Genomic DNA, 113,248 nt, shown 5'->3' with positions numbered 1-113,248 from the left:
TAATTGACCCACATCCTGAGAGCCCTGCTTTCTCTCCCAGGCTTGCTTTCTCCTCTAACAGGCACCTTCGCAGCACGCGATGCACCTTATCCTCGACTGTGCTCTGCCCTAGTCTGTCCATTATAATTATCCGGGCTGTTATGCCGTGGTCGGTTGATGAATTCTGTGTCAATTCCCAACGTTTCGTCTCCGACTGCGGGAGACATCTTCAAGGGGTTCCGTAGCTCGATGGAAGATCCAACACACCCACTGGCTCGCTACTGACTGCCGCTAAATTCCGTGTCAGCGCGCTCCCACGCCGCGGCGTGACATCTACATCTACATCTACATCTATACTCCGCGAGCCACCTTACGGTGTGTAGCGGAGGGTACTTATTGTACCACTATCTGATCCCCCCTTCCCTGTTCCATTCACGAATTGTGCGTGGGAAGAACGACTGCTTGTAAGTCTCCGTATTTGCTCTAATTTCTCGGATCTTTTCGTTGTGATCATTACGCGAGATATATGTGGGCGGTAGTAATATGTTGCCCATCTCTTCCCGGAATGTGCTCTCTCGTAATTTCGATAATAAACCTCTCCGTATTGCGTAACGCCTTTCTTGAAGTGTCCGCCACTGGAGCTTGTTCAGCATCTCCGTAACGCTCTCGCGCTGACTAAATGTCCCCATGACGAATCGCGCTGCTTTTCGCTGGATCATGTCTATCTCTTCTATTAATCCAACCTGGTAAGGGTCCCATACTGATGAGCAATACTCAAGAATCGGACGAACAAGCGTTTTGTAAGCTACTTCTTTCGTCGATGAGTCACATTTTCTTAGAATTCTTCCTATGAATCTCAACCTGGCGCCTGCTTTTCCCACTATTTGTTTTATGTGATCATTCCACTTCAGATCGCTCCGGATAGTAACTCCTAAGTATTTTACGGTCGTTACCGCTTCCAATGATTTACCACCTATGGCATAATCGTACTGGAATGGATTTCTGCCCCTATGTATGCGCATTATATTACATTTATCTACGTTTAGGGAAAGCTGCCAGCTGTCGCACCATGCATTAATCCTCTGCAGGTCCTCCTGGAGTACGTACGAGTCTTCTGATGTTGCTACTTTCTTGTAGACAACCGTGTCATCTGCAAATAGCCTCACGGAGCTACCGATGTTGTCAACTAAGTCATTTATGTATATTGTAAACAATAAAGGTCCTATCACGCTTCCCTGCGGTACTCCCGAAATTACCTCTACATCTGCAGATTTTGAACCGTTAAGAATGACATGTTGTGTTCTTTCTTCTAGGAAATCCTGAATCCAATCACAAACCTGGTCCGATATTCCGTAAGCTCGTATTTTTTTCACTAAACGTAAGTGCGGAACCGTATCAAATGCCTTCCTGAAGTCCAGGAATACGGCATCAATCTGCTCGCCAGTGTCTACGGCACTGTGAATTTCTTGGGCAAATAGGGCGAGCTGAGTTTCACATGATCTCTGTTTGCGGAATCCATGTTGGTTATGATGAAGGAGATTTGTATTATCTAAGAACGTCATAATACGAGAACACAAAACATGTTCCATTATTCTACAACAGATTGACGTAAGCGAAATAGGCCTATAATTATTCGCATCTGATTTATGACCCTTCTTGAAAATGGGAACGACCTGCGCTTTCTTCCAGTCGCTAGGTACTTTACGTTCTTCCAGCGATCTACGATAAATTGCTAATAGAAAGGGGGCAAGTTCTTTAGCATAATCACTGTAGAATCTTAAGGGTATCTCGTCTGGTCCGAATGCTTTTCCGCTACTAAGTGATAGCAGTTGTTTTTCAATTCCGATATCGTTTATTTCAATATTTTCCATTTTGGTGTCCGTGCGACGGCTGAAGTCAGGGACCGTGTTACGATTTTCCGCAGTGAAACAGTTTCGGAACACTGAATTCAGTATTTCTGCCTTTCTTCGGTCGTCCTCTGTTTCGGTGCCATCGTAGTCAACGAGTGACTGAATAGGGGATTTAGATCCGCTTACCGATTTTAAATATGACCAAAACTTTTTAGGGTTCTTGTTTAGATTGTTTGCCAATGTTTTATGTTCGAATTCGTTGAATGCTTCTCTCATTGCTCTCTTTACGCTCTTTTTCGCTTCGTTCACGTGTTTTGAAAACGTAAGTGTAATTGGCCGCTGTCCGTCGCCGTCGATCGCCGTTGCCATCACCCAGTAGTGGACGGGTGGTACACACCTTCTTTAACACCGGCATCCATATACCGTTTAATTTCACGCCCTCATCCTTTCGGTTGACATTATTTGGGTGTTTAGCGATTTAGATTGCCTCCCTGTAGAGCCTTTCGTAATATCCGCTTGTGGCCGCTAGTACTTGCGTCTCCTCGAAACGAATATTGTGGTTCCCTGGCTGGAAAGCATGCTCCGCAACAGCTGACCATTCCGTTTCTCCCCTTCTACAATTTCCCATGTGCTCTTCCAAACGTTTAGAAACCGTTCTTTTAGTGGTACCCACATAAACATCACCACAGCTGCATGGGATCCTATACACTCCAGCTTTTTCCAATGGTTCCCATGCAGCGTGGGAGCGCGCGGACACGGAATTTAGCTGCAGTCAGTAGCGAGCCAGTGGGTGTGTTGGACCTTCCATCGAGCTACGGACCCCCTTGAAGATGTCTCCCGCAGTCGAAGACGAAACGTTGGGAATCGACACAGAATTCATCAGCCGACCACGGCATAACAGCCCGGATAATTATAATGGACATGATATTTCCGGCCGTGAAAGTCTACATTTTAGTATGTGCCCTAGTCTGCCCTGTTTCCTGACCCCAGACGTCTCTGGTCGTGTTTATCTTTTGTGACCTCCAGCACCTATTACTCTTAGTGAGTTCCTGGCTCTTCTTTCCATTTGACTTCAATTGGACTTACCTGGCTCCACGTCTGGTCAGACACAATCAGTGGCATGTCGCCCTTTTCACGACGACCTTACATGCTACTATTTTCTTAGGTTCGCTTCTTGCCGATGGTGCCACCATCTCCACATGGGGATGGGGGTTGCAGTATCCCAGCAGGTGCTTACGTCACAGCCATCGACTACACAGCGAGATGCCTCCGCCACCTCCTCTGTAGAGAAGAGGGATGTAGTAACTGTGGCTGACACCTGTGAATCCAGCCACCAACAACACAGCAGAGTGCTGCAAGTAGACTCTCTGCCACAGTAGCTGAAACTCACCCCCAGATCATCATGCCTGCAGCAGCCGTTGCAGAATCTGGTGGCAACACATACACCGGAAACAGCGCTGTTGTCGCCAGCTGTCCAAACATCGAGTCTTTGAGACTGCTTTAAATACAGACTACGGCCACATATAGAAGAATCCCGGCTTGCTCAATGATACAGAATTCAGAATGGACACCATACTTAACTCAGTGGCGTCATTAGCGTAATGGTGTGGCTCGTACATTCAAGAAACTGCCATTATGTTTGATTCCATCTGTAATCAGACCAAGACAATCTTTAGCGACAATATTTCAGAACCTGTTTTCTGTTGTACTTGCTTAAGGTGCCGTGTAATTAAGTTCTGCAGTTCATTTAGCTATCTGGGCACGTCAATTCATTGTAGCATGCATTACCCACAACGAGTTGTAACAAGAGAAATACAATTTTTAGGTTCTCAACACTACCGCATTGCAAATACATAACTACAAGAATTGTCATTATTTTACAAACTCAAATTTATACGACGAATAACTAGTACTAAATGTACCTATAATGTTGTATGGGAGGTAAATAATGAAAAAATGCGTAACAATTCGTTTTAGTGAAGCAGTTGTGCGTTCTGTGAGGGAATTTTTATTAACATTGTTAGTTTTGATGATACACATATTTTCTCTGGGATGTAAATCATTGTCGTCATCCATTTCTCTATAGTTCATGTACACCGATAATGTTAAATTGACTGTTTGCTTACAGATATTTAGTCAGTAGATGATCCAAACTTATTTTTGTGGCAATAGGCTGTGCCAAAAGTCCATGTATGGGCCAAACAAGTTAGTTCTGCTTTTCAGTGGTGCTGTTATTTCCAGAAAATTCTTCGAGGATTCGTCGTACTCGTTCCACGTCTCTGTGAGAAGTGACGTCTGTTCCGGCGTTGGATTGCTGAAACAATTGTTTTTTCGGTGAGAAAAACGTCATCGCTCAGCACAGACACTAAGACAGCATCTCAAGATATTTGGAAGCAAAGAACTATTCCATAATGTAAAAAATCTGCAATTATAGAATATCCCTAATAAAGTGTCAGTATACCATGAAGGTGAATACAGATATTATAACTGTGAATTTCAGAAATAGGAGAAATCTGCATTATGTTTGCTTATATCTGAACCATTACCACTACGTGCACGTGTGAATTAAGGTCATTAGCGGAGGTGTACGGAGTGTCTTGTTCTTATAGCTTAATGGACGACGTTCTGATTTGGGATGTAAGGAAGTAGCCTAACTCGTATCGAATCTACGTGGTGGATCTGGCACACTAGCCTCTTTGATTGTGATATTGCCACGTTTCCACTCTCGCTTAGGTAAATGACGCGATGGTTTCCAGTCTCTGTCTCTGAAGACAGGATACAGAAGCAGTTGAAACAGTAACACACGAAACAACGTTTACATGAGTCACAGGCTGATGTTTTCTCACACGGAGAGAGAGTGTCCAGTGGTGATATCGACGCTGATTGCAAATACTGATTCGACGGAATTAATGTTGAAAGCGTCAAAAACGTCTACAGCAGCGCCGCAAGACTACTCCAGCCACAGTAAATATGTACTCTACAGGAAAGTACAAGGCATCTTGAACTCTCATCCATTCAGCGTTGGAAGAATTACTTTTCAACTAACAATCGTTTGAACAGCCTAATAGTGGTTCGGTCCCGAAGAAGACAGCTGACCGGAGATAAAAACACGATAGGACATGCTGAAAAATAATGCATCCAAATTTGTGTGAATACATTTAAAGCTTTTAAAATATAACAAATGTTATTAACAGTTCCCATATTCATTCCGCATACCTAGATATTCATTTCTCAACATAATCACTCTGCCGACGAACACAATCCTCCCAACGAGAGAACTGTTTGTTGGTACCGTCGTTGCAGAATGTTTGTCTTTGTTTACACGCCATAATCTGGATTAACATTTAAATTTTCAAACGATCGATGTTTAAAGTACAAATGAATTTAGTAAAAATGCTCGTCACATGACTGAAAGTTAGGGACTTCACGATTTGCGTTACCTTTCACACCAATGAATTATAAACATATTCGAGTATGGCACCATTGCCCGGGCATCTGTGGAAAATTTTCCAAGAGCACGCAAGATTATAAAATTTTAATTTTATATACACGTGTGTTGTCCAGAAAGTAAGTTCCGATCGCTCGCGAAATGGAAACCACAGTGAAAACCAGAAACATTTTATTCACAACAGTTAGGTACACCTTCTACCTACTTCTCTACATAGTCGCCGCTCCAACTTCCTAGTTTTGTCGTAGTGTTTTATCAACTTCCCAATATCCTCGTCATTGAAAGCAACTGCCTGTGCTTTCGGCTAGTTATCTGCACTGGTCTGCAGCTCGTTGTCTGTGGAAACATTTTGTCTTCATAGCCAGCTGTTCTTGTGAGCAGAGATGAGACTCAGGGGGAGCCAATTATGGACTGATTGAACACTTCTCATCGGAAACGCTGCAGGAGCGTCTTTCATTGCCCCTGCAGTGTGCAGCCGAGAATTGGCATGAAGAAGGAACTACTCGACACTTGTGTTATGTGGGCTGCATGACACAGGCGAAATCTCTAACCAGGCCCTCGTACTTGGCGGGAGACGCTATTCCCTACGTATATTTACGTGCTCACTGTTCACTCAGAATTGAAAAGAGCGATGCGACACGATCGACGGGCATACTAGAGACACTGCCCAACACATGTGTGCAAAGCCTTTCCCCAGTGGTCTCCATTTCGCGACCGATCGGAACTTACTTTCTGGAGAACCCTCGTATATTGGTTCTGTGAGTTTGAGAACGGATAGTGCCCAAAAACCTAAATCTGAAAGGAAATCAACAAGATCTGTTTGCATCTCAAACGACTCATAGGTATTCACTCAGTACTTAAATGAAGATTGCTACGACAACGAAATGGTAATCGTATTCCACTGGTACATATTTTTATAGTATTATATGAATCTGAATATGAATGATACCATTTCATTCAAACGATCTGAAATTACATCTTCGTTTTGATAGTACCTGGAGTAATCAACAGGGGTCTCATAAGAAATATTTTATTTCAGAACCACCTAATGTTAGACTCTGACTGAAAGTAAAAATTTTAAAGTAAGAAGTAGCCAAAATAACTGAGAAAATACCGTTAAACAGTCACATAAATAATTAAGACAAATCCTAAATTAGTAGTGCTGAAAGTGGAGAAACAGAATTAACGTAAGAATATCGGATCGACAACGCTAAATCGGCGATTTAGTATAGTCGCAGACATTTATTGGTACCAATGCGAGTGAACTTTGTAATCCATACAGTGTATACAGACTGATTTCAGGAGGGGGCATGAGCCTCCTCTTGGCCGCCATTGTGGAGGCCTTAGCACCACAGTCATACATACCGCTGCGTGAATAGTCTTGGACAGAAGAAGATCAGTACTGGACGCCCCTTCGTAAGTTAAACTACACCGCACTGATGTGCCGTAGGGAACTATCTACTCAGCTTAGGTACGAAGTATGTCAAGTATGTATGTGCAAAGATGAGTTACGGAACATGTATAGTGATGTGATGCTAGACACCTATGTGCTGAAGAGCCAGTTCATTGTGTTGATGATGTTGTCTGTGTTACAGAAATGTGGCGATAGATTCCATTACTTGTAAAATATACGTGTCATTAGTGACTGCTAATGATGAGCTCTGCCACTGCTTGCTATTTTATGAGTTATTCAATTACAGCTTACTATTGCAGCAGTGTGATCTTTGTTGTTAAGGTATTCTGTCAAAAGAACAATGTATCAATTTCTGGACCCTGCATTTATTTTTTAATGTTACTTATACACAAATAATATGGGCTTTTTTAGCAAGTGCTTTTTCAAAAACAAATATAGCTATGTTACAAAAATATTACTTACTCGTATTTAGCGAAGTTGGCCCACATTGCTGTCATTTGATCTCTAATGATAGCGCCGTCTGATGTAGGGTCGAGGTCTGATGAAAAGAATAAGTAACTCGCGTCGTCAGCGTGAGCTGCCCCTGTAGATGAAAAACATACAGTATCATTATTTATGAAGTGGTTCTGTTTATTTACATTTTACCTCTAAATTCCTCCAGATCGAGCGCACTCATGCGCACTACATAAATAGAAACTCTAACATTTGAATGGGATTTGAAGCTTTCTTTCTTTATAGTACTAATTTTTCGTTTTAATATTCCTTCTCGTTCTCTTCATTATAGATCGTTACGGTTGTGTGGCTTTGTCATTTTTCTTCTGCCTGTGCATTATTAATCTTTTGCTTTCTGAGGATAGCCTGCCTCCATCCATCCCTTCCACACGCTCATTCCACACCAGATGATTGTTTGTTTGAGGCTTTGTAGAGGGTGTTTGCTTTAACTTATCTAAATATTTCGAAAATGGCGTATGGTACGAAAAGAATGTTTCAGTGAAGGGGTAATAAAGGCAATGCGGTCATCGTCTGTGCTATAACTGGCCATCTGCTAACCACTCCTGCATGAGAGGAGTCAACTTTGTATTTTCAACCATTATTTTCTATTCACGGTAGATGGAACTGTAATCGACAAATTATATCAACTGTGCCTGTTTTTCCAATTAAGAACCGACACATCTAATTCTACATTTCGTTAAGGTTGTAAATGTAAACCTTTCTGTTCTGACTGTTGATATTTAAGTTTGAAATTTACTTTAGTGGTGTGAATGTGACTGTAACGTACAATATGGTTAGCCGTTTCAGTGTCTGGTAGGAAACTGTGCTTAGCGTGATCCAGGAACAACGACGTGAATGTAATAGTTTTCTGTTCTCGTCAGGCTTCTCGATCCCTGCGAGTTCTCTTGTCTCGCACCACTGATGTGAGGTGCTCGATTTCGGTGAATCCTTGTTTCACACCATTGACTTCGCCGAGTAATCCAGGGCATGTACGGCTTTCCCTATCACAGTATGGACATTTTACCTTAACTACAATCATAGTGGTTTCCATTTCTCCTGCACCGGCCAGCGCGTGAGTTACGACGGTTGGGTGGAAACACTCACCGAAAACATTCACCCTGATGGCGGTGTTCGAGGGCGGGCAACGAAATCAAACATTCAGATGGTGTGTGGACTTACTACAATGAATCCCGTAGGGTACACAAAACTGCGTCGCCATGCAGTTAAGTCAGTGTCTATTTGTACAGTACTCAGGTAACGTTTGAACATCATATCAACCGTTAAAACACAATGGTTTACATTTACATCGTAAATGAAATGTATAATTAAATACGACGGTTGTTAATGGCAAAAAACAGGAACACTTTACTTTTGTCGATTACTGCGCCATCTATCACGAATGGAAAACAAAGGTGTGAATAAACAGTGCGTACTTTCGCTGTAAAATCCGAATATACAAGGAAAATGGGGGATTCCAATTTGAAAATACAAACCTGACCCCGCCCATGTAGGAGGAATGTTTATGAGATGGCCAGTTGTAGCACAGGCAGATGTCTTCTTTACTAACATTAATTTTCCACATTTTTTTCATACAATTTTTTTCATACGATGCATCGTTTTCGAGGTATTTTGTTGTCTCGAATTAAAACAAACATCCTGTATTTTAGTATGAAGGCTTTCACGACCGGATGACATATCTTCTGGTAAACCTTCCGGGATGTAACGTCGTGGTCCACGAAACTCTTCAGCTCCTAACGTTGTTTCTATCTTTTTATTCACTTAAAATCCTGTTTGCTTTTATACAGCTTTCAACAAATGATCTCGTTTCTCATGCCAATACGCTACTTCTCTGCTTGTTGTTAACGATCCAGTAATACGTCACTCATGTGAACGTGATGGCAGCCGCTGACTTACAGGTCATAATTAATCTCACGCGCTCTCTCAGCTTCCATTCTCAAGTTTTATGATTTCTGTTAAAATCTACTCCGATTCCGATGTACATTAAACTTCATACTTGTTCTAATACTTCGTTGCCGACTACAAACTTGGTTGTTCTTGGCTCCTGTCCCATTAAGGTCTATTTCATTTTCTTAGAAGAAACTTTATTTTTGTTCTTCATGTACTTAGTGTGTCAATACCTGCTGCAAATCTGGGTTAGTTGTAAGAAAATAAACCCGCATTGTATGCTTTCGATAGTGTGCTGTTCATAGTGCTGCTGTCAGGTGGATTGCTTCATGAGATTTATTTTCCCAGTTTCGTTAAATGACGAGGGTGTTAATGATCGCTTGTTTCTTCCCCTCTAATATTTTTCGTTTATGGCTTTCAGTGTAGGATTCTAAATACTCTGTAGGTTATTGAGCAGCTTTTCCTAAAACCCATTTATTCTTTACTAATCAGCTGTCCCATTATGTATTTTAATCTTTGATTAAGTGTTATTTCACCTATGCTATAGACACAATCCAGATGACTTAGTCTCTTCTAACTGCCACACCGTTATTCTTTCAACTTCCTTAAATATTAAATATCACTATTTAATTTTTGCTGTTTTGAGATGTACTGCACTACTTCAACAATTATTGAACAGTTGCACTAAACCTTGAACGTAGGAAGATCCCCTCCCTTATTTATTACTACTGTACGTGGTAAGGGGTAAAAATGGTACAAAATTTTATTGTATCTTACTTCCATGACTTTGACTTAGCGTCAGGCAGTGGCGTGAAGAATTACGTGAACTTCTCCGCAGTACTTTTGGCTGGCTCCCTCGTTATTACGCTGAGCTAGGACACAACGGTATTGCTGAGCGAGACACGCCAGCCTCTTGCAACAAACCCGCCAATGAGAGGACCGGGTGTCGTCACGTGAGGTACGCAAGAGGGTCGGCGAGTTATAGCGGTCCTCAATAGCGGGTCGCTCTCTTGCCTGCCAGCTTCCTTACCCTCAGGACGTGTCCACCAGTTCATCCTATTGAGGGCGAAATGCTCTTTCCGTACCATGTGCGGTTCACTCTGCGGCGGTAGCCAGTTTTTACGAACATTGTATCCCTCGGTGGTAGTTCTTGGGAATAGAACCCACTTTTTTTCCTGAACCCTGGCATTTATCATTTTGCGCGTAGTTAAAGCACCCCGAATGCCCACCTGCTACGATCCTGACATGTACACTACAATTGCAAATTTTTACAGCATAAACTTGGCCAATCCCTTTTCTTAATGGATTTTAGGGTTTTTGTCAGTTATACCATGACTTTATTTTCAAATTTTTAAGCAGTTCGTACATTGTTGTGCATTTGCGACGCATATTTTCTTTATTCCACTTCTCTTAAGTTACTGACACGAGTTTTGTCTTATTTTCTCGAATATCAAGTATTTATTATTTTATAATCTACTTCCTATCGGTCACATACATTATAATCAATACCGGGAACAGATCTTCCCTAATGGAATATATGTTTAGAGGAAATTAATTGCTCTTTAGAACCCCCTCCTATCATCAGTACACTTACTGAAATTTTTTCTTTATTGTCAAGTTTGACACTGTCATGCCGAATTTTTAATTTCTGTGTTAATTTTTCTCGTTGCCTACTCCCTCACTGATGACTCATGTGACTCATTGGATTATAGTCTTCAAATTGTGCTATTCCTCTTATCCGTTGTCTAAGTCAACTGTAGGTCGTGATGAGGAAGTCACAAATTATACATTTGTTAACTTTCTTATTTTTTTGTAACATTCTGATCGTTTTCGCAAAGATGCCCGCATGTGAATCTACTTAAATGTTGTTTGTTTGTATTCTTTCTCCAGTGGATTCTGATATTCTCTGGACTGTTCACCAGCTATGTTGTTCTCGGTCATAATTAGTGTGTGTCGTTCAAGTTTATTTCTGTATACTATTTTCATAGATACGGGTGTCAATACTCAGCATAAATATTGGGGTTCAATTTAGAGCAGAAAATAAGAATTTACAAGTTATCACGTTTCAGTCTCTCTCAAGTTTTAACCTATCTGCCTATATCCGAGATAGTTGGTGTTACTGTCATGTATATAACTTGGAAGCAGTACTAAATCAATAAGCACTTGGTTTGTGCAATTATTCAGGATTTTCTTACGACGAATATTTTGAAATTATCCATACGGAAGCAGAGACTGTCAAGTTGGTCAGCACAGCATGGGCCGTCCGACGTTTATTGATTGATAGTATATCCTTCCCTGTTTGTATACGTTCTCTTTTTCTCCAGTACAAAATTTGAACGACATCGTAACATATATTTGAATGCTGCACTACATTTGAAAAAACGCAGATACACGACGCTATATTTTACCATAATCTCCACGACTTTCTATCGGTCCGAACGCTCTACCAATCATTCAGTTCGTCGAAGATTAAATCTGCGTGGAATTTAGATTTTTGTCCAAAAGAATCGTACAGTTACGTGAACTTCAACGATGGATTACGTTTCCATATTTACATCTGCGGCGTCTTCCATCTCCCCCCCCCCCCCCTGGGGATTGCGCTTACTATCTGTACCATAGCATAGTTGTGGAGAAAACCCAGAAGATGTGCGCTCTTCTGACAACGTCGCACTATTGTTGCGCAACGGTCTTAGTGTCGGACGAAAGTGTGTAGCTTAATTTCGGGAGGCCTGTCGCACATTTCGTTCCCAAATGCTGTTGTGCGAATGTTGATGTGACTTTCAATAACTAAAATGTCTTCAATATTACACGGGTTGATATTCATATTTTTATGTATAATATAAAAATATTTTCTGTATCTGTAGATTCGTTGCTACGTCCAACAGCACTTTTCACGAACAACCACACTGTAACAGTTTATTGGCGGAAGATGATATTACAGACCAAAACCTTAGTCGATACAAACGAAAGGTTTATAAAAATAGAGGAACAATGGGCTTTCATTCGGAATAAGACTTGGTGTCGTTACATGTAGTATTTTCTCTTATTCTCTGTTTCTTTTGACAAGAACTGAAGTTTATATTAATTTCATTCATTAAGTGATCTCTACTAACATTTCAACTTTTTCCAAGTCATTTTGCCTGAGGAGCACTTAACCTAAAAGAAGGAAGTCATTTTCACTAATGCTCATACCTGGACCACTTGGATATGCGTTGAGAGGGCCGACGAATGTAAACTCGTACTGGAACACCGGCTGTGAGGAGAAGCGGGACATGCTTCTAATGACAGTGTCGACACCTTCCGTGAAGTACAGGTGAGAAGTCATCTGTAGAATCAAGGTAACGTTACTTCAGTAAAGAAATGAAAAGTCTTATATAAATTTCTAACAATAAAGTATTAAAAAATATCACAAAAATAGCAATTACTCGGGACGTCATAAACCGCTTGAGACAATGATGTTGAGCGCGAGTATGTACAGGGTGTTACGAAACGGTACGCCCAAACTTCCAGGAAACATTCCTCACACACAAATAAAGAAGATGTTATGTGGACAAGTGTCCGGAAACGCTTGATTTCCATGTAAGAGCTCATTTTAGTTTCGTCAGTATGTACTGTACTTCCTCGATTCACCGCCAGTTGGCCCAATTGAAGGAAGGTAATGTTGACTTCGGTGCTTGTGTTGACATGCGACTCATTGCTCTGCAGTACTAGCTTCAAGCACATCAGTATGTAGCATCAACAGGTTAGTGTTCATCACGAACGTGGTTTTGCAGTCAGTGCAATGTTTACAAATGCGGAGTTGGCAGATGCCCATTTGATGTATGGATTAGCACAGGGCAATAGCTGTGGCGCGGTACGTTTGTATCGAGACAGATTTCCAGAACGAAGGTGTCCCGACAGGAAGACGTTCGAAGCAATTGATCGGCATCTTAGGGAGCACGGAACATTCCAGCCCATGACTCGTGACTGGGGAAGACCTAGAACGACGAGGACAGCTGCAATGGACGAGGCAATTCTTCGTGCAGTTGACGATAACCCTAATGTCAGCGTCAGAGAAGTTGCTGCTGTACAAGGTAACGTTGACCACGTCACTGTATGGAGAGTGCTACGGGAGAACCAGTTGTTTCCGTACTACGTACAGCGTGTGCAGGCACTATCAGCAGCTGATTGGCCTCCACGGGTACACTTCTGCGAATGGTTCATCCAACAATGTGTCAATCTTCATTTCAGTGCAAATGTTCTCTTCACGGATGAGGCTTCATTCCAACGTGATCAAATTGTAAATTTTCACAATCAACATGTGTGGGCTGACGAGAACCCGCACGCAATTGTGCAATCACGTCATCAACACAGATTTTCTGTGAAGGTTTGGGCAGGCACTGTTGGTGATGTCTTAATTGGGCCCCATGTTCTTCCACCTACGCTCAATGGAGCACGTTATCATGATTTCATACGGGATACTATACCTGTGCTGCTTGAACGTGTGCCTTTACAAGCATGACACAACATGTGGTTCATGCACGATGGAGCTCCTGCACATTTCAGTCGAAGTGTTCGTACGCTTCACAACAACAGATTCAGTGACCGATGGATTGGTAGAGGTGGACCAATTCCATGGGCTCCATGTCTCCTGACCTAAACCCTCTTCACTTTCATTTATGGGGGCATTTGAAAGCTCTTGTCTACGCAACCTCGGTATCAAATGTAGGGACTCTTCGTGGTCGTATTGTGGAAGGCTGTGATACAATACGCCATTCTCCAGGGCTGCATCAGCGCATCAGGGATTCCATGCGGCGGAGGGTGGATGCATGTATCCTCGCTAACGGAGGACATTTTGAACATTTCCTGTAACAAAGTGTTTGAAGTCACGCTGGTACGTTCTGTTGCTGTGTGTTTCCATTCCATGATCAATGTGATTTGAAGAGAAGTAATAAAATGAGCTCTAACATGGAAAGCAAGCGTTTCCGGACACATGTCCACATAACATATTTTCTTTCTTTGTGTGTGAGGAATGTTTCCTGAAAGTTTGGCCGTACCTTTTTGTAACACCGTGTATAGATGCGTCGAATAAATCAAAGTGTCAGCCAAATCGCCTGTGAGGCAATTTCGGAGCATTTGCGTCTATTTGTAATCATGAGAGGAGCTGCAGCAGCACTTTAACACATAGGATTCGGTTTAACTTGTACTGTGCACCTGACTGCAGATAAACGACAGTGGTCGACCGTGCTTAGTGCTTTTAATTTCTTAAACTGTTTTTGCCCTCACAAGAGCTAGGTTGACCCTAAACTTTCACAAGTATGTCTTGCTAGTGGCTTTAGTCATTCCCGGATTTTGATAAGTGATCTGACCGTTGTCTGCGAGACGCCTACCACAACTAACATGGTCACGCATTCTCTTATTCCCATCAGAATATGCATATGGTTGTTGGCAATCACCCGTTGTGGACTGTGAATTTAGAGCAGATCTGGAGTTGTTTCGTAGGTTGGTTAGTTAGGTATTTTCATTTTCTGTGGATAATTATTATAACCTCCGGCTATGATAGAAAATATGTCAATGTGCTGATCATTTACATGATTTCTTAAGTTTTAAATGTCTGTCTTTTGTACACACACATGCCATACTTCTAAAATCATTTCTCCTTCTAATATAATATTAATGGATGTTAATGTTGTTTTCAAACCTGGTTGATTGTTGACAAGACACGTCATAGGGTAGTGTATAATATGTACAGCAAGGACGCTATCGATATTTGCAACTGTTTAAAGAGCTGTCTACAAACGATTCTAGACTGGACACAACATACCCCTTATTGCACGCTTATGAGCAAAAAATGACGTGTTGCGTCAGAATATCCTACCATAAGCAGCCGGGGAAGAAGACAACTGAGACGTTTGCAATGTGGTACTGTAGCATGATGTAGAAAAACAGACTGAGAAGAAATTTGCGATGGAAGACATGTGTGCACCAGTGGCAAGAAGAAGGGGCAGAATGATAGGACATGTCTTGAGACTTCTTGGAAATATTTTCAATGGTACAGCAGTGGGCCGTATAGGGTAAAAACATTACAGGACGACAGAGACTGGAATATATCTAATAAATACGTGAGGACGTTTGGTACACGAGCCACTCTGACATGAGGAGGTTCGTGCAACAAAAGAAGTCATTGTGGACAGCATCAAACCAGTCAGAAGACTAAAACTGAAACAAAGTCATTAGTTAATAAAGACAGCACCAGAGGGGGTGGGGGGGGGGGGGTGGAGGAAGGGGCTACTCGTTTTGTGGGCACCTCGAATGTGAAACAGGTGAAAATCGTATCTCCAGAACTGAAGGAATCCAATGTGCACGAGGAGTGTGACCCAAGAGGAATCATTCGACTAGTGGGAGAGCCTATCCAGGAGCGGTTGACACTGCGGGCTAGACACACTCGACATGCACATGGAGATATGGTCTGGGATGCGACTTCATATGACAGCGGGAGCACTCTCCTGGTTATCCCACGCATCATGACTGCAGATTTGTACATCAATCTGGTGATTCGACATGTATTATTCCGTTTCCTGAATAGCATTTCTAAGCGTCTTTTCCAACAGGATAACGCTCGCCCACATGCCGCTGTTGTAACCCAACATACTCTACAGAGTGTCGACATGTTGCCTTGGCCTGCTCGATCACCCAACCTGTCTCCAGTCGAGCACATATGTGACATCATAGAACGCTAATCCCAACGTCATCCACAACGAACATTAACAATTCCCGTATTGACCAGCAAAGTGCTACAGGCATGGAACTCCGTCCCAAAAACTAACACCCGGCGCCTGTTCAACACAGTGCACCCAGTTTTGTACGCTTGCATTCAACACTGTGGCGGTTACACCGATTGTTAAGGTAGCAACATTTCACATTCCCAATGGCTTATATCTCGCTTATACTAACCTGCGATCTTCCTATGTAACTCACTTACATATCTTACCTAGACAAATACACTCCTGGAAATTGAAATAAGAACACCGTGAATTCATTGTCCCAGGAAGGGGAAACTTTATTGACACATTCCTGGGGTCAGATACATCACATGATCACACTGACAGAACCACAGGCACATAGACACAGGCAACAGAGCATGCACAATGTCGGCACTAGTACAGTGTATATCCACCTTTCGCAGCAATGCAGGCTGCTGTTCTCCCATGGAGACGATCGTAGAGATGCTGGATGTAGTCCTGTGGAACGGCTTGCCATGCCATTTCCACCTGGCGCCTCAGGTGGACCAGCGTTCGTGCTGGACGTGCAGACCGCGTGAGACGACGCTTCATCCAGTCTCAAACATGCTCAATGGGGGACAGATCCGGAGATCTTGCTGGCCAGGGTAGTTGACTTACACCTTCTAGAGCACGTTGGGTGGCACGGGATACATGCGGACGTGCATTGTCCTGTTGGAACAGCAAGTTCCCTTGCCGGTCTAGGAATGGTAGAACGATGGGTTCGATGACGGTTTGGATGTACCGTGCACTATTCAGTGTCCCCTCGACGATCACCAGTGGTGTACGGCCAGTGTAGGAGATCGCTCCCCACACCATGATGCCGGGTGTTGGCCCTGTGTGCCTCGGTCGTATGCAGTCCTGATTGTGGCGCTCACCTGCACGGCGCCAAACACACATACGAACATCATTGGCACCAAGGCAGAAGCGACTCTCATCGCTGAAGACGACACGTCTCCATTCGTCCCTCCATTCACGCCTGTCGTGACACCATTGGAGGCGGGCTGCACAATGTTGGGGCGTGAGCGGAAGACGGCCTAACGGTGTGCGGGACCGTAGCCCAGCTTCATGGAGACGGTTGCGAATGGTCCTCGCCGATACCCCAGGAGCAAGTGTCCCTAATTTGCTGGGAAGTGGCGGTGCGGTCCCCTACGGCACTGCGTAGGATCCTACGGTCTTGGCGTGCATCCGTGCGTCGCTGCGGTCCGGTCCCAGGTCGACGGGCACGTGCACCTTCCGCCGACCACTGGTGACAACATCGATGTACTGTGGAGACCTCACGCCCCACGTGTTGAGCAATTCTGCGGTACGTCCACCCGGCCTCCCGCATGCCCACTATACGCCCTCGCTCAAAGTCCGTCAACTGCACATACGGTTCACGTCCACGCTGTCGCGGCATGCTAACAGTGTTAAAGACTGCGATGGAGCTCCGTATGCCACGGCAAACTGGCTGACACTGACGGCGGAGGTGCACAAATGCTGCGCAGCTAGCGCCATTCGACGGCCAACACCACGTTTCCTGGTGTGTCCGCTGTACCGTGCGTGTGATCATTGCTTGTACAGCCCTCTCGCAGTGTCCGGAGCAAGTATGGTGGGTCTGACACACCGGTGTCAATGTGTTCTTTTTTCCATTTCCAGGAGTGTATATTCCCCAAATTTCATTACTCTACATTAGTTTTTTTTTTTTTTTTTTGGTTCTGTGATTTTTTCGTTAATGTATAGTCGATTTTAGGGACACCACGGAAAACCGATATCTTGATTTCCAGATGAGGAATTCAATTCTGGGTAGTAGTCTGGTATTATTGACCTATCTCTCTTATGTATGACATATCCATATATGCAGAGTGTCCCAAACTAATGTATACACTCTTTGAAACAGAATATCTCTTTAATTAAAGGAGACAGAAATACAGTTTATATGAGTAATAATTTAGAAGCGGTGAAAAATGTAACAATGCTTTCTTTTGTTTCAGGATTGTCAGCTAACATGGCGTTATCATTTGAACAACGGAAATTGGTGCTAAAGTGTTACTGGAAAACAGAGAATATGAATGCGGTATCCCGATGTTGGAGAGTAGAATTTGGAACATCACCACCGACAAGAGTAAATATGTTCAAATGTGTGTGAAATCTTATGGGACTTAACTGCTAAGGTCATCAGTCCCTAAGCTTACACACTACTTAACCTAAACTATCCTAAGGACAAACACACACAGCCATGCCCGAGGGAGGACTCGAACCTCCGCCGGGACTAGCCACACAGTCCATGTCTGCAGCGCCCAATACCGCTTGGGCAATCCCGCGCGGCCGACAAGAGTAACAATTACAAGAATCAGAGACAAGTTTGAAGTCGAAGGAACGGTCCACGATATGACGAATGGACGTAGCGGACGGAAGTGACATTCAGCAGACAATGACAGTGTTGATGCAGTAATCCAGGAATACACACGATCGCCGAAGAAATCTGTGAGACAATGCTCTCGTGAGATTAGGATCTGCAGAAGCAGTGTTCATAGAATTTTTCGGTCTCAGAACTTTAATCCTTACATTCGAAGGCTTCTCCATGCTCTTGACGAGGATGATCCTGATGGGTGAAACGAATATTATGAGTGGTTCATTAACAGATGTGAAGAAGTGCAACGTTTCCAAGTTCGAATTCTTTGGTCAGATGACGCGACTTGATGGAACAACTAACCGCCATAATTTCGTTTACTGGGCCAGGGAGAATCCATACGTAACAGAGCAAAGGCATGTTAATCTGTCAGGAGTAACAGTCTGGTGTTCTCTGTCTTCTGGGGCGTTACTTGGGCCGTATTTCTTTGACAACTCTGTCACGGGTGACCAGTACTTGGCAATGTTGGAAATGATAACTCTTGGTCTTAATGCTGTGTTTGGAAATGAAGATTATTTTCTTTCAACAGGATGGGGCGCCACCTCACTTTCACGTGGATATGATGGCATTTGAGAAATCGTCCATTCGCTGCCAGATGGATAGGACGAAGAGGAACTGTGGAGTATCCCGGTCGATCTCCTTATTTAAGTCCTCTCCCACGCCTGGGTTCCCGGGTTCGATTCCCGGCGGGGTCAGGGATTTTCTCTGCCTCGTGATGACTGGGTGTTTTGTGATGTCCTTAGGTTAGTTAGGTTTAAGTAGTTCTAAGTTCTAGGGGACTGATGACCATAGATGTTAAGTCCCATAATGCTCAGAGCCATTTTTAAGTCCTCTAGAATTCATTCTGTGGGTTACTCTCGAGAACACAGTTTACACTGCGAGACCACACACACTGGATGATCTTAGAGAGCAAATTGAGCAAGCCTGTGATGCTACTCCGTTGGAAACAATAAAGCTGGCATGTAGCTGAGTCTAAATCACTGCCTACGGTGTATTGCGATGGACGGACACCAGTTTGAACACTTAGCACCTTAAGTCAGACCAGGAGGCACCTAACACCACTAAAATGGCATTGATAACCCCTTTCATTAAAAAGATGTTCAGTTTCAACGAGTGTATATATTATTTTGGGACACCCTGTACATGACATATCCATATATAATTCCAGGGTTATAGTCTATCAGTGTAACGATTGATGACCCAAAAGCCACACAGCAAAACTAACAGCATGTTCGATCTTCAGCTGAGAATCTAACACGGATATTGGCTGGGAATTTATGGTATATCTTGCCTTGTAGTAACTGCAACACCACTCAAATTACGAGCAGCACAACTCCACGAAAAGCTGACTACCTTATTGGAGCTAAATTTTATAGGTCAATTAAAAATTATGCAAATAAAAATAAATTTTTAACGTACTACGTTTTTTAATATGTACAAAAAGATATAAAATAATTTCCCCTAGCCCTACACAGATTCCTGATCCCACTGAGATAGTTCTTAATATTTGCGGTTGTGGATCTTTAATAGATATAAAATTGTTCTAAGATATACGTGGGATTTACAGTGTTATTGTACATACTGTATAAAAGTCATCGTCGTGCAGCCCAAACCGCTAAGGATAGAAACTCTAAATTTGTAGAGGGTGCGCTGGCTGGAGTGGCCGAGCGGTTCTAGGCGCTACAGTCTGGAACCACGTGACCGCTGCGGGCGCAGGTTCGAATCCTGCCTCGGGCATGGATGTGTGTGATGTCCTTAGTCCTTAGGTTAGTTAGGTTTAAGTAGTTCTATGTTCTATGGGACTGATGACCCCTGAAGTTATGTCCCATAGTGGTCAGATCCATTTGAACCATTTTGTAGAGGGTGCTCATCTTATACTGTAGTCATCGTTTTCGAAATTTCCTCCCTAAGAGCGAGAAACAGGAGAGTCAATGTTCTTTGGGAATATGTCACAATAAAGGCAATTTTGAAGCTACACCTACGAAAACTGGAATTTTGTTTCTCGGTCAGAGGTAAAGAATTACATGTCTCATCGTTTTTCGACATTTAAGCCCTATGGTTGTGAAACGGTGGCTGAGAGTCGGTTTAGAAAATATCATTATTAAAGAAATAATAAAGTGTTTTTAATATTACAACTACGAAAATTGTTATATGACCTCTACCCTACAAGTACATGAATATGTGGTCAGTGTTCTTGGAAACTGAGCCCATAATTGGGTGAAATAGGGGATGAAATCTTTTATGAAAAAAATTCATTAACAAAGCATTTTTAAAGCTGAATCTATGAAAACCTAAATATCGATTCACCCTATGGCGTGAAATAGGGCATGAAAGTTTTATGGAAATATTTCATTATGCATTTTGGAAGATGAATCTATGAAAATTTGTATTTGACATTTTTCAGAAATTGAAGAGTATGCATTTAGCTGCTTTTAGAAATTTAACTCTTTAGTGGCTGAAGTAGGGAGTGAGATGTTTTATGAAATTCTTCCATTTATAAAGCATTTTTAAATCTATATATTTGAGAACTGATGTCTCGCTTCCTGGCTAGAAATGAAAAAATACATGTTTCACTGTTTTTGGGAATTCACCCTCTAAGCGGATGAAATAGGGCCAGACTGAATCGCTGACTCTCCAAGGCCCAGTCCATATCAGGATAGAAACCTAAACTTTGGGGAGGATGTGGAACTCGTACTGTAAGCATCGTTTAAGAAGAGATTGTTCGAAATTCTACTCCTAAGGAAGGGGTGAGATAGGCGATGGAAGGTTATTAGAAATGGATTTGAAGCCGCCTACGGAAATTGGTATTTGGTTTCTTAATCAGAAATAAAATAATACGTTATTCAACATGTTGAGATATTTGACCACTAAGAGGGTAAAATAGTGGGATAAATTTTATTGAAAATAAATTATTATTACAGAACTACTAAAGCATTTCTGAAACTATCTTTATTAAAGTTGGTATTACACTTCTGATTTAAAAACAATAAGAACACGTGGTCAACTGTTTTTAGCAATTCAACCAATAAGGGGTGAAATGATGGACGAAGTTTTTTAAAAGAAAATGTTTCATTATATAAAAAATATTCAAAGATAAATCTACGAAAATTTGTATTTCACTTCTCTGTTCGATATAGAGAAACACGTGTTAGGAGATGAAAGTTTCTGTGGTTTATCACCACAAAAAGACAAAAGGCATGATTAACTATAACATACACCAGCTTTCAGAATACTTTCTTAATCAGAAGTAAGTTCGGAAAGGTCACATTTTATGACTTTAATCAGGGTGAAAAGCTTAGAATAGGTTGTAATTTGTGAACGACAAAAAAATTGATTAAACAAAAACAAAAAATATCTGTGCAGGTCATATAGTCTATGCAAACAAAGCATCACGCGATAAGCTAGTATATAATAACTGTCGCATGAATAGAGCACCCCCAATCATTTATCTACTGCATTAGGCCCACATTTTTCGTTTTGAATTTTAAGAAGTATTTTGATAGCAATTAAAAATTAACGTTAACTAATTTTCGGAGGTATATGTTTGGGATCTGGAATCTGTATGGGGCTAGCAGAAGTTATTTTCTAATTTTTAGTTCAATCTAAAAACGTGTTATATTAAAAATTTATTTTTATTTAAATAATTATTTTTTCTCCTTAGATTTTAGGTGAGAATTTTTTTATTGTTTCAAACTATTGTGACTGGAGTCTCAGAAGAACAAGGAATAACTCAAAGAACCAGCAGATACTGGCCACCTGCCCAGGGAGCCCCGATAGCAGTTAGCCTAGTGTGAACAGGCGTACAAAAACAAGAGGAAAATGGACATTGGAAACAGCACACAGTCCAAAAAAGTAATCTAAGAGTTAAAACCTAAGGCGTAGCAAAGTCTGGGACCAAACCAACGGTACATAAAAAAAAAAGATAGGAGAGCGCAGTAAATACGCAACTGGAGGCAAGTCTACGGCGGCTGAGGCGGAGTTCCGCGCATACCAGCTGGAATCTATTCCATTACTACCCTACCCACACAACACGCCAATCCTGCAGACCAGCTAAGGTGTCAGGCGTTACCAACACTTGTCACCTCCACCCCTGTGGAGGCTAGGCGGATCAGATGGACAAGGAAGTCAGTTAATAATGCACAGTCACCCAGACCTAAGCTATGTTTGAAATTTAAAGTCTGTAGCTCATCAGACTATACTAAACGGAAAGAGACAGAGAAAAAGCGACCTAATAAATACGTGTTAAAAACTAGGGAAATGCTTGTATAAAACCAATGATTCTTCACAGTGGAGCAGTGAACCTCGATAATGGGGAAACGGTTGAACATGGGTCGTTATTCAGCTTCTGTTCAGTAAATTAGATGGTGAATTCAGAGCGACTGCGTATCTGGTGCCTTAAATAATTTGCTATGTTAAAGTACAAATCAATAACTACCAAAAGATCTAAGGATTTAGGTACCGCAATGTGTCCATCGTAAGACTGTTGTCATTTTCTTGTGTAACAGAATTATGAAAAACAATATTAATTTCAGATAATTTGACTGAAGTTCCCTAAATCATTAACAAACGTTATGGTGTTCCTTTAACATTTACTATTTATGTAGTAAAATGCATAAAAAGAAACTGCAAAGCTTTGAACAGTAAACCTTATACATTAGTGTCCAATGTTTAAGAATAATTTGGAAAAATTGGAAATGCAGAAGATGAAGAATTACTACAAACAGTCATCAAAATTTCTTCACAAACTGAACTTGTGCTAACTGCGCAGGTATTAAGTGCTAGGTACTTCTAACAGAGATGTTTTTCAGAGATAATGCGCCTGCACTTTTGTTGTTACCAGGAGGTAGTCACTTGCTGAAATTTACTGCACAAAGACACAAAAACTCTATTGGAACCCTGTTCAGAAAACACTTGGATGCCTTAAATTAGGTGATACAAGCGCCTAATTATCTTCAAACGAACAACAGTGTGACAATTCACTGCTTCAGTGATTTTTCTCACAAACACAAAACGTTTACTCTCGACCAGAATAAGTTGGGCTCACAGTCCAAAATTGGTTCGGTATGACGTCCCCGTGAGGAATCCTTCAAAATAGTTACCTGTAGAAATTATAACTGTCTAGTAAGATGCAGTTTCCAAACTTAATTATACGGGAGGCACAGAGGTTTGGTCTGTATACAAGACATTAGGCAGTGTTTATTCCGCTCTCGTCATTGTTGTATCAGAACTGTTTATGGAAATCAACAGCATCCAGATGTGACTGAGAGGGAATTGAGGAATGTTCCCTTCAAAGATAAATGGCAGTCCATTTTGTAGAATGATGCTCGTCGTACAATCGTATCGTAAATCCTACCCTCCACAGGCAAATAATAATAGTAATAAAAGGACTTGTTGCTTGTAGCCGTGCCCTTTTGTTAAGATACACAGGCAGAACTTTACGTCTTAATTGTTGAGTGGAACAACAGAGATGAGACACGCCAATCAGATGTGCAACTTTTCAGAGTCGCAGTGTCAACAGAGATCATTTTTATAGACAATATTGCTATTCCGAACCGAGACGCTCTCATTGTCAACTTGTCGCATGGATTGACAACTGAGGTCTCCACATCTGAGTATGTATGGTGCGCATTGAGGCGACCATCTGTAGCCAATAAACGTGAACTAAGAGCTCTTACAGACCTGGGCCTAGCTTATTTCCAAGGTTTGCGTCGATTAGTGATTGAGGTGGTTCAGAATCTCTCTGACAGCATGACGTGCCAGTACTAACTACAACTACCTCTGATAACAAGTGTTTTATTATTGTGATAGAGAATTTGCAGCAAGTTGTTTAATTTTGTCTTGCTTCTATGTTTTAGCTAATGTGTAGCCCTTTAGACATATTATTCAAGAAATATGCTCTTATTTGTTGTTTATGCTTGACCTAGACACATGGGGTAACCATATTTCTTAGTTTCTTCGTATTCGTCCTTCGTATTTTTCTAAGTTAAGAACTGATGTAAGTGTTGCTATTGGATTCCGATAGACGTCTAAAAAATATTGTTTAGATGTCTTGCCCTGTCCTCTGCTTACCAGTGTCGTAGTGTAACTGTCCTGCACTGTAATGTCACTTCCGTTGTAGTAAAACTGCTTGACAGAATGAGCCCCATTCAGCTGCTCCTGTCTCGTTGGAAGTCGTATGTCACAAGCGACAATTTCGTCGAAGTTTTGGTTCAAGTTATTTATTTGTTCCTCTGTAGAAAGTATCCCACCACCTGTCGAAAAACAAAAATAAAATCAAAATCAGGTAAGTCTGCATTTACAAAAACAAAAGTGACCGAAGTAAACAAAGCACTTCAATCTCTGTCGCAAAAAAGTTCGCCACAGTACCTAAATCTGAGCTTTTTTCTAGAGAATGGGTAAGCATACAGCAATGGAGCCATCGTTGAGGGATGATGAGTCAATAAACACTTTGATAACTCCTACCATATTGTGTTATTTATTCGTGTGGGTCAATATGATTACCTTGGCACGGAAGGGACGTAATTAGGCAGTATTCATTATTTTCTTACAAATGTAGCTTCTAGCGCAGTTCCCTCCACACCGTTCCACCACTCCACTCTTAGTGAAAATTTAAAATGTTAAAAAATTATCTCATTTTGTAACTAATTCAAGATGGAATAGCGCATCAATCAAAAGCTAAGAGAGTAATAGGTACTGGAGAGATCAGTAATATTTTGACGTGCTCAGGATTGTGAGTATACAGAAGCGGTGAGCGAGAATCCTAGAGTTCACCAGAATGCCTTAAGGAGGGACCGTTAGGGTTAAACGTCCATCGATTTCGAAACAACAACCTGGCAAAAACTATGAGCATTCTAAATTACGAACGTTTCTGGAATTAAAAAAAAATAATTTAAAATTGTTACCTCTATGCTACGCAGTATGAAAATTGTCTTAAATACCTTTTCTAGAAAAGAACGATGAAAATTACAAAATTAAGGTTTTTTCATTATAAAATTATTTGGAGTTTTCTGAATAAAACAAATCAAGTTTAACTCTTCTAAGTGTGTTTCTTATCGCTGCAAAGTTGACACGCCTCGTAAACGGTTGTGGCGACTTGGTGTGTCACCTCTGACGGCGCTGCTCGCTGGCTGAAAGCAGGGTATCTTTGCGGAATTAGACAGTGTTCTGTTTTCCAAATTTCTATGGCTTTATCTCTGTGACAAGTGACTGTTAATATGATTAAATATAAATGCTATACCGTGTTTGATGACTCATGGAGTTTGCTTTGTGTTGTTAAGCTGTTCAATTTTGCGTATTCGACGAACTTTGCTCGCACCTGTTTTACGTATTTTGTTTGTGGATATCAATATGCCCCGTTTCAGCAATCGAGTGTTTAAGAAAAGGCACAATGCGTGGAAGAAGAAACGTTTTGTTGTTTCGACGGGAGATGCTGCTCACACTGCTTCACCGACTACTCCAAATGAATGTGATAGAACTTCTTCCAGCAAGAAACTTTGTGACAGCAAAGAAAAATTTGAAAACTACGAAAGTGACAGTAATGATGTGAATGAAATAATTAACATTTCCTTGCTCTCTAATATTTTGAAACATAACATATTATGCTAAATTTGCAAAGAAAGAAGACTGGAATTGAAAACAACTTCACACATTGGTTTGGCATGTAAAATGTTATTGAAGTGTAACAAACGTGCTGCAGAAGTTACGTTTTCTAGTGCTAACAGTATTCCTCGTAGTCGCAATAGTGGAAAGAAGATGTATGATATAAATGTTAGGCTGGTGTATGGCTTGCGTTGCATTGGCAAGGGCAGTGCTGCAGGGACAATGTTATGTGGAATTATGAACTTGCCAAAACCGCCAACCAAGTTAGAATTTTATAATGAATTAGTGGGATCTTCTGCTGAAGATATTGCTCAAGCAACAATGAAGAAAGCAGTTGCAGAAGCTATGACAGATATGGGGAATTGTAGAGACGTAACTGTTGCTTTAGATGTATCATGGCAACGTAGAGGTCATAAATCTCTACATGGAGTTGTGACAGCTAGAAGTGAAGACAGTTGCAAAGTAATTGATGTTGCTATTCTCTCAAAACATTGTAGATGTAAGAGCAATACCAAGGACGAACATAGTGAAAGTTGTGAAGCAAATTTTCACGGCACGAGTGGAACGATGGAAGTAGAGGGAGTGAAAGCATTTTTTTCCAGATCACAGGAGTGGTTTATTGTACGGTACACTATCTAGGAGATGGTGATTCTAAGGGGTATAATGTTGAAGAGAAACTCGAACCTTATGGCAATGAAATACACATTAAAAAACAGGAGTGCATTGGACATGTGCATAAGTGTATGGGGGCTCGCTTGCGCAAACTAAATCAGACATTAGGATCTCAGAAGCTTAGTGATGGTAAGACCCTTGGATGAAGAGGAAGATTGATAGATGAAGCAATTGATAGATTGCAGAGGTATTATGGGTGTGCAATTAGACAAAATACGAGAAGCATTGAGCATATGAGGAGATCAGTATCGGCATTACTTTTTCATACTATATCAACAAATGACTACCCACAACATGCACTGGGCCCCATAGGTGATGACTCGTGGTGTATGTACCATTCAGGAAAGGAATATGCCTATCAAAACAGTTTGCCAAATGCTGTAATTGTTGTAATTAAGCCCATATTCAGAGATTTATCACAGCCAAGTTTATTGGAAAAGTGTTTACATGGAAAAACGCAAAATCCAAATGAAAGTGTAAATAATTTAATCTAGATTAGGATTCCCAAAAGAGTGTTAGTACAGATAAAAACATTACATTTTGGAGGGTATGATGCAGTGGCAACATACAATGAAGGAAACATTATCAAATGTAATGTGCTGCAACGTTTAGGTTTCCAATCAGGACACAACACCATTTCCACAATGCGCCTAATTGATGAAGAAAGACTAAGAGGTCCAGAAAGAAGAGACAAAAGCCTACAACATGCAGCAAAAGGGAAGAAAAGACCAGTGAAAAGGAAACTAACACTGGAAAAAGAAGAGGGTGCTGATAATCCATCATATGGGGCAGGAGTGTAATAAAACACCTAGGAAGCCATTTCCTGTAACTTTAAAATTTTCATCTTTGAGGAACATTTTCTCAAAAACTGCTAACAATATATCAATGAAATTTATACACAATACTGTTTGAGTAATAGAAGAAAAAGTTCAAAATTTTAGAGAAAAAAAAGCATCAGTTTTAAAAAAAACAATAATTCCTTTCTACATGGCATTATAACATTGTAGAGAAATACTCACTGAACGTGTAGTCTAAATTTCAGAGCAATATGTTTATTGGTTTTAGAAAAAAATGTTCCTTCTACTTGCTAAAATTAACATGGAGAAGATGGATCGTTCTGGCTCCCCTTAAAAGCAAACTGACAAAAATATTTCGCTAAAAAGTGATATTAAGTATTCAAGTGACAACTTTTATTGAAAGACATAAACAGAGCCGCCAGCTATGTTAATTTAAGAGCTTAAAATACCACTAAATTTTAGCTTCGTAAAGGAATCAGATATGGAGACCAATGTTCACCATTTAGCTACAGATGTTTCCTGCAAAACAAGAGAAAGGAAGATCTATCGAAGCTAACCACATTAGAGAAGCAGTTGTGCTACAAAAGAGAAGAATTAGTGGACTCACTATGGGTCTGTGATAGCAGCTCGAGATCTGTGACGCCCGCCATGTAGGGTACCAGGTTGTAGCGGCCCTCAGCCACCAGGGTAGCAGGCTGCTCCGTCAGGAACGCCCCGTCGTGCTGCGGTTCAGCGCTGGGCACCCACACGCAGGTGAACAGACTCGTGCTGTCCTAGGGCAGGGAGACAAATCCGGTGTTCCTACCCAAGGAGCTTCCGCAGATATTTATTACATCTTATGCCTAACTATAAAAAGCATTAATACATAGTGACATGCTTATACGTTGTGAAAGCACGCATTTTGTCAGAGGTTCTAGTGTCGATGCATTGCCATACACTAAAGCAAGTGTCCGACATACCAAAAGGCGTTCCGGCAGGGCTGTTGCGATGCACCACATAGGAATAGTATGCGTAGTGGAGAAAAACTGTCTGATAACGTCAAACCAGGACAGGGAACCTCGAATTTCCCAAAAAATCTAGGTGGGAAATGCATCACGTACTCCGTTGATTCGAAACAATGCTTTCGATCTGCACGATCTGCAGCAGCTCACAAGTTCGAGGTTGCACATCCGCTACGTTGGCACGTCAAGGAAAACGGTTCACATCCTTACCGTGCGCCAACGATTCAAGCTTTGGAAGAAAAGGTTATCAAAGAGGAAAGAAAGATTTGTGTATCGACATTAAGGTTGGACAGTATCCCACCAATGTAGATTTTTCCTACTCCTCTCTGTTTATGGATCTAAATCTACATACGTGCTCGCAAGCCACCGTAGGTGCAAAGTGGAGGGTATGTTGTATCACTACTAATCATTTCCCTTCTTGTTTGCCTCCCAAGAAGAGCGAGACAAAACGATTGTCAGTATGCCTCAGTACGAGCAGTAATTTCTCTTATCTTACGTTCGTGGTCCTTACGCGAAAACTACGTTGGCGGCCCTAGGATCATTCTACATGCAGCTTCAAATGTTGGTGCTCTAAATCAATAGTGTTTCTCGAAAATAACGTCGCCTTCCCTCCAGGGAATCCCATCTCACTTCCCGAAGCACCTCCGTCATACTTGTGTGTTGATCGAAGCTACCTGTAAGAAATCTAGTTCTCCTCTGAATTGCTTCGGTATCTTGCTTTAACCAGATCCGGTGGGGATCCAGAACACTTGAGCAATACTCAAGAATGGATCGCACTAGCATTCTGTAGGCCATCTCTTTCATTCATAGGTTGCCCTTTCTGAGGATTGTTCCAATAAAACGAATTCGAGAGTTCGCCTTACCTACTGCCAACCTGACACGCTCATTTAATTCTATATTGCATTGGAAACATTGGTCCAAATGGCTCTGAGCACTATGGGACTTAACTGCTGTGGTCATCAGTCCCCTAGAACTTAGAACTACTTAAACCTAACTAACCTAAGGACATCACACACATCCATGCCCGAAGCAGGATTCGAACCTGCGACCGTAGCGGTCGCGCGGTTCCCGGCTGTAGCGCCTAGAACCGCTCGGCCACTCTGGCTTTGGAAACATTATGCTAGATAATTAATCGATGTGACTCTGTCAAGCAGCACCGTACTAACGGTGTACTCGAACGTTACAGGAATGTGTATACTATCCAGACTTACAATTTTCTACATTTAGAGCAAGCTGCTATAACCACCACAACTATAAATTCTACGTAAGCCATCTTGTATACTCCTACAGTCACTCAACGACCGCACCTTCCTGTACAACACATCGTCATCAGCAAACATTCGTAGTTTACTGCTGACTTTCCCCTTCAGATGAAACATACAGAAAATAAAAGTGGTCTATCACGTTTCCTTGTGGTCTCTCATGAATACTCGCCGTCGAGGACAACGTACTGGGTTCTGTTACTTAAAAAGTCACTCACATGTCTGGGAATCTATGGATGAGGCTACTTTTGCTAGGGAAGCAGTGTTTAGTGACGACAACAAAAATCAGTGGGTGTGTGGAAATCTCCATTGCATTCAAAAACATGGTCACTCAGAAGGGTTTTCTTGTGAAAGTCTGGACTTTTTTGTTCGTTTCATTCTATCCCTACGATTAAATGTACTGAATAATTATAACTGTTACCAGTAGAATTGCTGGTATATTCGAGGACTTTCTCTCCGAAAACACCAAGGATGTTGTTTTCCTTTAAGACTGCACTGAAAGAAAAGTAGTTCGTGTACGATGGTGTGAAATTTCCCCTTAATTTCCTTTAACGCTTGTTCAGTCTACAGATGGAATAACATCGATAATAGGCTACAATCCTGTCTTACTCCCTTCTCAATTACTGGTTCACCTTCAATTTATTCAATTCTTATAACACTAGTGCGGTTGTTAAAGCAGTTTTTAATAACTTTTCGCTCTGATATTTTTGCCTGCAGCCGACAACATTTTAAAGAGTTTATTCCAGTCAGCATGGTCAAAAGTCAAGTGTGCTATGCGGACAAAAGTCTCTTTACACTAACTTACATCAACCATGTCTCTGAAAGAGCATAGAGCCTACGGATTGATTTGTATGTAAGGAATATTTGCCATCGTGAAGCAATGTTAAAGCATGAATGCTGCTTCTTTCACATATTTCGCAGGATATAAGGTATATACTCGTATTTGATCATAATCATACGGTCATACAGCTGGAACAGATTGTCTGCTACAACAGTTTCTCAGTCGTATGTAACTGTCTTTATCCGTGAAACAGTTCCTACAGTCGAGAACAGAGATAAAATTAGAAGTGTACAACCTTATCTAGGGAGAAAGTGTTCTACGTTACTTCTGTCTGTTGTCGCAGCGGTTCGAGGGATAGTGCCTGGAATGTAGACTGAATATGGTTCAAATGGCTCTGAGCACTATGGAACTTAACTGCTGAGGTCATCAGTCTCCTAGAACTTAGAACAATTTAAACCTAACTAACCTGAGGACATCACACACATCCATGCCCGAGGCTGGATTCGAACCTACGGCCGTAGCGGTCGCGCGGTTCCAGACTGTACCGCCTAGAATCGCTCGGGCACTCCGGCCGGCTAGACTGAATAAAATATCGTCCCACAGTCTGCAGTTTATGCCATTAGGAGACAGTTTGGGCAATAGTGCTGATAGAACCTTCTGGATGTACTGCCAGTGTCCGGAAGCATTAGAGTAGTACTGTAGTCGTAGACTGTGACTCTCCACATCAGGCATATTCTGGCCTGTCGATGCCTGATAAAAGCTAGTCGTGTTATGACTCTGCTGGTCAACTACGCAAAGCCAGAGTCTACTCTCGCTAATTTACAAAATTTAGTAGTGGATTTTGTTGCTCCACTGGAGTTGGGCTGTACTGTCATAAGTTTCTTCATGTTCAGGACTGTCACTTTGGATGCAGATGTGCTAGTAATTTGACTTCTGATACTGGCTTAGTCCCAGTTGATGCCGAGGCAAACTTGTGATCTGCTTAAGCAGTGGTCCAAGCGTGAATTTGCGGGCCACTGATACCTGGAGAAGTTGGTATCGAGCATTTCTTCTGGTATATCATCCAGCCTCTCATAGGACTAGAATATGGCCACGTTATAACTGAGGCCATCGAACTAATTTTGCTATTCGACGTGGTCCCGGTAATGTCATAATATTTGCTAGCGCTGAGCGAAAATGTCAACAGAAGAACGCACCTGCAGCAAGGTAAACATAGCTGTTATGGGCACTGACTTTTCATGTTCTGTCCTTGGTTTTTCTTCATCCACACTACAAGGGACTTCAGTTTTGGCTTTCATTGCTGTCTGCCAGTGTTGCGTGTTTAGGAAGTGATACTAAATCATCTCTGTCAAGCTTTCTTCACTAGTGTACTTACAGCCAGATTTTCGGGTAAATTAATCTTGCAAGCAATGTAAATTACATTTGCCTCCAGTGTATCTGCGGTGCGAATCAGATACGGGGTTCGAGAATGCCTGTCCTACAAATTCACATTGTTTTTACGAAACACGCTGCGGTGCAAACCATAATTCTTTACAACATAGCGCAGTGATAGAGAGGAAGTCGAGATGAAAATTTTGACACTGGATCCTTGTAATTCATCAGTTCGGGAAACTACCACAAAGTGGCCTTCAAAAACCGGCTAGGTTACAGTGCATGCACCGTGCGCGAGATTTTCGATATTCTCTCACTCTCTGCCCTCAGACTATTTCTTTCAGAAGAAAAAAATTATTTAAGCTTTTTTTGTAGGTAATTTATTGTAGTTTTTACAAGGATACGTTTTCACTAGAGGTCGCAGTTTTCAATTTATTCAGCTCAACAACTAAGGTGGTTTTCTTACACCAATTTGTGGTAGTTTCCCGACTTGATGGACAACTATAGTCCTCTGTCAAATTCCTCCTCTCGACTTCCTCTACGCTGGTACGTTGTAAGAAATTAACGTTTACACCTTGTATAGATTATCATGTTGATTACATTACCGTTTATAATGTACTTTATTACCCGCCTCGCTAGCGAGTGTCACTAACTCGGGCCCGTACGGTGTCACTCGACTGAGAATTAAGCCGGTTCGAATCCTGCTTGTGGAAGAAACTTTGACGGCCAGTGTTTGGCCGGTAAGAGGAGGTGGTGCCGTAAAGTTCTTGATCACCAGACTGGATGCCCTGGATGAAATTACAAACGTCTCCGCTGTCTGTCATAAACTGAAGGCATGTGAGACTGTTGATGGTGATTCGTTTGTCAGACGGGTACGTTAATCCTGGCGACCCCCTTGTTGCGATTGGAGAGGAGGAGGCTAGGTGCCGGCACAGTATTGGACCCAGTTTCTACTCTTACCGTCACACACATAAACGTATCACCACAGTATACAGATAAACACTCATTTCAGTCACCTAAATGCAACAGATTCTCTTAAGACACAACCCTCACGCTTCGTGGAGGAAAAGTACGACAGACCTAACCCTTGAAGTCTCCCAGTCAGTCATGCCATACGGTGATGATACAAGAAACTACGTTCACTCCGTCATCGACTGTACCTAATATCAGTGCTAGTACCAAACACAGCACAGCGTGGTAAACTAGTGTCCGTGTAGTTCGAGAGACTAGCGGAAACTACTATCACCTATCGTGAGCCATCATCCCATAAAGGAGAAATATAATTACGACCAGAAAGCAAATTTTAGGTGTGCGATCAGATGTTTGAATTAATTGTTGAAATTGTGAACATGGAAAAGGTCCGAAGTATGTTATTCGTAATCTTGTAAACACTCAACGGTTAAATGCAGTTTTCCTTCTTGCTCTCTGAATGGAAAGCATTTCCGTTTAAAACTGGAGGTTAGTGAGCTGAGTTTCTGCAATGAAACGACACTGCAGCTATAGCAAACTAATGATCAAACCTTTAATTGGAAACACACTGTACTTTAGAAAATCTTCTGAAATCAGCATTTTAGTTATTATAAACTGAAATTCTTTAATGAATCTTCTATTACGCCCTCTTTCAACAATAAAGCATTCATTTGCCCGCAGAAGTAAGTAAACTTTTCAATGACTATCAAAACATTTTGAGAAAAGTGAACAATGCTCATTAGATTACTATTGTGACAAGACGTATACTGAGACGATGATGACCAGAAAGCGCTTCGAAGTCAATCATACGTTAAGAAAAACTGCAGTGAGAGAGAGTGTGATGTTTTAGTATTACAGCTACTTCAGTAGTGATCACTGTGACACGGCAAAGTTGTGCGTCACCAGAACTCAAACCAGGATCAAGGCAGAATGCACGATTCGTTAAGGCATACAATTACAACAAATCACACTCCGCCTTATATCATCTTCGACTCCGACGGTCTCCCATACTTATTATGAAACGTTTAAACAGACTGAGAGGTCGCCTGTCCTCGTTTTGCTGTGTAGCCATTTTTAGATTTAATTCCTGTAAACGGTCGTGCGTAGTGATAAAGGACACGTCGCTGGTCGCGTGGGAAAGAACACTTAAGACATCAATACATACCTCTTCCGACAGAGCGTTGTTGGCGTCCACAACTAGTCTGGTCCAGTCGATAGTTTTCATAAAGGCTAGGAGCTCCGTTGAAGTGGACCCGGTGTATCCCAAATATTTGGCAAACCGTATTGTCCTGTCCGTCGCGTTTTTGGAGAATGCCCAAGGACTTAAAGCGGTTCCGCTCATTCCTATGGCGTTCTTAAATAGACCTGACGATTATGAAAAGTTGTCGATTAGCTACACAAATCATATCAGACTCTAACGAATACCTAAGTTTCCTATAAAATACATTAATATAAATATATTTAAAATGGAGCTTACCTACAAACAAAATTTTAAAAAGACCTTATGCTGATAACTCAGGTTAGTACCTATTAGCAAATAGTAGCAGACGGATGAAAACTAGGAAGTAATCACATCAGATGCTACATATGACAAAGCTAGACATTAGCCCTTATTTGTACTTTTAAATCGGCATATTTCTAGTTAAGGTAAGTTCCTTTATTTGAAGTAATATGGAGATCAAAAAATTCTTTCTATTTTAGTATTATCTTTTCAACTTGATACCACATACGTAACGTTAGTTACATCAACAATAACAATTGTTTAAGTCGATAACTATAACGTCCCGCTAAGAAGAAAATGTCAGTTGAAGGTAAGACACTGTCCTGTTGATGTGTCGAGTAGCATCATTCAAGAACGCCTCTCTCCAGTCTGCTTCACTATAGGAAGTAGATCATACTGTAATAATTACAGTGTTATACTCCTATCTCTTTTCTATTTAGTACAGAACGTTTATTTCATTTGGACCCATCTGTTTGGTTATTAGGCCACGGTCTAGTAAAATAACAATACAATGAATATAGGTCCTGGGGCGCTGTGGCATGCATAGAGACAAAAGTTCAGCAACAAAGATGAGATTAACTATAATTGTTGCTTATAATGCACCAAAACTAATTTGCTTTAGTTTACGCCAGATGACAATAGAGTGGTTTTTATCCGATATAAGTCAAACCACGTGGTGAGTCGAAATATTCTTCAACAGTAACGAAAATCGCAATGAGTGTATGTGTAAACCTACAGAACAAAATAAGTGCAATTCGTTCAAGAAAGACAACAAAAATAAGTGTTTATAGTTTCATTTCTGCGCAATTCATCTTTAAAGCGATGTCCATATCTTTTGATTAATGCACGTAAGGTGGAGGAAGTCGAATGTACATATTCTAAACCAGTTACGATGCCTTTTTAGTAAAGCAAACCAAAACCATTTAATGATTTTTAAGGGACATCATTTTGGCCGTCAACGCATTCAAATATTTACTTCCCAGTTGCAGTTCCGGCCTTTGGGCCATTCACAAGTGATACTGCAAAACATTTTGCTTCAGCACATGCCGGAAGATTTCGAAGTCCGACATGTTTTGAAACATAATATTTTGCAGTACCACTTGATACTGGCCCAAAGGCCGAAATTGTAGTTGTGAAATAAATAGTTTATACACTCAACTGCGAGTATAATGTCCTTAAAAAATTGTAGGTGGCAGTGAACCTCGACCATGAGAAGCTACTTTATGACGATTTCCTTCTGTGTACCATCACCATCTTGTGGGAATTGCTGTATAGAGCTGTACAGCTGATGATACGTACATATGGCCACGTGGGACGAAGTTGTATGAGATTCCCAGGGAAATTTTCATATGTTATGGATGACGAAGCTATAGGAGCACACTTTGATGAATGTACATAAGCATTTAATACTAAACTTCACTCTCATGTAGCGTACGAGCATTTGAATGACAATTACATTTTTATAGCAAATGTGTGTCTCTGATGAAATTACATTGATTGGTCAGTTTAACAGAGGTATATCGATGGTGTGTTACTCACTTATTTGTTAAACGGCTTTGGTAAACATTGCATATTTGTTTTTCGATATATGAGCCTGTCACCGTCTGCCATAACTAAAATGTAGGATACCATCCACTGCAGCTGTTTTAAAAATAATTGTAACACCAGGAGAAGTTCAGAGGAACACGGCCCAATGGATCAGAAAACATATGTTTTGCAAATAGCATGTGGATGAGCTTTTGGGGATACCTTTGCGTAGACCTGGTTTCCAGATCATTTTGTGTCATTTATAAAAAAATGCCCGGCCACGTGATGGGTTATTTCTAGTAACTCAGTTTTTTACTACGCATGGTATTTCTTGTGAACGGGTTATTCATACAGTTATGGCGACGTCTTCGGAGTAACGTGAAATGTGAACTTGGATTCAACTTGGGTTTTTCCACGTAAAAAATGGAACATTAAGCCTGAAACGTTATCGTAGGATCACTTCGGGATTGAACTTACAAGGGTTAGAGAAGAGATCTTCGGCTTAAGGTGAAATCTGAACGTGTACACAACTCAGCTTTTTCCCACAGAGACTGTATATTTAAATTTTCAACAATGTCCTATGATTGTTTTGGATTGAACAAATAGAGTTCAACAAACTAATAAATTACACAAATTAAAATGAAAAAAATGTGACTTCCGTCCCGTTATGCTGTATCGGCGTTAATCTTAATTCAACGCCGCTACACCATAACGGGCCATAAGTCACATTTTTTTTCATTTTAATTTGTGTAATTTATTAGTTTGTTGAAATTTATTTGACTTTTATGCCAGCGCAGATCAAGAGATTTGCAAGAAATGACTCGCGGTATTTCATTTAGAAATGCAGGACCTCTAAGAAAACAAACTTATATTAATTTACATTTACACAAAACTGACGTTAAGCTGAAAAAGCCAGTCCTGAGCTGAAACAAGAAACCCCTAGCAAACACATTTGAAACCACGATATAGAAAGTAAAGATCAATGGAAAATTACTGACTAAATGGTCGCCTTAGTGAACGCACGGAGGCTGGGTTACCTGCGCTCATCGGCGAGAGCACGTGGTAGTGGACGGAGGCGCTTCCCGCACTCTGTCCCAGAAGCGTGACCCGGTTCGGGTCTCCGCCGAAGGCCGCAATGTTCCTCTGGACCCAGCGCAGGGCCTCCGCTTGATCCTTGAGGCCCATGTTCCCGGGCACCACCTCGTCTCCAGTGCTTATGAAACCTACGAGAAGTTTTCACTGTGAGCGCAGCAATAAAAGAACTATGCACACAACTGAGTGATACATACTAGGATCTCAGGCTTCTGTTGACTAGAGTGTTTACTACTGTTGCTCGACCTTGCGCTGGCCTACAATGAACATTCCCTGAACGACGAAACCACTGATATACGTTGCAAGTGATACTTCGCCTCAAATTCGACATTCTTCTGTTTCAAGGTGCATCTTGATTCTACTTGCAAAACAGTGTCCAAATGAAGCCTTTTTATAATACTTTCATAAACATCTCTGACGAAACAAGCTGATAACCCGGAATTTCCCAGGTATTCATTTTCTCATTTTTCTATAAGAAACGAAACCTTGTGCGGTCGCCGGCTGTACACGGGGCGCCGCTGCTTCGCGTGTCTGCAACGCTGTTTTGTGAACGTCTCTATCGCAACTCCTCTTCATTGCTCTACGAGGTGCATTCAAGTTCTAAGGCCTCCGATTTTTTTTCTAATTAACTACTCACCCGAAATCGATGAAACTGGCGTTACTTCTCGACGTAATCGCCCTGCAGACGTACACATTTTTCACAACGCTGACTCCATGATTCCATGGCAGCGGCCAAGGGTTCTTTAGGAGTCTGTTTTGACCACTGAAAAATCGCTGAGGCAATAGCAGCACGGCTGGTGAATGCGCGGCTACGGAGAGTGTCTTTCATTGTTGGAAAAAGCCAAAAGTCACTAGGGGCCAGGTCAGGTGAGTAGGGAGCATGAGGAATCACTTCAAAGTTGTTATCACGAAGAAATGGTTGCGTAACGTTAGCTCGATGTGAGGGTACGTTGTCTTGGTGAAACAGCACACGCGCAGCCTTTCCCGGACGTTTTTGTTGCTGTGCAGGAAGGAATTTGTTCTTCAAAACGTTTTCGTAGGATGCACCTGTTACTGTAGTGCCCTTTGGAACGCAATGGGTAAGGATTACGCCCTCGCTGTCCCAGAACATGGGCACCATCATTTTTTCAGCACTGGCGGTTACCCGAAATATTTTTGGTGGTGGTGAATCTGTGTGCTTCCATTGAGCTGACTGGCGCATTGTTTCTGGATTGAAAAATGGCATCCACGTCTCATCCATTGTCACAACCGACGAAAAGAAAGTCCCATTGATGCTGTCGTTGCGCGTCAACATTGCTTGGCAACATGCCACACGGGCAGCCGTGTGGTGGTCCGTCAGCATTCGTGGCACCCACCTGGATGACACTTTTCGCATTTTCAGGTCGTCATGCAGGATTGTGTGCACAGAACTCACAGAAATGCCAACTCTGGAGGCGATCGGTTCAACAGTCATTCGGCGATCCCCCAAAACAATTCTCTCGACTTTCTCGATCATGTCGTCAGACCAGCTTGTGCGAACCCAAGGTTGTTTCGGTTTGTTGTCACACGATGTTCTGCCTTCATTAAACTGTCGCACCCACGAACGCACTTTCGACACATCCATAACTTCATCACCACATGTCTCCTTCAACTGTTGATGAATTTCAATTGGTTTCACACCACGCAAATTCAGAAAACGAATGATTGCACGCTGTTCAAGTAAGGAAAACGTCGCCATTTTAAGTATTTAAAACAGTTCTCATTCTCGCCGCTGGTGGTAAAATTTCATCTGCCGTATGGTGCTGCCATCTCTGGGACGTATTGACAATGAACGCGGCCTCATTTTAAAACAATGCGCATGTTTCTATCTCTTTCCAGTCCGGAGAAAAAAAATCGAATGCCTTAGAACTTGAATGCACCTCGTATAGGCGAATGGCTACTGTCGTTTCACATCATTGTTGAAAGCTGCCAGATTTCCTTAAATTGACACAACTGTAGGAGTGTCTTAGTATGAGGGTTGTCCAGAGAGTAAGAGACAGCATTTTTTTCTTCAACAAATCTTTGTTCTACATAATGAGAATTACACACTCGAAAGAATGGTGTTTTATCTACACACCCTATTTTTCCATGGAATCTCCATCCCATTCTACGGCCTTCCTTCAGTGCGAAACAAAGGCGTGTATGCAGTGTCGGTACCAATCCTTGTCGTGGTGGCTAGCAAGTGCTTCATTGTGTGAAACACTTCCTCATCGTCCTCAAACTCTCTTCCTCGAATGGCATCATTTAATGGTCCAAAGTAGTGGAATTTCTTCGTGATCACTTAGGTTTAACACACAAGAGTACTTTTTGAGCGGTGTGCTACTCAGTAAGCTTTTCTGGTTTTTTCATGTATATACATATTGTTGAGTTATCCTTCATGATACACTGCATCCTTGTGGGCTGCTTACTATCCCTTTGTGTGATTATTTCATGGCAGTACACGATATATGATGATTTCGAATATGAATATTTGCATCATGAACAGTTTCCTTGTGGGCGTCTTTCATACGTTCTATATATGTGGGTCCTACATTCGGTTTATAACACGTTTTGGAAGTTCATTTTATAGGTATGACATAGTGTATGCTCCTCATCTGTGTACAACTAAGTATTTTATACTTTGACACGGCACTTAGTTCATGTTCCTTGTTTTTACTTGTTTGTGAGCTATTGTTTCCTTCCATTCATCACCTTTTACAGTTATTTCGTCTCACAGTAAGTTATTTCAGGGATGTGCAGATAATGTGTGTCCGACTGTCCAATAAAAACAATGAATAGTATTTAAGGAGGTTTTAATATATAGTATAACTGTACTATGTATTGAGTGGAAATTCGTGATTGTATATTTTAGATATGTGACAGTGGATGTATCATTTTAGATATGTGACAGTGGATGTATCTCTTCTTTCTGTCAAATGTTTGGTGCAAATTCATTTGCAGAGTCTTGCATTTCTTTCTCATTCTGTTTTAATTTGTTTCTATGTAACTTGATTGATAAGTTGATAATGCTATCTTCAATGTTCTATGCATACAGGCCTGAAGATGACGCACTGAAGCGTTGAAAATGGTAGCGGCAAAATAAAATAAAATCATAAGGACGGCTGTGGGTGTTTTTATTTGTCACGAAAGTAGTGGAAGTCCGAGGGGGCTAAGTCAGGTGTGACTGATGTGACAGCTGTGGATGGTCTCCCCGACCGCTGAAAATCGTGGAGCTCCTCCGAACCATCTTCTAATGACCTCACCCTCCGTGCCCAGCGCGTAACTGTACTTGCTGTTGACAGCAGATGCTCCATAGGCTTTGCACAATAGTTTGTGAATATTCCCAACAGTTTCTTTCGATGCATTAAGAAATTCAATGACGGCACGTTGCTTGTAATGTAAATCATCTACAGACAAAAGCACTCCGTCTTCAGGCCACAAGTGGCCCACCGGGACCATCCGACCGCCGTGTCATCCTCAGTTGAGGATGCGGATAAGGAGCGGCGTGTGGTCAGCACACCGCTCTCCCGGTCGTTATGATGGTTTTCTTTGACCGGAGCCGCTACTATTCGGTCGAGTAGCCCCTCAATTGGCATCACGAGCCGGAGTGCACCCCGAAAAATGGCAACAGAGCATGGCGGCTGGATGGTCACCCATCCAAGTGCTCGCCACGCCCGACGGCGTTTAACTTCGGTGATCTCACGGGAACCGGTGTATCCACTGCGGCAAGGGCGTTGCCAAATCATCTATAGATGCCATTTTGAAAATGTCCTGCAGATAACGCTATCTGTCGCAAGTGACGGAAACTTGCCGAGCTCACTCAGGAGACTTCAAATAATACAGACATAACGTTTTCCATTCGCAGCATTGTTTTCGGTTGAGAAAAAGAAAATCCGGTGCACTACTTTCTGGGCAACCCTCGTGCTAAAGCATAAATGTATTAAAACATTATGCATGAGGCGACGCTTATTTACGTATTTCAGTGTTTCTGACATCATACACTCCTGGAAATTGAAATAAGAACACCGTGAATTCATTGTCCCAGGAAGGGGAAACTTTATTGACACATTCCTGGGGTCAGATACATCACATGATCACACTGACAGAACCACAGGCACATAGACACAGGCAACAGAGCATGCACAATGTCGGCACTAGTACAGTGTATATCCACCTTTCGCAGCAATGCAGGCTGCTATTCTCCCATGGAGACGATCGTAGAGATGCTGGATGTAGTCCTGTGGAACGGCTTGCCATGCCATTTCCACCTGGCGCCTCAGTTGGACCAGCGTTCGTGCTGGACGTGCAGACCGCGTGAGACGACGCTTCATCCAGTCCCAAACATGCTCAATGGGGGACAAATCCGGAGATCTTGCTGGCCAGGGTAGTTGACTTACACCTTATAGAGCACGTTGGGTGGCACGGGATACATGCGGACGTGCATTGTCCTGTTGGAACAGCAAGTTCCCTTGCCGGTCTAGGAATGGTAGAACGATGGGTTCGATGACGGTTTGGATGTACCGTGCACTATTCAGTGTCCCCTCGACGATCACCAGTGGTGTACGGCCAGTGTAGGAGATCGCTCCCCACACCGTGAAGCCGGGTGTTGGCCCTGTGTGCCTCGGTCGTATGCAGTCCTGATTGTGGCGCTCACCTGCACGGCGCCAAACACGCATACGACCATCATTGGCACCAAGGCAGAAGCGACTCTCATCGCTGAAGACGACACGTCTCCATTCGTCCCTCCATTCACGCCTGTCGCGACACCACTGGAGGCGGGCTGCACGATGTTGGGGCGTGAGCGGAAGACGGCCTAACGGTGTGCGGGACCGTAGCCCAGCTTCATGGAGACGGTTGCGAATGGTCGTCGCCGATACCCCAGGAGCAACAGTGTCCCTAATTTGCTGGGAAGTGGCGGTGCGGTCCCCTACGGCACTGCGTACGATCCTACGGTCTTGGCGTGCATCCGTGCGTCGCTGCGGTCCGGTCCCAGGTCGACGGGCACGTGCACCTTCCGCCGACCACTGGCGACAACATCGATGTACTGTGGAGACCTCACGCCCCACGTGTTGAGCAATTCGGCGGTACGTCCACCCGGCCTCCCGCATGCCCACTATACGCCGTCGCTCAAAGTCTGTCAATTGCACATACGGTTCACGTCCACGCTGTCGCGGCATGCTACCAGTGTTAAAGACTGCGATGGAGCTCCGTATGCCACGGCAAACTGGCTGACACTGACGGCGGCGGAGCACAAATGCTGCGCAGCTAGCGCCATTCGACGGCCAACACCGCGGTTCCTGGTGTGTCCGCTGTGCCGTGCGTGTGATCATTGCTTGTACAGCCCTCTCGCAGTGTCCGGAGCAAGTATGGTGGGTCTGACACACCGGTGTCAATGTGTTCTTTTTTCCATTTCCAGGAGTGTATTTCCTGAACAATATGTGGTGCTATGATATAATTTTGTAGGTGCACAAAGCGGCATATGTGTGTACTGTCTGTGAAACTTATCGTGAGTGAAAATAGCACCACAGAAGTAATAAATTTAAATGTCACGCATGATGCGGCAGTTCTTTGCACATCTCATCGTTTATGATTTCATATCTACTGAACTATCATAGCTAGATGGTTCTTACCCACAGAGTAATTGTTGTCTGACAGAAAGAGATAGGTGTATGATGTTTGGTTGACATCAGTCCTGCAGTTTAGGAGGACATGTGGAACACACACACACACACACACACACACACACACACGCATACACACACACACACACACACACACACACACACACAAGTACAACAGATACATCCGTTTTTATAATATCTGTGAATTTCCTTACTTGCCCCAGTGCTTTTGAACACTAGCGTGAACACCAAACCAGATTTGATCGTTATGTACTCTTCACCGTTTCACTGTATATAGCATCTTTGTAAATGGTTCTGATCTGTGAATTTTATAAATCTACCACGCTCCTGTTGATTCTGAACAAAATAGCAGTTGTTTTGATAGCAATACGCAGGAATAGGAGTATCAGTGCAATTTAGCATTTCATCGTCATTTCGATGGCTCCGTTCTCGAAGTTTTCATCGTATAAAGCTGCATATAATTTCAAACAGTGTTCCATGCTAAAGAACATAGCATATCTAGATGTATTACAAGTGCAGTATTTCTAGCATTTACGTAAAGCTACTTCACTGGTTTGAGAAACGCAACCGCAGTTAGGAAGTTCATCCTCGACGTCCTAATCCTAACGTGGTGTCTGCTGCTATCCGCGACGTCTCTTTATCCCCTCTATTATTTAGCATCGTGCTGTTTTCTCCACTACTACTGCAGATTCTACGCCCGTCAATGTTTACAGAATACTTCATATCACTACTGACTACATATATGTTTCGAGTTTTCAGCACTCTGTAGGAACGTTTTAGGTTAGAAATAGGTATATTGGAACAAACAGAAAGTGGAGTAAAAATAGGTTCCTACTGGCTTCCCGATTTAGATGGGAACAGCCTCGGTTTGTTACTTGCAATCACATAGTATGAAACTAGTAGAGCATTAGTTGTAATTCTTACCTAGCACTCCCAGCCGGTAGTTGGTGCCGACGAATATGATATCATTGTCAACAAAATAGTCTGGTGTTACGGAGCTGCCAATTCCTCGTGTGAAACATCCGCCATGGAACCAAACAATAACGCTTTTCGGCGAGTCGGTCGGCGCCGGAGTCTAAACAAATGCACGCAACAGCAACAATAACGTCACTTACATGTAATTAATGTTTAACCATATACTAAAAAACAAAATACAGGTTCTAGTCTGACTTATGGATGTGACTAATGGAGAACTCGTTGCTTTACCCACCCCTGGACCGTAGACGTTGAGGTAGAGGCAGTCCTCGCTGCCGGACAGCGCGTTGCTTCTGAACTGCGGGCACTGCGAAGACGCCTTCAGGGCGTCTCGTTCTCCGGACCAGGCTGCCTTTGTGACGGGCGGCTGTGGACACACAATGGTTTGCGTCTCCTGTAACTTCCACAATCTTCAAAGCACATGGAGACTTGTGTGAATCACTCAACGTCGGATGATGAAGTGAAATGCAAAATAACGTGCAAGTGACGGTAGTTTAATCGACTGGCAGTGTAGTACACGTATCGTTGGTAAAAACGTGTCTTATACTGTGAATCCTGAGAAGGACTATTTCATTCATTTATTTATTTAAAATATAACCTTTTACCTACTACTCTACAATATGTTATATTTTCTGCCTATAATTTTATTTCTGCATTCATTTCAAGTAGGCGAACGACGACTTTCCATTTGGAACTAGGAGAAATCACCATAATTATGAATATTGGCGCTACTACATATGTATGTCACCACCATTATTATCTCTGCTACTGCTATGATATATCAGTACAGAAAACTTCCCGTCTGTTTACAGTTTTTACAACGGAGATTGCTCCAGCCGCTCAGAAGCAGTCGGTCCGTAGGTCCACTGTCGGCCAGGGGAACATAAGCTCTATTTCAGTTTAGAGCCAGCCTTTGTGTACACATTTTCCACCTTTGGGCCCAAGATGTTCGAGACATTCCCCTCCTTCTGGGGCCCATTATCATCTTCAGAATCTAATTTCGCTGCATGACGCAACGCGTCACCTGTAATACAGTTGCACAGCTTTTCCTGTGGAGAAGTGAGAGCATGTCAGTATAGACAATAATGTGCCTCTCCGGCAATTCTGGACGTTGTGTCAGAAGTTTTGTCAAGAGTCTGTCAGACTGAATCATGCTACAGGAGATGCTTCACATTTGACATATCCAAGTATGTCAGTTGTTGCCGCATACAGAGGGCATTGCCTTATTATGTGCTCTGATGTGCCCTTCTAATTCCATGTATTTGGATGGTGTCCCTTCAGAAAGTGAGTCCATCCTCTTAAGGGCTCAGGTGTCACAATCCGAGCCTTTGTTCGTATTTCTCTTTCGACGACATGCAAGAAATATCTCAAAAACTTCGATTGCCATGGTCGTGAGGACACGAAGATTAGGATGGCTACCGCTGTTCACTGATGCTCTATTAGCACCACCCAGTGCTACGTTGAGACTGAGCATCCTGACAGTGAGTGAGGTTCTACTGAAGGGCCAAAGAGACTGGTATAGCCGTATGTATTCAAATACAAATATATGTAAGGAGACATAATACGGCGAAGTTGTCAGATCGGTTACCGCTGCAACAATAGCAGGTTATCAAAATTTAAGTGAGTATGAAAGTGGTGCTGTAGACACCGCACGAGCGACTGGACACAGCACCTCTTAGAAGGCGATGAAGTGGGGATTTTCCCGAACGACCACTTCAAGAGCGTACCGTGAATATCAGGAATCCGGTAGAACATCGCTGCGGCTGGAAAAAGATCCTACAAGAACGGGACCAAAGACAACTGAAAATAATCGTGCAACGTTACAGAAGAGCAACCCTTCTGTAACTTGTTGCAGATTTCAATGCTGGGCCATCAACAAGTGGCAGCATGCGAACCGTTCAACGAAACATCATCGATATGGGCTTTCGGAGCCTAAGGCCCACTCGTGTACGTTTGATGACTGCACGACACATTTACGCCTCGGCTGGGCCCATCAACATCGACATTGGACTGTTGATGAATGGAAACATGTTGCTTGATCGGACGATCCTCGTTTCAAACTGTATCGACACGATGGATGTGTACGGGCATGGATACAACCTGGTGAATCCATGGACCCTGCAGGTCAGCAGGGGACTCTTCAAGCTGGTGGAGGCTCCGTAATGGTTGGGGCGCGTGCAGTTGGAGTGATGTGGGACCCATAACACGTCTAGATGTGACTCTGACAGGTGATACGTATGTAAGCATCCTGCCTGGATCACCTACATACATTCATGTCAATTGAGCATTCCGACGGACTTGGGCAATTTGAACAGGACAGTGCCACATCCCACACGTCCAGAATTGTTACATAGATGCTCCAGGAAGATTCTTCTGAGTTTAAACACTTCCGCTGGCCACCAAACTCCCCAGACAAGAACATTGTTGAGGATACCTGAGATGCCTTGCAACGTGCTGTTCACAAGAGATCTCCGCCCCTCACATTTTTACAGATTTATGCACAGCCATGCAGGATTCGTGGTGTCAGTTCCCTCCATCATTACTTCAGACATTAGTCGAGTCCATGCCGCGACGTGTTGCGGCACTTCTACGTGCTCGCGGGGGATCTACACGATATTAGGCAGGTGTACCATTTTCTTCCTCTCTTCAGTGTATAATCTTGCTGAAATCTCGTGAACCAGCCTGGAAAATCCCCGTGAGCATGTCATCAAACGCTTTCAATCAAAAGCTTCACTGGGAATGGGAGTGGTCATCTTCACCCAAGCAAGATTTCTTGTGATCACAACTAGGCTTTCAAATCCGCGGGTTCCAATAAATCTCGTGCCACCTCCCACAAGTCAGACACTATACATGTTGAATATCAGCTTCTGCTTTCCATATCTGTGTATGACGAGGCTCTTGAAACTGTGAATTTAGGCTATGCCTAATATCATAGTGGGCCTCCTCGTGCGTGCTTTCAACGCATCCTTGGAAGAACTGCATCTGGCGGGAGCTGAAGTAATCAAGTGACTTCGAAACCTGAAAACTGATAATTTCTCGTTTTCCTTATTTTACTTGTTGTCCATACACTGATGAGCCAGAAATGTTATTTCCAATGCCTAAAGAGGCATAGTGATGGCTGCTATCTCTGAAACAACAGCTTTTCGCTTAAATAGGTACACTTCGTCTTCAGTATAATCTGAGCGTTAAAATCGCCTTTTTTTAAAATTGTTATTACCTCTAGTAATGAACGTCGACTTCGAGTAAAGAATGGAAAAGTTCTAATGAAGGCGAAGGAGTAGAAGATGACGATCGATATCAGGCTGAGCCTGCCGCAAAAGTCGGTCTCATCGTCTCCGACGAGGATTGTAAAGGAGACGGGTGCGGTGGCAGCGACAGCGAAAGGTCTCAAGTTGATGGCTTCCTTGCTATGTCGCTTTTGGATGCTAGCAATTTTCCACCCTGAAAGAACCACCAAATTAAGGGTTCAGTTATTACCCAGAGTTTACTGCACGTCAATAAAAGTATAGGTACATTAATAAAATTAACCTTATCTTATAAGGAACAGTATGGACGTTTTCTCCTAACGTTATGTTGCAAGTTTGTTGTGCGTCTTCCTGTCTTACTCTTTTAAAGCAAACAGAGTATCGTTCTTCACTGCCACTGTACTTTGTGAAATACTTTTAAAAAAGGACCTTACCATTTCTCTATGAAACTGAAGTCCGAGGACAACAACGAGAAACTATCCCATAGACCAGGTGAGGTAAGTTTTGCTGCATACTGCACTTGCATGCGCACCGCCTAATAGTCCACGCAACACAACAACAGGTACGTTATTTATGAATGGTGGGCTTCATGTCTTTCCCAAGTCGTGCAGCGACTTTATGTTTGACCTCTGCTTAAGACAGTATTACTACTTAGGGCACGTATTGGTTGAAAGCACCGATGATGGCTGTTAATCAGTTGAAATCGATTTACAAACGTGAATAAATAAAACATGATTTGGCGACTGGTTGCTACATATTAGGTACGTTATTGTCTCTGCAATGCTGTACCGATACTTACGTCACGTGTCTGTTTCCAGTTTCTAACTGTAGGCTTGTTATTAGAACAATGCTGATCGAGTTTCCCAGTTTCTACAATAATTCAAGATTTCAAAGCAATGGAAATTTTACGAATAAATGTAACTTGTTTTTTTTTTAAAAAAAATGATTTAGAAACGAAAAATTTTAACACTATTTCTGTGGCATAGTGACATACCGCTCTTTTTACCGGGTTATTAGTAAAAAGCGGAAAATATCCTGTTATAATCGAGGCCAAACAAACACCGAAAAATATCGGTTATTCAAAATTAAAATATCGGTATAGATTTTAAACGGTCGGTTTAGACCATCCCTGCCGCCACAGTGAATGCACCTGGTAGCGTTACAGGCCCATAAAGTGGTCAGGAAGTTATATAAACAACGAAACGGTCCGCAACGTGAGAGATACATGTGGTTGAAAGCCGGTGCCACCAAAGTGTTAGCCACATCACATAACATGGTGGTCAGAAGCTTTCCAGCTCTGTAAAGGAGAATAGGTCTTGATCTGAAGCAGATCTAACGACAGTGCACAATGCTGGTACAGGCGCAAGTGTTTCACAGCATTTCGTTCAGCGCACATGGTCTGGAATGAGATTCTCCAGCAGATGACTCCTACGTTTCCCAAGTTGATCTACAACATTGTCACTTACGAGTTCAGTGTGCACGGAATCATCGATACTGGACGATAATCAATGGAAACGTGTCGCCTGGTGGGATAAATCACGTTTATCGTTACACCAGGTCGATCGTCGTTTTCGGATACACAGGCATCCAGACCGGCTTCTCGAAACATGAACTGCGCCACGAACGCAGGCCAATGGAGGCAGTATTATGCTATGAGAGAGACTCACCTGGGCTTCTGTGGGACCTGTGGTAGTAGTCGAAGGCAGCTTGGCAGCTGTGGACTACACGAACTATATTACGGATCACCTGCAGTCCTGCAGTCCCCGATGATGATAGGATATTCTGGTTAGATAACTGTCCGTGGCGCAAGCCCCGAATCGTGCTATAGTGGTTTGGAGAACTTGATAGTCAACTCACGGTAATGTCCTGTCCACGGACTGCACCTTGTCTGAACACGTCGGAGACGCTATCGGGTGCTAGCTCCTATCCCAAAAACCATCGGTCCGTAATTCTCGCGAGCGGCGTGCCCTTTACGTACATATATGGTGCTACGTACCTCCCGAAATCTGCCACGGAGTTATCGAATCCGTCACTCAGAGTCGCTGTGTGTTGCGTTCCAAATGTTTACCAAATGCTTTTAAGAAGGCAGTCCCGATGTGCTGGCCCATTAGTGTTCTTCATTTGCATTTTTTAATATATTGGTGATTGTCCAACACAACAAATGCTAAATAAGTTGCAGGTAATAACGACGCTTTGATAAATGCTTATTTGGTATCAGATGGGAGCAACAAGTACCTGTTCCGTTGGAATGGAGGTACTTGATACATTTGTCTTCAACAAGTCTTCTACATTTCGAAATAAATACAAAAAGTGCCTATACACGAATGCGATCATTTACTGATCGTCACTCAGTTATGTTCAGGAAAGTCATTATCGCACTTTTTAAATATGCCCCAGACATGAATCAGCCTTCATAGAGCTCAAAGATTCAAGAGTATTTTTCAAGTCTTGTTTTGTGCTGTTGAACATTATCTAACCGTTTAGCTTTATGGTTAGTTTGAAGAAGATTGTTACTGAAATGTGGTGTAATGACCGAATCATGAAAGGTTGCCGTAAAAAAGAAAATATTACCCAAGTATAAATATTAGCTGTAAGTCCTGTATCTTAGATGGAGGCTCACAGTGAAAGCCGTTTTCGCCAGTCCAATAAGAAGCCATACGCATGGAGAAACAGCTGATGCCTTGCGCACCGATTACGAATTGGAGGTAAGAGGCGACCCAGTTGCATATCGTTTATGAGCAAACAGCTTCAAACGCTGTATATGGAAGCCCTCAGATACAAAGTTCTGGGAAGTTCGAGAGATCCAGCGACAGCTACGTCGGGTGTACGAGCCTACAGCAAATACTATGAAAGTGAGCAGAGAGACTCAATTAACTTTGTCAACTAAGGAGGATTTTCAAAACTTGCCTGCACGTACCTCTAGGCTAGGAATGTTGGTTTCGATCCTGCGTTTGTCTACATATATCCATGTCCGTATGTCACCTACGTTGTGACGTAATCGAAACTAAAGGCTTCGAGTACAACAATAGCATCTGGAACCTCCACGGTTCGTGGTCTGTAGTACATGCTGTGTGAACCCGACTTTTTAACTAAGACCGAGAGAGGTGACGCACTGGACTCGCATTCGAGAGGATGACGGTTCAAACCCGCATACGGCCATTGATATTTAGGTTTTTCGTGATTTCCCTAAATCGCTCTAGGCAAATGCCGGGATGGTTCCTTTGAAGGGGACGCCCGCCGGTTTCCTTTCCCATCCTTGACACAATCCGAGCTTGTGCTCCGTCTCTAATGACCTCCGTGTCGACGGGACGTTGTACCCAGTCCTCCCTTGTTCTTTTTAGTAACTATGTTGTAGGCCTGGATCGCCATTTATTCTGCTAATTAACTGGGACATAGGACGTCTACTAATCCTCACCTATGTTCTCATAAGAGAATAAGAGAAAAAAAGGCAGACCAGTAAGGCAACCCAGAGTCTCATTTCTCCTATCATCTCAGTATCTACATTCTTAGCCAACTGTCCAAGATATTCTGTAACGTCTGAAATATCGCGCTGTTTGACTCCTGTACGCAGCTGCTCGCTTACCAAGAAACGGATGACCGAAAATTCCGCTTCATATCTGATCTGAGCGTATGCTTCTAAAGTCTATAGCAACATCGGGCTACGGCAGTAGCATTAAAAAAAAAAAAAAAAAAAAAAAAAAAAAAACCTCTGCGTTCAGGACTTTCCTGAGCATCATGGATTGTTGATGAATGTTGTGAGAGAATAACCCGTCCAAGAACTATCATTGCTTAGTGTGTTCCAGAAATGTTCACGAAGCACTAGTACTAATTACGACTTCAGAAACCGTGACATAAAATGTGATGAGTGACTCAAATGCTTTCGAGGCCGAAATGATATCACTGAAGATAGATAACGTTCAGGTCTACCATTAAGAAGCATAGCAACAGACAACATGGGACGAGCGCGACAAATCCTGTTCCAGAATAAATTACTGCTCTGAGACGAGTATCAGAGGAATTGAGGATCAACAGGAATAGTCTTAACACTGTCATTCAAAAAAGGTTCGATATTCAGAAGATCTGTTCCCCATTAGTGCAAAAGATATTAACTGACAAGTAGAACAAACAACAAAGGAAATAGTACGAAATTTTGTGGATGTATGTGACCTAAACCACTCCTGAAAACGACGGTCCTCTCGAAAAGAGCATCAGTGATAAGACAATGTTGACCTCCTTTTCTAACAGAAACGACATAGTCCCCTGAGAGTTGCCAAAACTGAAATCTACAGGCCTCCTATGCAGCGGGTCCTCTTACGCATCCAGTGCTTTTGAAAACGGTCATACAGGACTGGTGCTGACGTCTGACGTCTTCTCTAAATATAACACACCGTGATGCACTTTTTTTGAAAACCACTAATTTCCATAATGAGAGGCACAATAAAAATAAAAAAAAATAGGTACTTGCCTGAAATCTGAGGTCGCCAACAGGAGGCTCCGCATACGGGATCCCCTGAAACCGATATATGGGGTTGCCGGTGAATGTTTGAGACAGTTCACCTCTCAAGGTACCCTCTTGTATGTTCACCGTTACGTATTCCTGTGCCTGTAACGAAAAAAGGAAAACTTCAGAAATGGAGCAGGAAGCTGGTCTGGTTATCTGGACTAAGGATTGGTAATAAGAACGAATGAAACGGTTAATCGTTAATTACCACTTCATAGGATCACCTGTGAACAATAACAGTGAATTATATGCAGCTAATGAAGATGTGTGCGACGAATCATCATGGGTTGCCATCACAGCTCTCTAACAATCTATCATGGCCGACGCATATTGAGGTGTACTCTACACAGACGTAATATTCCTACTCACTAATATAGTCAAATTGTTAACGTGTAAAATAATATTTCAGAGAACTTGTTAAATGAAGATTTACCTATGTCATACCACAGATACTGTCTTCTTCTATCAAAAATTTTCTTCAAATTGGAAGTGTCCTTCTGAATGAATTTTTCGCTTTGACTAAGCTAGCCGTTAGATGTATGGTCATTTCTATTAAATGAATTCCTTCCTTTTTTTGTATATGTTTCGATTTAATTTTTATGTCTATGCACTCCATAATCTAGTTTATTTTTAGCGTTATTCTATATAACCACACTTCAGCTCCCACCATTCTATTATAGTCCTGTTTTTCCGTCGTTCGCCCACCTCCTCGATGAACTGCTGCGCTCCAAACTTACCCTTTCAAGGTGTTCTACCTCAGCTGCAGTATAATACCAGTCTTTAGATACATTAAATTTTTGTCTAATCTACATGATACACGCCTTTTGCATGGAATTGAAATATTATATGACCAGCCTCTAAGAAGAAAACTGCATAACTGCCGTCCGATTACCAGGAAATAGGAGCTTTGTGTATCGAAAACCAAGGAATATATAGATTTTGCTTAACTACCAACATACTTAGCTAAACTCTAACTGTACGAGGAATATCAGTTCCATTTTCCTGAACACGGCAGTACGAATACAACAGTAAGTAAGTTAACTGATGACATCTGAACAGTCGTAAATGCAGATTATAAACAGCGATGTCTAAGGAAATATAGAACGTGCGTTAATGAACTTACATATACGGAAGCAGGTACCAAACATAAATGCACAGTTATGGCGGAAAGAATCAAAGCCCTGAAGTCCATGTCGTTCTGTAGTTACTGGCCCTGTGAAGGAACGAGCACCAACTAAGTATCTGTCTCTTAGAATTAAGCAGTCTTATCAGTTACGCCGCAGTCAACAACACAACCAAAGATACCTAGCACTCCGTTTCGAATTTAACTGTCCGATTAAAAATCAAGTTGAGATAGTAACGTCCGGAAAACACTTAAGAGCAGTTTTTAACATCACATTTGTGATGGATTTTGCTATCAAGTGTTTCAGATACTGTAAGGCTATATCATGTTTGTGTGGAGATGCGGAAAGTGACAGAGAGAGAGAGAGAGAGAGAGAGAGAGAGAGAGAGAGAGAGAGAGAGAGAGAGAGAATTTCGTGAGTGTGACTTACGTATGACAAACGCCGAGCGGAGTGGCTGTGCGGTTAGAGGCGCCATGTCACGGATTGCTCGGCCCCTCCTGCCGGAGGTTCCAGTCCCCTCTCGGAGATGGGCATGGCTGTGTATACTGTTCTTAGCGTAAGTTAGTTTAAGTAGTGTGTAAGTCTAGCGATCGATCACCTCAGCAGTTTGGTCCCCCCATGGAATCTACACACCTTAGAACATTTGATAAACCCATCCTTCACAAATTTCCTTGCTTCATACCTCCTCTGTGTTACCACAGATGACGTGTCACTGATCGCACTTGTACTAAGACGCTAGTTACTTCCACTGCCCTCAGTGTAATGCGTAAGCTCTGAATAACATTCAGCAACCTGCAGTCTTGCTAGTTGCTGTTTCCTGAGCAGGAAACAGCACATACGTCGTGAATCCGTTGTCTTGAGACTGTAATCAACAGTTAGAGAGGAGCTGGTAGTGTATAAAATAATATCTAAATTTTGAATTGGTTTGTTTAAACGGGATATAACTCGCTTTTTACTAACAAAATACGAGAAACATCACAATTATAGTCCACTTTACGAACCACAAATAATTTCCATTCTTCATACTCGCACAAAGAATAAACAAAACATTGAAATGCGTGTTTCGGTAATTACTGTGAAACTACCTCTCACTTGCATGTCCAAAAACTAGAAGTTGGTTATTAAGTACAACAGTACCGATCGCGGCAGACAACAACTGCCGATCGAGCTCAGGTCTCATAGCCGACCCAGCACGCCCGCGCAACCCGAAGATCTCCGAAGTGCTTTGCCTACTGTTGAGAGGTGCTTTTATACTAAATTCAAGTAAATTCATCGTTTAGTTCTTCTAATATGTATAACGGAAGATAATCATTTTGGTGCGTTACTTCCGAATACAGCAGTCAATCGAGGAGATGAACCAAAATTTAGACGCCCTATCTTACGATACGCGTCTGTCACTGGTACCTCGCACCACATTAAGTGTGTAACACTACAACTCCGTGGATAATCATACAATTTCTATGTGTTTTGCGAAGTTTGCTTTATTAGTTTTCCTGAATATGATTCTTGTAAATACACCACGAAGATGACGTTCTACAGACGCGAAATTTAACCGACAGGAAGAAGATGCTGCGATATGCAAATGATTAGCTTTTCAGAGCATTCCCACAAGGGTGGCGCCGGTGGTGACACCTACAACGTGCTGACATGAGGAAAGTTTCCAAGCGATTTCTCATACACAAACAGCAGTTGACCGGCGTTGCCTGGTGAAACGTTGTTGTGATGCCTCGTGTAAGGAGGAGAAACGCGTACCATCACGTTCCCGACTTTGATAAAAGTCGTACTGTAGCCGATCGCGATTGCGGTTTATCGTATCGCGACACTGCTGTTCGCGTTGGTCGAGACCCAATGACTGTTAGCAAAATATGGAATCGGTGGGTTCAGGAGGGCAATACGGAACGCCGTGCTGGATCCCAACGGCCTCGTATCACTAGCAGTCGAGATGACAGCCATCTTATCCGCGTGTCTGTAACGGATTGTGCAGCCACGACTCGATCCCTGAGTCAACAGATGGGGACGTTTGCAAGACAACAACCATCTGCACGAACAGTTCGACGACGTTTGCAGCAGCATGGACTATCAGCTCGGAGACCATGGCTGCGGTTACCCTTGACGCTGCATCACAGACAGGAGCGCCTGCGATGGTGTACTCAACGACGAACCTGGGTGTACGAATGGCAAAACGTCATTTTTAGGCAAGAACCCAGGTTCTGTTTACAGCATCATGATGGTCGCATCCGTGTTTGGCAACATCGCGGTGAACGCACATTGGAAGCAGGTATTCGTCATCGCCGTACTGGTGTATCACCCGGCGTGGTGGTATGGGGTGCCATTGATTACCTGTCTCGGTCACCTCTTGTTCGCATTGACGGCACTTTGAACAGTGGACGTTACATTTCAAATGTGTGATGACCCGTGGCTCCACCTTTCAATCGATCCCTGCGAAACCCTACATTTGAGCTGGATAATGCACGACCGCATGTTGCAGGTCCTGCTGCCCTGGCCAGCACATTCTCCAGATCTCTCAACAATTGAAAACGTCTGGTCAATGGTGGCCTAGCAACTGGCTCGTCACAATAAGCCAGTCACTACTGTTGATGAAATGTGGTATCGCGTTGAAGGTGCATGGGTAGCTGTACCTGTACACGCCATCCAAGCTCTGTTTGACTCAGTGCCCAGGCGTATCAAGGCTGTTTTTACGGCCAGAGGTGGTTGTTCTGTGTACTGATTTCTCAGGATATATACTCCCAAATTGCGTGATACTGTAATCACATGTCAGTTCTAGTATAATATTTTTGTGCAATGAATACCCGTTTATCATCTGCATTTCTTCTTGGTGTAGCAATTTTAATGGCCAAAAGTGTATGTTGTCAAGTTACAAATGCTATTTATTATTTAGAAAAGAGTATGCGCATGGAATATTAACATTTTGTAAGTAAGAGACTGGCTGGCCTAGAGAGGGAAAAGCTATTGTCAAAGAGTGTAACAAACTGTAAATGCATTATTGCTAGGCGTGCGGCGCGCCAAAGGTAGTAGCAGCTGGGAGTCGCGAGGAGAGGATTGGTGTCGTTGGTTGGTGTATTCGTCGGTGTGGCTACGCAAATGTGCGGTGACAAAATGTCTGTTTCCGAAGTGCGGAGCAGTGAAAATTGAACTGATTGTTTTGTGGATGTTTAATATAGGCAAGCCATGGCTTTTATTGGGCGCAGTACAAATGCAGCAAGAGTAATTCTCATAACATCAAGAGTAGTGTGGGCCCTTGTTATTGACTACAGTATGGCAAGAAGATCAACCTGTACCCTATTTTACATCTAATTTAAGCCACTCGACAAGCCAACGGCATCATGAAGTGAAGTAAGATCTAGACTTTTTGTAACTAGAAGTGTAATAGACTGACCAGCTTAGTTGAAATTTTATTCCTTGAATAACATTTTTTTCGTGAATATTGTCACATAAATAATTTTCCTAAGTCTTACATCCAAGTATTATACATCCTATCCCTTTGGATGAACCCAGATAATCAGAAAATCAACTGAAAATGAAGTGAACATCAATTTATTAGATTATCAAAACATAATTTTTCCAACTTTTGGACAAAGAAATACCAAAGTAACTGCTAAATTCAAACAATCTTTTTGCATGCTACAATTATGACAGCCAGTATTATGATGAGTAACGTAACAAAACGTTTCTGCCCACAGCCGGTAAACAATCTTACTTTAATTGATCTTTGAAAATTAATATATGTTGTACGTGTTTGTTATTTGATTATTACCTGACTACTGTGACATGTGTGATGCGAAGTACTTGACAGTGTGCGTTACGTACTGTTCCTACGTCATGACGCCAATAACTACATAAGATTGCTTACAAGTATAAAGTTCAGTTTCACTTTAATTATTCTTGTTCCAGTGAGGAATTGGCGACCATTGGTTATTTCATTAATGACATACTTTGAAAACCTTTCTTCCAAATTTTCCACTAACTACTATTAATTAATAAACTAGTTTACGTAATTAAAAATATATACAGTTAACCGAACTTTGCTTCTGATCGTCATTGCCAAAATACTGAGCAGTAGCGATTCGGTTATAACTTCATCTACTTCTCTCTGTTTTGCATTATTCTTCGGAGTAGATGCCTTTTCCCCACAGATGAGGGACTTTAGGTACACGCACATATAGAAAAGCCTAATTAGCCGGAGCGGTAGGAGGGCTATAAATCATCTCCCCACTGCTGCTTCTCAACTGTTCTAAGAAGAACTTTTTGTATCTGAATCCGATGGCCCTAAATCCAGAAATATAACAGGTATTGGTGACTTGAAAACAAATGAGTAAATATTGCTCGGTGAAAAGTCCACGGAAAATAGGTATGTAGAACACAGAATTAAGAAGACAAATCTTAAGACAGAAGTTACGAACTTAGAGGTAATTTGAAGCGGAGAGACAGAAAAAGGAAAAAGAAAAACAGAAATTTCCTGTTATAGCTTGCTACTATGCAGTCGTACTATTTTTATCGGTCAGTTATTATTTGTCTCTCTTCTGAAGACGTTTGTGAAAGTGAGAAATAACGAAGATCGTCGTGGTTCAAAGGCTACTCTAAACCCCAGAACTCCCTGTATCTGGCTGAGTAAGAGAGTCCGAAGAACAGAGGAAGGCAAATCTGTACCACAGGACCATGAGCCGGTGCAGGTCTATACGAATAGGAAACATACTGTTGCATCAGCATTGCGCCAACTAGCTCCTTAACTGCTTCCACAGAAATTAAAAATTTTGTAACGCAATTTAAGCCGCCATTGCCCTGACAGACGGCTTGTGGCTCTCCTGCTAAAGACTTCACGTGGCTTTAAAGCGAACTAAGGGTAGACGTATTTCAGTGACAGTCATATCAAATGTAAACTCATTTTTTTCATACAAGAGTTGCACCAAACGTATTTATTCCTTCGGATTTTTAAGATTTTGTGTACAGGCCACGTAATTTGGGTACCATAATTTTAACACAGCATGACTTGCAATATTCTCGATACGATTGACAAATAACAAAATACCTGTCATAATTAATGAAGCAGACTTTGCGAATAATTTTGTGGATCAGTTTCGCTACAGTTGGAAATCAAATGAGATCGTGGCACAAGTTGGCATACGTTGCGTAGTAACATAGTTGGTTTATCATACGTGCGTCAATTACCATAATCCTAAATGTCATGTGTTACTCTTCTCATTGCAACAAGAACTGCATCGTGTACTTTTGAATATACTTAATATAAACGCTAGTAGATTCATGGCACATGTAACAAACAGTAGCGACATTGTGAAACAAAGATTCTGAAGAATAGGTGGTGGTGATGAGTGTTTAACGTCCCGTCGACAACGAGGTCATTAGAGACGGAGCGCAAGTTCGGGTTACGGAAGGATGTGGAAGGAAATCGTCCGGGCCCTTTCAAAGGAACCATCTCGGCATTTGCCTGAAACGACTTAGGGAAATCACGGAAAACCTAAATCAGGATGGCCGGAGACGGGATTGAACCGTCGTCCTCCCGAATGCGAGTCCAGTGTGCTAACCACTGCGCCACCTCGCTCGGTTTCTGAAGAATAGATTGTCCTAGAACAGCCTAGTTATTACGCTGTGTTTGCTTCTTGACATCGGGTAATTTAGTCCTGTTACTGCAAGAGAAACAGGAATTAGTATAAGGCAACTGCTTATAGGATAGTAATAGAATGCACATTTAGAAGTTTGCAAAACAGGAAGACGAACATGTCACCACCTGTAGCTCCTGCGAATTTTTACGACGCATATATCATTCAGTTTTCTCATTATGAGAGTATTGAGAGGCGATCTGTTTTAATTGTTAAAAATCATTGAAAAACCAAGACCGCACAAGATTTTTTTAAAATTACAGACAACCGGTTTCAACAGTCTTAGCTGTTATCTTCAGATCGCCAACATTTACTGTAGTAAAATATGTCTATTTTACCCTGAACCCCATGCACAAGATGTCAAGTTGATAAAACTCGGCACGTTATAAACGTTTGGCATCGCTACATATTTTAAATATTTTAGCGATGACAAATATTTATAATGTGCTGAGTTTCATCCATTTGACATCTTGTTCATGAGGTTCAGAATAAAATGAACATGTTCTACTATAAAATATGTTTAAGAGCTGAAGAAGAGAGCTAAGACCGTTGGAACCGGTTGTCTTGAACAAAAAAGGAGAAGTAGTAAAGAAGAAGATGTAAAGAAGAATTGGTAAAGAAGAAGTAGTAAATCGACAGATCTGCAGAGTGTGCAGGATAATGGAAATTGCCGAAATGCCGGATCCGGTACTGGGGAAACATTTCTCGAATAACTGCTATGGAAGCGTTAGCCGTGTGGGCTGTGGCTCCATGTTGTTCGAACCACGTTTCTGCCATATTGACCCCTAAAGCCTCAAGTTGCGGCTGCAAAAAATTGAGTAGCATTACAACATCACATTCTAAGTTAACAGTTATAGCCAGGCCGCCTTCTTAAAAAAATAAATAAATAAAATAAAACAAAAATAAAAAATAGTGACTGTTTTGCTTATTTACAAAACCGTTCAAGTGATAGTGAACTTCATCGCTCATCATTAACAAAACATCATTAGTAGAAAAACATCAAGCATTCTCTTACAAAACAGCCGCTGTTCATTAAAATTACGTCCGTGAAATTTCTGTAAATCATAATTTTATAATGATGGAGTTGTAACTCACAGTTCAGCGGGTGACGAGACATGCCCCTAAGTCGGAGCACGCTGCTTTGTGGAGTATGCGAAGAGCAGACGCTCTTATTCTGTAGACATTTTCTAGACCTTCATAACTGACCCAGTTGTGCAAAAAGAGTTAACCCAACGAAGCATCGTGTTGCTGTCAGGTACCGAAACATTACGCACAGTATTGAATTGGGTAGGGAAAAGCCGTTTAACAGTGATAACACATTCATTAATTTTCAAATAATGTTCACAAGTAAAAACACGATGCTTAACGACTCACTACGCCACTGTTACTGAAACTGGATGCTCTAATCAACAGAGTAGCTGGCTGCTACTCTGCTACTTCGCATCTCAAATTCATGCGTTTATTTTGCACCGTCCTGTATAATCTGTGTGTTTAGGTGAAAAACTAACGTTTGTTTATTGCATCTGATTGATTAATTTTTTTAATGTGAATTTTCGTATTATCAGTATTTCTAACAATCTGGACGACTCGCTGTTCCATCCAGCCTGGATAAACAATTTTCCACTGCACTTGGTAACCATCATAGGTATAAGTAGTGGATAGCGCTGGCTTTCCGTCACTCACGGTGTACAACAGGGGTGACCAAGAATTTGACTCGTGAGCCATGCAATGGTTGAGTGCCATAGCGGTCAACATGGCTGGCATATTTCCACTACCGCGACGCCTCGTTGCCTGAGCGCGAGGAGGTGGAAGAGGGGGAAACAGAGAGCGCGCCACGTTTAAATGGCTATGCAGTCACATAGCGTAAAACTTGGTTTCATATGTCAGATTTTCCTAAGACATAGATAAAAAAGAAAGCAAATTTTCGGTATCATTTAATTACTTTTGGCACGCTGAAGACATATTACAGTTGTTATCCGGTAGAGCCTATCGGCGTACAGACAGATGCAGACAATTTCACTGATTTTCGCACTCAGGTTGCCGCGAAATCGTGGCTTAGTTTCGTAACTGAAAAATCGTCTTCCACACGTATGTGTTGGTCGAAATATTGTAACACCTTTGCAACCTCATCATGAAGACGTGGAAACTCTACGTGAGGAAAGCTGTGTAGGCGTCATGGGCACTTTTTGACGTTGAAGGGATTTGTCTTTAAAATGGGAATTACCTCTTAGATCAATTGGCTGTATATGTACACGTACAGGGGTGCTTTCAACTGAAACGGCAAACTGTGTCAAAAACAGATCGAAAACATTTAATATGGGCAGTCTCTTAAAAACTGTTTAGGAAGTCATTCTTATAATTCATTCAAGGCGACAAAGAGTTCTTCGAACTTCACGTTTTCTTTAATGCCTGTGAGCTTAGGAAACTGGACTGTGTCTGTCACACCGTGTCCCTTTCATAACGCGATTTTCTTTTTAAACACATCCTCACCAGATTAGAAAGCTATTTCTCACCTTGCATTCTCTTACTATGGACAGTGTGCATCAAAGCCACTTAAAATGGGAGATCTGCAATCCATTACCGATGTTTTAATTTTAGTTCCTGCACTCCTTTTTCCTTCATAAATCCAACAACAGCGAAGTTTAAATCGAAAAATCGTTGCAGGCCTGCTCTTTGACGTTACAAACGTACTTTGCACTAATGTTTAAAGTTTCCAACCTCTTCGTTCACTTCCATCGAAACCTATTTAGCTAACAGTAAAATGATGTTTGCGACTTCAGATATCTTACTATTCGTGCCACCAGTTTCTTCAATTTCTCCATACCTGCATATTTAGCACAAAGTTCCTCTTGATGTATAGAACAAAGAATCCCGTCTACCGGTCTTTGTAAGTTATTTTCTCTTTCTTCTAAATCTTTAAATTATTTCTGCATGATACAGTTATGTCGCTTCATACCAAATTTTCTGGATCCGTCGCTTATGCGACTGCATAATACACACCGATGATCCAGAACATTGTAACTATCTGTTTAATAGCGTCTTATTCCTCTTTTCAAATCCACTACAGCAGATATTCTGCTTGGTATGAAGTCCTTGACAGGTTTCCAGAAGTATTTTGTAGCAGATGTCTACGCACAGGTCAAGCAATTCCCGCAAATTACAGGATGGTGGTTCATGAACGCGCAACTGGTGCCCGATATGTGTTCCATTGGGTCCAAATCAGGCATATTTTGTGGTCAATACATCAGTGTGAGTTCACTATAATGCCCCTCAAACTATTCTGACTTGGAAAGTAGTTCTGATGGAAAATGTCATCGTAGTAGGGTGAACATGCATGAAGCGATGAAGGTGGACCACAGTAATGTTCAGGCACTTGACTGCTGTAATGATGCCTTCGATTGCCACCACAGATCCCATGGAAGAACAACTCAATGTAATCCATAGCAAAGTTCTGCCCTCACTGGCTTACATCTGTGGCACAGTGCATGTTTCGTGCAGCCATTCGTCTGGGGCCGGCCGCTGTGGCCGAGCGCTTCTAGGCGCTTCAGTCCGGAACCACGTAGCTGCTACGGCCGCAGGTTTGAATCCTGCCTGGGGCATGGATGGGTGTGATGTCCTTAGGTTAGTTAGGTTTAAGTAGTTCTAAGTTCTAGGGGATTAATGACCTCACATGTTAAGTCCCATAGTGCTTAGAGCCATTGGAACCATTTGAAGCATTCGTCTGGATGACCGCCTGTAAGGACCCATCCGTCGACCTGGTGTAACAAGAAATACGATTCATTCGACAAATGACAAGTTTCTACTGATCCACGGCGAAACGTCAGTGATGCTGTGCCCATTACACAGGAACTTGTGATGTGGAGACCATATTCTACAATGATATTTGAACGGTGCGCTCCGAAATACTTGTCACTGCATCAGCGTTGTACTCTGTTATCAGACCTGCCACAGATCACTACCTATCCAGCATGAAACAGTGGGGGATACTCCGACCTCTACGTTTTGTGACGAGACATGGACGTCCAGTACCAGACGGCCTACTCCTTTTTTTTCTGTCGTTCCCCACTTTCCATGGGTGTTCACGATAGTGCTACTCCAATATGCGCCCAGCTTCGCCGTTTCAGAGATTCTCGTTTCCAGTCGCAGCGCCACAACAACTTGTCATTCGTCAAAACTGTTTACATCAGTGGTTTTACGAATATGCGACCCATATCTTCCGTATTATTACTGCTCATTCGTCTCTCTGCCGCTTACATTCTTTTCTTACTCCTTCACGTGCCTGCAACACCACCGGGAGGCATTCATCCACGCGGTGCGCAATAGTCATAATGTTTTGCCTAATCGGTGTACGTAGAGAATTCTCACCCCTCTCTTCTGTCATTTTCACTCATTTTTAAGGTTCCCGACAACAGATTGTTGGACTGCCTCTTTCTGTGCAAACATCCACGTGTCTGTGAACTTGTTTCATATCACGACCAAACAGCGAAGGGTAAACACCGATGACATCAAGATTATACCGAACTGAAAAGAGTTGCGACGACCGAGAGACGCCACACTGCCGTACTCAATGAAATGTCACGCTATTTCGAAGAGTAAAGTCGAGACAGGCCAGGCCTAGGCCCGCAAGCAAGCCGCACAGCCTGCACACGTGATGTGCGGCACGCCTTGGCTGCCTCTGACGTACAGCGTAATTAGTGTGCTGCTGCGTTCCGCTGGACTCGGGGAACACTGAGTTGAAACACGCGGTCACCTCGTTGCCTTTGTGTGTCGGCTGGCTTGCTGTCCCCGTCGCATCTCAGCCCACTCCCTACCTCACTGACAGCTGGTTCTTATTCTGCACCGACGGCCGTCCCAAAACTCTTGGAACCGAGTCACCACGGTGAGCCGCGTGTCAAACCTACTTATGAGCTGGGAACACAAATGAACGTGCACGAAAAACAAGTGGGCAGAATGTCTCGTTTAGTAGAATTCTTTAGTATTTAATGGTGGGACATAACTTTATACGAAACGAGAGATTGAAGAGCTGATTCTTCGATAACACCCTTCGATAGATTTTCAGTGGCTTTTTTTTCTTTCTTCCAAGGAACTCCTCGATAGAATAGAAGGAGTGACCCACGAGGAAACTCTTCAGTTTCGATTTGAAAGCGCGTGGATTAATGCTAAGATTTTTGAATTCGAGTGGCAGCTTATTGAAAATGGATGCAGCAGTAAACTGCACACCTTTTTGCACAAGAGTTAAGGAAGTCCGATCCAAATGCAGGTTTGATTTCTGCCGAGTATTAACCGAGTGGAAGTTGCTTATTCTTGGGAATAAACTAATATTGGTAACATGAAACGACAATAAGGAATATACGTATCGAGAGCGACCAATGTCAAGATACCCAGACTCATGAACAGAGGTCGACAAGAGGTTCGTGAACTAACACCACTTATTGCCCGAACCGCCCGTTTCTGAGCCAAAAATATCCTTTCAGAATGGGAAGAGTTATCCCAAAATATAATACCATACGACAACAGCGAATGAAAATAAGCAAAGTAGACTAATTTTCGTGTTGAACGATCACTCACTTCAGATACTGTTCGAATAGCAAAAATGGCAGTATTAAGTCTTTGAACAAGATCCTGAACGTGGGCTTCCCACGACAGCTTACTATCTATCTGAACACCTAGAAATTTGAACTGTTCAGTTTCACTAATCATATGCCCGTTCTGTGAAATTAAAATGTCAGATTTTATTGAATTGTGTGTAAGAAACTGTAAAAACGGAGTCTTACTGTGATTTAGCGTTAGTTTATTTTCTACAACCCATGAACTGAGGTCATGTGCTGAACTATTTGAAACTGAGCCAATGTTGCACACAACATCCTTTACTACCAAGCTAGTGTCATCAGCAAACAGAAATATTTTAGAGTTACCCGTAATACTAGAGGGCATATCATTTATATAAATAACAGGAATGGCCCTAACAATGATCCCTGGGGCACCCTCCCCCCCCTCCCCCCACTTGACAGTACCCCACTCAGACTCCACATCACAGCCATTATCAACACTGTGAATAATGACCTTTTGCTGCCTGTTGCTGAAGTAAGAGGAGAACCAGTTGTGAGCTACTCCCCGTATTCCGTAATGGTCCCACTTCTTGAGCCACCTTTCTGTGGTCTCATAAGTAGTTTTATCTCATTGTTTTTCAACGGCTGTATGGAGGCGGATACATCAGTTCCCGTCAGACCACAGAACTCAAGCGCCGTCTCCACAGTGTCTCGTGAAGTGTGGCCATGCCAGACGCTGCTGATGGCGATCGGTCCGTCGGTTAGGACGTTAAGCTTGGCGGTCCTTTTCGTGCTCTTCGAGAGGAGAAGGCTGTGTGTCAGTACCGGGTTTCATCCTGTCATTCTCACATAATCTACAACACGAACATGACACTGCATTACACACACCCGTCACGTCACCTAGACTTAACAGTCAACCTCACGTACAAAGCTCTTATACTTCGCGAAGGAAAGGTGTCTACAGCAGGGAAGATAGGAAAAATAGTTCGAATTAGGTGACTGAACCGGCCATTCGGGGTCTCGCAGCCATTCATGACATTCCTCTTTACTTTACGCTCTCATTGTATAGGCTAATAATCCGCAGCTCGTGGTCGTGCGGTAGCGTTCTCGCTTACAGCGCCTGGGTTCCCGGGTTCGATTCCCGGCGGGGTCAGGGGTTTTCTCTGCCTCATGATGACTGGGTGTTGTGTGCTGTCCTTAGGTTAGTTAGGGTTAAGTAGTTCTAAGTTCTAGGGGACTGATGACCATAGATGTGAAGTCCCATAGTGCTCAGAGCCATTTGAACCATTTTGATAGCCTAATACTACTTCTGAAAGATACAGAAATTAACTTGAAATGAGATTTGAAAAATACTGTCTTGCTCTTTGAATCGCTGAATCGTCTATCGGAAGTTACAATCGTAGGTACAATTCATTATCAAATTGGTATCAATAGACAGAAACAAAATTTCTGAGCCACAGTATCCAATCTTTTGGTGTATATCTATGGTTTTTAACTGACCCCTCATTTTTCAAGTACAGCCATTATACAGGGTATCCCAAAAAGAATGACCCGATTTTAACTTATAATAATATCGAGACAAATGTCACTAGGTAACTGTAACGGCACTAGATGTAATCGGCATGGTCTAGAGTTTCAGAAAAAATCTGCTAGATGTCGCTACGAGTGCTGACTGGAGCGTGCAGACAGTCTAGCGCAATATGGTGTCCGCGCAACAGAAGGCGTATTGTGTTATTGAATTTAGTCGTACTCAATTAGTGATAGCAGTTCAGCGGGCGATTTATATTAGATTTCGTGCTAAACCACCACCACCAAAGAACATTCGACGCTGGCATAAACAGTTTGAAGAAATAGGGTGCCTCTGTAAAGGTAAAAGTCCTGGCCGGCCACGCGTTCCTGAACAAACAGTGGAACAAATCCGACGAGCCTTTGAGCGGAGCCCCCGCAAGTCTACGCGTCGTGCTAGCCGAGAACTTGCGTTACCGCGCATGACAGTGTGGCGTGTGTTAGTGCGTCCTTTAGCCCTCAAACTATACCGATTACAGCCGGTACAAGCTCTTCCAGGTACTGACAAAGTGAAGCGAGTCGACTTTGGTAATGCTGTTCAAGAGGACATGGAAGATAACACTTTTATGTCACGGTTAATATTCAACAATGAGGCAACTTTCCATATTAGCTGTAAGGTTCACCATCATAATATGCCTATATGAGGGCTCGAAAATCCTCATGAAACAATTGAACACGAACGTGATTCACCAAAAGTGAATTTTTTTGTGCTGCTTCGCAAAGCAAGGTTTATGGACCCTATTTTTTGAGGAAGAAACCGTAACAGGACAATCATATCTTGCAATGCTACCGAACTGGTTATTCCCACAACTTGACTCTGACAATTTCATCTGTCAGTAAGATGGACCATCACCGCATTGGCACAACAATGTGCGCAGTTTCCTCAATGTCAACATGCCTCAGTGTTGGATAGGGCGTACAGGTCTGCGAGACGAGGCTTTACACTTTTGATCTCCTAGGTCCCCTCATGTAACACCATGTAATTTCTTCCTGTGGGGATATGTTAAACAATGTGTTTACGTTCCTCTCTTACCTCGTGACATTGATGAACTAAAAACCAGAATATCAGCTTCTGTAGCTTCAGTGACAGAAGACACCTTACACTCAGTTTGGGATGAATTTGGCTATCAGCTTGATGTCATATGTGCAGCCAGTGAAAGACATATTGAACATTTATGATCGATTTTTATAAACTTCTGCCTTTTCTGAGTAATTTAGTATGCAATATGTTGGTGCAATCCCTTCTTTCCAATAAATAATTCTGTTTAAAATCGGGTCATTCTTTCTGGGACACTCTGTCTATCAGGCGTCTTTTTTTTATTGTTTGGACAACAGTTCATTGTGTAGTAGGGTGAACTTTTCGCTTCACCTTGTAACGCTTGAAAAAATGTATTTAGAATGTTATCTTTTTAGATCTGCCTGTTACTCGTTGCGTAAAACAGTATCACGAAGAGGTCGATCGATGCAGCATTGCGCCTGGACGGTGCATTAGGTGATTAAAAGAATTTTGCTGTTAAGAGTCAGTTTTTTCAAGCAGCAGGCGACTGCTGTTAATCGACAACTTAAAGAAAACTCTCTTAGGAGTGTCGGGGTATTCCATCTGGATAACGGAAAACAATTTCAGAAATTTCGTTCAAGGCGATTCCTTTGCAAATGCAAGTGCTTGTGGCGGGCTTAGACAACGATTTTGTGTCACATGTCACTGCTCTGCTTCATCCATGACACCTGTATTCTCTTATAAGACCAAAGCGTATGTTATGTTTATAGAAGGACTGTCAGTTTAGCGTGACAGTCTGCAGTTGGCAAATTAGGTAAGATCCATGGTCAACAAAGTGTTCACCGCAGAGTAATTCGCGTTCTTGTTCCTCTTTAGCATAACAAAAATTCTAATTAGTATAATAGCTAAGAAGTTAGACCACAACGAAAACTAAAATTTTTTCAGGAAAATAGGAATAGCTGACTGTCAAGAAATATTTGTTGTCTGTTGTAGGTTCACTTGAGAGAGATAGTATCTCAGGTAATTTAAGCTAAATAAGACACAATCATCCTTCTTGAAAATGTTAAGAACAGCCTCTGCCCTGGATTACACAGACCTGAAGTGTATAATTTGTGACGCCAGTGACATGATGTTGGATGGAGGAATGAAAATGCTGTAGCAGAACGACCTCTAGCGGCAACTATAAAATATGCTGATACACAAGTTCCTTACCTACTGCAAATCACCCACGCAAAACACAGTCTAGTCTGTCTGCCCTATTGCGAGATACGTTCCTGATGAGGAAGGATGTGGAGTCGAAGCAGTTTCACAATTGACAATTAGTTTTCTGCTATATAAACGTGCTACTGTGATGGGTACATTTGTAAGCGATATGATACGCACTTGCTAACAGTAAAATTTTGCTGGGGTCTATTAGCAGCTAGTCTGTAAGGTATCGAAAATTTATTCCTATTTCCCCATCTAAGCAAGATAATGGGCGATGGGAAATAACAGCCATAGTTTAGTATCAGTATTAAGAAGGAACTGCAAAATTAGGACTGCATAGCAGATCCAAAAGATGCCGAACACTTCGCTACAAATTAAAAGTTGAACGAACTCGAAACGAATTTAACAACAGCGATGTGACAATCACCCAATAAATACAAAGTCAAGGTATTAACTACTCAACTGTCAATGGCATTCGTCTTGGTCCTATGTCAAATTAGTTAATGGTTGAAAGTCGTTTTTCCAAATGCTCATCGTCTACAACGACACCGAAACGTGATATGATAAAATTAAGGCCAAATACAAAACTTTGTCTTCTGAGACAGCTTCACATCTAAATATCACAAAGCAAATTCGTAGGTTCCAGCACGAAATAGTTGCGAAATTTGACCTCTCGGTAGAAATCAACCACAAAACACTTGATGGGTGTAAGGTATATGGGTCTCATAGTGCGTCCGTTAGATTTTCTGTAGAATGAGCAATGGACTGTCCCGTCTCCTAGCTTTAGTTGACTATCACCCACCACTTTAACGAAGCGTGTTAGTGACTGGAAATTGGTGCTGGTCGTGCCACCCACAGGACGTCCATAATTCAAATTCCAATTTGAAAACGCTGCAGAAAGACAACCACTGCTCAGAATGACAAACAATCAAAATCGATGTAAACTGATATGCATAAACACATAGTGTGTACCAGCAAAAAGTGTTATCGAGACCTTTTCCAGATTCTAAAATGGCAAAACAAAGTGTTGAAGAGAAAACTGAATCGTTCCATAAAATCATTAGTATTAATCTGAGAAATGAAATTGTGCGTTTTAAAAATGTATACATTCACAGAAAAAGGCTAGAAGAATACCACTCTAGAGATAGGGATGCTTAGTCGGCAGATCAAAATGAAATTTTTGAAGTATTAGGCAATCTTTACTTGATTGACCTCAGAGACGAAAACCACACAAATGCACCGGAACTTAAGTCAAATGACAGAACAGGAACGAATGTTTTGTGATCTCACACAAGTTACAAGAAATCTTTATTGTTTCTCAAGTGTATTAGATGTGATGATAAACAAACTAGGGATATAAGAAGTAAAACCGATAGGTTACAATATATTAGGAATTTTCTAGATGCATATGTGGAAAACTGTTCGAATAGTTAGTCCTCGAGAATTTGTTAGATCTGATGAGAAATTAGATGCTTTCGGTGATCGTTGCTGCTTCAGACAATGAACTCCCAAAGAACCAGCCAAATATGCCATAAAATATTTGCTCTGTGCGATTGTAAGTCAATTTACACCTCTTTGTTGGAAGTATGGTGTGGTAAACAGCAAACCACTTTGTGATTATAATGAACCATGTAATTTTGTGTGCAGATTAACTGAGCCAATACAAGGCACAAGCAGAAATGTGAGAATGGATAACGGATATACTTTCTATCTGTTGAAAAACAATATCATTATTGCAGAAACCCTAAGAATGCATAGAAAAGAAATCCCACCTGAGCATTTGCCTTAAGAGAACACAGAAATCGGTGTGGCCGTTTCTGGATATCAGATAGACGTTACAATGGTATCGTATGTACCTAAAAGTTACAAATAGGTTGTACTCTTTTCCTCAATACAGAATGAAGGAACAGCAGATGATGACACTAAGAAACCTAACACTATACTGGATTACATTAAGTGTGGGGGTGATACCCTTGAATCAATTTTCAATATATACAGGGTATCCCAGCTATCTTGTCCACACAAAATATCTCTGGAACAATTACAGCTATTGGAAAACGACTTTAACCGGTATCAATGTAGGGCTGGGGCCCATGAATGTACATATTTGGAAATATTCTAAAACGAAAGCATATGTGTTTTTTAACACAAACTTATGTTTTTTTAAATGGACCTCCTATATTTTTTCTTCAGCAGTCCATAGCATGACAAAAGCACATACACAATGGCGTTGATTGCATCGCAATATTCCCATTACATCCCGAGATGTTAAGACGCGAAGTTGACGCTTGAAACACCCGACATGCGCTGCTAGCGCACGTCCTGAGGCTCAGGCGTGAACCCCATGCTGCCCGTAATCGGGATGTGATTGACATGCGTAATCACACTTCCATACTTATCAAGAGGTCCGAAACGAATAATACGGTCTGCTGCCATCCTGCACTAACGTCGTACATTCCAGCAGGTATTTATCCCATAGGCTGGGGGTGATGCGGTTCTGTAACATATCTGTGTACCGCAACGTTAGTCACAAAGTGAACTTAGCTTATCGTTAATCCATTACTAAAAAGGTAATGCCGTTCAACGTTAATACTTTACTTTACTGTAGATCTAGCGCAAGCGACAGTTAATCATTCACTCGTAATAGTAAAATTCATGTTGATGGTTTTAGTGAAACAAGCAAGTGGACTAAAGGTTTTACCGTTGTTTAGGTAAAAATGTTTTGATTTGGGAAGTTCAGGTAGGACATAGAAGATGAATGTAAACATGTTTCACCAATTAGTTTTATTATCACATAATTATCAATGTTATGTTTATCTATTGCGTTAAATGACAAATAGTTGCAAACAAATGTTTCTTATCATCACTGGGTAAAATGGCCCTTTGTAGAAACTTCCAATGTGATACCAGCACTACATACTAAACATAGCGTTCACATCTCATGCTCAAAGTGATGCCCATTGGCTTGCATACATAGGGTCACTCTGCGGATGAAGGATGTCCTACTTCGTGCTACTGTTTCCTCTTTGATGGCTGTACAAGCATCAACAATTCGTTGCTTCATGTCCTCTGGCGTTGTTGGTTCATGTTGGTAAACAGCTTCCTTCACTGCTCCCCAAAGAAAATAATCCAACGGTGTAAGGTCCGGAGATCGGGCAGGCCACCTAACTGGGCCACCTCGTCCAATCCACCTACCAGGGAACTTACAGTTCAGAAGTCGTCGAGCTCGTAAGGCGTTATGTGCAGGGCATCCGTCATGCTGATACCACATGACCATTCTCCGGTTCAGAGGTACGGTGTCGTATAAATCTGGAGTATTGTCTGCCATTTTGGATGCCATTTATAAAGAAAGGTCCGATAATGGTATCTCCAATAATCCCACACCAAACATTAACTTTCCACGGACGTTGATGCTCTACCTGACGGAGCCATTTTGGATTGTCTGCGGACCAATAATGCATATTCCTCATATTGACAATTCCTTTGTTGGAGAATGATGCCTCGTCGGTAAAGAGAACATCTGCAAAAAAATTTGGATTAGTCAGAAGTTTTTGCTGAGCCCACCGACAAAATGTTAACCTATTGCGGAAGTCATTTCCATGAAGATCCTGGTGTAAATGAACATGGTAAGGATGAAATTTATGACGTTTAAGAATAAGCTGTGCACTTGATTTCGACACACCAGCTTCACGTTCAATTTGACGTGTGCTGATTTGAGGATTCACAGCTATGGTAGCGAGCACAGCAACTTCGGCACGTTCATCTGTGCGTGTTCTAGGACGATGTCGAGGTCTTGGATTTAAGCTTCCCGTTTCACGTAGACGAGATGTGAGACGACCAAACATCCGGCGCGAAGGCGATGGCTTGTCAGGGAATCGTCTTCTGTACAGTCGTTCTGCCTGAACAGCATTTCGTCCACCTACAACAGGGTACAGTACAGGTATGTAGAGAAGGGTAGAAAACAGACATATTAACTTAATAATCATAATGTTCGCTAACAGTACTATCAACAAACAAGCAATCTCATAACGTATTTCCCGTCAACGTATATTCCCCATAGATCAACAGCATTTCTACCATATTTTCATGTGTGTACATTATACTGTACAGTATAAGTTCCACAACACAACGTTTATTCACAATGTGTACTACCTCCGTGCCGTCACTAGATTACTCTGATGCACGACTACACTGGCAAGCGGTGTACTGCACGCCAAAGCAACAACAAATGGGATGCTAGGAGGGTGGTGAAGTACAGGAGTTTGCATGGGTCGCAAATCATAAACAAGACGAAGTGGTAACTGTGGCAGTGGTGGGAACTACGTTGGACACTTGACTAGGTAGAGCCAAGCCCTGAGCGACAGGCACAATGGGTCATATAACACATTAGATAAACCTTATTTTGGGTGTGCAGGATAAATAAGACAACCTGACGAGTGTACACTGATCGGTACTGGTTCGTATTGTGTACGTAGATACGTAAAACGTGCAAGAGGGAAACCACTATGTGCTTATGAGAGTTGATGGCAGTAGACCGTATTATTCGTTTCGGACCTCTTGATAAGTATGGAGGTGTGATTACACATGTCAATCACATCGCGATTACCGGCAGCATGGGGTTCACGCCCGAACCTCAGGACGTTCGCTAGCAGCGCATGTCCGGTGTTTCAAGCGTCAAATTCGCGTCTCAATATCTCGGGATCTAATGGGAATATTGCGATGCAATCAACGCCATTGTGTATGTGCTTTGTCATGCTATGGACTGCTGAAGAAAAAATATAGGAGGTCCATTTAAAAAAACATAAGTTTATGTTAAAAAACACATATGCTTTCGTTTTAGAATATTTCCAAATATGTACATTCATCGGCCCCAGCCCTACATTGGTACCGGTTAAAGTCGTTTTCCAATAGCTGTTCTTGTTCTAGAGATATTTTGGGTGGACAAGATAGCTGGAACACCCTGTATACAGTAACCCAGATGATAGGGAGGTAGACGATGGCTACATAATACACGTTGTTCAACGTGGCTGGTATCAATGCCCAGGTATTGTTCCAAGGAAATGGAAAGAACACGAGAAATCCACATTTTCTAAATAATCTTTAGTTTCAACTCATGAAATCACATCTCATCGAAAGATATGCCTTACCAACATTACCAGCTGATGTTAGCACGTATATTTGTCATTACAGAGTTCATATACAAGAAAAGCTAGATGTGGCATTTGTGTAAGGGCGAATGTTGGCTCCACAACAATAAGATGTAACGCTTGTAAGAGTTTTCGTTGCAAAAATTATTCTCAAACAACACTTACCTATGGAAAATATTGCGTACCTTCACAGAGGCTGAAGGCAGTTAATTTGCAAACAAATTATTTCACTGTAACAAATTAGCATTTATAACATGTATGAAACTATTGTTAGCATAAGCTAAAATCTAACTTGTAATCGCTGTATGGTGTAAAGTAATAAATGCAATAAATGATTAAAAGCCATAGCCACTTATCATCAATGTGTACATACTATACATGCAAAATAATTTGTCATTTGGTGCAGTGGCTGATGGAAGCGACTGTAAAAGGGAAGTGACTTTACAGTAGCTCCCACTAGCAATGGCACTGACACCTTGGGTAGAGTGTGTGTATAGTAATACACAATATGCCAGCCCCCATAATATGAAGGAATGTGCTCGCTCTAGTGCTGAGCCTTACCATCAAGGGGATTAGAGTTTTGATTATAATGGTTTGTTAGGGCTGTTTGTGTATTATTAGTGATGACGATTATGAATGTGATTATGTTTTGTTAGGAATGAACTTGAGTATTACAGAAACACTGTGAGGGCTATGATATGAAAGTTTCGGTTGGGAATTAACAGCTATGAAATGTAGTAGAAGGCATTCATTGGGTCAATAGAAATGTATTTGTGGAGAAATATAAATAACGTATAAGAATAATTATTAATTTGACGATTGACAACATGAAAGGTAATGTGTTCTTTGTAGGTCTGTTTGGTTTTGTGAATGAAGACGAGCAGTAATGCAAAGTTTAAAATAATCATCTAATAGCAAGAATAACTCTGTGAGGCAATGAAGCAATGACAATTAAATGAGTAATTAATGAAGAAATATTGAAAGTGTCTGTACTGAAGTAGCATCTGATGATACAGTAGATACAAGTTTTGACAGATAAAAAATTTAAACGTGTAGAGAAATTAAGTAAAGGTATTGTGCGTCAGCATTACTGGAATAATGTAGAGAACTTTTACTGTCATGAATAGCTTTCATACTTTTGTCAAACTTGAGTTTGCTGACATTGTTTTACAACATGACTTTGCTTCATTTTCTTCATTTGGAACCATTAACAGTTATTGTAAGATATTTTTAATACTATTGTTGCAGTTATCTACGCTAATTTAGAATGTTGATTTTTAAGTTGAATATATTTTACCAATTTCATTTTAACACGTGTTTCAACAATTTATCTTTCATCTCATGTTCATTCTTACAAGGACCATAGTCTTAGGAGTCTATGAACTACCTGTTTTTCTCAGGTGTGATCTTTAATCTCATGTACATTCATACAAGTACTGTAGTTGTAGGAATCTATGAACTACTAGTTGTAGTTAGGCATGATGTGAGTACTTCTGTGGTTTCTTTTGAAATTATTATTGAATTAGACAATGAGGATACATGGAGACTGTTCATTCTTGCATAAGTGATCATTATTCCTCGTACACATATGTCTATTTAGGTCCTCTTTTAAGATCTACTCTCATAATGCAGTTTGCAATGGAAACAGGAGCTGAGGTTGTAAAGAAAAGCTACACAAAGTTTTTCAGGCAGATATATGAAAACATATTCATTACTTTGCTTGTTGGTACACATAAAAACAGATTTGGCAAACATTTAATATTATCTGCAAAAAGTTGTCAATTAAAATTAGAAAGTGAATGGTTTGAAAAGATGATTTTTTCTTAACAAGGGAATGCTTTGTTCAATGTGGTTACCACAAAATGAATGAGTGGTGGACTATCAAGTAGTGATTGTGTATTATGTAGTTACTCATGAATATTTTGTGGTACCTTTGAAGCATTCACTGTAATGAGAGTGATATTTTGATTTAGGGTATGATGTTGTTCTGAGAATGATTATAGTGAAGTAGTGAGGGCGTTATTAACTATGGAAGGGAAAGAATCTAGAAGTTTATTGAGAAGTTGTTAATTTCGAAGGTTTTTAGGAGAACAGTATTATGAAAGCAGGTAAAATTTGTGAACAAATACAGATTTCAGTTTATGACAAGAACCTAATGTAGTATCACTAACATAACAGTTAAGCTAAAACATACTGAGTACATGTGTACAACTACTGCATGTGTACAACACTATTTGCACATTTACAAAGCACACAGTTACATGCTCACTGAAACTGTATGTGCCAATGAAAACTCTCATTGTGATGTTGGGTTGTTAATACATGTTTACATTACATCATTGTTTATTTAAGTGACTTACTAAGGAGTATTCTTAGTATTGAGTTTAACCTGATGTGATCTACATTGCCTTTGTTGCAATAATTTTTGCAGTTGAATTGATGAAGTGGTGTATATATGTTTGTGTTTTGAACATCTGATATGTTGACATTTTGCTTTTGCTATCTTAAGTTATATTACTTGTTATAACATATAAGTGCAGAATCGGTAAAGAATGTGCTTTAGTTGCAGTTACAACCAAACATCAAATGCAGAGTCCTATATTTTCTATAAATGATTACAACTGTGAAAAGTAATTTAATTATACTTTTGTAGGACTGGTTCAAGAATGAAATGGCTGATATAGATGGGAATGTATACAGGTGATATACACTAATGTAGCAAAAGATGAAACAAACTGGATGGTGATGAAATAAGGCCATGTACATTTAAAGTGTGGAGGAAAATGTAACTTGGAACAAGTAAGTTTACCAAAATTTTCGTCTGTACACTACAAATGAGTGACCAGATTCACATTTACATAAAACCCAGTTCAAGTTTCGTTAAATCAGTGTAATGTCGTAAAAAGATCTATAAATATATGTAATTTTCATTCTCAATAGTATGTAACAGATGAGACATTTCACTACTTGTATCATTTAATATTACCTCATTTGATTTATTGAATCATAAAACGTACACATTTGAAAGCATATTTTGTGTTTGAAAACAACTATTATCATTTCTCCCCAATTAAAAACTGTGTAGTTTCTTCACACTTATATCAAAATTTTTCTCTCATTTGATGCATTCAAACTTATTTGGTGTTTGTTGTAAAGAAATTTTTCACCTATGTACTCTGCTTCCCCCGTGTAGAAAATGATACACAAGATGCAAACAACATGACCCAATAAAATTTCCAAAAAATTAATTCTTTTTTCCGTTTATAGGCATAATATTGATAGTGTTTATGCAACTTTCACATATGTATGAAGGTAAAATGCATATATAAAATATATTTTCACTCAAATGTTATTATTTCAAAAGTGTCATATACAGGGTGTTACAAAAAGGTACGGCCAAACTTTCAGGAAACATTCCTCACACACAAAGAAAGAAAATATGTTATGTGGACATGTGTCCGGAAATGCTTACTTTCCATGTTAGAGCTCATTTTATTACTTCTCTTCAAATCACATTAATAATGAAATGGGAACACACAGCAACAGAACGTACCAGCGTGACTTCAAACACTTTGTTACAGGAAATGCTCAAAATGCCCTCCGTTAGCGAGGATACATGCATCCACCCTCCATCGCATGGAATGCCTGATGCGCTGATGCAGCCCTGAACAATGGCGTATTGTATCACAGCCGTTCACAATATGAGCACGAAGAGTCTCTACATTTGGTACCGGGGTTGCGTAGACAAGAGCTTTCAAATGCCCCCCCCCCCCCCCCCAATAAATGAAACTCAAGTGGGTTGAGGTCAGGAGAGCTTGGAGGCCATGGGATTGGTCCGCCTCTACCAATCCATCGGTCACCGAATCTGTTGTTGAGAAGCGTACGAGCACTTCGACTGAAATGTGCAGGAGCTCCATCGTGCATGAACCACATGTTGTGTCATACTTGTAAAGGCACATGTTCTAGCAGCACAGGTAGAGTATCCCGTATGAAATCATGGCGGTGAATCGAGGAAGTACAGTACATACTGACGAAACTAAAAAATGAGCTCTAACATGGGAATTAAGCGTTTCCGGACACATGTTCACATAACATCTTTTCTTTATTTGTGTGTGAGGAATGTTTCCTGAAAGTTTGGCCGTACCTTTTGTAACACCCTGCATAATTTGCACTTATTTGCATATTTTGTTACATTGGCAATTATTAATAGTATTAATATAGTCTATTGAAAAGTATTAAGACAATAATTGGAAAATGAGTTTCTGTTTGAAAACCTCGTTTTTCAAATGTTTACATTGAAATCACTGGAATAGCTTTAGAATGTAATACCTTCGAAACTATTTTTTTTTGGGGGGGGGGGGGGGGGGGGAAGAAGAGTTATTATGTTGTACAGGTTGTGTAGGACTAGTAAATTCCATCTCACGACATTCAGTTAATTGTTGAGAAGAAGTATACTGTACGTGATAATAAAGTGTGGAAAGTTAATGTCAGAGCCTGCAGCGTTTCCTTTAAATGACATACTTGAAAAATGCAGCAATATGTTAACAGTTTAGAAAGCAGGAATTTTATATCCTTACAATAAAACAGTTCCAACAACCACATCAAGATGGGCTGGACGACGCTTCGAATTAAGTACAGAAAAACCTTATTAATAACGTTATAACAGGATAAATCACAGTCATCACTTACTGCCGTAGCAGAGGGCCGCATTCTGGGTACTGGTCGTCGCATGTCAACGACCTGCTCTGCCAGAAGCGCCCTTCTTGCATCGCTACTGCCACGCCGATTACTTTCACGTGTCAGCAACCGAGGCCCTGGACAATGGTCACCGGTCGTGAAGATTGCGTGCTAGCAAGAGGTGCAAAGCAGACACTGCTGCAGCCTCTACAGTAGGTGACACAAGTAGTTTAGGCAGCCCCAACACCTGGATTGAGGACAGGATTGGCAGCAGCGATTTACAACAGCAAGAGCATATTAAGGTGAGTCGATTGATTTCCATCTGTTTTTTTTTCCTCCTTTTACTGGCAGCTGGAACAGCGAGTTGTTTATCTAAATGATGTGCAATGCAGTTTTTATGCGCATTTTACATCAAGTAAACTCAGACAGTATTCCGTGGGCTTATAAGAGCGCATGTTAGTTTGCGCCCAGTTAGTGTGGGCAATTTATCATGTTGTGAGAAAGGGGTATGGGTCGTTGTTTGGAAATGTATAAATTGTTAGTCATGATGAACTACTCTTGTTGACTGAGAAGTTCCTCCAATACAAATTCGTCTAACATATTGAAACTCGAAGCTCTCTAGAAGCTCAGTTTAATCATGAATATCTCACTAACATTGTGGGAAGGCTCCTCAGGCACTTGTTAAATTACTTGGCAGACTCTGCTTGTTTTTCTAGTATGTGAAGCTCGAAAGTAGAAAGTAAACGAGTCCAAGACCTACGAAATAATATAGTTAATCACGTTTTGCTCCAAGTCTGGCGTCCGATCATTTTGGGTACGTCCTTCATAATTTCCTGTTGTGTTAGGGGAGGAACGTTTCTATGGCAATATTCCCGTAAGAACGCAAAAGAAATGATTAAGAGAAACTTTGGCCCCCATCTAGTAGAATCGCATATTGGCGAGAAGAACATTCGTAAATGACCAAGCTTCTATGACCTTTTTGGCGGAAACGTTCAGCAGGTGCTGCAATTTGTGAAAACTTAAAAATTTCATTAAAGATAAACAAAAATAAGAATGTATTGCATGCAGGGTATACAGTCTACGTGAAGACAGCAGTGGGCGCTAAGTTAGTAATAATAATAATAATAATAACAATAATAATAACAATATTATTTTCAAAATTATTTTTATTTAATTGCTCGTGTGAGGAGCGTCGTTTATTAATAACTGAAGGATAATTACTGTGAATGGGTGCCCCAGTCAGTGGGTACCAGGCCGGAACATTTCTGTATACAGAACCTGCACCAGTGGATTGTTTATCGTTTCCTTGCATAAAGCTAATAATTATTTGTTTAGCTGTGGTTTATTTTGTTGTATCTTGTAGCGTATAGTGTATCAGGTTTTGGTAAAATATTGTAAATGAACCAATGTTGAAACTGTCCTTTTTATTGTATAATAGATTGTTTAATAAATTGTTTAACACATGATCAGTGAAAAGTTCTAATATCTTAATGAAAAGGAAGATTAATCACCAAAATTGACGCAAAATCCACCCATCGCTACTTTTAATCACTCTTGTCTTCTCACACCTCGCATAGAATTAATAGTAAAAATTAAACACTCATTAACTGTTTATTTATGGTTGCAAGAATTTCGTATACGTAACTACATTCCACTTGGGTTGTGGTCCACAATACCTTAACTTCGCACATTGGCGTACAAAGATCTTAATAGTTAGCACGGTCCATCGATAACAGTGACGAGAGTTGCATATGAGCAACTACCGTAACGCAATATACTACTTGTCCACCGTTCGATACGCCAGCGCCGAAACCATGTCTCATCCAACGATGGAGTCTTATTATACGTTCTATAAGCAAGAGGCACTCGGTTTCCAGTCTGATGAACTTTCCGTGTCAGTCGTGTTTGTAAAGTTGCTGCTTGCTTTACATAGTATTGCTGAATATTTAATGTTATTTGCTGAGTATAATTAAGGCTTACTCTCATTTCGGAGTATTTACTACGGTCTTGCGCACCTCTCCCCTGTCCAACTCCCCCTATGGGGACATATTCATTTCGATTAAGAGACATGACTTTTCATACGAAAAAGTAAAATTAATTGCAATACACCTTTCGACAGTATTTTTTATTCCTTTGCCTACAGCATTAAGCCATCGTAATTGTGAGGTAGAATTACTGTTGGTGTTGTTGTTGTTGTTGTGTTGTTCAGTCCAGAGACTGGTTTGATGCAGCACTCCATACTACTCTATCCTGTGCAAGCTTCTTCATCTCCCAGTACCTACTGCAACCTACATCCTACTGAATCTGCTTAGTGTACTCATCTCTTGGTCTCCCTCTACGATTTTTACCCTCCACGCTGCCCTCCAATACTAAATTGGTGATCCCTTGATGCCTCATAATACGCCCTAGCAAGCGATCCCTTCTTCTAGTCAAATTGTGCCACAAACTCCTCTTCTCCTTAATTCTGTTCAATACCTCCTTATTAGTTAGGTGATCTACCCATCTAATCTTCAGCATTCTTCTGTAGCACCACATTTCGAAAGCTTCTATTCTCTTCTTGTCCAAACTATATATCGTCCATTTTTCACTTCCATACATGGCTACTCTCCGTACAAATACCCTTCAGAAACAACTCCCTGACACTTAAATCTACACTCGTTGTTAACAAATTTCCCATCTCCAGAAACGCTTTCAAATGGTTCAAATGGCTCTGAGCACTATGGGACTTAACTGCTGAGGTCATCAGTCCCCTAGAACGTAGAACTACTTAAACCTAACTAACCTAAGGACGTCACACACATCCATGCCCGAGGCAGGATTCGAACCTGCGACCGTAGTGGTCACGCGGTTCCAGACTGAAGCGCCTAGAACCTCTCGGCCACACTGGCCGGCGAAACGCTTTCCTTGCCATTGCCAGTCTACATTTTATATCTTCTCTACTTCAACCATCATCAGTTATTTTCCTCCCCATATAGCAAAACTCCTTTACTACTTTAAGTGTCTCATTTCCTAATCTAATTCCCTCAGCATCGCCCGATTTAATTCGACTGCATTCCGTTATCCTCGTTTTGCTTTTGTTGATGTTCATATTATATCCTCCTTTCAAGACACTGTCCATTCCGTTCAACAGCTCTTCCAAGTCCTTGTCTCTGACAGAATTACAATGTCATCGGCGAACCTCAAAGTTTTTATTTCTTCGCCATGGATTTTAATACCTAATCCGAAATTTTGTTTTGTTTCCTTTACTATATTATCTTATTTCAGCAACACAATATTCAGTATGCCGCATTAATGAAAAAGATTCGTTTGAGAATTTCTGAATCGGTGTTTCAATGAAGTAAAGTAAAATTAAGTACAGTTAGTTACTTGATTTGGTTCGACTGAACTTTTAAACAGCACGCTACTTATACTTCTGATCCCGATTTTTATACGTCACTCGAGCTGTCGAAATAAAATATACAGGCAGCAGTTAACGATACGAAAACTATCTTTTCGCCCTATCGCTTAGTATCATCTGTGTAAGATATACAGTGCGAACTGGGAGCCTAAAGAAGAGAATAGCTTAGAGAATCGATCGCGTTTGGACAAGAGGTCACGAAATTAATGAACTCTGTTTACTTCTCTTGCGCGTAGTTACCACCCGCTTTGATAATCAATTCTGATGTAACTTTTTGAGAAACACTGTGTACTTAGTGGAATTACGAGGCATAGAAGAGAAAAGCTGAAAGGACATTGAATTCTTCCCTAGTGCGCACGGTACACAGCACGATGGACACCATGGAGAGGTCCGAACTGAAAGATTTATTATTTAGGTCAGGAACACCAACAAAACTGGTAACAGATGCAAAATTCTGCGTAACTGTTAAACCACTGTACAAACTGTGGCAGATTGTAGGCTTGGTCCCGTTCTACTTTACCACCAATGTTCCAGAAAACACGAGCGCAAGGAAAAAGATTCTAATGGAAACTTGGCCTCGACTGTGTTTGGTCCTGTCAGTCATTTTATTTACACTAAACATCTACATGCACCACGTAGTTTATCCAGAATTCACAGTCACATTTGTAACAGATATTTTAGCGAAATACGTTTCGAAGATCAAAATATTCTGTCTGTACGGAAAAGTTTTCTTTGATAAGTACACACAGCTACAAGCTTTTATGGAAGCACTAAGACATGCGGATAATTACTTAAATCTGGCGCGTACGGAAGGAAGGAAAGTGTTAAGCGCGATCCTGACTGTAATCTTGTTCGTCCTGTTGAGTGGGGTGTACTTTTCAGCGATAGTGATGGGTTATTTCCAGTTGTACCCTGGCTACCTAATAACAGCAAAGCATATTGTGTATCTCACTTATGTGCTGTTAGAGCTGAGCATATCTTCACTCCTAACCTGTCTGGCCCTCGAACTGTGGGTGAGGTACAAAATTCTGAACGTGCGAATAAGGAACACCGTGTTGGCCCAACTGCAGGAGATGGAGGGTAGGCACTTGCTCGCGTGGAGTGAGGCGAGCAAGGACCGGGAGCTGGCGACGCGGCGACTGCGGATGGCGCACCTGTCGCTGCACAGGGCCACGGAGCTGCTGCAGGCCCACACGGGGGTCACAGCACTGCTGGAGGTGGCTGGCGCCTTCTTTGGAGCCTTGTACAGCAGCTACGAGCTGATACTACAGCTGCTGGTGCAGCCTTCCAATGGGTCGCAGATGCTATTCAACAGGTCAGTGCCAATAGCAGCGTAATACTGCTTTGGTCGAATATGAAATTGCAGTAACACGTAGGCTGTAAACAACGTAATTTTGCGTAATATATGTACACACTACCGTAGAAAGAATACAGGAGTCAGCTTGTACGTCACACGACTAGCGCCCGAGACGACCGAAATACCATTATTTGGATGATACAGTATCATGCGACGCCTTAATATCAGGCAATGAGCTTTTTTGTGGAAAGACAAGTATCCTGGCCTACAACGGGACGGTTTGGGTCAAGGAAAGGATGTATAGTGTTCAACGTATAGTACGTATAGTTGCAACATCTGTAATTAACAGTGGCTGTAAAGCAACCTCGCATCCAGTCTAACTGAATTTCGATGACAGATATGTATATGTCATTCCATTTTGTTGTTGTTGTTGTGGTCATCAGTCCTGAGACTGGTTTGATGCAGCTCCCCTAGCTACTCTATCCGGTGCAAGCTTCTTCATCTCCCAGTACTTACTGCAACCTACATCCTTCTGAATCTACTTAGTGTATTCATCTCTTGGTCTCCCTCTACGATTTTTACCCTCCACGCTGCCCTCCAATGCTAAATTTGTGATCCCTTGATGCCTCAGAACATGTCCTACCAACCGGTCCCTTCTTCTAGTCAAGTTGTGCCACAAACTCCTCTTCTCCCCAATTCTGTTTAATACCTCCTCATTAGTTATGTGATCTACCCATCTAATCTTCAGCATTCTTCTGTAGCACCACATTTCGAAAGCTTCTATTCTCTTCTTGTCCAAACTATTTATCGTCCATGTTTCACTTCCATACATGGCTACACTCCATACAAATACTTTCAGAAACGACTTCCTGGCACTTAAATATACACTCGATGTTAACAAATTTCTCTTCTTCACAAAAGCTTTCCTTGCTATTGCCAGTCTACATTTTATATCCTCTCTACTTCGACCATCATCTGTTATTTTGCTCCCCAAATAGCAAAACTCATTTACTACTTTAAGTGTCTCATTTCCTAATCTAATTCCCTCAGCATCACCGGACTTAATTCGACTACATTCCATTACCCTCGTTCTGCTTTTGTTGATGTTCATCTTACATCCTCCTTTCAAGACACTGTCCATTCCGTTTAACTGCTCTTCCATGTACTTTGCTGTCTCTGACAGTATTACAATGTCATCGGCGAACCTCAAAGTTTTTATTTCTTCTCCATGGATTTTAATGCCTACTCCGAATTTTTGTTTTCTTTCTTTTACTGCTTGCTCAATATACATATTGAATAACATCGGGGAGAGGCTACAAGCCTGTCTCACTCCCTTCCCAACCGCTGTGTCCCTTTCATGTCCCTCGACTCTTATAACTGCCACGTACTGCTTAAGATCTATCTCAGAGACCATCAACAGTGGGCAGTGACAGACTCTCAGCAAATAATGAATAGATGATTAAGATTTTGAGAATGTACCTCATAAATACAGCGTTGGGCAACATCTGGTCTTGTGTTATCATATTGGAGAAAACGTCACAGAGCTCAAGTTGACAAGTCACAACCAACAAATTTATAAGACATGTAATAGCTGTTCTGCAGCTTAAGGCTATTTGAATCAGATATCACCAAGGAGTATGCCAAGTGGAAACCTCTAATGCCCCATGTAGCCTGACTTTGCTTTATTGCAAGCTCTGCTGCCTCAAACCTTAGTGATCAAGTTTTCTTTCCTATTTTTCCAACAAGTTGCAATAATTTATGCGGCGATCAAAAAGTTTCCGTTTGATGACACTGCTGCAGCTTGTAGGCAGCCCACTTCTCCGATGCGGGTGTAAAAGCCTTACAACACGGCCACCAGGATTCGTATTTGTCTCTGTACTCATTAAGTATCAGGACTATTATATTTATTTCTCCATCGTAAAATATCACGACATCCAAAATGCGCACTCTTAATAGTGAGCTGGACCTTCTCTTCCTCTGTGTCGAGGTTTGTAAGACTGTTAAAGAAACTTCCTGTTGCAGGCAACAAGCACGCCCAGCCAACTACAGTTTCCACTCCACTGTTTCCTCCCCAACTTTCGGTCGTGACTCTCATCCATTTGCACAGAAGATAACGCCCACTCCATAACACTCTGATACTCTTCGTCTTCTGAATCGTACTCTGAGCAGTCTCTCTCCCTCTCGTATCTGTTCCTGAATATTTCTCCTTCTCTTCCTCGTACTCTAGTAACCATTCTCCTATGTCAAAGATTTCCTGTTCTTGCCTGTTTACGTAAGTGTTACCTACATTCTTGTCCTTTATAATGTATGAATTTCGATCGCTATCACTTAATCTAATGTAGACCTTAGCAAGTCATTGCTGCGTTCATAATTTCCGGAATTTTACACATCGTTGGTAACTCTTGTATCCACCAAATCCTGTCTATCCAACCTTCATCCTTTCGGCCTAAAATTCACATAATTTGCTAAAATGTGCTTGCTCCCACATGGGACTTTGGTTGTGGTAGCTTCTACCGATCCTCTATTATTTGACTGGACAACCTATTCCTGTATAAAATATTCAACCTGGGATGATGTTCCCCTTAGATTCACTTGTTCCATCCCGCTTCAGGTCGACTCCCAAGGGAATGGTCCCGTACAATATGTCGAAACCTACTCTGCAATTCTTCACACAGGAAGAATAGGTCTACTCCGAAAGAAATGCACTGTCAAAACTGTAGGTGCTAATGCCCTTTGCATTTTTTAAATTTTATGTTAAGGTTACCCATTTTTGTCGCTCGAAGAACAGCTTATAACAGCAATTTGTACAGCTCTTTCTGTCTGGCGCCGAATCGGCGAATAGCTAGAGATAGCAGTGACAAGAGGACATAGCGTCACGTAGCTCGAAGTTAAAAGTGCTCACACGCGAATTTTAAGCCCTTAACCGTACCAAGAATGTCTCAAGTCATTAATTTTTAGAATAACTTGCAGTACATATCGGCAGCTAAACTGATGTAGTTGTAATTGTTCCACAAGTTATTACTAGAGGAAAGAAAATCAAGCAGTGTATGATGTTATACTCCAATCGAATTACATCAATCAGGACTCAGTTAGTTGATATTAAATGTGTTATAGAAGTTCCTGTAGCACAGCTCTTGTTATGATTTGTGAATAATGTATATTTTGGTAACAATGGAACAGTTTTTATTCTGTGTAGTCGTCAGAAAAATGCGAAGTGTTTACTGGATGACGAAACCAAGCATTTTCATTACACCTGATAAAAGAAAAGTCACTACATTGAGGCACTGCAGAGTAACTACTATTTAGACAGACAATAAATGAAGAGGGAAATGGTTTTTCCACATGCTTCCTGAAATTCGTAGAATTTGGTAATGCACACTGACTATGTAGAAATGCCTGAAGTTTAACAATACTGTTTCGGTGATAAACCTGAAATGAGAAAGAGTTACCGGAAATTATATTGTCCGACAACAATTACCTGAAAAATGCTTTACACTGCTTTTTTTGTATCTGCAGGCCAAGAGAGTCCAACAAAACAAACGAATTATCTTCTGCGTCTGGTTAAAGGTTCCCGATGTAACGTTACAAATTACTCTTTCCAATTTTGCCAGATTTTGCTACTTCCATTATAAGAATTCGCAAGTGAACTGTCTTTTTTTGGTACTAAACCGCCCTGATGTTCCTGAAGACACACATAAAGCTGTGCAAACAGAAATCCACTGAAACTTATCACTGACATTGTTGTACGATGAGGTAACTTCGAAATTTTGCGATTTGTTTTCCCGTATACTATTCTGAAACTGTTAACTAGGTTGAAGAAATCTGGAAATCAGTAACGATCAACTAGTTTGAAATTCTGAGAGCCCAGATTCACAATTCCTTCTCGGTAACGAGCAGTTCTAAATGTTTCGAATAGTTTTTGTTTCACACTTGAGCGAAGTTGGTTTTGGCGTGTATTTCGTACTTTGCTTAAATCTTTCTTCCATTTATTTATACGGTTCATGTTCAGTTCTTACGAAACGAGCTTTGCGCACTGCTTAACTGAAGGGGAGTTGGAACTCCCTATCCCGACAATGTTAAATTTAGTGACTTGGCTTCCCTGTATTTCAGGAACCACTGTAGCCATTGACATGTTCTGAGTCTACTGAACTACAATAATTGCATTTCAGCCACTGCTTTCGGAAATACAATTTCTTAATTACACGGTTAAAATTTTGTGTGCTTTTTTGTACGATATCTTAAATAATTTTAATTATACATAACATTATGTCCTTCTTTTTGTTCAGTAGACTCAGGATATGTACGTTATTATTCCCTGAAAATTTGAATACTGCACTCGAAGTGGTTTCTGAGATTTGAGGAAAAATGCAATAGAAAAAGTAAATTTTCAGGAACGGCTTCTAAGGTTTCAAAAGACTGTAACTCACTAAATATTTGCTTAATTTTTTATTTTTAGTCACTCAGAAGCTCCCTGCACCGTACCGTATATCATCCTCTTGACCTTTTTCCAAGTTATTCCATCTTTTCTTCTTTCTGGACTCCTTAGTGGCCGACTGTGCTGCATACCCTACTTTCTCAATGCGAACCTTGCCCATCCGATCAAGTTCTCTGATGCAATTTGCTCCAGGATTAAGTCCCATATGTTGCAGCACTTTCACCCTACCAATGTTGCCATCATTAAAAGCAATAACAGCATGACTGACCCCCCCACACTTTAGTGCCTTCATTCCAATAAAAACATTTTTTGGTAAGCGAGTCCATATAAGATGACTGAATGACTCATTGGGATTTGGAGTCTGACCATGCACACACTTCTTCAGTAATTCAGGATTTGCCCGGTCTCTGTAAATAGGTTTATTGATATCCATGAATGCTGCAGGGATAGAATGTTTATGGCTGTAAGAACTCTTTGAGTACTGTTCATTGCGGTAATTGTACCATGAATCAGGTCCAGGAGGGCGATGGTGGTGTGCTGGTTTTTCATCAGTTGACAGTTTGTGGAAGAAGGTAGCCCATACTGCCAGCTTCATTTTCAACAGATCCTCAGTATTATTTCTAACTGCCCATAATACTGCTGTAGTTCGTCAATCATTTTGTCTGTCAGCCTGTCTCTTATGGTTTTACCATCAGAAAGTTTCTTGTCTCTCAAACTTTGTTTCAACTTCTTCAGCCTGGTGCGCACCCTCTTCTGGACATGAACAACACAAACACCTAATTTAACCTTTATAACACTGCAATCCACAGCCTTCTATATAAAAAATTACCGATTTTATTAGATTTTGAAGTAATGCACGTAAAAATTTTAACATTTTCAACGGGTGTAGATTATATTTAAAAAAATAAAATAAAATACTTTCCATGTGAGTTTAGAAGTGATATATATATAATTTTATTCGGAAAATTCCAAATTTTATGAGATAAAAGTCCGAAAACGTGAGAATAAAATTTTCCGTTCTAACTCCTCTTAAGCGATTTCTTCCTTCTTCGTTTAACGAAATCATTTACATCCTTTTCTTTGTCTCTGTAATCAATTAATGTACATGATTTCTTTGGGCTTGGAAGGTATTCTATTTTTCCTCGAGACATCAATTAGCACAACATGGTTTTTAACACTCAGCGATACCGTACAAGCAAATGCTAATTATTATGGATATTAAATGAGTTTCAAATTCGAGCGAACAGTAACTGTAAACAGTTAACAGGGAAAATATCAGCGTAAGCTGAAATACGTTTTACAAATTACGATGGCGTTATGTCGTGTTATGTGTTTACCAATGAGCCGTCGGCAAAGAGTATGTGCCCAACGTGTAGTGCATGCGCTATTTGCTACAGCTACGGTAGGGGTATATATTTCTCCAATCGCCTGGCGGGTTACGACTTCCGCAAATTTGTACAACTCTTAAAATGTTTGTATTGTGTCTTAGCAGCTAATATTTCGATATTTTGTTTCTTTCGGTGTATGATTTATGCACAGAAAATTTCAGGGCAATTTTCGACAAGTCGGATTTGATATTTCACTTGTCAGTAGTGTTTAGTTTACCCGGCCGTTTAAGGGGGTCTGTCCAATATATTCGCCACGGCCTCTACCTATCCTGCTATCCATACCACGATTCCTTTGTGACCCCATGGTTTGCGGACCATAGCGGTTTTGCTCGTATCCTTCTTGTGTGTGGAGTAATATACTTCCGGACAACACCCAAAGTCTGCTTCATATAGTCTATAGAAAAAGTCTTAAGAATACTGACAAACATACTCTGGTTCTATGGGACTTTCATGGACAACTTGTGTCTTAGTTCATCCATAATAACGACCATTTCAAGAGTGTACCGCAATTATCAGCAATACGGTAAAACGTAAAATCTCCGACATCGCTGAGGCCGGAAAGAGATCCTGCAAGAACGGGACCAACGACGACGGAAGAGAATCGTTCAGCGTGACAGAAGTGCAACCCTTCAACAGATTGCTGCAGATTTCAATGCTGGACCATCAACGAGGGTCAGCGGGCCAATAAATCAACGAAATATCATCGATATCGGTTTCGGAATCGAAGGCCCACTCGTGTACCCTTCATGACTGCACGACAAAGACCTTCATGCTTAGTCTGCGCCTGCGCTGTTGATGATTGGAAACATGTTGCCTGCTCGGACGAAACTCGTTTCAAATTGTATCGAGCGGATGGACTTGTACGGATATGTAGACAACCTCATGAATCCATGGACCCTGCATGTCAGCATGGCACTGTCCAGGCTGGTGGGGCGTGTGCACATGGAGTGAAATTGGGACCCCTGATACGTCTAGAAACGACTCTGGTGGGTGAAATATGTAAAGCATCCTGTCTGATTACGTGCAAATTGTGCATTCCGATGGACTTGGGCACTTCCAGCAGAAAAATGCGACACCCCACACGCCCAGAATTGCTACTGAGTGGCTCCAGGAACATTCTTTTGAATTTAAACACATCCGCTGGCCACCAAACTACCAAGACATGAACTTTATTGTGCATATCTGGGATGCCTTGCAACATGCTGTTCAGAAGAGATCTCAACCCCTTCGTACTTGTACAGATTTGTGAACAACCCAGCATGCTTCATGGTGTCAATTCCCCCCAGAACTACCTCAGACATTAGTCGAGTGCATGCCACGTGGTGTTGCGACTCTTCTGCATGTTCGCGGGGACCCTACACGATATTAGGCAAATGTACCAGTTTCTTTTGCTTTTCAGTGTATATCAGTAGTGACCCGATGATGCTTCGAATTGAGAATTGCCAATACTGGTCGATAGAGGGTGAAGTTGCAGGGAGAACCGTTCATATCGAAGTAAATAAACAGCCGTAAAATACGTCGAAAAGTAGCCTGCTCTGGTTGGGCACAGCTTGGCTTCGTTCGGAGTAGAGCAGCCAGCACATTCTGCTGATAACGTGCTGCAGCTTGCCTGCCGGGGTAACAGAGAAGCACGGCCAAGTTGAAAGCGGGATGTGTATGTCTCTGGGATGGAATGAAGGCTCATTAAAACACTCGTTACTATTCGAAGGTTATCATACGGAATGCCGACGGCCGCAGAGTAGGTGCTTTCCATGGATAGTGGCAGCGACTGAATTTGCTGTGGCAGGAGAACGCTGAGACAACGTACAGTGGCTGGTGGGAACTATACTGAGATCAAGACGGGTTGCTAAACTGCGACAGAAAACATTTAGCTTTAATGTCGTACTGCGTACACAGCACAAGATCGATGGCAAGAGCTTACAGGCACCCCGAGCCGAACTTAGGACTTTCGGAGTCTGGCCGGAGGTTTAGTCGCTGGGACCTTGCCCTAGGTGGATGTAATGAAGCTCTCGGCTGAACTGGGGGCATGTGTACTTCCTCCGGTTGAGTGTGTTGTGACAGGAGCTCGGTTACTATCAATATCCGGCTGCTGAACTTCCCAAAATGAAAGAGCACGTATAACCCAGCCCACAGATACAGTAGATCACTGTGTTACAGAACGGTATGCCAGCATATCTGGTGTACCCCGCTCCAAATTACGAATGTGGCTGGTCCGCATATCCCTTAGTTGGTTATGGATGCATGAGACCAAAGTCGCAACTTGTTGTAAGTTACCCACCTTCTTTTTTAATCCATATCACATGTGAAAACGTAACTTGTAAAATGACCTGATTAAAATCATATCTTCCTTGTAAATACCAGGCTCACAAAATGAATAACACTACCAGACTGGAATTTCTCAGAGGAACAGAATGAGAAAAGAATAGGAATAGCGTGATTTGCACAACTTAATAATAATGGGTAAAAGTAAACACCCAACCGAATTCTACCAACTTACTACACTACCCATTACATTAGTGTGACCACCTGTAAAGCGCTAATATCCACCTTTTGTAGCGAGAGCGTGCAGTCAGAGAGGTTCTGGAAGATACCAACAGCTGCGTGGAGCCGTTTCTCGGTTGAGGATCCACGGTGCGAACAGCCCGATCTCAGTGTCCCTACAGATTTTCGATTGGGTTTTAACCAGGAGGGTTTGGTGGTCAGAGGAGTATGGCCAAACTCATCCTGGTGCAACTTTAAGTATGCATCCACAATGCAAGCTGTATGATACGTTGCATTGTCCTGCTGGTAGATGCCATCGTGTCGAGCAGATACAAAATGCATGTAGAGATGTACAGGGTCCCGTAGGAGAGATACATACTTGTATTGATCCATTGTATTTCTCTAAATCGACGAGATCACCCAGAGAATGTCACTAAAACGTCCCCTAGACCATAAGGTTCCCTCCTGGATGCATGGCGTTCACTTCCAAAAGTTTCACGCCGTATAATATTTACGCCAACAGTGATATGTCCGATGGACCATAAAAGGTGATTCATCTGAAAAGGCCGTCAGCATGGCTTCATGAATCAGCTACCTTCTGCAGAGTCTCTTTGGCGGCAACGTTCGCTGAACGGTCTTTCAGAAGACAGTGCTGGTAGCCCCTTGGTTCATTCGGGCAGCAGCTGTTCAACAGTTGTGCGTCTATTCGCCCCTACACATTTCTGCGGCTGTCGTTCACCACTGTCATCTTCGCCGATCGATGGTACACCACAGCTGCAAAGCTACCCGTTTTTGATAGTGCCATTTACCTGTGCACGGTATACTTTAACCACCAAAACACGAGAATAATTTCCAAACAAAGCCGTTTGGGAAATGCTTCCACCCTTGGCCAGCAAGCCAAAGGCTGTGTCCCTTTGGCCGTCAGACACATCACTCCGTTTCCCCATAACGACAACGACTGCACTGTTTTCGGTGTCCCGCAGACGCCTTTTGTACACCCTCCACTGCTAGTGCAGCTACCTGTAGTCTGCGAGTGGTCGACGTCGAACATCGACAATGCTCACATTGCAATGAGGACTCTATAACATCATGTCACGGACTGCGTGGCCACTCCCGCCAGAGGTTCGAGTCCTCCCTCGGGCATGGGTGTGTGTGTTGTTCTTAGCGTAAGTTAGTTTATGTATTGTGTAAGTCTAGGGACCGATGACCTAAGCAGTTTGGTCCATTGCGAATTCACACCCACACCCATTTGACTGTATAATTTTATGATGAGCTTATGCATGGTATGAATAACACACACTGTGGTGTTGGTCTAGCTGTTCCATTCACTAATATGAAATTCAAAGATACAAAGAAATCACGCCGCATATAAAATCATGATTTGCCAGTTCTCTCCCTTTCTGTCTGCTACTCCAACTGATGACTTATCTTATAGCATGTAAAACATACAAGAAATACACGAACCGTGTAACGTACTACTGTTTTGAGGAACTTATGTTCAAGTAAAATTGGTGTTTCTGCTGAAGATAAGAAACCTACGACATTACGTGGATCGCTGACAGATAACTGGATACTTAGTTGTATTAGTTGTACAGAGTTTAAGGCAGCGGCAACGTTTACTATAAAAACCTCGGAATATTTGGTTAAGAAATTATAACGGCATCTGATGCATAATTATGGCCACCATGATACACACAACATCGGCGCAGGGAATACATGATAGAATATATCACCACAAGCGCTTTATTTAGATAAAATGCATTTCATATGCTTTATTAAACGGGACTATGATGAATTCAGATGTCCTTGTATTTGGATAGACTAATGTAAACCCGATTCTGTAACGTGTTGCTAACCAAACAACGAACGTATCGTTTGAACATACTCAAGAGGTCGTTAAAGATCTGAAAATACTTTACAAGGCAAGGTGAAGAGGTTGGAACAGTAGAGGAATTCGTGGCAGGACACATAAAATTAGTCAGAAGACTGATAACTCAAAAAAAAAAAAAAAAAATGACGCGGCTTGCAATGTGATCCAAAACGTAGGCGAATACTTGCAGCATGAGATCAGAGAATGGTGAACAGAAACTGATGACAGTTCTATACAGTATCTTACTCAATGACTCAACCATACCAGGTTCTGTTTACCAATCAATGCGGACCAACAGCTTACTAACTAGTAAAACATTTGTGTGTTTAAACTAGACGCATTATCGAGTGAACCTCAATGTGCTCGTGCTTTGAAACAGTTTATATTTATACCATATATCCTATAGTAAAAAGAAACACGAAATACTCAGTTTAACTCCATACGACATCACAAAAGGTCTGCTTCTGGCATACATTGAACTGACAAAAGCCATGGGATACCTTCCAGTATCGTGTCGTATCTTCGTAGTGCATCAAGTTGACGTGGCATGGCGTCAAAAAGTACTTGGAAGTCACCTGCGGAAATGTTGGGCATTGCTGCCTCTATAGCGTTCATAATTGCAGGATTTTATGCACGAACAGACATCTCAGTTCTTTCCCATAAATGTTCAGTGTGATTCACGTCGGGCGATCTGGATGGCCAAACCACTAACTCGAACTGTCTGGAATGTTCTTCAAACCAATCGCGGCTGGCTGACATGATGCCCTGTCATCCATAAAAATTCCATTGTTGTTTGGGAATATGACTTCCGTGAATGGTTACCACTGGTCTCCAAGTAGCCAAACATGCAGACGACCCAGTCTATCCCATGTAAACGCAGCCCACACTACTATCAAGCCACCACTACCTTGAACAGTACCTTGTTGACATCTTGCGTCCATGGCTTATTGGGATCTTAGCCACACTGGAATCCTTCCATCAGCTCTTACCACCCGAAATCGGGACTCATCTGACGAGGTTACCGTTTTCCAGTCGTCTAGGACCCTATCGATATGGTCTCGAACCCAGGGGATGCGCTGCAGGCGACGTCGTGTTGTTAACAAAGGCACTCCCGTCGGTCGTCTGCTGTCATAGCCCATTAACGCCAAATTTCGACGCACTGTCCTAACGGACACGTTCTTCATACGTCCCACAATTATGTCTGCGTCTATTTCACGCAGTGTTGCTTGTCTGTTAGCACTGAAAACTCTACGCAAATACTGCTGCTCTCAGTCGCTAAGTGGAGGTTATCTGCCACTGCTTTGTCCGTGGTGAGCGGTTGTTGTTGTTGCGTTCTTCAGTACAGAGACTGGTTTGTTGCAGCTCTCCATGCTACTCTATCCTGTGCAAGCTTCTTCATCTCCCAGTACCTACTGCAACCTACATCCTTCTGAATCTGCTTAGTGTATTCATCTCTTGGTCTCCCTCCACGAATTTTAACCTCCACGCTGCCCTTCAGTACTAAATTGGTGAACCCTTCATGCCTCAGAACATATCCTACCAACCGATCCCTTCTTCTAGTCAAGGTGTGTCACAAATTTCTCTTCTCCCTAATTCTGTTCAATACCTCCTCATTAGTTATGTGATCTACCCATCTAATCTTCAGCATTCCTCTGTAGCACCACATTTCGAAAGCTTCAATTCTCTTCTTGTCCAAACTATTTATCGTCCATGTTTCACTTCCATATATGGCCACTCTCGATGCAAATACTTTCAGAAATGACTTCCTGACACTTAAATCTATACTCGATGTTAACAAATTTCTCTTCTTCAGAAACGGTTTCCTTGTCATTGCCAGTCTACATTTTACATCATCTCCACTTCAACCATCATCAGTTATTTCGCTCCCCAAATAGCAAAACTCATTTACTACTTTAAGCGTCTCATTTCCTAATCCAATACCCTCAGCATCACCCGACTTAATTCGACTACATTCCATTATCCTCGTTCTGCTTTTGTTGATGTTCATCTTATATCTTCCTTTCAAGATACTGTCCATTCCGTTCAGCTGCTCATCCAGGTCCTTTGCTGTCTCTGACAGAATTACAATGTCATCGGCGAACCTCAAAGTTTTTATTCCTTCTCCATGGATTTTAATTCCTACTCCGAAGTTTTCTTTTGTTTTCTTTACTGCTTGCACATTACACAAATAGAATAACACCGGGGATAGGCTACAACCCTGTCTCACTCTCTTCCCAACCACTGCTTCCCTTTCATGCCCCTCGACTCTTATAACTGCTGTAACACCTACCTGTATCTCTAATCTGGTATTCTCGGCACACTCTTGACGCTATAGATCTCGGAATATTGAATTACCTAACGATTTCCTAAACTGAATGGCCAATGAATCTAGATCAAATACCATTCCTCGTTCAAAGTCTGTAAGTTCCCGTCGTGCAGCCATAAAGACGTCGGAAACCTTTCCACGTCAATGACCTGAGTACAAATGAGATCTCCGCCAATGCACTGCCCTTTTATACTTTTTGTACGTGATACTACCGCCATCTATGTACTTATACGTGCAACCGTTGTCCCATGACTTTTGTGACAGTGTAAAACAGACGCCATATCTCATTGACCAAGTTCCTGTCGACTAGGTAAGAATCTGACAAGCCAGATACTTCATTTGATGCCTCGCAACATAGTGGGACATGGAATTCTACGCTGTGGTGTCTGCAGCCACTCATCCACGTCCCGTGAGAGAATAACTTACGGCTGTGCTCTGGTCGATGGTGGCCTTGCGGCAGTCAACGTGTTAAGCAGTCTTGAAAAATTAAACAACTCTGTTTACCTCTTCTCTTCGTAGTGACCAGCGGCTTTGATAATTTACTCTGAAATTGCTAATTTCATAACAGTTTTAGTACTTAGCGTGATTACATGCTACGAAACAGAATTTGAAACCGCAACTGAAGCTCTCTCCAAGCGCGTGGAGTACTCAGCACGATGGATACCGTGCAGAGGTCCGATCTGATGGAAATATTACTCAGCTGTGGAACTTCAACAGAATTCACGGAAAATGTAAATTTCTATGTAACTATCACACCACTGCACAAGCTGTGGGAGATTTTAGGGCTGGTTCCGTTCTACTTTCCGATGAATGTTAAGAAAGATACGAGCACAAGAAAGAAGTTTCTGATGACAACTTGGCCATCATTTTGTTTGCTCGTATCAATCATAATATTTGTGACGAACGTCTATGCACGCAGTATAGTTTATCCAGAATTCACCGTCACATATGTTGCAGATGTTTTAGCGAAGTACATTACGTGGTTTGAAATAGTCTATCTGTATGCGATAGGTTTCATTGAGAAGTACATCCACCTACGGGCGTTTGCGAAAGCTGTAAGTCATGTAGATAATTACTTATGTCCGACACACACAGATGGTAAGAAACTACTTAGCGCGATCCTGACTACAGTCTGGCTGATTCTACTAGCTGCGGCGTTCTTTGTAGCGGTAGCGATGGGTCATTTCGAGTTGTACCCTGACCATCTAAGAATGGTGAAACAAATTGAATATCTGTTGTTTACGTTCTTAGACCTGAGCATATCTTCGCTCCTGATCTGTCTGATTCTGGAGCTGTGGGTGAGGCACAAAATTTTGAACGAACGCATAAGGAGCGCAGTGCTGGCACAATTGGAGACTGGTGGTCGGTTGGTACTCGCGTGGGGTGGAGCAAGGGAAGACCCGGAGCTGGCGACGCGGAGGCTGCGAATGGCGCACCTGTCCCTCCAGAGGGCCACGGAGCTGCTGCAGGCCCACACGGGTTCTGCAGCGCTCCTGGAGGTGGCTGGTGCCTTCTTCGGCGCCGTCTACAGCGGCCACGAGTTGGTGCTGCTATTGCTGGTGAGGCCCTCCAACGCCACGAAGGTGCTCCAAAACAGGTGCGTCCTGGCAGTGCCAGAGTACTTCTTTGTTAGAATATGCAATTTCAACAACAGACAGGCAGGAAATAACTAAATTTAGCTTACTATAGGTATACAGTTTTGCAGGAAGGCTACGAGATTCGATTTGTAGGCCAGACGACTAGTGCCCGAGAGGACTGAAATGTTATTTTGGTCAAGCGGTGTCCTACGGTATCATTATGTTAGGAAATGGGCTTATTCATAGCAAGACGAGTATCCAAGCCGACAGTGCGCCAATGTAGATCGCTTGAGAGTTTTTAAGGTGCGACATTTATACACAGAGGTACCACATCAACAGCACTAAAGCGGTCAGGCATTGAGTCGAATTGATCTTGAATGTGGATGATACATACGGGTACGACCTTCCCTACTGCATCAACAATGCTCCAGGGTCCACCAACTTTGGTTTATGGCAAGTGATGGCCTCCCAGTTTCTCAGCAATCCATGAATAGATGTTTCAATGGCTGAGGAATTTGGAGAATATGCTGTCCACGGCAACAGTCAAAATACTGTCTCTAGCCATGCATGCAATGGTACCATTGGCAACATGTGGTCTTGTGTTGATGTGTACAAAAATGATGTCAGAGTGGTTTAATCGGTAGGTCAGAGCCAAACACCTTAACAGGTGACAAATTTAGCTGGAGTGTCAGGTGATGACATGCAATGAGAGGCCAAGGGAACAAAGTCACCTGCTAGACTGGAGACATATGTACTTTCACAGGATTTGTTTGTTGTTTTTTGTGAAGCTCGTTTCCCATCATGTACCTTGTCATACAACGTTGTTTTATGATACAGCCTGCAGCAATCCAGCCCACAGCTACGATAGATCACTGTGTTGCATATCCGGCCCTTGTAGCCGAGCGGTTCTAGGCGCTTCAGTCCGGAACCGCGTTGCTGCTACGGTTGCAGGTTCAAATCCTGCCTCGGGCATGGCTGTGTGTGATGTCCTTAGGTTAGTTAGGTTTAAGTAGTTCTAAGTCTAGGTGACTGATGACCTCAGATGTTAAGTTCCGTAGTGCTTAGAGCCATTTGAACCATTTGTGTTGCAGAAGGTTCAAATGGCTCTGAGCACTATGGGACTTGACTTCTGAGGTCATCAGTCCCCTAAAACTTAGAACTTCTTAAACCTAACTAACCTAAGGACATCACACATATCCATGCCCGCGGCAGTATTCGAACCTGCGACCGTTGCGGTCACGTGGTTCCAGATTGTAGCGCCTAGAACCGCTCGGCCACTCCGGCCGGAGTTGCAGAGGGCTACGCTAGCTGTGCTGAAGTGGTCGATTGCACAATTATGCAGGTGGCTGGCAGGAGACTGCTTCCACAGCACGTACTGCGATGGAAACGTTCATTACTCTCGGAGACTCTAAACGCACGTACATCCATCGGGACTGGTGTGAGAAGACTACGGGGTTCTGATCATGTATTCAGTATTGTCGTCGTGTACAGGCTATCGGCGCATTTTTCTCTGCTGCTATTTGGAGAGAAGCCACAAATATTTTTGCTATGCTGACAGCCGTTTGTGCTCCAGAAACTGTCACTCTGACCTTCTGGATGCTCATCTAGTTTCATTTTCTGACTTAAAATATGTTAAGTGTTCATACGATAATGCATATCCGAGTGAACATTACGTATCTCCTCAGAGGCGCTAGCATTGGGGGCTGCAAAGATCCCCCGTGACGTTGAGTACGGCCTTCGCGAACTCACAGATTCCATATTCGCATGGCAATCATGGCATCCCGATCAACGCGACCAGCACTATAATAAGTGTTTAACCTCAGTCCTGATAGGCCACCATCCTGCCATACAATTGACCATTTACAGTTTGTTCATAGTACTACCGTTTTAATGGTCAGCAGTTTTTCCAACATAATTTTCATTAAATTTACGGCCACTAATCACGTCAAGCTGTCATATCAGTCTTAATGGAGAGAGATATTCACACGGAAAAGTAGCTTTAAGTGCACCCCTAGCAAATGAAGTTTACTTGTTCCTTTTCAACCTCACCAAGCCCTTTACTTAATTCAACACCACATCCCAATTAGCTACTGGCTCCAGGATCTGGTAAATGGCTCTGTCTAGGGAGCAGGTGCGCAGTAATAAGACTGGAAAACGCCTTAGTAACATAGCACGTCCCTACACAGAAACACCATTCGAATGTCCTAAGACTTTCTGTACTGAGAAAGTACCCTCGTTGATCACGATGGATCACAAAATCCCGAATTCCAGAGTGTTAACGCACAAACTTCGTCCCAAAGGATACAACCTGTAGTGGCAGCCTCATATGGTTGATTTGGTTGTGGAGCCTCACTCACACGCCATCATATCCTAGCTTTTCAGTCCCTTGGACACAGAAACCATTTCCAGGGGCAATGGAAACACGTGAAGTAAGACTCAGAATGTGCCCTTTTGGGGCGTGGAAGGGTTTTGTTTATGCGCCTTCATAACAGCACAGCAATACAAATTTACTTCTCTATAACATAGCAGTATGTACCGCTAAAGCTATGTAGCACATTGGGCAAATCTAGCTTCTCCCACGTCAGGCATGCTGAGCAAGACAAGAAATACCCTTCGCCATACACCATAAGGTATCTTTTGGAACACAGATGTAGACATATAGGTTAAGTCAATAGGTACTTGGCTCTCCTGGCAGCTCACATCATGCGCCACATTAATCTAGAGTAGAGATCAAATAATTAATGCTTAACTCAACTATGCTGTTTTGATCTTCAGTTTCAAGATTATTTTCGTGCAGCTCTTATCGATAGTGTATCCAGTGCAAGCCACTTCATCTCTGTGAAACTATCACAGTCTACATCCATGTATTATATCTATGTCAGCTATAGGATACTTTGGACTTAAATGCGTTATTGAATCTTGCGATATCACTCACATCAAATGCAGGTAATAGTGACGGTTGCCTACAAGCAACTGTAAATATGTCATAATCCCAGATAGTGGTGAGCATCAATCCCTTATCAATAACATCATCATTATCACTTGGTAAGCCACGCCCTCCCTCTCCCCTCCCTCCTTCTATACTCTCCTCTCCTCCAAGCATGGTGTAGTATTTTAGCCACCTAGTATTTTAGCCATCACTGAAATGGAATGGAATGTAGCCCAGGAATATCGATCATGGCTATGCTCAAAAGTATCCCAATGATGTGAAATGTTTTGTGTCATCTATAAAAGTATTTCTCTAAAGGATTGCTAAAGGGTTTATCTTGTAGTGTCTCCAGATCTAATACACAACAGCAAAACACAAACAATGGCTACAATAGGAAATAGTTACAACAGATAATACTATAACATGGGACAAGTTGTTACCAGTTTGCTCAAACTTGGGAGGCCACAGTTTCACTGTCAGACCCGACAACTTGTTACATTTTTGCTATTTTGTAGAAATCAAGTTGTTTCTGTTTGGCTGTAACATGGAGCAAATTATTACAGTTTGACTGTAACATGGATCAACATGTTACAGTTTTGCTGCGACAGGTAGGGCATCATGTTAGTTTCTCTGTAACATGATACAACTTTTTACAGTTTTAAAGTAACATGGAAGGCAAGGTATTGCAGTTTTGTTGAATATGGGGCAATTTGTTACATTTTTACTGCAACACGGTGGACAAATTATTACATTTTCACTGTGACATGGGGAAACGTTTTACAGGTGTATTGCAACATGAAAGGAAACCTCAGTTCATATACCTGTCCCAGATTTATCCCGCTTTGCATTGCTGCTAGAATTCTGATAATGTCATCAGTGATTTCACCATACATTGTTGCCAGATTTCTCCAACCTCCCCTTTCCCCAAACATCAGAGACAGGCCAGTTGTCCTTTGTGTAAAGTGGTGGGAAATTAAAAAGTGGTGGAAAATGTCAAATTCCTCAATTGTAATAAGCGTAAAATGGTGTAGTCCAAGAAGATGGCCCTAGCACAGTAATCCTAATTGTAAGTAGGCAAAAATTCAAAAGCGGACGCTAGTCATATTGGCTTAGATCCAGGTAGGTTACTTGTGTTAAGTATAGAATCAAAGATGGTGGACCTGCTGGATACAATCCCACTTTGCAAGGATGTCGGATTTCCCCAAGAATGTGATGTCATAATCTAAGATTGGGAATCTGGTAGATTGTGGTCCTGCCTGCATATTTGTCAGATTTCATGTCCTCTTAGTCTGGAATCTTATCCTATGTGTAAATGGAAGTAAATCCACCCTAAGAGGACCCTTGCCGGTCAATACTGAGCCGGCCCAGCATTGGGACTATGTGCTTGTAGAGAGATTTGTGTTCAAACTACCAGAGTACCACGGCCATGCTGCCACCATGGACTCCCTTATCAGGCAGCACGCCGTTTGCAATTGAATGGAGTTATAAAACGCACTGCTACAGCACCACTGGTGCATGACATCACTCTAGTCATGCTGCATGGAGTCTATGGTTATCTGTCACCGTCTGACTGAACAGCCCTATATCGTGATGGCTGCAAGTGACGTACGTATAATGACCGCCCATCCCCGTATCTTTCGAGCACATCAATACTGCACTGCGCGAGCTGGTCCAAGTGCCTCATCCAACAAGCATTCTCTCACAATGTCCATATCTTCAATGCATTTAAGCCTTGCTGCAACTAGTGGTTAAGATAAAAACGTTCTCCCCTCTACTGCTGAGAAGCTACTCCTCATCTGTCTATCACCGTGATGGTATTTATTAATTGTCATTAAACTTTTGAATTAATGTGCGATTAATCTCAATGACTATCGTTTGTAGTAGTGACCACCTCTGACAGAATGGCCAGCTCGTGAATACTCTATATAGCTGTCCATATGCCGTTTGGCTACTCAAATACCAATACATCAGTTATGGTCCAAGAATTAATTAATCAAAATAATAACGCTTTTACAATGCTCGTTTCTTGTGCTTGGCACACAAGCTAACCTCCAAATTAGTATAAGGAGCTGTGCAAAAACGTCAGTAATAGCTGACAAAGGGACTAGACTTTTCCTGTAACTATGAGATCTTAAGATCTTCATAATTAAAACTTCTCCTGGTTTGGCATTCAAGATGGAGTTGGGAGTAGGCGATGGATTAGTGGGTGTATGAATTATAACAAAAACTTTCATCTCTATATCTGATGTATTATAATTCCTGGAGATTCATTATAAGCTTCTTACCATAAAAAATTTCCATGTCAAAAGATGTTTTATTAATATTGTTCTGTACACCTTCGAGGGAAAATTGATTTGTAAATTTATGTAAGGCAGTCTTTCGCACCTGGAGTGGGGTGGAGGGGGGGGGAGAGGGCTGAAAAGGGCATACATTCAGTCCCCTTCACGCAAGTGCTGCAAAGAAACATGCACCTATTCAGTTATCTCTGGTTTACTAATACAAATTGTACCTTGAGGAGGTCCTGAGAGATTAGCCAGTACGAAAGAGGGTTTCCATGTGGCTGCAACATGTGTTCATCATTATACATATAAAGGAGTAGATATACATATATATTATGTATTAATAGCGGATTGATTTATTACGCGAAAATATATCATTTATTCACCATCACCCCAGTTACCACCGATGCTTACGTAAACTCCGATCACGCTGCCGAACGGCATGTGCATGCAGTGGAGAACCTGGTGGATGTGTGCCAAACATTTTATCATTCGAAAGCTTACAAGACCCTCAGTATTTTATCTGCACAGCCCCATGTGGTATCATTGGAATTAGAGCAAAAATAGACACGTAATTATCTAGGATAAAATGAATATGCCTTAAATCTAAAAACACATAGTGCGAGAATGCTAGTCTTGAACAAAATAACGAATGGACATTAATTTCACAGTATTTACAAGTTTGCGGTCTATCAGTTTACTTAGTGAATAAGGAACTTAGTTTACACTTTGGCTAAAAATTACTTAACCCAGATTATAAAACCGTGTGGTGGACGGGGGCAAACTACCACTGGTCCAAAAAAAAAAATAATAACATTACAGTCTGGATTAAATACGTGGAGAAATTGGTTTCGACACGGCTATTAAACAGAGCTGAATTAACAGCAGAAATGTTAATCATAGGACCACCTGAACTAGTGTAAAGCCCGGCATGAACAAATCCAAGAGGAAAATCGCAGTCTCACTTGAAATTTACAATAACATTGATTAAATATATTAATGTGACACATGCGCACTTCATTTTACCACAACTAATTCTAATTAGTAATATAATGAACCTGATTCCGATTTACAAACGCTTTGCTCAACAGTACATAGCAGAGCATGCCAAAACTATGCATTACTCACCAAGTACCTGAAACCAGAGCCTCTCTTCACTTTGTGTCCTAAGGAGCCCAGAGACAATGAGCGAAGGGGAGTGTGAGGGGAATCAGTGTTTGACATTAACTGCGCTTTACAAGAAGTTAGGTAACCATCCTCTGTCTCAAAGCAACTTCTCTGAACCTCTTTGAAAGAAATTAATTTGTCACCCCAAGCCTGCAGCACTAAGCTTCTCTCAGACTCAGATGAAACATATTTCATGCATAGTACCAAACTTGATTATTCAGTTCACTCTCATACAGGAAAGAAGGGAAGGGAGGAAGACGAAATGCATTGGGTAAAGAAATGAAGGAAAACACGAGCATTTTCCTTTACCTTTTCTTGTGGCGATCAAATAGCAGTGATAAGAAAAACTTAAAAGCATTTAGCTGCTGTCAACCGGCTGTATCACAAATTGCACACCAAAAGCTATGAAAGTGGGATATATTGTCGCCTTCCATCATTCTGTGCCCATGGGGAAGAAAAGTACAGAAGTTGTGCTACTAGTAATAGCGCAGCCTCAAACTTTTCTTAAAGTTCAACTTATTTCTTCACACATGAATGGAATCCAACGTCCATATCATAGGTTAATTAATAATTCCTAGTTATAATAGAAGGTAACCATAAAAGAAGCAATAGAAATCTAGATGACGTATGAAATACATCTTAATTTCGTGACTTTATGTGAATACAACAATATCAAAGTGATAAAAAGGTGTTTCACAACTGAGAAGACATATTGAACTTTACACATAAAGTGATAGTAGAAATGGCTCTTAATATGTCAGTATAGTAAATTCATTTATACACCCAGCTTGAAAATCAGTTACCATATTGATAATACTAAATAACACAATCAGTTGACCAGAGGAACTTCGTGCACTGAACACACCCCAAATTACGTAAATAAAAGAGAAAAGCGTTTTCAACTGTCAGTATGCTTTACTAAACAGAAATTACATCAACTTACATGAATAGAAGTTGAAATGGCTTTTCATTTGCCAAATACCAATATCACTAGGGTAAAAATGGCCAGTATTCCTGTTGTAGATTGAGTGTATGAGTCTTAAAGTACTTGTTCTCTTACGTTCTCCAGCACTGGACGCGTTACTGGGTTAACCGAGGTAAACATAATCATACAACATCAATCATAAGAGAACATATGGCAGTGATGGTAAAGATCTATATCCAAATGTTGTTGTTGTGGTCTTCGGACCTGAGACTGGTTTGATGCAGCTCTCCATGCTATCCTATCCTGTGCAAGCTTCTTCATCTCCCAGTACTTACTGCAACCTACATCCTTCTGAATCTGCTTAGTGTATTCATCTCTTGGTCTCCCTCTACGATTTTTACCCTCCACGCTGCCCTCCAATACTAAATTTGTGATCCCTTGATGCCTCAGAACATGTCCTACTAACCGGTCCCTTCTTTTTGTCAAGTTGTGCTACAAACTCCTCTTCTCCCCAATTCTATTCAATACTTCATCATTAGTTATATGATCTACCCATCTAATCTTCAGTATTCTTCTGTAGTACCACATTTCGAAAGCTTCTATTCTCTTCTTGTCCAAGCTATTTATCGTCCATGTTTCACTTCCATACATGGGTTCACTCCTTACAAATACTTACAGAAACGACTTCCTGACACTTAAATCTATACTCGATGTTAACAAATTCCTCTTCTTCATAAACGCTTTCCTTGCCATTGCCAGTCTACATTTTATATCTTCTCTGCTTCGACCATCATCCAAATGATTACTGTGCAATTGGCAATGAAGTGTTCGGCAGATGGTATATCACACATCCACACTTTTTTCAGCATGCCTATCAGTAAACAATTCTTATACCTAGCCATAAAGACTGTGGTACAGGACCATGATATCATATGACAGATAGAATTTTAGCTCACAGAGCTAAGGAAACACACGGAAGAAGGGATACCGGTACTTCTGGCAGGTTTTTTGCCAAACCTGCTGTAGATCCAGCAATGGACTCAAAACATAGAGTTGGTATGGGATTAAATTTCAGTCGAGCTATGAATTCAGCTCACCAGCCACTGAACACAAAGAATAAGAAGACGAAGAAGATGGCCACATCAGGGTGTTTAAAAATTGGCGGCAGCTAAAACAGACTGAAAATGAGAACTAATTACCTAGGATGCTGCCACTGCTTATCACATCATGTGGAATCCTTCTCTTCATGATTTCAGCCCTGGTGGGACTTTCAGCGATTGCTCCTGCAGCTATCGCCAGAACATCTATAAAATGTGGCAACGCAGGACAGCATTTTAAATAACTGACAAGACATAGTACGTTCATAGAATTTGTGGCTATTGGGAAAGGATTAGATTTAAAAACTCACAGTAAACGGATTGAATTGTTCATTAAAGAAGCAAGTTACAACGGCCAATAATTCGTTTATAAATATCGATCTTCTTAAATTCATCAAAACTTTGTCTATTCCAAGACGTCATATAGTGCTGAAGCAAAATACACCAATAATGAAAGTTAAATTGTAAATTTAAACATTAAGGGAGCATGTCTAACTCCCTGGGTGGCACATGTCACAAGAAGAATCCTTAAATGGCGCCCCTACTACTTTGATTCTTTCGGCACTGGGTGTTGCCAGAAGAATTACGCCACCACTTTACCGATAATTACGTATTCTACAATTACCAACGCCATCAAAAGTTAAGACACCCGTGTCTCTTGTTCATCCGGAAAGCTATAAAGAAGAATTAAACATAAAAAGAAATAATCAAACACACCAGATGTTCAGTTGAGCTTCAGGAGCGATGTCATACAATTTGACGTGTAAGATCGATATTCAGTATTACGTGTGGATAACTTTCCACCAATAGAATTAAGCAAAGAAGGCAGGAGTACTGCATCAACAGGGCTAGAACTGTACAACGCTATTCTTAATTCCACAGCATCAAAGTGTAAGACGTAGAAATTGGTAAAGCTGTGCAGATACTCCACGGTTATACAACACTGATGACTCAAACTTACATTTAAACGAAACAGCACCAGGTATTAAGCTACAGAACATTAACCTGCTTGAAACGGAAATAAGAATGACCTGAGAGATAAAACACATTTCAAAAAAAAAGTCGGTAGCATCTCTACTAGGTTTGTTAAAGGACAAAATTCTGCAGGAGGCTCAGGATAAAGTTTACGAGTCAACTCATTCTGTGGATAAACTACTAGTTGACACAATTTGAGGCGAATGCGACATTGCGAAAAATGCATTTCTCAATGACAAATTGACTCATAGATTTACAGATTCTTCGCTACAATCGGCATAGGATATAAAATCCTAAAGATGTCAACCAATGCCGTTTAGCTACCAATGACTGTTCAGACATTAGATCATCTCGAGTTGACGATTATATTTCGCGGTGAGTAAACCGTAATTTGCTTACATTTCAAGCAGAATTGGTGTAACGAATAATACCAGCACACGCAGTCAACAACATGTAACTTTGCAACTGAAAGATGACGTCTTACCACCAAAGAACCATCAATTTATGAAACTGCTAGGCCGGAAACGATGCAAGAAAGATGCCGTCGCTCAACGTAACAGCTCTACTTGGATATAATGAACAAATCAATAGACGGGAATATTTCTCACACAAACCTTTTGCTACAGTGACATATGAGAACAGCGAAGGTATGCACATAGTTGTCTAGCACCTAGATACTTCAATCATTCCAAGCAACAGTTTCGTTTATACCGGCTGGTGTGGCCGAGCGGTTGTAGGCGCTTCAGTCTGGAACCGCTACGGTCGCAGGTTCTTATTCTGCCTCGGGCATGGATGTCTGTGATTTTCTTAGGTTAGTTAGGTTTAAGTAGTTCTGAGTTCTAGGGGACTGATGACCTCAGATGTTAAGTCCCATAGTGCTCAGAGCCCATTTGAACCATTTGTTTCCTGTATTTGGAGTGGAAATCTGTGTAAATGGATAGAGTTTCTCCTGCAGCAACCCATCTTAAGCCTAATGTATTCATTTTTAAGTTTGAGGAAATAAGATACAAGCTGAACAGAGTTTAAATTGACCACACCCGTAATGGAGGAATTCTGTCAAATATAAGAAGATGAATTTCTGCGTAAAAATCAGGCTACAGTGGTTTATAAAATTCTGCATGGTTTTACGAGGAACCAAGCCCAATGTAGGAAAAAAATATATTTAGTGTACACATAGATCTCAAGATGAAAATATGAAGCACATTGTAATTAATGTTAAGAAGGAAATTATTTTAGTAGGAAGTGGGAAGGACAGATATGCATATATCCAACGAGGTGGTAAAAATTCTGAGGAGATCAAAGTAGAGAAATTAATTTGGAAAACACCTCATATCTCTGCAATTGAAGACAAGCTCTTATAATTTTTAAAAATAATTATCTCTGGCATTCAGTTGCCTTTAAATTTCAGATCGTAAGAGCTGCTTCAATGTCCTCTTATTCCAAGCTCATCCCAACAAATATGAACTATTAAAACATCGTTTAAGCTTGAAACACCACCATTTACCATACTTGCATTTTAAAACAACAGAAAATCAATCTGCAATGCGATTCGAGTAAATTCAACAATTTTAATTAAATAAATGCAAAATTTTACTTAATTCAGAGATTCGCTTAAACCAAAATTGGTCTAATAAAGTATGAGAGTGGAGAGAATGAGGCTTGTCTGCCCGCTCCAGAGGAATTTAAGAGATTTGCTCCAATTGTCGTTACAGACAGCTCAAAACAGAATGAAAGTGTGAAGGCTGGTCTCATAGATGTCTACGTCGAATTCAAAGAATGTTAAAACTTCCCAGCAAACACATCAGCATTTGCATTAGAGCTACATCATCACATCATCAACTAGTCTCCACTTATCAGAGACTTGTATAAATTAATAGGTGAAGTATCATATCCAAACAATTTTACGATGGCAGCTCAAACTTCTAATGTTATGATTGATTTCCCACCATCCACTATTACTATGGACACTTCATATTTAACGATGTTACCCTCATCACTTTCCAGAATGATGGACAAGTTAGCATGACATCCTCTACAACAGTCCCTTTGAGAAACTCTTTAAAGTATGTTAAACTGATAGATCTAAATTATCATATAGGTAACTAGGTCGATGAAGGACTAAATTTTGACAAACTCGACCATTTATGTAAAAGGTAATGACAATTGTTATGGATATGCGGTATTTACAAGAACGCCACTGTTAGAAATCTGCAAACATATGAGTGTCTTATCCTACACCTTATTAGACCAAAATAGAACACGAAAAATTGTTTTGTGTGTGTATTAGATAATGTAAAACAACTATTAAATTGGTTGACAAATAAATGAATTTTATTTTAAATATTTATCATTTACTACGTTCCGTTTAAAAAAATCCCACACATCTTATAATCACAGAAACATGCCCTGAGTAGTCTCACTGCTCCAGGTGCTACATTGTTATATGCTCATCCCTGGTGAAAGTTGCACAGCTTTTGGCTGAATTGTACCCACATCACTGGATGGCTATATAAGACTTTGCTGCCAGCCCTTAATTATTGCTTATAATAACAGTAATAGTAACATTCGCGTCATTTGCATCGTCAGCAGCAGCTTTGTGAAGTGATCTGGCAGCACCAGCAGTGGGAGCAACAATGAGAGCAAGTACACTCCTTTCACGGTTGCTGGGGATAATTGCATGCCTTCATGTTATGGATGACGATGTTACATGTAAGTACCAATTATTTTCTATAAGTATGCGTATGTCTATAAAGTTTCGATACTCGCAGTCTGTTGATGTTTGAAAATTTCTGAATGATGACGATTTGAGAGCAATCACTGTAGCCATAGTTTATTTCACTACATCATCTCAGTACCCTGTTGATGATGACAACAGTACATATCTCTCTTTATATATATGTTGGTATATATGTATATGTAATGCTTGATTTTTTTCTAGGATTGATTCATGTGAATGTTATGCCATCCACTACATTCAGATTCAGCAGAATCAAAGGGCTCGCATCCTAACATCAATCCATGCATAGAAATGTCGGCCACACCACATCAAGATGAGTGACATAAATGCATTTATGTGGTAGTGTGTGTATTTTCGCATTTTACTTGTACAGTGACACTATCGTTTAAGGATTGATGTTATGCCACTCACTCCATTCTCAGCTTTGTCAGACGAATGGCGTCCAATTATTAATGGTTCTAAAGAGATATTGGCCATGCCATCCCAGGTTGAGCAACATGTATGAATGTGAATGTGAGTGTCTGTATATTTCTCAGTTTATGTATACAGTGTCATTACTGTTTTAGGATCAATTAATGTTACTGTTGTGCCACCCACTTCATTCCCAGCTTAAGCAGGGTTAGAAGGCTTGTGTCCTAATATCAGTCCCAGCACAGAAATGTTGGCCACACCAGTGGTGAGATGGTGGTATGTAATACATAAACTTCTACCTCCATATGTATGCACATTTTGAGTCCTGTCTTCATTTCGTCTAAATTTAATAAGAGATGTTCATCTATTGCTAGTGAACCAGACAGAAGATATGTGATAGATAATAGATTTTTACAATTGTCGTTTCAGATAGCTCGAAACAGAATAAAAGTCTGAAGTCTTGTCTAATACACATCTGTATTGTATTGAAAGCCTGTCAAAACTTCTCAGCGAACACATGAGTATTTGCACTAATATTACATCACCACATCATTAACTAGTCCTCACATACCAGAGCCTTGAATGAATTAAAGGTGAAGTATCATATTGAAACCATTTTACGATGGCAGCTCAAACTGCTAACATTACGACTAATTTCCAAATTCATGCCAACTCATCAGCCTGATGATGATTGGTATATATCAACCCAGAGCCTTACCATCCATGGTGAACTTCTGAACATAGCTCTGAAAGCAATTGAGGACTACGCATCACAGACAAAATGGAGTGATTTGGCCAAGGCAGCGTTTTTATATAAGTAACTACTAGTGTCTACTAGAATATATGTGGATGCATATATATATATATATTTTTTACTGATACATATAGATCCTTGTGCTGTTTCAGAAATGATGGACGAATTTGGTGTCATACCTATCACCTGAACCTGCACCTGAACCTTGGCAGAAAGTAGCTCTGACTGTGTCACCTGCAACTGCAGTACCAGATTTGTAAAATGACATGAGTCCACAACAACAGCATCCATACATGCAGCATCAGTGGCGACAACACAGCACAGCAGTGACTACAGTGGCCAGTACCGACAGCATCACCTATACTGGATCATCACTAGCAGCAGCACCCTCACTGACAATAGAACCATGGCACCTCCACTCATATTTGTATCATCTGCATTTGATCTTCGCAGTTCTAGTAACAATCGTCTACCAGCCTCCTCCAGCCTCTCTGTTCTATATGATAGTGAAGATATAAATAATCAGGAATGCTGCCACAAACTGCCACACAGGGTTTTCCAGGGTACACCTCCGGATGCAGAAATTATGAGCATCATGTGCAGCGTTCACGTAAATACTGTGTTGATGTTCATAAGTACTATAAACCTCATGGCACTGAATTCCCTATGAGCCTTCAGGTATCAACAGTTTGAGAAGCAGAGTCGCCATATATCTATTCATACATATGACCTGAAAGAAATCAAGTCAGATAATAGTGATACAACACATAAAGTCGTCTGGCCCCTTCACTTCACCAAATACATGAAACGTCATTAACATTCACATTTGTTGTTAATCTCTCAGGAAGAGAAACAACACTAATGCTTGATCAGAAACCGGCCCCTCTTTCTTTTCTCTGAGTCATGTGAATGTTATTGTAAAAGCATTTTTGTTCTAGGTGTCTGAACTCGTTTATTATGATTGAGTGATTAACAGAACATCTGGAGCATAGCTCTGCACAGAATCCAGTACACGTACAGTTGCCCAATGAGGCGAATAAATTCTTGAAGTTTAAGAATTCTCACTGCAAAGAGTGAGTACACTTTGCTGTATACATTGATTGTGAGAGCCTTCTTACTCGTGTGGTGAGTAGCGAGAGTTACCCCAATGTCGCACATTGTACCCTCATAAAACGCTAAACACCTTTTGTGAGAGCATATCAAGTGGTATATGTGTATGACTTGGATCATAATCATTTTGGTTTACAATCATTTTGGATCATACACTGGAGGTTTGCAATGTCATAAAACAAATCTTTGTGTATTTACGCCGGCCGGGATGGCCGAGCGGTTCGGGGCGATACAGTCTGGAACCGCACGACTGCTACAGGCGCAGGTTCGAATCCAACCTCGGGCATGGGTGTGTGTGATGTCCTTAGGTTAGTTAGGTTTAACTAGTTCTAAGTTCTATGGGACTGATGACCTCAGAAGTTACATCCCATACTGCTCAGAGTCATTCATATGTATTTACATGAAAATAACATGTGGTACAAGATCAAAGTACACTCATCTATTAATTCAACAGTGAAAATAAGCAAGCCAAGTGTATTTTAAGAAGAAATACAGACAATTTAGAAATGGAGATACTTAATTGTAACGTCCATTAATCTTGAAAAATGTGATGGAACAATCTAACTTTGGTCAACAATGAGTGGTTTTTCACATACAATTTTATTGACAATGCAAATATTGAAGCCATACATGTACTGCTTTTTCCTATGAAACAATTAAATTGTAACAACAGAGTCGCATTTGTTTCGTGCTCGAAATCATACATACAGTGAAAAACAACACAATTTTATTTTGGGAAAATCTTCGAATATTTGTGCTTAATAAAAGATTTTTGATTATGCTTGTGTATTACAGTAAACAGGCTGTGTGTCTGTGTGTGTGTGTGTGTGTGTGTGTGTGTGTTTGTGTGTTTGTGTCTATTTTGTACCCAAAATCGTTACTTAATACGACAAATAATTTTATTTTGGTAGCAACTATAGCGTTTTACAGACATAGATAGACCTTTCATGTCTGTCTTGTTCCACCATTATCTTTGTCCATATCTCATCTCTGTCTTCTTCCATCTATGTTTTAGTTGTGTTGTGTAGAATAAAAATATTTCGTATCATGAAATTATTCTTGCATGTTATTCTACTACACAATTCTTAAGTGTCACATTCCTGTAAGGAACTCCTTCTGCTTTCCTTCGTAAAAAGGTTTTTGGTAACTTTGTTTGTCTTTTGGTTGTGTTATTTGTTTTTACATTGCGAATTATCATTAGATTGTGGTATATTAAGTACCTTATTGTGGGAAATACAGTCTTTAAAAGTCTTAGAGAGATGAGGCACCACAGCTCTAATAGATAAATACTACAGCCTTTCTCAAAAGTTCAAAAATTGTCTTCGTGCTGAATCTTGAGTAAGCCTGAATCATTTGTACTAGGAAACCTGTAACTGACAATCGATATCACTGAAACATTTCTCAAAAATCGTCAGGTCATGAGAGTCCGTTCTGTAAACCACCAATAGCATACCATCAGATTTAAACTCCGACCCCTTTATATACTTTAGAATTGGAGATACGACGATAAAACTTGAAAAGCATCATAGAACAATTTAGATGTGGAAATATATAACTTTAGTGTCCATGGTGCCTTACAGTAAGTGAAGGCCTAAAGGGGAACTAACAATGTTCTTACAGCATCTGGCAGTTTATTTGTGTGGTTGCTTGTTTGTTTGCCCACTTACGCAGTATGTTAGCCAACATTTTTTCCTGCAGTTATAAGCCTAGTCAGTTAAGTGCTGTTACAGTGCCTCAGTTAGGCCTAATATGAAATGCTAATGAAATGCTAACTGTCCGTTACCATTTCTCTTAGCCACATGCGTTTTGTAACTATTTAAGCATGAACACAGCATTGAGGTAGTTAGGTTGAGAGCTCAAAGTCATGTTGGAGACAGTAGTGTCGAGGATACGTGTATGTGTGTGTGTGTGTGTGTGTGTGTGTGTGTGTGTGTGTGCTAAACACATTTGGACACTTGATGTAAACATTGCACTTTTTTCTACTGATTATGTATTTTTTCAGACATTTTAGATATGGAAAGAACATTGTGGCCCTTGTAAAACATCACAGATCAATTTAGATATGAAAAATATTTAATATCTGTGTATGTTGTGCCTTAAACTAAGTGTGGTACAATAATCTAAATTTTGATGTTCACAAATGCTCCAAGATACACTCTTTACGCAAGTTTCTTGGATAAATACTAATGAACATGATGATAAAAGATTCAGATCGTTCGATACTTCTGAGCGTGGCCCAGATAACTGGATTCACTGTTGCATTTTGATGGTTACAAAAACTATGGGCAGGTGAAATACTACACTTTGAGGCTAATGACGACGACGACGATGATGATGATGATTGGTTTGTGGAGCACCCAACGACGTGGTAATCAGTGCCCATACTAATTCCCAATCTTGCCATAGTCCAGTCTCACTATTTTCCTGAACAATGATGAATTGTTGAGGACAACACAAACGCCCTGCCTCCATGCGCAGAATATCCTCGACCTGACCACATGACACTTTGATTGGGGAGAGAGGATTGGAGTGTTAGGAGAGGGGAATGGAGGATGAGCATCTGTCTACCCACGGAATTATGGCATCATTGATAAAAAGGGGACTTGCTTACTGCCATATGGAATTGTAACATCATTGTTACCCCCCCCCCCCCCGCGGGTAGATAACCCACACTCGTACTTCCGTTTGATGTCAGTGATATCATGGTTCGGTGTTGCATTTGAAGTGCCAAGTGTACTGGAGTAATGTGAATGTACGCCAAAGGAAGACGAAAATGTTGAAAAGCAAATCAAATGAGATTAGAGATAAACTTAATACCGAATCTCAGGACAACATAACTTTCGAAATGAATCATTTCTGCTTCTTTTTGAGCAAAATAGTGTGTGACACCTGAAGCAGGGAGTACATAGGGAGCAGTTTAGCACATACAAAGAGTTAATTGCTCTCTCTGTAAGGATATAAATAGGGCTTTAACTGCTGACAGAAATCTCTGAATATGAGAAACAGGTGCAAAACACTGTT

General features: G+C 41.5%; 1 protein-coding gene across 1 annotated transcript; it reads right to left on the bottom strand.

The window, feature by feature from the left end:
- Positions 1–3,796: 3,796 nt before the first annotated feature.
- Positions 3,797–52,430, bottom strand: LOC124596346 (esterase FE4-like). The gene is made up of 11 exons (XM_047135448.1): positions 52,294–52,430; positions 51,135–51,272; positions 43,660–43,791; positions 43,374–43,524; positions 36,756–36,941; positions 33,856–34,055; positions 27,914–28,079; positions 24,308–24,489; positions 12,281–12,413; positions 7,154–7,274; positions 3,797–4,143 (listed from the first exon to the last, which is right to left on the bottom strand). Exons 1-11 carry the CDS (start codon positions 52,360–52,362, stop codon positions 3,984–3,986), a joined length of 1,638 nt encoding a protein of 545 aa, XP_046991404.1. The 5' UTR covers positions 52,363–52,430; the 3' UTR covers positions 3,797–3,983.
- Between the last annotated feature and the right edge of the window lie 60,818 nt (positions 52,431–113,248).

The sequence above is a fragment of the Schistocerca americana genome, chromosome 2 (genome assembly GCF_021461395.2).
Source record: "Schistocerca americana isolate TAMUIC-IGC-003095 chromosome 2, iqSchAmer2.1, whole genome shotgun sequence".
NCBI lineage: Eukaryota > Metazoa > Arthropoda > Insecta > Orthoptera > Acrididae > Schistocerca > Schistocerca americana.
This window is presented reverse-complemented; position numbering and strand designations above follow the sequence as displayed.

Excerpts from the sequence above, each read along its gene's own strand:
- LOC124596346 (XM_047135448.1), bottom strand. The coding sequence starts at position 52,362 with ATGGACTTCAGGGCTTTGATTCTTTCCGCCATAACTGTGCATTTATGT. Across the intron at positions 24,490-27,913 it reads GCTGCTATCACAGACCCATA|GTGGTGGGATACTTTCTACA; the intron begins GTGAGTCCACTA and ends GTTTTTCGACAG. Across the intron at positions 4,144-7,153 it reads GCCAACTTCGCTAAATACGA|CAATCCAACGCCGGAACAGA; the intron begins GTAAGTAATATT and ends CAATTGTTTCAG.